The sequence below is a fragment of the Rattus norvegicus genome, chromosome 3, assembly GCF_021556685.1.
Source record: "Rattus norvegicus strain SHRSP/BbbUtx chromosome 3, alternate assembly SHRSP_T2T, whole genome shotgun sequence".
Taxonomy (NCBI): Eukaryota; Metazoa; Chordata; class Mammalia; order Rodentia; family Muridae; genus Rattus; species Rattus norvegicus.
This window is the reverse complement of record NC_141536.1, coordinates 36,818,367-36,962,545: the sequence shown is the minus strand read 5'-3', so window position 1 is coordinate 36,962,545 and position 144,179 is coordinate 36,818,367. Positions and strand designations below refer to the sequence as shown.

Below are 144,179 nucleotides of genomic sequence, written 5' to 3'. Positions count from 1 at the left end.
CAGAGACAAAGACAGACATTACCTCAGAGTGAAAGGCTGGAAAACAATTTTCCAAGCAAATGGTCAGAAGAAGCAAGCTGGAGTAGCCATTCTAATATCAAATAAAATCAATTTTCAACTAAAAGTCATCAAAAAAGATAAGGAAGGACACTTCATATTCATCAAAGGAAAAATCCACCAAGATGAACTCTCAATCCTAAATATCTATGCCCCAAATACAAGGGCACCTACATATGTAAAAGAAACCTTACTAAAGCTCAAAACACACATTGCACCTCACACGATAATAGTGGGAGATTTCAACACCCCACTCTCATCAATGGACAGATCATGGAAACAGAAATTAAACAGAGATGTAGACAGACTAAGAGAAGTCATGAGCCAAATGGACTTAACGGATATTTATAGAACATTCTATCCTAAAGCAAAAGGATATACCTTCTTCTCAGCTCCTCATGGTACTTTCTCCAAAATTGACCATATAATTGGTCAAAAAACGGGCCTCAACAGGTACAGAAAGATAGAAATAATCCCATGTGTGCTATCGGACCACCACGGCCTAAAACTGGTCTTCAATAACAATAAGGGAAGAATGCCCACATATACGTGGAAATTGAACAATGCTCTACTCAATGATAACCTGGTCAAGGAAGAAATAAAGAAAGAAATTAAAAACTTTTTAGAATTTAATGAAAATGAAGGTACAACATACCCAAACTTATGGGACACAATGAAAGCTGTGCTAAGAGGAAAACTCATAGCGCTGAGTGCCTGCAGAAAGAAACAGGAAAGAGCATATGTCAGCAGCTTGACAGCACACCTAAAAGCTCTAGAACAAAAAGAAGCAAATACACCCAGGAGGAGTAGAAGGCAGGAAATAATCAAACTCAGAGCTGAAATCAACCAAGTAGAAACAAAAAGGACCATAGAAAGAATCAACAGAACCAAAAGTTGGTTCTTTGAGAAAATCAACAAGATAGATAAACCCTTAGCCAGACTAACGAGAGGACACAGAGAGTGCGTCCAAATTAACAAAATCAGAAATGAAAAGGGAGACATAACTACAGATTCAGAGGAAATTCAAAAAATCATCAGATCTTACTATAAAAACCTATATTCAACAAAACTTGAAAATCTTCAGGAAATGGACAATTTCCTAGACAGATACCAGGTACCGAAGTTAAATCAGGAACAGATAAACCAGTTAAACAACCCCATAACTCCTAAGGAAATAGAAGCAGTCATTAAAGGTCTCCCAACCAAAAAGAGCCCAGGTCCAGACGGGTTTAGTGCAGAATTCTATCAAACCTTCATAGAAGACCTCATACCAATATTATCCAAACTATTCCACAAAATTGAAACAGATGGAGCCCTACCGAATTCCTTCTATGAAGCCACAATTACTCTTATACCTAAACCACACAAAGACCCAACAAAGAAAGAGAACTTCAGACCAATTTCCCTTATGAATATCGACGCAAAAATACTCAATAAAATTCTGGCAAACCGAATTCAAGAGCACATCAAAACAATCATCCACCATGATCAAGTAGGCTTCAACCCAGGCATGCAGGGATGGTTTAATATAAGGAAAACCGTCAACGTGATCCATCATATAAACAAACTGAAAGAACAGAACCACATGATCATTTCATGAGATGCTGAGAAAGCATTTGACAAAATTCAACACCCCTTCATGATAAAAGTCCTGGAAAGAATAGGTATTCAAGGCCCATACCTAAACATAGTAAAAGCCATATACAGCAAACCAGTTGCTAACATTAAACTAAATGGAGAGAAACTTGAAGCAATCCCACTAAAATCAGGGACTAGACAAGGCTGCCCACTCTCTCCCTACTTATTCAATATAGTTCTTGAAGTTCTAGCCAGAGCAATCAGACAACAAAAGGAGATCAAGGGGATACAGATCGGAAAAGAAGAGGTCAAAATATCACTATTTGCAGACGACATGATAGTATATTTAAGTGATCCCAAAAGTTCCACCAGAGAACTACTAAAGCTGATAAACAACTTCAGCAAAGTGGCTGGGTATAAAATTAACTCAAATAAATCAGTTGCCTTCCTCTATACAAAAGAGAAACAAGCCGAGAAAGAAATTAGGGAAACGACACCCTTCATAATAGACCCAAATAATATAAAGTACCTCGGTGTGACTTTAACCAAGCAAGTAAAAGATCTGTACAATAAGAACTTCAAGACACTGAGGAAAGAAATTGAAGAAGACCTCAGAAGATGGAAAGATCTCCCATGCTCATGGATTGGCAGGATTAATATAGTAAAAATCACCATTTTACCAAAAGCAATCTACAGATTCAATGCAATCCCCATCAAAATACCAATCCAATTCTTCAAAGAGTTAGACAGAACAATTTGCAAATTCATCTGGAATAACAAAAAACCCAGGATAGCTAAAGCTATCCTCAACAATAAGAGGACTTCAGGGGGAATCACTATCCCTGAACTCAAGCAGTATTACAGAGCAATAGTGATAAAAACTGCATGGTATTGGTACAGAGACAGACAGATAGACCAATGGAATAGAATTGAAGACCCAGAAATGAACCCACACACCTATGGTCACTTGATTTTTGACAAAGGAGCCAAAACCATCCAATGGAAAAAAGATAGCATTTTCAGCAAATGGTGCTGGTTCAACTGGAGGGCAACATGTAGAAGAATGCAGATCGATCCATGCTTATCACCCTGTACAAAGCTTAAGTCCAAGTGGATCAAGGACCTCCACATCAAACCAGACACACTCAAACTAATAGAAGAAAAACTAGGGAAGCATCTGGAACACATGGGCACTGGAAAAAATTTCCTGAACAAAACACCAATGGCTTATGCTCTAAGATCAAGAATCGACAAATGGGATCTCATAAAACTGCAAAGCTTCTGTAAGGCAAAGGACACTGTGGTTAGGACAAAACGACAACCAACAAATTGGGAAAAGATCTTTACCAATCCTATAACAGATAGAGGCCTTATATCCAAAATATACAAAGAACTCAAGAAGTTAGACCGCAGGGAAACAAATAACCCTATTAAAAAATGGGGTTCAGAGCTGAACAAATAATTCACAGCTGAGGAATGCCGAATGGCAGAGAAACACCTAAAGAAATGTTCAACATCTTTAGTCATAAGGGAAATGCAAATCAAAACAACCCTGAGATTTCACCTCACACCAGTGAGAATGGCTAAGATCAAAAACTCAGGTGACAGCAGATGCTGGCGAGGATGTGGAGAAAGAGGAACACTCCTCCATTGTTGGTGGGATTGCAGACTGGTAAAACCATTCTGGAAATCAGTCTGGAGGTTCCTCAGAAAATTGGACATTGAACTGCCTGAGGATCCAGCCATACCTCTCTTGGGCATATACCCAAAAGATGCCTCAACATATAAAAGAGACACGTGCTCCACTATGTTCATCGCAGCCTTATTTATAATAGCCAGAAACTGGAAAGAACCCAGATGCCCTTCAACAGAGGAATGGATACAGAAAATGTGGTACATCTACACAATGGAATATTACTCAGCTATCAAAAACAACGAGTTTATGAAATTCGTAGGCAAATGGTTGGAACTGGAAAATATCATCCTGAGTGAGCTAACCCACTCACAGAAAGACATACATGGTATGCACTCATTGATAAGTGGCTATTAGTCCAAATGCTTGAATTACCCTAGATCCCTAGAACAAAGGAAACTCAAGACGGATGATCAAAATGTGAATGCTTCACTCCTTCTTTAAATGAGGAAAAAGAATACCCTTGGCAGGGAAGGGAGAGGCAAAGATTGAAACAGAGACTGAAGGAACACCCATTCAGATCCTGCCCCACAGGTGGCCCATACATATACAGCCACCCAATTAGACAAGATGGACGAAGCAAAGAAGTGCAGACCGACAGGAGCCGGATGTAGATCGCTCCTGAGAGACACAGCCAGAATACAGCAAATACAGAGGCGAATGCCAGCAGCAAACCACTGAACTGAGAATAGGTCCCCCGTTGAAGGAATCAGAGAAAGAACTGGAAGAGCTTGAAGGTGCTCGAGACCCCAAAAGTACAACAATGTCAAGCAACCAGGGCTTCCAGGGACTAAGCCACTACCTAAAGACTATACATGGACTGACCCTGGACTCTGTCCCCATAGGTAGCAATGAATATCCTAGTAAGAGCACCAGTGGAAGGGGAAGCCCTGGGTCCTGCTAAGACTGAACCCCCAGTGAACTAGACTATGCGGGGAGGGTGGCAATGGGGGGAGGTTTGGGAGGGGAACACCCACAAGGAAGGGGAGGGGGGAGGGTGATGTCTGTCTGGAAACCGGGAAAGGGAATAACACTTGAAATGTATATAAGAAATACTCAAGATAATAAAAAAAAAAATAAAATAAAATAAAATAAAAAAAAGAAAAAAAAAGGATTTCTGGGCAAAAGTGATACAATACAGCACATACAATCAGTTCCATAACATCTTCAGGGGAAATGTCCTGACTATTTTAAACAAACCCAAGGAGAGACAAAAAAGAGCAGATACCCCACCTAATATTATGGTAATAAGATTACAGTGATATCAAAACCTCCAAAAAAAAAAAAAAAAGAAGAAAAGAAAAAGGGGCTGGGGATTTAGCTCAGTGGTAGAGCGCTTGCCTAGGAAACGCTAGGCCCTGGGGTCGGTCCCCAGCTCCGAAAAAAAAAGAACCAAAAAAAAAAAAAAAAAAACCAGCCATGGACAGTAGAAGGAACACTGTAGAAAGCTTTACCTAAGAAGCAAAGTGCATATATACCAACTTCAGTATAGTAACATTAATTCAGAAATATCATTGTTTAGTAAATATTATTGTAGACACACTAGATAGATCATCCTTACAAATTGGATCAATGAATTCTAAGCAAAGATAGTAGATTATTTAAATACATTTAATTTTGTTGCCTTGCCAAACACCATAAAAGTGATTGTGGAAACAATTTTTCCTTAAGTTTCCAATGGACTCATCTAGAAGAGAGGAGAGTCACTGTCATAAAATTATGGAGACTTGAACACTGACAGACAGGTGGTAACCATCAGAGCATTCTGGAAAAAACCAATGACTTTTAAGAAGAGTATTGAAAGGGAACCAAATTTATATAAGCAATCTTAAAATACTTTAAGGCCGAGGCATCAGGAATTTCTGATGTGTGGGATGAAAGTGGTACTAAGATCATAACGACTATTGAAGATCCTGTTTCAGAACAACCCTCACCAGGTCTATAGCTTCCCCCTGAGTTGGAGAGTGGGAGCTCCCTCGGTGAGAAAGTGAAGAAGGTAACACTAGGCAGAGTGAAAGAATGGTACAGAAGAGAAACTAAGGGGATTGACCAGAAGTTTCTACTTATGGTTAAGATACCTGGCCCACTTCTCTCACTTGGATCTAGAATGCTGGCAAATAAGGCTCCCTGCGGTCAAGAGAACTTGACTAATGGTGGAGCTCTAAAAACACTTAGGTTATTTATGTTAGGATTCTCTAAAAACTACCTCAGGGATATCACTCTGCAGTTAACTTACAATGAACACCACACACACACACACACACACACACACGGGGGGGGGGAAATTATGGGTAACTGAATAGGTCTATGGATTAAGCATATGTGGATATATTTACAATGTTATACCACTCCTGCCAGTGAACATGTACCTGTTAACCGTCTCTTGCTCTCTTGCTCTCTTGAAGCTATGATTCTACTCTTATGTCTCTGAACCTACCTATTCAGGATAGTTTATATAAGTGTAATCATAGTTTTTAAACAGCAATGTTCTCTTCCACCTGGCTTCTTTTACTTAAGATACCATTTTTTAAGGTTTATGCATACTGTAGTATATACAAATGCTATCCCTCCTTTTCTAACTATTTTGAGATTATATTTTATGACATTTCTCACTTCTTTTTCCTCCTTCCAAACCCTCCAAACTCTCTCAAACACCTTTCAATTTCATGGTCTCTTTCAAAACTCTTTCAATTTCATAGTCTCTTCTTTCATTAATTGTTATTGCATGCATATATATATATATATATTTCTAGATATAGCCTGCTTAGTGTTATATTTAATAACACACATATATATGTGTGTTTATACATATATATGTATATATATATGTTTATATAGTGTATAGTGTCACTGGTTACCGGTATTATGTTTTCAGCACTGATTTTTGATATTAGATAACCAACTAACCTGCTCCCCCCTGGGGAAGAGTATTCCTCCTGTTCTCAGCAGGAACTTGTAGTACTTTCTGTATGGTTGAGGCCTCACAGGCTCTCCATATTCTGTCATGTGTACATACAGTGTGGTGTTAACTACTAATCTGCTGAACAACAGTTGAGTTGTTTCTCTGTTTTGCTTATTACTATAACGCTGGACACCCAAGCAGGAATTTTTATGTGGAGTTGTTTTTCTTTCTCTTGGTCATATATTCTGAGTGGCTTTTTAGTTATGTGTTCTTTTTCTTGTGCTAGTTACTGCCTTAATACTCAGTTGAAAGAGGAAGCCACTATCACCCATATGGAAGAAAATCCTCAAAGAGTAAAGGTACAGAAACACACAAACATAGAGGCCAAGCATGTTGTGGTGATTTGAATGAGAATGGCCCCCATAGGCTCATTCATTTCAATGCTTAGCCACTGGTTGGTGGAACAGGAATAGGAGGTGTGACCTTGTAGGAGGTGTGTCACTGAGATTGGGCTTTGAAGTTTCAACAGCTCATGACATATCTGTGTCTCCAACTGGAGGATTAGATGTAACCTCTCAGTTACTGCTCCAGCACCGTGCCTGCCTTTCTAATGTCATGCTTCCTGTGCAATGGTTAAGATTCACCCCATCAAACTGTGTTCAGGCCCCCAACTAAATATTTTTTTATGGTGTCTCTTCATAGCAATAAAACAGTAACTAAGACACAAGGTAAGATATTAAGTAGAAAAGGCAAAAAAAAAATTAAGTATACTTTTAAAGCAGAGTAACAGTGCTTTCAGTGAAGCAAAGAAATTGTTAAGCTGAACGAAGCAGAAATGAAAAGGGAAATAGCATAAATCTGGTCTAGAATTGTTGCTTTTTTACAAGAAGAAACACTAGAAAAATTAAAAATATGAGTTGTCTTATTTTTAATCATGTAAAAAGTGAGTGATTGGTGTCCCAATGAAATCAATAGGATAAAGACAGTTTTCCTTTGCTAGAAGAAAAAAAAAAAAACCAAATGGGGATTGGCTGTTTAACACAGTCAACTTTAGAAACTAAGGAAGCACAGGTTAAGATAGCACTTCATTTCTGTCAACAAAGCAATTAAGTTTTAAATGCAATGGCATTGTCCAAGCTCAGGGCGGCTATGGTTGCCTGCAGAAGAGCAGTGTCAAAATATCAGAGTGCTCATCATTAAAGGGTTCTGGGGCTTCGGTTGTTTCCACATTTATATTTACCATTTTGTGTGATCGTAGTTTTTAAATACAGCACACACATTTATACCACTTCCACTGTTTAAAAAAAAATGAAATAAGTAAGTTGCTAAGACTTATGACCATTTTAATGAAAAACATTTCAGTATTTTGAAATAGCTTTAATCTAATATTTGGAAGTCAGAGTCATCCATTTTAAAGATGGTCCACAAGTTAACCCTCTTCACAGTGATAGACAAAAATATTTTTTATTCATCTTTGAGTAACCTCAAGCCAGTATCTGCTACAATACTTAGTCACTGAACGAAAATCAGTTAAAAAACAATAGTGACATTGGGTGTGGTGGCATAAGTGGAACAAACCAATCCTGTCTCACACTGTCCAATACTGCCTGAAGACCACTTCCTGCTTTTCAAACAGTATTGACACCTCACATCACACAAGTGTTCAAGACATCAATTCTGTCCCAAAATATCCAAAGGAGTTCAAATTTTCCATTACTCCTGGAAAGTTAGTTCTCTTTACTCACAAAAGGAAAGGAAATAGTCATTCCACAGAAAATAAAAGAGTTCAGCTATGAATAGGACGCCAATATGACCAACAGTGGGAGGCAGTTTGCAAGAATTTTACTTCTATGTGGTTCCTTTATTGAATAAAATGAGTGTCCCTTAGTGAGAGAAACACTGTGTCTCTTTTGGGAAAGAAAGAAAAAAGCTACGCTGCTGCCGAGACATTTTGATTAGCTTGTGCTGTGCATCTTTCCCTCCCTTGGGCTTTGACTCTGAAGCAGTGCTAGCCTTGCATGCCCACGGGACCAACTGAAGAGCTTTAAAACATATGTCTGTCTGGTCCTCCCTCCCCTAACAGATTCTGATTTGACTGGTCTGGGGCATGTCCCAGGTATTAGACTTCTCTGAAGCTCCCCAGACAATTTTGAATATATGGTCAAAGCTGTGAGACACAAGGAGAAGGTAAAACAACACTGGCTGACCTAAGAGGGTTGACCGCTAGTAAAATAAAAAGTAAAAAAAAAAGGGGGGGGGAAGAGTCAGATAAAATTTCAAAGTGACAGGAAGGAGAGTTGGAAGCTTAAATTCCTGTCATTTGGGGCTTGAGAAAAAGCCATGGCATTATTGTAAGCCACAAATGAATCTTCTTGACTGAGCCTCAGAGGGACGAAAGTAAGGGAAATAATTTCCTGTTTGGAGGGTGGGGGGTGAGGGGTGGGGTCTCAACAAACAGAATCGAATGTTATTTTTTAGTTCCTGATTTGTGTGTGTGAGCGTGCGTGTGTGCGTGTGTGCGTGTGTCTGCGTGCGCGTGTGTAAACCGTTTGTGGGGGGGAGCAACTTGAGACCAGCATGGATACTCAGGACATAGCTGCCCAGCAAGCCTGAATAGTTTATCAGGCTCAAATTGAGGATAAGTCTGACTAAAGTAAAAGAGTTCTAGTCTCTCCCTCTCCTCCCCTCCCTTCTCTTCTTCTCTTTAGTGAAGGCTAAAGTTGTGTTTTACATTTTAATTACTGTACTTAAAAGATCAATAAAACAAAAATGCCTCTCACTGTAAAGCTGCTGCTCTTGCCTGAAGACAGATTACTTGCTAGAATCCTGGGAATGGGGTCGGTGTGGGGGTGTTAACGCAATATAACAAGCCATGTATTTTCACTTCTGTAAACAAGGTTGGTTGCCCTAACTACACAGAATGTACTTAGACCGGAAATAGATCTAGATGTGTGTTTGCCCCGGGTTGGAAAAACGACAGGATGTAGCCTTGTGGGCTTTGCCTTTATAAGTACCTGACTAACATAACTAGTGGCCATTCTCCGGGAACCCCAGGTCTAGATCAGTCTAGTATCCATCATTTTGGCCAGTATTTAATAAAGCTTGCTTCATTTTTGGCTCAAAAATTATGGTCCTGGTTTTATTCTCCCCCGATGGGATTAACACTTTCTCTTCCTCCTGTTCTACTCCTTCCCCCGGCTTCCCCTCCCCCTCCCCCTCATCCTCTCTCCACTCTTCCTCCTTTCACCAACCCAATCTCTTCCTCTCTATAAAATGAAAATAAGTACTTAGCATTACTTTGGATCTTAGAGCCATCACCTGTCCGAAAACTATGCCTTTTATTAAAACCTGCCTGAGGATCTGAGGCAGTAGATTCGTGCCAGCCTTGAGATCTCCAGCAGTGCCCATTCACACCCAGGCCACACTTCCAGGGCTACTCCTAGGTAATGACATGCTGGGCTGTGTATTTACTCCCAACCATGGCTGCATTATACAAGACTCTTCCAGAACCTGTCTTTGCACAGGATGACTGAGTAGTATTTTAAAATGTAGGAGAAATGCATTAGAAAGATAAGGGTAACAGGATAAGTGAAAGGGAACACTGCTGTGGAACCCCTGAGAAGGGACGAGGCTTTCCTTAACCTAATTCTCCACTCGTTCTGAAATTTTTCCTACTCAAATAGGAAAGATTCCAAATAAAATAGCTTCATTAGAAAATAACAAACTAAATCCTGTGGGGGAAGAGAGCTGAACACCCAGAAGTGCTGAGACCGCAGGACAGACTGCCACTTCTACCCACCTCTGCCCACATCCCTGGTCCAAGAGGAAACTGCATAGTGCCTCTGGACACAGGAATATAGGCACGGTCAGCTGCCGGTACCTGTGATTCTGGTCTGCACCCAGAAATGAAGTGAACTGAACCAGTCAAATACCTCCCTGCATCCAAATCCCATGGGAAAGAGAGCTGGACCCTCAGAAGTGTGGACACTCCTGAGAAGTCAGAGGAGACTGCCCTCTGCCCACATTCCCGACCCAAGAGGGAATTGCCTAATCCCAGCTTGTCCCCTGGGTGCAAGGACCTAGGAGCAATCAGGGGCAGGACCCATTGATTCCTGCCCACGCTGAAAGCCGAAAGACAGTCACCAGGAGTGTCTACACTCCTGAGAGCAGAGCACCCATTCCCAGAAACGGCTGAGAGAAATGAGGAAAACAGCTCCACAGGAGTGCTGACACAGAGGCCTACAGCAGGATCAAGCCACTGTCAGAAACAGCAAGACAAGCTAATACCAGAGACAACCCGATGGCAAGAGGCAAGCGCAGGAACCTAAGCAACAGAAACCAAGACTACTTGGCATCGTCAGAGCCCAGTTCTCCCACCAAAGAAAATACTGGATATCCAAACACCAGAAAAGCAAGATTTAGATTTAAAATCACAGTTTATGATAATGATGGAGGACTTTAAGAAGGACATGAATAACTCCCTTAAAGAAATGAAGGATAACACAAGTAAACAAGTAGAACCCCTTAAGGAGGAAACACAGAGACTGAAGGAACAGCCATTCAGAGCCTGCCCCACATGTGGCATATATATATATATATATATATATATATATATATATATATATATATATATATATATATACAGCCACCAAAACTAGATAAGATTGATGAAGCTAAGAAGTACATGCTGAAAGGGACCAGATATAGATCTCTCCTGAGAGACACAGCCAAAGCATGTCGAATACAGAGGCGAACGCTAGCAGCAAACCACTGAACTGAGAACAGGACCCCTGTTGGAAGAATTAGAGAAAGGACTGAAAGAACTGAAGGGGCTTGAGACACCATTTGAACAACAATGCCAACCAACCAGAGCTTCCAGGGACTAAACCAGTACCCAAAGACTATACATGGACTGACCCTGGACTCCAACTGCATAGGTAGCAGAGAATAGCCTTGTTGGGGCACCAGTGGAAAGGGAAGAAGCCCTTGGTCCTGCCAAGGTTGGACCTCCAGTGCAGAGGAATGAGGGTGAGGGCGGTAAGGGGGAGTAGATGGGGGGAACACCCTTATGGGGGAGGGGGAGGGGGAGGGGATAGGGGGCTTATGGACAGGAAACTGGGAAAGGGAATAACATTTAAAATGTAAATAAAGAAATATATCCAATAAAAAAAGAAAAAATAACAAACTTAGGGGAGCCATCACAATCTCAGAGAGGGACTGTGTGAGGGAGGAACTAGGAGGGGGTCAGCAATCCGGATGTAAAGAGAATAAATAAAATTAATGGGAAAAAAAGAAAAAACTAATACATATGATCAAAATTCATGGTGTGAAAATTTCAAAGAGTCAATAAAACATTATTTTAAAATTAAAAAAATTAAAAATAATAATAACAACAATAATAAACTATATAATTGTACTGGATAAGAATACTGAAAAGACTCATGAGCTCGTACGGGTCTATTTACCAGATGAAGAATAAAAACAGCATCGAGAGCAAGACAGCAACGAAGTACATTAGGGACATCCAGCTGAAACGTCAGGTCACCTCTCTGTCACTAGGGACATAGGTACTTCGTCTCCAGAATGAGAAACAAAGGTTTGACAAGATAGCTCAATCTTGGGGAAGCCAAGTGTAGTGGTGTAGAGGGCCGCAATACGTTCGCCACCACTAGATGGCGCTGTCTTCCACTGCGCCCCACGTGGTAGGTCAGGATAGACTCCGCCATTACAAGATGGCGCCAACCTTCGCCGCGCCAGCTGGCCCCCCTTTCAGGTAGTTAACTGTGCGCATGTACAAGAGTGCCTTCGTGCCAGGTCTTTGCCCACTCCGGAGCGTGCCTTATGAGATCATGGGTAACAACCAATCAGGTGTGGGTGCGCTGCACGAGGGTTTTATAAGCGCCCCATGTTGGCGCGGCGTGGCTTTCCTCTTCTAAGATTAATAAAGTTGGTCACAGTAAGGATTTCTAATGTCCGTGTGCTCCTTGCCGGCGGGAGGTCGCGCGCGGGACATAGTGGATTGAACTAACCCCCTTTCAACTAACCTTGAAACCTCAGAATGTGACCTCATTTAGTAATTTTTGCTGATACAGTAACAAGTAGAGATGAGAACATACTGGCTTAAACTCTAATTTCTGTGAGAATATCTTTATAAGAAACAGGAGGGACTGGATAGGTGGCTCAGCAGTTAAGAGAACATATTGTTCTTCCAGAGAACTGGAGTTCTGTTCTCAGTAACCATGCTGACAATTCTAGCTTCAGGGAATCTGGTCTCCTGTTTTGTACTCTACACACACCCATACTCATATAACGTACATTCCCAGACAGACAACACATGTAAATAAAAGCAAAATAAATTGAGGAGGGAGAAGAGAGACACACAACACACACGATGTGTCAAAGAGGCATAGGTTACAATTTTGGAGCCTCCACAAGCTGGAGCAGACAAAGAGAATTCTCCCCATGAGTCTTCAGCAGGACTAAGGTCCTGCTGGGCACTCTACAGTCATTTATTCTCTGCATTTTGACCAGTTGTGGATTGCTGCAATAGCCACTATCTGTTGCAGAAAGAAGCTTACTTATTTATAGATATAAACATGAAGAGAGAATACCGTCAGAGATTGTCCTGGTTTAGGAAAGTGGCAGTAGTATGTTCTCCTTTAGGTTCATGATCTAGAATCTGGTAATTGCCTAGATTCACAGTGGGGACCTGAATTCCCTCCTATTTGGAGGATCTTAAATCTAGGTGGCTGTTAGTTATCTCCAAGATATGCATGCCACTGTTGCATCCATGGCTGTACCTTGCTGTGCTGATCATTGGGATTTCTGGTCTTTACAAATGGAATGGATTTTTAATTGCTTTTATCTCGTGGCAGCTTGCATAGCACCTCAGGATGCTACGAGAAACCAGCTTTCAGAGAAGATCAGTTCCAGCTCTCTTTCATCCCAACATCCAGCATTCGTTGTCAGTTATTTTCTTGATCTTAGCTTTTCTGATGAAATCTCAAAGCATTTTTTCTTTGCATTTCCTTAATGATGAAAGATGTTGAACACTTCCTAGGACATTTCTTAGCTATTTTCATTTCTTCTTTTGAAAATATTTGTTCAGAAATTGTAGTTTATTTTAAGTTGGATCATTTGTTTTCTTGATCCTCTTCCTCCTCCTCTTCCTCTTCCTCCTCCTCCTCTTCTTCCTCCCCCTCTCCCTCCTCCTCCTCCCTCCCTCCTCCTCCTCTTATTCCTTCTTCTATCTAGATTCAGGATACTAAGCTCTTATGAGATGTGCACTAGGCAAAGATTCTCCTACTATGCTTCATCTCCTTTTGCCTTTGTTGTACAGCACTTTTTAGCTTCATAATGTTCCATTTATGGATTGATAGCTTTAATTCATGAGTGAATAAAGTCTTATTCAGAATGTACCCACTATATATGTATCTTCTAGGGTAATGGCTATATTTTTTCCTACCAGTTTAAGTGTTTCATGATATACATTGAGGTCTTTGATCCACTCGGATATTTTCGGGCAGGGTAATATTTTATTCTACCTTTGTTTGACAAAGCCAGAATTATATAATACATTATTTGACATCCATGCTGTCGCTTAACCCATGTCCTGGCATTTTCAATAGCTTTCAGACCTACCTTGTTCTCTTTAATGATGACCCAATAATTCTATTGTGTAAATGAACAAAATGTATCTAGTTAATTCTCTGTTGTCATGTTAGCATGCTTTTGCTACTTGCTATTAAGATAATTGTTCAGTGAATAGCTCTGGAAGCATGGATAAGCAGATTTCACTCTATGCATAATGCAAGGGTTTTTTGCTTTTTACTGTTTTATAACAATAATGAAAGCAAGTGGGATAACCATACCATCTCTTAATTATTTCTAAAAACAAAACAAAACAAAATAAAATAAAGTAAATGCTACAGAATTTTATATTTGGTATTTTATGTAATCTTCACAGGATTTGCTACATAGCTAATTATTATCCCTGTTATCTTGAAATGCATATTTTCTACTTAAGAAAAGTGTGCATTTATAGAATATTTAGAAAATTAAATTAGTAACATTTGATGATGACACATTTTTACCTGTTCAGGGAAAACTTCCCTTTTAACAAGTTGTCTGAATGACTTCTTCCTATGCAGCTATTTTACAATTTTTATACTAGTTTTTAATTTAATTTTTTGAGACAGGTTCTTGCTCTGTAGCTGAAACTAGCCTTGACCTTGCCAAGTAGCCAAGGCTGTCCTCAAACTCTAAATCCTCCTGTTTCGGCCTCCCAGTGATGGGCTTATAAGCAGGAGTCACCAGGATTGCTTTTTATTTAATAGCATACTATTCCCTGTGTTCCCTCTCCAGATAACTATTTCTTAAAATGCTGCATAATAGGCCCTCGCAGCCTGCACATGCCACTGCTCTTCTGGTTTGACTTACTCCTGCCACAACTATGCACTAAAGGGTAGTTTGTTTGTTTGTTTGTTTGTTTGTTTGTTTGTTTGTTGAGTACAGAGATCTTGTGTGCTTTCTGTCATAGCTTTTTAAACTTTTTTCACTTGTGACCCCATTTTCCCTGAGAAATTTTTAAACCATAGTATGTAGGTATATAAAATCAATGAATAAATTAAATATTTCCTGATAATAAATTATAAAGAAATTGATCTTAAAAAATTCTTTAGTGTATATACAATTTATTAAAGATGGAAGTGAATTTGCAACAATTAGATGAATATACTTGTTTAATTTTCTATAAGAATTAGATCATCTAAACATTTAGTTCTTCAGTATGTTGAGAATGGCCAATGTTTTTCATAGTTGATTACTATTCTGTGTAGAGGAATTTTAATGGCTGTTCTGGCAAGGGATCACATCCAAAGACCTTCTAGGTGTGTGATCTGGCTGGAATACAGCATGCCCTTAGTATACACCTTTAATCCACAAAAATGAAGGTAAAGTTAGTTTGTAGAAGGACAATGCTTGAAAGTGATGTATAATTGAGGAGCAGACAAAGTGATGAATCTCAGAAAGATTTGACAGAATGAGACAGAGATAGGATATGGCCAACTCTCACAAGAACAACGAAGGAAAGAGAGGCTACTTAAGAGATAGTGCAGCGAGAGAGAGAGAGAGAGAGAGAGAGAGAGAGAGAGAGAGAGAGAGAGAAGGCAGTTTTACCAGGACAGTTTTAAAGAGACAGGTTGCAAGTGAAGACAGAATGAGTCAGAGAATAAAAAGGAACTTAGAGGCCAAGCAGAGCAATTCAGTGAAAAGCTGAAAGAAGCCAATTTGAATCAGTCAGCTTGGTGAGGAGTTTTGAGCTGGAACAGCTGAATTGAACCACCCAGCCAGAGTTCAGGAAGAGGTAGGAAGGGTGAGCCTCTGGGACGACAATGACATAATGTGAATATAAGATACTTTTACAATTCTGACCAACTCCAAAAAAAAACTATTTTGCCTAAACCCGTAGTACAAAATGACAGAAATATGGCTATTTCAGAATTGTTGGAATACTGCCTGAATCCTAAACCAAAATTCTTTTATTTCTTTTAATGAAATGCAAGTTAGCAACTCAAATGACTGTATTAAAATCAAACATCCCAACACAACAGTATCCAAATATTATTAATTTCTATATTTACTTGTTGCAAAATGATGTTAGGAAGATAAATATCGAGTCTTTGTTTTCCACAATTAAACCAATATTTCTGTAGCAGTAAGAAATTTTGTGTACACAGAGAAAACACTGCAGTTCATAACGTGCAACATAGTTTCAGATCTGAGCCAAGAGGTTGTGGGTGGCTGCTAGCACAGCACAGCATGAAGGCACGCACAGTACAAGATGTGCACACTCTTCATTCAGAACAGAAGCTACTGTGAAATTGTTTTATACAACACAAGAAGGATCCAGACACTCCTGAGTGTTGTCATACATCTCATTTAAATTAATCTGGGGTTGTTAGGTATTCAGAAACTTGGTCCCAAATTTTTTCAAACCCCCCCCCCATGTTTACTTACAGGGCAGTGACCCATAGTTTGAGATCCTGTTTTATGTCACTTCTTTAGGATACATCCAAAGAAGTTGAATTAGGAGGTCAACACACTGAAATTCTATTAGTGGCTTCCTGAACTGTTTCTTCTGGGCCATCAAACTCCTTATTCTAAGCTATAAGCTTAACACTCTTACAGTCCTTTAGCTTAACTGTAGTAATGCCAGTTAATAAAGATACTTTCCTTTCCATGTATTATCAGAATTTTTTCTTTTTATTTATTTGTTTGTTTGTTTTTCTAGACAGAATCTCGGGCTGTCATGAAATGCACTATGAAGACCAGGATGGCCCTGAACTCGGAAACTGCCTCTGCCTCCACCTCTCTGCCTCCACCTCTCTGCCTCCACCTCTCTGCCTGTGCCTTACAAGTTCTGGTACTAAGGGATGCATCACAATCCAGGTAGCACATGCCTTGCATTTCAGCACTAGGGAGGTAGAGGCATGTGGATCTCTGTAGGCCAGCTTGGTCCACAGGACAAGTTTCAGGTCAGTCAGGAGTACACAGAGAAATCCTGTCTCAAACAAAACAAAACAAAACAAAGAAACAAACAAAAACTTGCATGGCTACACCTGGCTCAAGAAATTTTTTCTCAGGTCTCTAGGCTCTATGCTACTGTCCTTGGTCATATGGTCATGCTTAGCACCTGGCTATAATTAGGATGAACTTACTTCAGCTCTTAGGTGACTACTGGGTTCATATACTTGTCCATACGGAACTTGTCTTTGAGTGTTATCTAGACAGGAAAGATAATGAAAAGCTAACTGTCTTCTAGAGTAAGACTGTGCTGTCTCAAAGTCAACTGAGGCTCCAGGAAGAAGTTATCAGAAGTGAAAGCTGTTGTAAAGCACAGAATGGCCACTTTAAAAAGCTATTGGAGAAATAAAAACATGGTTATTATTTTTAAAAGAGAACTACATGAATAAACACATTATAATAAAAACTCTGCTACAGTTACTTTTCCATTGTCCTATTGTTTCTCTGTTCATATCATTTTGGAAGAATATTGTAAGATAAAATAATGTGTACATTAACAGAATATTTTTGAGATGCTATGTGAATATATGAACTTATTTTATGTAATATGTTAATACTATATATTTGTAAATTTTATAATGGAATATGACTTGCCTGCAAGGGGAATATGTGTGTGTGTATATATACATAATTATATACATACAAAATGAAAGTCCATGTCTTACTGGCAAACAGATGAATAGGAACTCTTAATGATCTTGATTTACAAAAAAGAATTTTCATATCTTTTTTTCAGCCCTTTTCCATACATGGAGTATGAAACTTTGATTCTCAATAAAACCATTTTAAGAAATCTGTTTGATTCATCCTTTTCAATTTTTAACTTAAAGATTTTTCAATTTAAAGAAATTTCTTCCATCAATTACATAAAATGTTTCTTATTAAATGCCTTTATGGTACTTAAAAGAAAGGTTCCCACTTTTGTCTTTCCCAACTTGAATACAAATGGAAATTTTCTCAATCTGAAAGTACAATTTCATGTAAAATTGCTATAGAACAAATGTTATTCTCTATGTATTATATATCAATACAATCTTGTAAAATCCAATTCCAGGCATTAGCTATGTTTAATGCAAAAGGGAGAATGATTCTGTCATTACGGTTTTAAATCCAGCATTATCGACTTTCACCTTAGGCAGATTTATTCAATACTAAGAATTATCATGGGTTATAACTTGCCTAGAGGCAATAATTACTCCCTCAGTATCTAATACAAATATATAAAGTCCTATATTTTTACAATATAAGTTTTGCTGACATGGTAGTTTTTTTGAGAGATTAAAGTTCTAGCAGCAAAGCCAATACCCACAAAAGATTCTGGGTAGTCAGAATCTTGTTTTAAATTTCAAAGTGTTTTTAGAAATTCCTCTCTTCTCTGGCAAATTACAGAGGACTGATTGTCAGATTATTCTGAGGTTCGCCCAGGCCACCAAATATTTACAGCCTTCTCAAAAGAGAAGAAAAGAGGGGCTGGGGATTTAGCTCAGTGGTAGAGCGCTTACCTAGGAAGTGCAAGGCCCTGAGTTCTGTCCCCAGCTCCGAAAAAAAAAAAAAGAACCAAAAAAAAAAAAAAAAAAAGAGAAGAAAAGTGTGAGCAGTTTGAGTCTGCAGTGGGACCGGCTCAGCACTTCTGTCTACATTAACAAGAGTAAAACAAAGTTGCTTTCCGGGAATGGAGGATCAGGGAGTGTTGTGCTGGCAGAGATGCCAAGGAAACCATTTTATTAAGTTTTGTTGGAGAGAAAAGGCTGCCAGGATGAAATGCTACAAGCAAAATAGTTCGTCTAGTTCCATCCTGTTTTACCAGTAAGACAAAACAAATCTTCATTACTTTCCACAGCTCTGTCGGCCTAAGATTAATTATCTCTCTGAAGCATTGCCCCTTTAAAACTGCAGCATCGGTCATTCACAGTGATACAAACCCTCATCAATACTGTAGACTTTTCGCACAAAATAACTTCAGGTCGAAGCCCTAGCTCATAAATTTCTAACAAATTGAGAAAGTTTTAAAATTCTAAGCCCACCTCTTACTTAACTCAAAGGAACCTTTCATGTTCTTATGCCAGGAACTGGCACAAGACATTTTAACTCTTTTCAATTTCTTTACTATTTCTTAAACCAGTAGTGATACTGTCCCCACATCCAATGCATATTCTTTTTTAATATAAGATTTTATCACTTCTTTGAAGATTTCACACTTCTCTTAAGTTTTCGTTTTCTTCTTCTTCTTCTTCTTTTTTTTTTTTTTTTTTTTTTACTTTTTATTTTTTTACAATCCAGTTGTTACCTCCTGGTCTGCCCTCCTGCAGTTCCACATACCATTTCTCCTCCTCCAGTCTCCAAGAGAATGTCCCTACCCACCACCCCCACACCTGCCAGGCCTCCCCACTCCCTGGGTCCTCAAGTTTCCTGAGGATTAGGCTCATCTTCTCCCACTGAGGCCAGACCAGGCAGTCCTCTGCTGTACATGTGTCAGTGGCCCCGTACTCACTAGTGTATGCTGCCTGTTTGGTGGCTCAGTGACTGAAAGATCTCAGGGATCTGTGTTAATTGAGGCTGATGGTCTTCCTATGGGGTTGCCCTCCTCCTCAACTTCTTCCAACCCTTCCCTAATTCAGTCACAGGGGTCCCCAACTTCAGTCCATTTGTTGGATTAAGTATCTGTTTCTGTCTCAGTCAGCTGCTTGTTGGGCCTCTCAGAGGGCAGCTAGGCCAGGCTCCTGTCTATAAGCACACCATAGTATCGGTAAAAGTTCAGGCCTTGGAGCCTCCCCTTGATAGGGATCCCAAGTTGGGCTGTTCACTGGACCTCCTATCCCTCAGTCTCTTCTCCATTTTTGTCCCTGCAGTTCTTCTAGATAGGAACAGTTCTGGGTCAGTGTTTTTGAGTATCTCTCACCTCCCAGGTCTCCGGTAACATTCTGGAGGGTCCCCCCACCTCCCACCCCCTGAGGTTGCATATTTCTATTCTTTCTGCTGGCCCTTCAAACCAAGAACTTGTACTCAGTATAGGTCTAACTTTTCAGCATGAGTTTGCAATGTTTCCCTGTCCTGGGGAGTAGCCAGGGCTTCACATCAAAGCATGTGCCTGTATTTGAATTCGTCTTTAGTGATTCTATGTACTTGTGTTGAATTTTCCTCCTGTGTTATCAGGTTTTGATTACTGTCAAACATCTGATATTTTTTCTACCAATTTCTATGGCTTTCTGGGTCATTATTATAATTTTTTAAATCCCAATATTTACTAGAGTTTAATATCATTTCATCTGATTTTGATGAAGCTTCTCACATTGCTCTTTATACAGAGAAGTGACTTTTTGTTTTGTATTATATATGTCTTTATATCTTTGTATAAATTCTAAATAAAATACCAAACATGTTTTATTATGGATACTTGTTTTATGATATTAATTTATAAAAATTGAAATAGATTACATTCTTTGTCCACTGATGTGCTACTCCAATGGTACTATAAATGGTCATTTCTAAACATTAAAAAATGTTTTGTTTAAAATGTACGCTTACTACGCATTACTTTTACCTTTCTATATTTTAAAAAAAATTATAAGTATTGCATATACAGATATTTATACTGGTGTAGGGAATGTTTAGTGTGTTCATAGTAAGCATTCTTATAGCCCCCTGTTTGTATAAGGTACACAAAATATAAAGCCATTTCTTCCAAATTTATGTTTATTTATCTTATGACTATAATTCTACACACATATTATATATTTAATAAATGTCACAAACACTTATTAAGTACTTAGTATGGTTAAGCATCTAGATATTGCATACATAGGGAAGGGACCCTGAAGGATTCTATGAAGCTAAGTCATTGTAGTAAATCTGGATGATGCTTTTTACTTATGTTGTTTAAAGGGAAAGACAAGAGAAGATGAATGAAGAGAAGAGAAGAGAAGAGAAGAGAGGAGAGGAGAGGAGAGGAGAGGAGAGGAGAGGAGAGGAGAGGAGAGGAGAGGAGAGGAGAGGAGAGGAGAGAAAAGGAAGCCCAGGTGAAAATGTCATGGCAAAACAAAGTTTTCTCAAGGCTTGCGGTGCTGGGGAGATGGGTCAGTCAGTAAAATGCTGGGTGCCAGTCATGAGAACCTGAGTTCGAGTTTTAGTAACCACAAAGAAGGTCTTGCATGTTTGTAATCCCAGTGGTTGTGAGATAGAGACAAGAGGATCCCTAGGGCTTGCAGGCCAGCCAGTGTAGCCAAAACAGCAAGCTCCAGTCTTAGAGACTTTGTCTCAAAAGCTAAGATAAAAACATGACCACCCAAATGTGAGTTGAACAAGGAATAAGCCAAACTGATGAGGACCCATGAGGCCTCAACCCTAGACAAAGAACTATAGGTAATCAAGGGACGAGGTCCTCCCTAGGGAAAAGCACAGCAATTCATTGTCCAGTACAGAATGGTCGGCCCAGAAAACGTACATACAAATAACATTTTATGGAGTCAGGAAGTTATACTAAGGGATATCTATGTGCGTGCGTGCACGCACACACACACACACACACACACACACACACACACACAATTTGTTAATAGTATTTAAAAACAACTTATGAAAAGAGAGGCCACACATTTAAAAAACAGGAAGGGATATATGGGAGAGTTCAGAGGTAGGAAAAGGAAGGGAGAACTGTTATAATTAAAATGCAATCTTAAAAAAAATAAATAAATAAAAACGTAAGTGGATGGGGCTAGAGAGATGAATCCATGTTTAAAAGCACTTGTTGATCTTGCAGAAGACCTGGGTCCAGTTCCCATCACCTCCATGGAGGCTCAAAAGCATCTGTAACTCTAGTTACTGGGGAACTAACAACTTCTTTTGACCTCTGTGGGTACCAGGCACCCATGTACTGCATATACACATATGCAGGTAAACATTCACACACATTAAGTCAATTAATAAAAATTTCAAAATAAGGTGAATAGTGTTTGAAAAAAAAAAAGCAGCCAACATTAAATTTTGATTTCCATACACACGTACCTGTATACATGTGTGCACACAAATACAAAAGACACAGAAATGTGCAAAGGTAGTAGCGGAGAGGTAAAACATGTTTCATTCTTGATGTTTAAACACTGAGATCTAACCTTGCGCACTCGATGCATGCTTTCGTTAGTTGTGGGAGCTGCCTAGGTTTCCAGAACCACGCATGCTTGCCCTCTTGTTTAACAGGTCTTGAGTTCAATTAGAGTTACCACCAAGGGGTGTGTGTGCTGCTACTGTGCTGTTAGGGTTGTCATGCCGCTCTTGTCACTGCAGTTTATCCACCATAGCTACTTAGGACAGTTGGATGCTCCCCTGCCTGGGAAGCTTGCCAGCTTGTGGTACAAGCTAGTCCTCAGGGAGGAGGGTTTCAGGTGGGTTCCAGCCCAGGGCCCTGTAAGCTGGGCTTTGCGTGAAGTACAGGATGCGTTCGGCAGTAAGGACTGACCTTTCACTTCTGGAGGCGACCGAGAGCAAGATCCTGTAACGTTTTAGACATCTGATCAACCAGACTTCTCTTGCCTGCTGTTGCGGTGTTGTTAGACAGTCTTTGATTCTTGGAAGGGGAAGTAACAAAACAGATGAAAACCTTTCATTTAAAGTGTGTGTATATATATATGTTTATATATATATATATATATATATATATATAATGTGTATACTCGTGTGTATATATAAATGGGCATACTCATATATATATATACATTTTAAATAAAAATTTTTATTTAGTATACATGTGTACTAAAATACAGTGCATATACTTGTTTTGAACATAATATATTACCATATATTATATACTATATATGTTACACTATGTTATACAGTATAATATGTAATAAAATACATGTGAAAATATTATAAATTTAATATGTATATATTTATATACTAAGAATGTTGTTTTGGAAACAATATTTATATAGCAATTAATGAAAAGAAAACCAAGAGATACATTTGAAAGACGGTGAGGGTGGAGGGAAGAAAGGAAAGGGGGAAATAATATAACTATCTTATACTTTCAAAATAAATTAAAAATCCAACCTTAGTTTAGATAGAAAAGAATTCTATTATATAGTGAAGGAATGTTTTATAGAACTGACAGAAAATTTTGAGAAACACAAAACAGTAAAGAAAGAAAGGAAAAAAGAAAGAAAGAAAGAAGGAAGGAAGGAAGGAGAGAGAGAGAGAGTGAAGGAGAGAGTGAGGGAGAGAGTGAGGGAGAGAGAGAGAGAGAGAGGGAGAGAGAGAGAGAGAGAGAGAGAGAGAGAGAGAGAGAGAGAGAGATCAGCCTCAGGGAAGTTTAATAGTAGTCTGTGGGTAATCAGGAGTCTGTCTCTGGCCTGATCATTAAAGAAGCCGCTATGCACACTATTGCTGCCCCTTCATAATACAGCCATTCAGAAATACACATTTTCTCACCATTATTGTGACATTCATGATTCTAAGACTGGAAAGAATCATACTGTTGGTGGCACTAAAGTTACATTGAAGGAGAATCTGTCTGGAAGCAAGATAACTTTCTAATCTTGAGACTAGGGGTGGGGTTAGGTGGAGAAATTTGGACCAATGGGTACCAAGTTGTGGTTGATTAGGGAAAGAAGTTCAGAAGTGCTAATGTGCAGGTGTATGAGCACGGGTAACAATCATGTGCCTTCGAAACGCTTGAAGAGACAAACCAGGACAAAATAAATGATCGTGTTTAGGAGATCGATGTTTAACCTTATTTCAACAACACATCAGTGTCTTACATGCCAGTAAAATTTTTGTTTTAAGAGTCTAGTATCTTAGATCATGGAGCCTGCCTCTTACAAATCAGAATTTTCCCAAGATACAAGTGAATTTAAGAGTGTAGCAGTCAATAGGTAGCAATGAATAGCCTAGTAAGAGCACCAGGGGAAGGAGAAGCCCTTGGTCCTGCCAAGACTGAACCCCCAGTGAACGGGATTGTTGGGGGGAGGGCGGCAATGGGGGGAGGATGGGGAGGGGAACACCCATATAGAAGGGGAGGAGGAGGGGTTAGGGGGATGTTTGCCTGGAAACCCGCAAAGGTAATAACAATTGAAACGTAAATAAGAAATACCCAATTTAATAAAGATGGAGGAAAAAAGTGTAGCAGTCAAATAACAAAATACCTGTTACAGTGTATTCCTTTGTCTTTTCAATATATCCAAACCCACTACTTCCTGTGATAACTTTTCTTCCAAAAACCATTTCTCATTGCATTGTGAATTCATGAAGAAAACCAGTTCTCATAAGTGATTGGCTTTAGCCATGTGAAATTCTTAAGCTACGCTCACTCCTTTCCAGTCGTAACACTAATACCCTCCCAGTGTTCTGTTGCCTATCCAGTACAATGCAGTCAGTCAGCGTCAAAAAGAAGAAATCAGTTAAAATCCAAACAACATAGGATGGGAAGTAATATGAAACACATATTTTGAAACTGTCTTTACAACAAAAATTAGCACTTGACTTAATTTACCCAATATCTATAATATGGTTCCTAGACCCTGAGCCAGCATTCTAAAGTGTGTAATGTTTTTATCCAGTAGATAGCCAAATCTTCATTTCTGAGGGATTTGTGCCTCTGCTCACATGAAGTCATAATGTTTGACTAATTGAACACAATAGGAGAATAGACCATGGAAGCAACCATTTTGCTCATATTGGGTTCTGATTCCCAGTGTACTTCATTAACTTGTCTTTCCCATTCATGGCTTCTGAGCTGAGCCAGTCCTCTTTATATCATCAAGTGTTCCTGCTTGCCCAATGGAACACATAACTTGAAATGGCCACAGAAGTCTTAGTTTAGAAGTTAGCTTTTAAATCAATGGGAACACAGTTGAGCAACTCTCACATGCTATACATGAAATATTACAAACACTGTGGTTAATAAATTGGACAAAAAGCCCAACTGTCCATGAAAGTGGGAGCCAAATCAAACAGAACTGCTAAGTAGACAGCAAGATCTTATGACCAAATGTTTATATTAGAAGCTTCTACCTGAATTGTCCTATCGTATGTAATTATGCATTTTAAATTTCTCATCTTTGCAATCCTTTAAGTATTAAAATGGTTATTCAATATAATTTGTAGTGTAGCAAAAACAGAATAATGGCTATAATTGGAAGGTCTTGGCCTTAGCACTAAATGTAGCAAATACAGTGGTTGCACTGTTTATACATGAGAGTTACCGTGTTTAATTATTAAAGGAAGGTTATTATCAGGGAGACTGACCAGCCAGGAGGAGTTACCCAAGAACTCGGGGTCTGTGTGGCAGAATTTGGCAGTTTCCTGATGGGTTCATCAGGAAGAGATCTTCCTGGGATACAAAACCATAGTGTCACTATGTGACTGGGGACCACAGATGAAGTACATGTGTCTTCTACTCAACGTTAACACCAGAACTAAATAAATCCTTGTATTTCTCACTGCAGAGTTGGCTGACCCCCTACCAAGCACTAGGGGAAATAAATCCAAATTGAAACATCATGACGATGCACACAAAGTAAAAGGAACAAAGCAATTATTAAAACAGAAAAAAATTAAAAACAGACACATCCATAATAAAAGATGTTTGAAATATGACAATGAAAAATATATAAAAGAAACCATCAAAATACTACCACAAGTTTACAATTCCTTAATAAAGAAAGCAAATAATAATTCAATAGCCTAATGCCAGAAAAAGTTTCAGAATTGATCCTTTTTTTTTTCCTTTTATTTTTGAGTAGGCAGAGAATTTGAGGGGTTGTCAGGAAGTGCTTTTGTGGTATTGTACCAATCAGTCTCTCATTTCCCTCAGCAATCTCTGTTTTATTATGGTTTCTGTTGTGTTGTTGTTGTTGTTTTGGACTTTTAAAATTAATAAATTCATTCATTAACATCGCTACCATAATTTCCCCTCCCTCTTTTCTTCCTAGTCTTCCACCCCTTCCCCCTTCCACTTCTATTTCTCTCTTCAGGAAAGGGCAGGCCTCCCATGGATATCAACCAGCCTTAGGATATGAAGTTGCAGTAAGACTAGGCACATTTTCTCCTACTGAGGATAGAAGGGACAGCCCAATAGGGGGAAAAGGTCCCAAAAGCAGTCCAACAGAATCAAAGATATTCCCTCCTCCCACTGTTAAGAATCCCATGTGAAGACCAAAGTGTACGATTGTTACATATGTGCAGAGGGGTTACGTCCATCCCATCATGCTCTCTGGTTGGCCCCTCAGTCTATGTGAGCTGCTATGGGTCCTGGTTAGTTGATTTTGTAGGTTTTCTTATGGTGTCCTTGACCTCTCTAGCTCCTTCAACCTTTCCCCTCCCTCTTCCAAAGGCTTCCCCAAGCTCTGGCTAATGTTTGACTGTGGGTATCTGCATCTGTTTCCATCAGTTTCTGGGTGAAGCCTCTCTGATGATGGTTACACCAGGTTCCTCTCTGCCAATACAGCAGAATATTATTAACAATGTCAGAGCTGGGCTCCCTCTCATGCCATGGGTCTCAAGGTGGACCAGTTACTGGTTGGCCATTCTCTCAATTTCTATTCCTTCTTTACCCCTGCACATCTTGTAGACAGGACAAATTGTAGGTTGAAGGTTTTGCTGCTGGTTTAGCATCCCTATCCCTTCACTGGAAGACTTGCCTGGTTATAGTGAATGGCCAGTTCAGGTTTCACATCCCCCATTGCTAGGAGTCTTATCTAGAGTCATCCTCATAGATTCCTGGGAGTTGCCATTGTCCTAGGTTTGTAGCTCATCTCAGAGAAGCCCACAGCCATATTCCAGTTGTCTATCATAGTACTCTCACTCTGTCTTCCCCCAACCAGATCCCTCTTGTTCTCATCCCCACCTTTCCCCCAACACAGACCCTTCCCTCCACTCTACCCCCCATCTATGCCATACCTGTTTCACCTTCTCAATGAGATTCAAGTGTTACCCCTTGGTCCTTCCTTGTTATTTAGCCTCTTTGGGTCTGTGGATTTTAGGATGGCTATCCTGTGCTTTATGGTTAATATCAACCTATAGGTGAATATATACCACGTTTGTCTTTTTGTGTCTGGTTTACCTCACTCAGGATGATCTTTTCTAGTTCCATTCATTTGCCTACCAATTTCATGATGTCATTGTTTTTAGTAGATGAGTTCCACCCCATTGAATACATGTACCATATTTTCTTTATCCATTCTTCATGTGGGGCATCTAGATTGTTTTCAGTTTCTGGTAATTATGAATAAAGCTGCTATGAACATAGTTGAGCAAGTGTCCTTGGAGTATGGTGGAGCATCTTTTGGGTCCAAGATTGGTACACCTGGGTCTTGAGGAATAACTATTCCCAAATTTCTGAGAAACTGCCAAATTGATTTCCAAAGTGGCTGTACATGTTTGCACTATGGCCAGCAATGGAGGGAAACACTCCTCCTTTGCTCCACATCCTCACCAGCATGAGCTGCCACGAGTTTTTATCTTAGCCATTGTAACTGGTATAAATAAGATGGAATCTTAGAATCATTTTGATTTGAATTTCCCTGATGGCTAAGGATGTTGAACATTTCTTTACATGCTTCTCAGCCATGAGAGATCCCTCTGTGCAGAAAGATCTGTGCCTCGTTCTAACTGAGCAGTTTGGTTTGTTGATGTCTAGTTTCTTAATATATATATATATATATATATATATATATATATATATATATATATATATATGTTTCAGTCCTCTGTCAGATGTGGGGTGGGTGAAGATCTTTTCCCATTCTGTAGGCTACCATTTTGTTCTTTTGACAATGACTTTTCTAGCTAGCCAGGGCTGATAGTATGGTTACTAGGAAATTTTCTTACGCCCAGGTTGATTGCATATTCTGTCATGTTCTGTGCTTTGGTGTTCTTGGAAAGCAATCACAATAGAAGTCAGTGAGACTGAGTTGTGTAGTTAACTACAATAAGCTTAGAGCTGAACCAACCACTCAGCAGCACTTCCTGCACCTGTGTATGAGCTTTTATGGTTTTAACCTCTATAAAGCTGCCCCTGGGAAGAACACTAATGTAGGAGAGACACCTGCACCAATATAAGAATCCCTTGGGAATAAGATTTCCATGTTGAGTTAAGGGTTGAGTAAAGTTTTAAAGTCCAAAGACCTCCCTGGGAATTGACATCCTACTTGTCAAAGTCATGTACATGGTTAACTGGCACCCTGGTTGGCAAGTTAAGAAATAAATGTTAGGCAAGACAAGTCCCCTAACCTTGGTACCCCAACCAATAGGAAGGAGATAAATGTACAAGATAGACATGTTCCTCAGGAAGTCCCCTATGATTGAGAAAACCACACAGACGTTTATGGATTTCAGGCTTAAAAGCTCTGTAGGATTCTGGCTTGAGGTTATATTAAGCTCTGGTCTTTGGCTCTGACTGATCACTCCTTGGGTGAATGCTCAATAAACTATCCCTTTTTGACTGAGATAAGTGCTCACATAGATTGTGAGGAACATCTGGACCTTACAGAAGCTTCTCAATATCGTGCAATCCAATTTATTAATTTTTAATCTTAGTGAATGAGCTATTGGTGTTATGTTCAGGAAGTTGTCTCCTGTGCTAATGAGTTCAAGAATATCCCTCAGTTTCTCTTCTATCAGGTTTAATGTATGTAGTTTTATGTCGACGTCTTTGATGCACCTGGACTTGCATTTTGTGCATTGAGATAACTGTGAATCTCTTTGCATTCTTCTACATGCAGACGTCCAGCTAGACCAGTACCATTTGTTGAAGATGCTTTATTTTTTACAGTGCTCAAAACTTTCTCAAAACTCAAGTCCAGGTGCCCATAGGTGTGTGTGTTCTGGATCTTTGATTCAATTCCGTTGATCAACCCATCTGTTTTTATGCTAATACCATGCACGTTTTATTATTATTGATGTGTAGTGCAGCCTGAAATCAGGGATAGAGATGCTTCCAGAAATTCTTTTATTGAGCAAGATTGTCTTAGATAGCCTGTTATTGTTGTTGCTGTTGTTTTGTTTCGTTTTGTTTTTCCATATGAAGATGAGGATTGTTTCAAGGTCTGTAAAAAATTGTGTTGAAAGCATGAGAGATCTTTTCATCTTCTGATATCATCTTCAATTTATTTCTTCAGTGACTTTAAGTTCTTGTCATACAAGTCTTTTACTTGCTTGGTTGGAGTTACACCAATATATTTTATGTTATTTGTGGCTATTGTGAAGGATGTTGTTTCTCCAATTTCTTTCTCAGAAATTGTTGTTTATATATAAATGGGCTACTGATTGTTTTAGTTAATTTTGTATCCAGCCACTTTGTTGAAGATGTTTATCAGCTGTAAGAGTTCCGTGATAGAATTTGTGGAGTTGCTTATGTATACTAACATATCATCTGCAAATTGCAATATTTTAACTTCTTCCTTTTCGATGCGTATCCCCTTGTTCTACTTTAGTTCTCTCATTGCTGTAGCTAAAACTTCAAGTACATTGTTGAGTAGATACAAAGAGAGTGGGCACCCTGTCTTGTCCCTATTTTAGTAAAATTGCTTTAAGTTTCTTGCCATTCAATTTGGTGTTGGCTATTTGCTTACTGCATATTGCCTTTATTATATTTAGGTGTGTGTCTTATATCCTTGCTTTCTATAAGACTTTTATCGTGGAGTGTAGTTTTTTGTTAAAGGCTTTTCCAACATCTAATGAGATGATCATGTGGGTTTTTTCCATACAATTTGTTTATATGGTGGGTTACATTGATAGATTTTCATATGCTGAACCATCCCTGCATCCAAGCAGGATGAAGCTTACTTGATCATGGTGGGTGATGTTTGTGCTGTGCCCTTGGTTTTGGTTTCAAATATTTTATTAGGTATTTTTGCATTAGTGTTCAAAAAGAGAAATTTGTCTGAAATTCTCTTTCTTGGTTGAGTCTTGGTTTGAATATCAGGGTGACTGTGGTCTCATAACATAAATTTGGCAGTGCTTTTTCTGTTTTTACTTTGTGGAATAACTTAAGGAGTATTTCTTTGAAAGTCTGATATAATTCTGCACTAAAAGTATCTGGCCTAGACTGTTTTGTTGTGGTTGTTGGGAGACTTTTAATGACTGCTATTTCATTAGGGTTATACATCTAGATTATTTCTCTAATCTTGGTTTAACTTTAGTAATTGGTACTGAAAAAAAATTGTCCTTTTCTTTTTGATTTTCCAACTATGTGAAGTATAAGTTTTTGAAGTTAGACCTAATGATCCCTTGGATTTCCTCAGTGTCTGTTATTGCGAGGTCCGAATTGAACCTCTTCCAGGACCCCCTGAATGAGACCCACGGAGGGGGTGAGCGATGCAAAAGCAAGAGTAGTTTAGTCATTCCAATATGTTGGGGTCATATCACTTCAAGGGAGAGACGACCTCTAGCAGATTTTAACAGGGGATTATAAACCTTGCAATCATTTGGGGGCAGAATTCAAACAATTAGGCAGAATTCAAACAATTAGGCAGAATTCAAACAATTAGGCAGAATTTGCACAATGGTAACTAGGCAGGGTACTATGCGAATTTGGTGAAGCAAAACAACTTTCAGATCGACTCTGTGTAACGTTCAAGACTTTTCCGAAGTAAGTCGAAATAAGTCGGTTGGAAGCCACAGGTAGCTTTGTGTGATATTTTGGCTTGCAGCTATTCCAGGAACTAAGGCAGCTTTTTTTTTAAATTTCCTGGAAAGGAGGGGCCCTTGTGCTCGGAGGTTTGTGATGGGAATTTTCCCACTAGACTTAGATTGACCCCCAACTCTCTTTCATTATGTCACCCTTTTCATTTCTCATTTTGTTAATATTAATAATCTCTGATTTTTAGTTTGACTATCTTTTCAATCTTCTCAAAGAACCAGCTCTTGGTTTCAATGGTTCTTTGTATTTGTTCTCTGTTTCTATTTTGTTGATTATAGCGTGCTGATCATTCCTTGCCATCTACTCCACTTATGTATGTTTGCATCTTTTTACTCTGTTTTTAGACGTGCTATTAAGTCACTAGTATGAGATCTCACTGAGTTCTTTATGAAGGCACTTGGTGCTATGAATTTTCCTCATAGTACTGTTTTCACTGTGCCACATAAGTTCAGGTGTGTTGTGCATTAATGTTCATTGAATTCTAGAATGTCTTTAATTTCTTTCTTTCCTCCTTGGCCCAGTGGTCACTGAGTAGAGAGTTGCTCAGTTTTGATGAGTTTGTAGGTTTTATGCTGCTACTGAAGTCCAGCTTTAATTCATGTTAGTCTGATAAGATATATGGGGTTATTTCAACTTTCTTGTATCTGTTGAGGCTTGCTCTGTGACTGAGCACATGGTCAATTTTGGAGATTCTTTAAGGTGCCAAGAAGAAGGTATATTCTTTTGTGTTTGGATAAAATGTTCTGTAGATATGTTAGGTCCATTAGTCATAATGTCTGCTAGTCCTCTTGTTTCTCTGTTTAGTTTTAGTCTGTACAACCTGTCCATCAGTGAGAGTTGGATGTTGAAGTCTCCCACTATTAATGTGTGGGACTTTATGTATGAATTAAGCCTTAGTAATGTTTCTTTTACAAATATAGTGCCTTTTTATTTGAGGCATAGATATTCAGAATTGAGAGATCTTGGTGAGTGTTTCCTTTGATGAGTATGTAGTGTCCTTACACATCTCTTTTAATTTTAGTTGAAAGCCTATTGTGTTAGATATTAGAATGGCTACACCAGCTTACTTATTGGGTTTATTTGCTTAGAAAATCTTTATCCAGCCCTTTACTCTGAGGTAATGTCTGTCTTTGTTGAGATTTCTTATGTGCAGCAGAATGATAGATCCAGTTTTTGCATCTATTTTGTTAGCCTGTGTATAACCTAGTTAAATATATAATTCATTTTTGATTGTATGTGGGATAGTTAAATGTTTACGTGTAATTATGAACTTGTTATTGTTTTCATTTGGGAATTAATCATGACATGAGATATGATAGTGTGTGAAATTGACAGGTGGTAGACTTGTGATGGCTATCCTTGTTGTCAACTTGACTACATATTGAATTAACTAAAACTCAAACAGATGGGCACACCTGTGAGGGATTTTTCTTAAATCATTTTCAGTGGGAAGATCCACTTCCAATCCAGATATTTGAGGAGAAAAAACTAAACATTCAGTCCAGATCTTTTGAGGTGTGAAAATCCACCTTCAATCTGAATCACATCTGCTGGCAGCTTACAATAAAAAACATGAGTTATTAGCAAATCCATTCCTTCACTGGCACTAGAGCCTACTTCTTTGGAATTCTAGTGTATATGGAAGACCAGTTTATGAACTGAACATCTACTGGATTCTTTAAATTTATATTCAAGGGACCCATTGTTGAATTAGTTGGACCACAACCTGTAAGTTATTCTAATAAATCTCTTTACTCTAGAGATTCATTCTATAAGTTGTTACTCTAAATAACCCTGAACAATACACACATATGTGAGAAAGCATATAGTTCATCTTTTGGGATCTGGGTAACCTCAGGTATTTTTCTACCTCCATCCATATATCTGCACATTTCATAATTTTACTTTTCTGAATTGTAAGGTCCGAATTGAACCTCTTCCAGGACCCCTTGAATGAGACTCATGGAGGCGGTGGTTGATGTAAAAGCGAGAGTTTAATCATTCCTACATGCCAGGGTAGTCCCACTTCAAGGGGAGATTACCCTAAGCAGACTCTGACAGAGAGTTATATACCTTGCAAACAATTGGGACAGGATTCAAACAACTGGGGCAGAGTTTGCACAATGTAGCTAGGCAGGGTGCTATGCACATTTGGTGAAGCAAAACAACTTTCAGATTGATTCAGTGCACCACTCAAGACTTTCCCAAGGCGGTTCTGTTGGAAGCCACAGGTAGCTTTGTGTGACAGTTTGGCTTGCAGCTGTTCCAGGATCTAAACCAGCTTTTCTCTTCCTGGGAGGGAGGGGTCCTTGTGCTTGCAGGTTTGTGGTGGGAATTTTCCCACTGGCCCCAGATTGGCCCCAGCTCTGGCTCTCTCATTCCCACCTTTTTTTTTTTTTTAGTATAGCTTCAGTCTTGAAGCTTACAGTCCTCTAGCTCGTACTCTGTCTTCCCTGCTCCCAGCTGTATATAGTGTTGTCTTAAGATCATTAACTGTAAAATGCAGGTGCCAAAAGTCAGAAATAAAAGCAAAATTATCAAGGATCCAGCTAGGGTACCTTCATAAGGGGGATATAAGACACACAGTACATATAGACGTATGTTGACTGAGACTGAGTCAACTTTAACTGAGGGGGTTGGAGTCCTTTCGAAACCTCTATTATGGTAAAGTTGGAGCCAGATAGTCTTCTTCAGTGGAGAAACAGGTCTGGCGTGGCTGTAGTGCACCCCGGTTTCTTTTTTAGATGCACCTTGATGAAATCTCTTTATATAGACCCAGTCTCTTTGGACCAGTGTTGTTCTGGAACCACGCTGGCTTCACAGAGGGCACATAATTTAGGCCAAACATATTTATGAGCCTATTGGGTAGCTCTGACCTTAAATATTAAATTACTATTTTTCAGTTCTGTAAAGCTGCCAACTGTAGGCTGTATATAATGGGAGCTATAAATATATATATATATATATACATATATGTGTGTGTGTGTGTGTGTGTGTGTGTGTGTGTGTGTATCAAAGGGAAGGAGCATCATCCAGTCCCTACCAGTCTCCAAGGCTAATTCAGTTAAGGTCTCTTTATTCATCCTTTCTACCTGCCCTGAACTCTGGGGACGATATGCACAATTGAGTTTCCAACTAGTCCCCAAGATCTTACTAAGTCCCTGACTTACCTGAGATACGAAGGCAGATCCATTGTCTGATCCTATTACCTTAGGTGCTCCAAACCTGGGAAAAATCTCTTCTAGTAACTTCTTTGCCACCACTGTGATGGTCTACTGTTTGGTGGGGAAGGCCTCCACCCATCCTGAAAAGATATCTACAAAAACTAGCAAATATTTGTAACCATATTTCCCAGGCTTAATCTCAGTAAAATCTATTTCCCAAAATCTCCAGGCCTGCTTCCTCTAGACCTTTTTCCTTTCCCTACCTTGGTGTGCCAGGCATTCACTTGTTGACAAACCTGGCATCTTTCTACTACTCCTTCTGCCAGGTTTCTCAGGTTTACGATAAACATTCAAGAACCTTTGACTGCTTGCACTGGTTTCTTGGCGCCCAGATGAGTCCATGGGTTCATCTGGGCAAGCAGGTCTCTTGCTTGGACCTGAGGCAAAATAACTTTTCCTCCTTCTGTCTTCCATTGTCCATCTTCTTTAAGATAATAGTAGGGAAACCAGAGATCTAAACTGCTTCCTCTGGGAAGTACTGTAGAAGGGGCCAGCCCTTAGTCCAGTCATTTACTCCCCTTTTTCTTTGACTTTATTAGTTGGACTGTAACTGCCTCTTTTGCCATTTCATCCCAAAGCTGTTTCCCCTAGCTATGAAAGTCTCTCCTTTTTGGTGGCCTGGGCAATGGATAATGCTCACCTTTAGTGGTTTAAGGAGAGCCTCTAAGAGTGCCTTGATCTCAGCGTTGTTCTTAATTTCCTTGCTGTTGGCTGTCAGAAGCCCCTCTGCTGGCATTGTCTTACTCAACCCAGTAAGAGGGAGTCAAGGGGTGGGGGTGGGGGCCTGCTAGCTTGGCTAATCCGGGAATCCATAGCCTACAAAAGCCAGCCATCTTCCAAAATTCTTGCACTTGTTTGGGGGTCTTTGGGGCAGAGATAGAAAGGATGGTTTCTTTCCTGGCCTTTAATAACCAGTGCCTCCCATCCTGTAACAGGTACCCCAGGTAGTTCACCTTACATCCACATATTTGGGCTTTCTTGGAACCCAATTTGCTCAGTTCTATAGAGTTCTTGAAGCCCTGGGGCAGCCTGGTGAGCTGTCCTGTGATCCCCCTCTCAGGATCTTTCTATTTAAAAGCAAAGTACTCGTAGCTTTGGGGAGCCAAGGGTAGGCAGAAGAAGGCATCTTAGATTGTTTCACTGTGACTGTCATTGTTTTACCCCCAAGTGAGTGACTTTGTGGATCTTTCTGAGAACAGTTCTTGTTAGAGAGGTGTAATACTAGCTTACCTTCAGTCAATTTTCTTTTTCTGCATATGTCAGTTGTTCTAGGTGGTTCCGGTAGGACAGTGGCCAATCTAGAGATGGCTGTTTCCTTTAAGGCTACCTCCTTAGCAGCCAGGCTGCCATCTCTAGCCATTGGTTCCTTTTCCCAGGAGGAGGGCCTGTGTTAATGCTATTAGCTTGGCCCTTCGAATTGAAGTACCTGGAGGAAGAGACTGAGTCCAGATAACCTCCATTTCCGTTGTCAGCGCTGCCCCTGCTCTCCTCATGGACGAAGCTGCTTCTGTCCGTAATCCAGGTCTGCTCTGACAGAGGAGAGCCATTTTTGATGGAGTAAACAGTCCAAGTCAGGGTCAAACAGGAGAGTCACAGGGTTCAGGGAAACATCTGACTGGAAAATATCTCTGCCAGGGTTGATTATTCCAGGGGGTCGGAAGGTGGGAGGGGAGTGGTAGTCGTGAGTCCCAAAGTTAATTTATTGAAGCTTGGAATTTCTTTTCTCCTGGATCTAAGGCTTTGTTGGCTAGAAGAGCTCTGAATAATTTTTTCCTGTCTTGATCTGCACTCTTTCCCACTTTCCCTGCAACTTTAACTTTTCTCTAGTATTTGGCACGAATTGATGAAAGCCGGGGCTACCGTGCTAGAATTCTGTTTTCTCTCATCTAACATCATATCTAAACCTTGGCCAAATTATTGTTGAGACCTGCTTACAGAGCCTGGTGGCAAGTCTGGAGATGTTCCCCACTTTTACCACATTGAAGCCCTAATCTGGGTGGGTTCCCTGTGGGGCCAGGAGCCAGTTTCTTGGCCTCTGTCTGTGGTGAAGAGAACCTATAAGAGCTTTTACCACAGTTACCTGGTAACAGCCAGGTATGCCTGACACTATATTGACCGTTATTTGACCCCTCCTTATTTTCTTTCTGTCTCCTTTTATTTTAATAACCCAGAGAGTATATTTGTGCAGACAGGGAACGAGCATTTCTCTTGGCAAGGATAGCCATTTACTGAACTAAATGAGTGACCAGGAGTCAGCTGCACTTGGGGCCTCCCCTGTTCAGTCTGTCTAGTTGTGAAGCCCTGCTCTCTGGGAACTCACTTCTCAACTAAGGGAAAGCCTTGTTAGGGCCATAGGAGGCTCCAGCCTTAAACCTTCTAGGGACCATGAATGCCCTGATGTGCACTTTGCCTGCACAATGCCTGCAGAGGGGGAGGAGAAGCCAGTGTGACCTGTAAAACCTGGAGCCAGTCCTGAGAAAAAAAAGTCACCAAGTGACTGCTAGGAATTGAACTCAGGACCTCTGGAAGAGCAGCCAGCGCTCCCAACCGCTGAGCCATCTCTCCAGCCCTGAAGCTAATGCTGTCCACAAGGATGGAGCTGGCTGCTGGGCTGGAGTCAGCTTTGGTTGTTCCTGTTGACAAAGAAGTGTTAGCAAGGGGGGCAGGGAAAACTTCGGAAACAGTTTATCCTCTACTGCTGACACCTTGAGAAGATTAAAGGTCTCCCTCTGGTGGCCGTTTAACAGCAAAAGCAGGTCATCCCAAGTTGCATAAAGTGGTACTTAGTCTTAACTTCTTTAACATGAGTCAGAATAAGATTAAGGTGAGAAAACAGCCTGTCCTATGACCAAAAATTTTGTCACTCCAACACAAAGAGAAACAAGACACAGACAATCTGTCCCTGCCATGGATAGCCAGCTCAGATTGCCCCATGAGCAGAATACAAACAGACCAATTGTCCCTTTTGCCCCCTTCTGCAGGTAGAGAACACGGACCAGTCCATCCCATAGACAAAATAACTCAGACAACCTGTTCCTGTCACGGGCAAAATTCACACAGATTCTGGTGACCTTGCCGGCTTCAAGCCAGAAAACATAGACCAGTCCGTCCCAGTCACAGGCGGGATAACTCAGACTATCTGCTCCTGCCACAAGCAAGATGCACACAGATACAGAGACTCTGCCCCTGCCATTGTCAAAATATACACAGATTCTGGTGACTTTGCCAACCCAAGCCATACCAAAGTCCTAGTAACCCTGTCAGCTCAAGCTGGAACCTGGCCGGTGAGGCTGGAGCTTCCTCCAAGCCCCTCCTTAGTTACTATGGCGAACCCGTCAGCTCACGCTGAATTGGAGTCTGAAAGGCTGAAGCATCCTCCCAGCCTTTCTCTGGTTACACACAGGCTCTCTAAGTCTTCCGGACACTTGCAAGCATGAACCAAACCAAAAGCAGAACACAAAGAAGCTAGGTAGAGGAAACAGACAACCACAGTACCTGCTCGAGCCATCATTCCTCCGATTTACCACTCTCCTGTGGGGTAAAGTTCCCAGCCAATGCACAAAATGTAACATTCCAATTGAACCTCTTCCAGGACCTCTTGAATGAGACTCATGCAGGTGGTGGTTGATGTAAAAGCATGCGTTTAATCATTCCTACATGTCGGGGTCATCCCACTTTAAGGGGAGACCACCCTGAGAAGACTCTAATAGAGAGTCTAACAATTGGGACAGGATTCAAACAACTGGGGCAGAATTTGCACAATGGTAACTAGGCAGGGTGCTATGCACATTTGGTGAAGCAAAACAACTTTCAGATTGATTCAGTGCACCACTCAAGACTTTCCCAAGGCGGTTCTGTTGGAAGCCACAGGTAGCTTTGTGTGACAGTTTGGCTTGCAGCTGTTCCAGGATCTAAACCAGCTTTTCTCTTCCTGGAAGGGAGGGGTCCTTGTGCTTGCAGGTTTGTGGTGGGAATTTTCCCACTGGCCCCAGATTGGCCCCAATTCTGGCTCTTTGAGAATATTACATTTCATAAATTTATCACATTTTCATTATCCAACAATTCATGGGCACATAGGCTGTTTCTAATTGCTGGGTATTATGTATAGAGCAGCAATGAACATGGGTGAATTAGGAATTCAGTTGAGTTCAATCTGAAGTTCAGTTCAGTGCACTGAGTCCAGTGCAGTACAGCTGAGTTTTTTTTTTTTAATTTATTTAATACTTAATAATAATTCTTTGGTTTCCGGGCAAACATCCCCCTCCCCCCTCCCCTTCCTTATGGGTGTTCCCCTCCCAACCCTCCCCCCATTGCCGCCCTCCCCCCAACAGTCTAGTTCACTGGGGGTTCAGTCTTAGCAGGACCCAGGGCTTCCCCTTCCACTGGTGCTCTCACTAGGATATTCATTGCTACCTATGAGGTCAGAGTCCAGGGTCAGTCCATGTATAGTCTTTAGGTAGTGGCTTAGTCCCTGGAAGCTCTGGTTGCTTGGCATTGTTGTACATATGGGGTCTCGAACCCCTTCAAGCTCTTCCAGTTCTTTCTCTGATTCCTTCAACGGGGGTCCTATTCTCAGTTCAGTGGTTTGCTGCTGGCATTCGCCTCTGTATTTGCTGTATTCTGGCTGTGTCTCTCAGGAGCGATCTACATCCGGCTCCTGTCGGTCTGCACTTCTTTGCTTCATCCATCTTGTCTAATTGGGTGGCTGTATATGTATGGGCCACATGTGGGGCAGGCTCTGAATGGGTGTTCCTTCAGTCTCTGTTTTAATCTTTGCCTCTCTCTTCCCTGCCAAGGGTATTCTTGTTCCCCTTTTAGAGAAGGAGTGAAGCATTCACATTTTGATCATCCATCTTGAGTTTCATTTGTTCTAGGCATCTAGGGTAATTCAAGCATTTGGGCTAATAGCCACTTATCAGTGAGTGCATACCATGTATGTCTTTCTGTGATTGGGTTAGCTCACTCAGGATGATATTTTCCAGTTCCAACCATTTGCCTACGAATTTCATAAAGCCGTTGTTTTTGATAGCTGAGTAATATTCCATTGTGTAGATGTACCACATTTTCTGTATCCATTCCTCTGTTGAAGGCATCTGGGTTCTTTCCAGCTTCTGGCTATTATAAATAAGGCTGCTATGAACATAGTGGAGCACGTGTCTTTTTTATATGTTGGGGCATCTTTTGGGTATATGCCCAAGAGAGGTATAGCTGGATCCTCAGGCAGTTCAATGTCCAATTTTCTGAGGAACCTCCAGACTGATTTCCAGAATGGTTTTACCAGTCTGCAATCCCACCAACAATGGAGGAGTGTTCCTCTTTCTCCACATCCTCGCCAGCATCTGCTGTCACCTGAGTTTTTGATCTTAGCCATTCTCACTGGTGTGAGGTGAAATCTCAGGGTTGTTTTGATTTGCATTTCCCTTATGACTAAAGATGTTGAACATTTCTTTAGGCGTTTCTCAGCCATTCGGCATTCCTCAGCTGTGAATTCTTTGTTTAGCTCTGAACCCCATTTTTTAATAGGGTTATTTGTCTCCCTGCGGTCTAACTTCTTGAGTTCTTTGTATATTTTGGATATAAGGCCTCTATCTGTTGTATGATTGGTAAAGATCTTTTCCCAATCTGTTGGTTGCCGATTTGTCCTAACCACAGTGTCCTTTGCCTTACAGAAGCTTTGCAGTTTTATGAGATCCCATTTGTCGATTCTTGATCTTAGAGCATAAGCCATTGGTGTTTTGTTCAGGAAATTTTTCCAGTGCCCATGTGTTCCAGATGCTTCCCTAGTTTTTCTTCTATTGGTTTGAGTGTGTCTGGTTTGATGTGGAGGTCCTTGATCCACTTGGACTTAAGCTTTGTACAGGGTGATAAGCATGGATCGATCTGCATTCTTCTACATGTTGACCTCCAGTTGAACCAGCACCATTTGCTGAAAATGCTATATTCTGGTTTCTCTTCAGATCGTATAAATCTTTCGCCTTTTACAGCTGAGTTTTTTAGTGAGTCCAAGCAGTTTAATGCAGGTCAACAGAGGTAGTAGAAGCCAGAGAATAAGGAGTCAATAGATTAGAACAAATTGCCAGAGTTAGTTTGAGGACAAGCAGAGCAATTAAGTGTAACATTGAGAAAAGCCAGATCGAATCTCAGCTGGGAGAGGAGTTTGAGCTGAAACAGCAGAGTTGAACCAGCCAGCCAGAGTTCAAAAAGAACTAGAAAGGGTGAACTTATTCAGAAGCAAGCTTCCAATAAGACAATTACTTCGGTTGAACAAAAGCAACAATTCCAGACTTCCAAACCGAGTGTACAATTTTCACCAGCAATAGATGACTGTTACCCTTACCTCACATTCTTGCCAGCATGAGCTGTCATTTGTTTTATTGGTCTTGGCAATTCTTACTGGAGTAAGAGGAAATATCAAAGTAATTTGAACTTGCTTTTCACTGATGCCTAAGGATGTTGAACATTTTATCTCTCAGCCATTTGTGTTTATTTTGAGACTGCTCTTAGTTCTGTGCCCCCAATTCTAACTGGGTTGTTTTCTTATTTTTCAGTATTTTATATATTTAAGGTACTAACCCTCTATCAGATGTAAAATTGGTTAAAATCCTTTCCCATTCTGTATGCTGGTCCTTTGCCTGAATGATGGTGTCCTTTGGCATACTGAAGATTTTCAGGCTCGTTGGGGTCCCATTTTAATTGTTTTTAGTGCCCGTGCTATCAGTGTCCTATTCCAAAAGTTATTTCCTGAGTCAGTGTCTTCAAGTCTATTCTCAACTTTATCTTCTACCAGATTCAGGGTATTTTGTCTTATGTTGTGGTCCTTGATTCATTTTCACTGTGGGGATATAGTATGAGTCTATTTTTAGTCTTCAACATGAAGCCATCTAGTTTGACCAGCACCATTATTTGGTAATGCTATCTTTTCTCATGTGTGTGTTTTACTTTCTTTTGCTTCTTTGTTAAAAACCATGTGTTCATAGGTGTGTGGACTTACGTCTAAAGTTCTGATTTAGAATGTGTCTTTTTATTCCAGTACCATTTTTTCTTGCTATAGCTCTATATTATGAACTGAAATCTGTGATAGTGATAGCTCCAGTAGTTTTATTTCGGATTATTTTAGCTATCCTGATTTTTTTTTTTTATATGCTGGTTTCCATATGAAGTTGAAGACAGCTTTCTTCAAACTTTGTGAATATTTGTGTTGAAATTTTGGTAGAGATGGCATTGGATATGTAGATTGCCCTTGGTGGGATGGCCATTTTCACAATGCTAATCTTACTGATCCTTGCTTGAACCTGGAGATTTTTCCATCTTCTGGTGTCATCTTGTTTATTTCTTCTATGTCTTAATTTAACTTTACTTTTATTTGCTTGGCTAGAGTTATTTCAAGATAATTTATATTATTTCATTTGAGGCTATTTTGAACATTGTTTCTTAGCATGTCATAGATATATAGGAAGGCTACTAATATTTGTATGTTGATTTTGGATTTTTCTTTGCTTATAACATGAGCTATAAAAGGTCCCTGGTGGAATTGTTAGGGTATTTTATGTATAAAAAAAAAACATACTGCCTACAAGTATACTTTGAGTTCTTCCTCGACCTCCTGAAGTTTACATTGTTCTAGGTATTGAACAGATATGGAGAGAGTAGACATCCTTGTCTTGTTCCTGATTTTAGTGGTAATGCTTTGAGATTGTGTTTACATTGATGCTGACTGTGGGATTGCTGTAAATTCCCTGTATTATGTTGAGGAATGTCCTTTTTATCTCTAGTTTCTCCAGGACTTTTATCACAAAGGGTTATTGGATTTTGTCAAAAGCATTTTCGGCATTTAAGATCACCATGTGTTCTTTGTCTTTTAGGCTGTTTATGTGGTGGTTTATATTTATTGATGTATGTATTTTGAACCACCCTTCCACCTGTGGGATGAAGCCAACCTAATTGTGTTGCATACAGACAGCCTGTAAAGTTTTTTCAAGGTCAAACCTAAATTCAGAAACAATTTGTAACTCAATCCTCGCCTTGGTATTTGCATGTCCCTATGGATACTACAGGCCAATCTGATGGCCAGAAGGAAAGTGTCTTTAAGTGTCTTTTGGAGAGAAGTATATTCAGGATGTAACTTTGATCTCTCATCACCTCTAAAGTTCTAGATAAGGCTTGACACTCCCAGTAACACCACTCTTCCTTTAAATATACCAACCTATAAAGCTGCTTTCCTTTCTCGATAAATCCCAGACATTCCATATAAATCTCTCTACATGGGTCATTGTTCTTTTCGCCTAGGAACTCCAAGTGCTAGCTTTTGCTGTGTTCAACACAGCAATCATAACCTTTTTGCTGTGTTCTTGGATTTGATGTCTAAGTACTTTATTGAGAACTTTTACATCCATGCTCTTAAAGGACATTAATCATAATTTTTTTGGTTGGGTCTCTGTGTAGTTTTAAAATAAAAGCGATTAGGAAATGTTCCTTGTGTCTATTTTGTAGAATAATTTGAGAAATATTGGCATAAATCCATCTTCAAAGGTGTGATAGGCACTAAATATAGCCCTTGATTGGGGGGGGTACTGTTTCTATTTCACTTGGGAGTATGGGTCTGTTTAAATTGCTTATTTGATGTTGATTTAACTTTGGTAGGCCATGCACTTAAAGAAATTCACCCATTTCTTTTGTGTTTCTTTTTTTTTTTTTTTTTTGGTTCTTTTTTTCGGAGCTGGGGACCGAACCCAGGGCCTTGCGCTTCCTAGGTAAGCGCTCTACCACTGAGCTAAATCCCCAGCCCCTCTTTTGTGTTTCTAGTTTAGTGGAATATATATTTTCTTTTAAGGAAACAATTTTTAGACTTTTATTTTGTATTCCATGTGTGCTTTGCTTACATGTATGTCTGTATCATGTTCGTCTTGGAATTGGATATGAACTGCCAAAGGTACTAGGAATCAAACCTGGCCCCCTGTAAGAAGTTCCTAACAGCTGGCTCATCCCTCCAGTCACAATTAGATTTTCAAAGTCTGTCTCTGTGATTCTCTGCTCTGTTGAAATATCCCTTCCTTTCTAATTTTAATTCGGATCTTCTCTTTGACTTCGGTTAATCTGGGTAAGGGATTGTACAGGTTGTTGATTTTCTCAAAGAAACAATTCTTCCCTTTGTTGATATTTCTTAATGTTTTTGTTCTGCTTCTATTTCATCAATTTGAGCCCTAAATTTATTTACCATCTACTCTTCGGGAGGTATTTTTTGTTTCCCTAGCATTTTCAGTTGTGTCCTTAAATTACAAATATGAGATCTCTCCAGCTTTGACATCCTTTAGAAAAACTGCACTCCAAACAGTATATAAGGCCTCCCTCAACATTAAGTCAGCACTGAGTCCCTTGCCATTGTCCACTCTTACTGTGGAAGGGTTTCCTCTGCAATGTGTCCTTTGTCCACTGTCTGCTCTAACCTCTTATGCTCTGCAATAAACTCTATACTTATGTAACTTGTTTGAATTAATTCAGCAAAGAAAATAAGGACCAGGAAGCTCAAGGAAGTTCTGTACAGTAAGATAATCTATGATAGCCACATTTTGGTTTTGAATAAAAAGTTTAAGAATATTGGCAAGCCAAAACAGAAGTATAAAACATGATATCAATTTATCTATCAATATCAATCCATTGTTTGGAACATCCAGAAAAACTGACTGAAGAAGCCAGGGTGTTCCAAGACTTCCAAGAGAAACAGCATTAAACTGAATGCTTCCAAGTATCTAGCAGACTGGGTAAGCTGAGAACAAAGAACCAAACCAAACCAAATACAACAAACCTTGAAAAATGTTTTTAAAGGCCTTTGCTTCCCTTTCCAGGAAGATAAGTACAGTTTATGTTATCCACTACCTGAGGTTATCAGGCTTGCATCCATGGGTTAGTGAGTGAGCACATTGTGTTTGACTACTTATGTATTTTTATGCTTTACCTTCGACCATCTTGGGTCCTGGGCAACTAGATATGTCAATTAAACCTTATTTTCCATGGTCAGATGGTTTTACTTGAGATATTGGATTCTAATAAAAATGTCAAGAAAGTTAACAGAAATGTAAAAATACACTGAAAACCTTTTAAATATAATTAACCAGAGTTCTATTTTTCAAAGAACTCTTTTTACTATTTGATAGTGTGTACACACACACACACACACACACACACACAATATATATATATATATATATATATACACATATATAATTCCATTCTACACTGATTAATAAATAATATCTTTGCATTTCCAGTCTTTCTGGCTTTTATGTATACAAAAGGTTTACTCTGAAATTCTGTTAATTCTTGATATTATTAGTTTTCAGCTCTTGTTATACTTGATATACTTGAAATTACAAATTATATTAAGTGTCTTATCCAGGTCTTACAAACACTGTTGCACTGTTTTCAGTTTAAAATGTCTTGGTTTAGTATTTTTTTCCACTTAGCAGGTAAAGATACTGGGAAACTAATACATTGAATATTAGACTTAATACATAACTAGAGACTAATTTTTGATAGTACAAAACTGTGGCAGCATTTAAAGGATCCCTAACTCAATTTGGAACGAAATTTCTGATGAAGCACTAAACTCAGAAGCTGGCTTTATACTAATATCTCCTTTGAAGTCTTGGAGAGAGATCATCAGCCATAGGTAAACTGATGGGCTGGCATCTAATGGATATGGATAATTCCAACTGTTAGGTGACTCCATCTTCATTCTGCAGATGACAAAAGACTAAGTAAGTAAACAGCAGAAACAAATGTATGGAAACATTGTAACTGAGTTTTGAGAATGACAGGTTTTCAAGAAAGAGGAGAATATCATTAGCAGTGTTCACTTCAACTTTTGTACTAAGCTCCGTTCACATGGTTGCCAGCATTTCCTGGGATTCTGTCTCCCAGGTTCAAGAGCTTAGCTTCAAACTGATACATTGGCTGATTTGAATAACATCACCCTATTCGTACTGCAGCTGCTATGGACAGGAGAGAGCTTGGTCTAAGACAAGTAACCTCGGACCATCACTTTCCTCATACATGGTTTATAATACTGAAACCCAACATTAGGTGTGGAAAATGAAGAGACATATTCCAAAGGATTATATAGTATTCTAGAGAAATAGTGTATTATATTTCCTGTGTATCTTCATTATAAGTGAGGCTACCTTGTGTCTGAAAAATTGACTATAACTTTAATCTTGCCACTATACACAAAAAATTTAGAAGGAGCCATTCAAATTGGGGTGATAATGGTGCTTTACACAGGTAGAGAGGAGATAAAGTAGTTTTACAGTTTGAACATATCTTTGTAATACGGGTGCTTTAAGGGAAAAGGTAGAAGAAGGTAAAATGGCTGAGAACAAAAGAACAGTCATTCAGACAAACAAACAACAGATTTCCTTTCCCCCCTGAAAGATAGAACATGAAGTTGGATGGGTTAGGGGTGGTGGGAAAGGAGACGATATAGGAAGAGTTGAGGGTAGGGCATGTGTGAAAAGAATAAAGTCAAAATAGATTGTATGGAAAAGCCAATAAACAACAACAAGCACAGAACCACTGTAGCAAGTGTAACTAGTAGGAGTAGTAAGTCATGGGACTGGTATTAATAAGACCCTATCTATGCCCCTCTTCATATCTCACTTCAATTGGAACATTATTAGCCACTTCTAATTTTTTTTTGAGAATCTAGAGAAAACATCAAGAGTTTTAGAACCCTTGTGTAGTAAGAGCAGTAGGACTGCAAATGCACTGCACACATTCATTGCCTCTTAGCTAGAATACATGTTGATTACACAATGTTTTCCTAATCTAAGTTTTTCTACAGCCAGGAAAAACAGCTGTGTATGTCATTCAACTTTCTAAAACTGATGTGACTTTCTAAACACTTAACTCTCAAGCAAGACAGAAAACATTTAAAGCTTAATTACTATGAAAATAACAAAAAAACTTGACATGACAATTACAGTATGTATAATATATTACAACATACATATTACAGTTTAATTATATGTACACATACAGAGCATCAAAATACTTTTTCTACTTTGACAACTAAATTGAGATTAAAAATACACAAGTTCAAACATTTCTACATACAACATTTTTAGGTTTTCATTTACCAAAAACAAAATAGTACAAGTTTTGCTGCCCTGATATATACATCAAAATAAATACTTTTAATTGTGGAAAATAGAAATCAAATTTCTTAACATTATAACAACAAATAGTTTACCCTGAATTTGTAGTATCTTTTTGTTAAAAAATAAATTTACTTAATCTTAAATTTAAGTCAATGTACTTTAATGCTTTTTAAAAAGAGACAAAATACTAAAGGACAGGTTTACACCAGCTAAGAAATAAAATTTACAACCATATAGGTATAAATGTAATCATTTTAAAAACAAATTCAATATTATAAAAATATATAAAACCCCTAGGTATACTCCACAAAAATATAAGTGCACATATGCATTCTATTGATTATCAAAAACTCTGATTTATGTAGCTTCTACAAAGTCTCAAAGAATAGAAATTGTTTCTTCTTTTTCTTGAAATGATCTCATTGTGCAACTACAGGCTAAATTTGAACCCACAGAACCTGCTTCTCTCTCCAAAATGCTGGGCTTTAAGGTCTTGCTAATACACTTGGCCTCAGTACTGTTTTCTTAATGTAGTATATAAATATTTCTACCTCAACCAGTAATATTAATGTTAGTAAAAAGTAAAATGTGCATAGAAAGGTAGGCATGGTCCTGTATTCAAGTTTCCATGTTTGATTTCCACTGAAATAATTTCTGTAACAGATATAAACTACACAAAAGTAAAAAAAGATGAAGTAAACATCTTATAGATTTAAAAAATGGCCTCTATAAGGTCTTCCATAATGATGATGATAGTATGTATATGAATCACATTTCTCAGTCTTCTGAGTAGGCAATTTCATTTCTGTAACTTCAAAAACAATGACTTTCACCAACAATGTTGTTCTATTGTGGGTTTACATAAGGCACCATGCCACAGTGAGAGCAGCTACAACACCATTCAGAATTGCCATGCTGTAGCCCATGTGGAAAGAATGTCCAGTCAGTTTCCTAGAAAACAGGAAAAATAAAAAAAAAACAAAAACGAACAAATGTAATTTGTTATGAGAAAACTAGTTAAGATCTAAAGTAAAACCAGTAAATACTTAAGGTATCACAATGAGTTTTTCTAATGTTTTATACATTAATGTATAAGTTTAAAAATACTGGACACTTGCAGGAATAGTACAGAATTATAAATCTTAAATTCTCTTTTAAAAATCCTGCTAGGGACTGATGAGGTGGTTTGGTGGTTAAGAGAGCTTCCTGCTCTTCCAGAGGACTGACTGCCCAGCATCCAAATTGTGTGGCTCATTATTGCCTATAATACCAGCCCCAGGGCATCCATAGGCACCAGAACAGAAGGCACAAATGGCACACACACACACACACACACACACACACACACACACACACATACACACACACAAACACACACATACACACACACCACAGCACATGCACATACACAAACACACATAACAAATCTTGAAAACTAGGAAAAAAGTTCTGATTTCCTGGTTAACTATATATAAATAATTTTATTAGTACAAAGTGCTGAACTTGATCTCCATTTTTTAAAACTGCTTTCCACTGTGTGTAGCAATAACATAATTTGTTACATTACAAGCAAGTCTTCCACTAATAGCACTTCCCTGTTCTCATTTTTACTTAGCACTAACTTAAAATACAAATTATTCCATGTATTTAGCCTGATCATATATTTTTTCCAGTTATAGAAAGCTATTCCTTTGAGCCTATGTGAACGAGTTAGACACAAATGTGAGCTAATATGGTTGTTTAACTGTAGTAGCTTCCAACAAGTTTCTAATGACAGCAAAGAAATACCTCTTATAATTACTGTTTCAACTACTTCACAAAACGTGTGTACATGTGATTTTTTTCCTGACACTTGCTTTTTATAAGAGCTTTGCTTGTATTTTTCTAAGTATCCCATTAACTACATAGAAACGATACTGTTTTTACTACTGTAGTAGAATGGCATGTTCTTAAAAAGGGGCTGGCAAGATAGCTCAGCAGTACATAAGCTTAACACCTAGGTTTACTACTTGGAACCATGGCAGGAGGGTCACAAAAGGTACATTCTCACATCCATACATGTGCCATGGTATTTGTACACAAATGCATACACACATAGATAATAAAAGAGCCCACAAAGTGGCTAGTTGGATAAAAGTGCTTGCCATGTTCATCTGTTTGATGAACAGAGTTTGATTCACAGAATCCAAGTTGTCCCCTGAAGCCAAACTAACATAGACAAGAAAACAATAAATGTAAAAAGAAAAAGAAATGAAGGATGTACTCAAATATTTCGAGAAAGGGAACTGTGGCAGCCGGCTGTGTGAGTCCCAGCTGTGGATTCCCTAGTACAGAGCTAGTCTACAGGTCTGGAGTGAGTCACAGAGGAATGGAGACGGCTACCAGGAGAGGCTGAAAGGGGCTGCCAGAGAGAACTAAACTAGGGGGATCCTGGATCTTCACTAAGATGTGGAGTACCAAAGGAGTAGAGACAGGCTGGGAGAGGAGGGGTAAGTCTGAAGAGATTAAAAAAGAGGACAGGAAAGAGGATGAAGTTCTCCTATCTGAGTCTCAGCCTACTATAGCTACACAGTGGGGATGACTCTGAACTTCTGATTCTTCTACCTCTACCTCCAAAGTACACCACCACACACACCACACCCAATTTATGCAGCCAGTGCTGGGATTCCAAACCCAAGGCCCCATGAATGGTAAGCAATCACTCCGAGAACTAAGCTATACCCCTATCTCTCAAAAAGCTTTTGAGTACCAAATAGAAAATTAAAAGAAAAAGAGCAAAAAAAAAATTGTGAATAATGTCAAGTTTCCTTAATGATATAAGTTTTGATTTGTCAAATTTAAGAAACATGGCAAGGTTTAAAATAATAAAAGCAGTATGGTGTATGAAGAAAAGGACAGAACCAGAAGTAGAACTCAAGATTTCATTTCATTCTCTTCCAGCCTTTCTTTCTGCCCCCTCTCTTGGTCTTTGTGATTCCACAGATCTGCAAAACCTCACTCTATACTGCCAAAGTGGCCAAGAATCCGAGACTAGTAAATCATGGACCTAGGGAAAACCTACTACTATTATTCTGTTAAAGAAACATAGCAATAAAATGACTCCTGAAAATATACCACAATACCCTGAAATCAGAGTGTCCCTTAACCATCATCAGAGAAGTCTCTACTTGTCGTAGATGGGAATTAACAGAGACATTCACAACTAAACAATGAGACTTGAGTACACATCCTTAAATGGGTTGTCTTTACCAAAACGCTTAAGGCTCAGAGATCTACATGGAAGAGAACACAGAAAGGTTTTAATAGAAAGAGATGATGGATAACTCTATAGAATCACCATCTTTCATAAAGACACAATAGGACTGATAAAGGTGAACTCACAAAGACTGAAAGCACACACAGAACTGCACAAGTTCAAACCACACAAAACCTCAGTGCTGAGAAGGGAAAGTGGACCACCCTTAACTAAAAAAATTTACTGATACTGCTGGCAAAAGGAAAACCAGTTTTCTCCAATACTGCCATTGGGTATGTTGGCTAGTTTTATGTGAACTTGACACAAGACAGTCACCTGAGATGATGGAAATGCCTTCATAAGATCAGGCTATATGTAAGCCCTTAGGGCATTTCTTAATTAGTCACTGATGTGGGAGGGCCCAGCCCAATGTGGGTGGTGCCACCCCTACTCTGATGGTCCTGGGGTCTATAAAAAGGTAAACTGAGCAAGCTAGTAAGTAGCACTCCTTCATGGCCTTTACATCAGCTTCTGCTCCCAGGTTCCTGCTGAGACCTGCGTTGGCTTCCCTCCATGAACTGTGATTCACAATCATAAGCAAAAAACCCCTCCTTTACTCCTATATTAGTTAGGGTTCTCTAGAGAAACAGAACTTACAGAGTGAATATCTGCACATTCATTATAACACCAACACTGATTTCTTAAAGTGATTTAGACTGTGGCCCAGCTAGTCCAACAATGACTGTGTGCCTGGAACAGGTCTACAAATCCAGCAGCTGCTGAGTCCACAAGTATGCAGGTCTCAGCTGGGCTTCAGTGTATGCCAGAGTCCCAAAGGAGGAAGCTCTAATGCTAGTGAAGGGATGGATTTGCCAGAGAGACCAAGAGCAAGCAAGCAAAAAGAGGCAGCTTCTTTCCTTTATATAGGCCACAGAAGAGGATATGGCCCATATTAAAGGTGGCACTTCCTACTTCAAGTGACTTAACTAAGAAGAAAATCTTACAAGTGAACCCATTAACTTGGATTTTAATTAATTCCAGAGTTGGTCATGGTTTCATCACAGCAGTAGAAAAGTAACTAAGACAGTGGGTATAACAACCACACTGTGGGACAGACCCCATGATGAGGCCAACACAAATGGACTCTATGTTTTCCCTGCACTTTTTTTCTTATTGAAACTTTTTCTTTAGAAAGAGTGCCATGAACTTGGTGGTAGGGAACAGGGGAGGATATGGAATTTGTTTCAAGAGAAAGGAAAAGAGCAATGAAAAAAAATTTTATAAGAAAGTGTTTTAAAAAATCCAATAAAAAAAGAAAGCGTTTAAAAAAGACTTTATGGTTATTAACTAGAAGACAGGATTGTATTAATTTAGGATCCTTTGTAATTGTAAACTTCTATGACTATTTCAGGTAGACAGAATAGGAAAATACTTCAAAGAGAGTACATACTTGTGTACAGGTGTTTTTTTTTTCTATCAATTAAAAGGTTACTTACCAATCTTATTGATATTTAAAGTGAAACAATGTTATAGGGATTTAAACACATATTTTATTTCCAAAGAACCAATCAAGGAAATCCAATAATAAAAAATTAATAAGTTAACTTATTAGTTAAAAAACTTTACATGATTGTTCATTTGATCATATAATAAGACAGAATAGACAGAAGCAAACTGTTTTTCAAGTTAGGACCCTAAATGTAGATTTTTATCAGGCTTAGATATATTTCTCACTACATTTCTGAAAGTGGAAATAAATGGGAAATGCTGTTCAAATAGAATAAAATGACTGAAAATAGTTACAAAGAAAGGTTCATTGTAATAGGACAACTTCCGTGTTAGAAGATGAGTTGTACAAAGGAAACTATCTTAGTCTAGTTTCAAAGAAATCTTTTCCAACAATACAGACACAACAAAATGAAGGGCTCATGTGGTTCTCACCAGTGGTATGAGTCAAACTCTCAAGTCAGACATGGGTTTGAGGACCTCTTACAAGGGGTATAAAGATAGAAAAGTTGTCTGATCTCTTTGGCCTTCAATTTCCTCTATAAAACTGACAACAAATTTACCTTAACAAAGGTGCTATGAAGACTACATATTTGCATAGCAAATAAATGTTAGCTATACAGCATGAAAACGAGCGTTCATTTACTACTCTCTACTTCTTTCTTCCTTTTAAACAAACACCTAACCCTAAACCACATGATCTAAATAACGTACAAATAAATCTATAAAACGTATGTGATCTTACTTTGTATTATTCTTGTCCTGCTTATTCAAGACCATTCTTCTCATCAAAATTCACTAGAGAGAGCTAGTGACATGAATTGCCTCCAAACCTGACAACTTAAATTCAACTCCCAGTTCTACATGAAGCAGGAAGAGAATGGACTCCTCCAAGTTGTCTGTGAACCTACAATTACATACCATGGTATGTGTGGCCATATCTGGGCACACACAAATGAAATATGTAAAATTTATTAGTGAGCATATATTTCCACCCAGATTTTATATTGAAGGTAATTTCTATTAATATATTTTTATTAATGCTTAATAGTAATGCCTAAAATAAATGTAGAATTAGCTTTATTATTTTTTATAAATGGAACACTTTAAAATTCAGTAACTAGCAATTTAAGGAACCAGAAATTAAGGCACTAAATAAACAATTACCCAAATTTCCAAATAAATTACTTAAAAAAACAAAGAATAAGAATACCAGTCTTAAGTCAGCCTCTTTTCATAATTTAGGCAACTTACTGTTTTTATTAAGACTTAGTTCATCTGAAGTGAACCCCTATGCTACAGAGATGAACACGAGATTCAATTCTCTTGGAATCTTCATTTTTATACCTTATTTACTCTTGCACTTTCCTTCCTTCACATATATTCTCACCTAACAAGAGAAAATTTTAGGGCAGAATTTTTTGCAATTTAAAACGGTATCTTCATTGCAAAATGACTTTGCTTTAATCAGATAGTTCTCTAAACTATCCGGACTGGGTTAAGGTTCATATTATAAGTTGACTGGTAACTTATTTTTCGTCTAACTGGTTCAGCAGGGTAGGGGATAAACCACTTCTCACTAATCTACTCTTTCAGACTATCTGAACTAGCTAGCTTTTATTTCTCATATTATTGAAGCTATGTGAAGCTATTAGCCAGAGTAACCTTACCAGATAGTACAGAGTCTTGCTTTAAACTTAAAATTCAAACAAACAAGAACCCCCCCTAAAAAACAAAACAAAAACAAACAAACAAACAAGAACACTGACTACCATTTCAATTACAACAGATCTTCCATGCCTCCATATCACCCTTCCATGTTTTACCAAGCTTCAGTTCAAAATACTCTAGGGGGTTGGAGGGAGATGTGTCAAACATGTAGACATTTTTCTCTTGTCATCAGTCCCTAAACAAATATAGCATTTATATTTTATTATGTATTCTAAGTTATCTAAAATGATTTAAAGTATGTAAGTGTGTAAAAATCAATGTGTAATAAAAGTTCTAAACCAATATATTCTAAGTTTTCCTGCTGCTCCTAGTCTATAGCACTTAGTGGACCTCCTAGTGCTCTACCACTAGCCATTAAAGCACAAAATTTCAGAAAATGTTAATAGTTGTATCTTAAGATGTGAATTATTGCTTTTAACATGTAATTTAAAGAAATATGCCTTATCCTTAAGACTATATAATTTTCCAGACACAATGGCAATCCCTGGAGCTAGAGTTCTAGGCAGTTGTGGGTTACTAAATGTGAGTGCTGGGAATGGATCCCTGATCCTTTGAAAAAGCAGTAAGCAGTCTTAATTGCTGGGCAATCTCCTTAGCCCTCATCTGTTGATTTAAGCAGTAACTTATATTAACTGCTGGCTGAGTAGATCAAGATTTTATCTGGAGTATATAGCATAAGCTGGATTTAAAAGCACCTCCTGACTTCAAAACACTTTCTATTATAATAGCTGTTTCTTATAATTTATAAATATTGTGGTAATATGAATAAAAATGGTTCTCATAGACTCATACAGGGTGACATTATTGAAGGAGTGGCCTTGTTAGAGGAAGTGCATCATTGGCAGTGAGCGTTGATGTTTCAGAAGCTCAAACAAGGCCCAGTGTCACTTTCTTTCTGTTGCCTGTGATCCAAATGTATAACTCTCGGCTACCTCTCCAGCACCTTGTCTGCTGTACGCTGCATTGCTTCATACCAGGATGAGAATGAACTAAACCTCTGAATCTGTAAGCCAGCCCCAATTAAATGTTTTTCTTTACAAGAGTCGCCATGGTCATGGTGTCTCTTCACAGCAGTGGAAACCATAACTAAGACAGTTACTGAACACATAAAACGTGGTTCGAATAGACGCAGTATTCTCAGTGCTGCCTGGGCTTTTTAAAACTCACAAGCAAATATATTAACAGCGCACCAAGTACAATATCAAACAAGTACAAAGCAAACAATCAGCTAGATCATGTTATGAAAACAAGGAAGCTAGGAATGTTAGTGTAATTTCTTAAAGGATTTATTTCATCTATACAATATCTTCATGCAGGAGTAAAAGTATATATTTCATAAGACATGCATATGGCTCTCCCAGAAGCCACATTATGCTACCACCAATATAGCTGTTAATATACTCATTGCAACTGACGGCTCCAAACAGTCCCTAGTTAATGAAACTTCATGACACTCAGATGTCAAAGCTAAGTCCATGATCTACTTCTTTTGTCAGTAGTTTTTTTTCCTCCTACTGCAATTAGCCATCTGTTCCATTAGTTCATGATAATAACAAATCTGAATCATCAAAGAAGCAGCTTTCCAAAAGTTATACAAAAGAGGACAGAGTTAATTCATTGTAATCAACGTTACATCTAGTGTGCTTGGAAAAGAAATTTCTAGTTTAAATACAAAATCATCCACTTTTCTTAATCTACAGATTTATATTACTGCCTAAGAGAACCCACATTTTCCTATAATGCTCTATTACCCATTATATATTTTCCTAACTATAATGTGAAGAGCAATGAGAAGGTACAGAATAATCCTAGTAACACATTTAAAACAAAGTCTCAAGGGTATATAGAAAAGTACAGTAACATGGGATGCCAACCCTAAAATCTAGAATTCGCCAGGAAATTTATATTTGATATTCTACTTTGCTCCCAATACCAATAACAACATTCAACCAAAAATCACATGAAACTCCAACTGTCTCAGCATCTACTTACTTACAGAATGCTTTCCAGAGGAAGTCAAGCATGTAAAAGTATCACATTTTAATAAACTTATAAAAATAAGTTAATAAAGTAATTTTTAAAAACCTTCTTCTTTTGAAACACCCAAGCAGCAGATTCTAAGTCACACTTAATACAATGCATTTAAAAATATGAGGCATGCTAAGGTTAATAATATTTAAAATGTACTTTGAGAAACTAAGGTATGTATGAAATATCTGTGGCTGACAGTGCAATAGAAAGATGAGTAACCCAATTATTTACAACAACAACAACAACAAAAGACAACAATGTCAGAAAAGCAACAGATACTCATTGGTTTGTATCTCAAAAATGTAATATTACAGATTGGCTAGCTAATTCTGTAGACTGTATTTTAAATAGGTTTGTGGGAAGATCAAACCATTCTTTAACCTTATCGCAATTTTAGAAATTGTTAATCTCACAACTATAAGGTTTGTTTTGACTATTAATCTTTTATCAAAAATAAGCAATAAAACAACCAGTAATATAACTGAAAAGCAAATTTCTAAAAATATAGGACTGAATTTGTGATTTCTATAAAATGAGTGTATGTGTTCTGATTTGCCTCATTCTGGGAAATAAATTCAAGATGCATCTGAGGCATAAATACTATGAGTCAAGTTATAACACCTTTTCTTGACTTATTAACTCCAAATGGCTTCAAAGTTTGAGGAATGACATAAGCACAGACTTAAAAAAGTGACCTAGGAACATTTGAAGTCTCTGCCCTTTAACAAATGTTCATATTGTAAACAAAGATAGTCAAGGTTAAACTGCACAAGGAGAAGATCATTAGGATCTCCTTCCAGGCTCCCGCAGAACTTACTATGTAACGCAGCCCAGCTCTGAACTCATGGCAGGACTCCTACCTCAGTCTTGTGAATGCTAAATAATTCTTAATAAAGAAGTAAGCCACTGTCAAATTGGCTCCTTTTTAGTTGTGACATTCAAGTTGAGCTATTACTATAGAAGGTGGTCAAAGATTTATTTACAAGAGCTGAAGTAGTCTCCACACCACAGAATGTCATTTCTTCAGTGTTACTCAGGAAATCTTTAATAGAAAATCAATTTCTTACTAAGTTATTCAACAATCTAAGCTTTAGATTCAAATACATGATATAACAAAACTGCAAAATTATAAAATTACATTATTTAGTTGAGGGAGAGGTGTGTGCCATGGTATAAATATAAAAGTCAAGGTGGAAGACGACCTGTGAGGGATTCTCTCCTTCCAGAGGATCAATCGCAGGCCACCAGGCTTGGCAGGAAGCATCTTTAACCTGCTGAGCCATCTTGCTACCCAAAGATATACTTCTTCTTTTCACATAACTTTGTATCAGCTTAAAACTTGAAGCTTAGTAACCTCTAGTATACTTGAATTCCATAATAGAATTCTCCATTCTTGTAATTATAAGCACAAACCTGTTTTTTCTCCTTGGAAATGTCTTGATTTATATTCATAGTATAAAATAATAATCTATCTTTGTGACAGAAAATATTTCCTTAGGGCTAGGAATATAGCTCAACTGCAAAATACTTGCTAAGCAAGTGAAAGGCCCAAGGCTCAAACTCAGCACTGGAGGAAGTTTAAAAGAGATTTCTTAGTATAACTTGTAACTCCCTTCACAATATTTTGAGCTTGAGCTAATTAAATAAGGAAGTCCACCAGACCTAGGTAGATGTACGTGACACCTTGTAATGTTTTAGGTTATACAAATTAACTTTAAATGCAAGTATTAAATGTAAAATGTATAACCAACAAACCAGAAGGGCTTACTTTGAAATGACTACATTATTTTGGTTTTATAGTTCTACAAAGGGTATAAAAATATAAGTTGTTAAATATGATGACCTAAACAATGGACATTGTTTTTCAAGTTAGCAACAAGTTTTTCAATTTTCTACAAATTACTAGTCTACAAGTAATATTTCTATTATAGGTAGGATTTTCGATAATTAAATGGTTTTATATTTCGCATACAGAGTAACTGCAAGCTTATAGATAGATCATTTACCACTAGATGGTGCCCATACAAAAGTAATGTGTAATGTGTGGGGTTTAAAGTAAAAAGTGTCACTGATTTGAAAAAAACAATGAATATGAGGACAGATGTTAAAAACAAAGTTATTACTCTTATTTAGCACTGCAGAGGTAAAATTGCCATATTATAAAAGCTTAACGTTAGTTGTCAACAGAAAAATTTGTAAAACGCCTCCTATTAATTTATTTTAAACAACTTTCTTTTTTTTTTTTTTTTTTTTCCTTTTTTTCGGAGCTGGGGACCAAACCCAGGGCCTTAAGCGCTCTACCACTGAGCTAAATCCCCAAACCCTTTAATTTATTTTATAATGTAGAAGTCAATGAGTTAATGAAGCAAATGAAATAGTCAGATGAATCGTGTTACACACAAGTAATCTGAATGTGCAAGTTGCTTCAGTTCTTGGGACTGACTTGTTTTCTTCATGTTATCAAATGAAACGCACGAATGATAACATCTCCAGGTGGCTTAGAGACTTGGCTCCTCTATCATCGTCATTTGGAATCCCTAACACATCTCTAGTATTAAAGTACTAGTTTAAAAGAAAAAAAAGTTGTACTTTTAAGAAGAATTCAACTTCAAGGTAGATATTCTACCTAACTTCTCCAATCACAAAGATTTAAATAAAATATCTGGTTCTGCCAGTGGCCTATCCTTGAATGAGCCTCAAGATAACTTAACGTGTGGATTCTCTTTGTATGCAATAATTTTATGTGGATCAGTGCCTTATATAGACGGATGCCACAACATTAAGTAATGGCTATAGGTGCACTTTATTTGCTTGCTTGGAACTCACTCCTAAGATCCAGTGAATGAGGGAAGTAAGCTGGAGATGATCATGTGATACTGCAGAAAAATAGTAAATTATACAAGATTGTTACAGTAAATTATAACCTAATGACAACTAAGGAATGCTATACATACTTCCCCAAACCCAAACTTCTGCTTTGTTCTTTAACAATGCAAACTCCAAGTAGCTATGACAAAGTTTTCCATATAATAAGTATAATAAAGGAAAATTTTCACTTTTATATAAGCACTTTGGGAATAAAAATAAAGATACATTTTCAAAAAGGTACTTAAACTTTGACAAGAACATGGTTCCATGAATTTATAAAATTAAGCCACCTGGAGATGTTATCATTAGTGCGTTCCATTTTATAACATGTAGAAAACAAGTTCCAAGAACTGAAGCAACTTGCACATTCAGATTATTTGTGTGTAATAAAATTCATCTGAGTATTTTTAGCTAAATTAAAAAGATATATTGGTAGAAGGCAAGATTGTTCCGCGGGTAAACAAAGTAAGTGATCTTTAGCTATCTCACTTTAATGACTAAGCTTGGAAGAACTGAACTCAATTCTAAATGATGGATTGAACCCACATGCTGGAAGGCGAGAAGTGACTCCTTCAATTGTCTTCTGGACCTTGACACACGTGCTATGGTATATGTACATGCAGCAACAGCAGCACATACATACACACAATTGAATAAAACATAATAAAACTGTTAAATATAATTAAGTAACAAAAAAGTGTTTCATTTTTAGTATCAATGTAAACTAGTTATTCATTCAGAATGCTAATTTCATTAAATGTTTCACCTTGTATTTACTAAATAGCAAGAAATGTTACATTTATATTTCACTGAGAATTTTGTTTCAGTAAAATGTGACTCATAAAGTTAAAAAAAAGTTAAAAAAAACATAATAGCTTTGATTTTCTTCCCTTGAAATTCTTTTATTAAAATCCATGTCTTATTCTGTAAAAACTACCAACACTATTTAAATAAAACCAATTAACATTCATGAATTAAGTATCATGAAAAAATAGTATACACATGGTGATCCCAACTCCCATTTCTAAAATAATCATAAAGAAAATAAAGAATGGAAAAACATTTATTAAAATGTTGGCAGTAATTTTCCTGATTATTTCCATTGTCTTAAAGGACACATACACACATTCCACACTCATATTTTTCTCTTTTCAAGACAAGGTCTCATATATCCCAGACTGGCTTCAAACTTGCTATGCAGTCCAAAGATGGCCTTGAACTAGCTAGGATTGCACACATGTACAACTAACACTGTACAGTGCCAGGTATGAAACCCAGGACCACATCACACTAAGCAAGTACTTCAGCAACTGAGCTACATTGCAAGGCCACCTTAACAAAGAATCAGAAATATTTTTAAACAATCAAGAAACGTGCTTATATTAACCTTATTTTAGGTAGTAAGATAACATATTATAAAGTTACTTCTATTAAAACATAATATTTCTGATTTATAAGTAGTCAAAAGATTTCAATATTTTCACAAGAATCTATTTTCCTGTGCAAGGACTCACTCTACTGGCTACACAGAGAAAATATTCTTAGCCCTTTATCAAGTAATTGTTTGTTTTCATGAACACTAGAGGGCAATGTCTGCATTTCAAACTGTATCACTTTGAGTGTTTATGTGTATACTTAGATCTGGCTTGAATAAACAAATGATTTGGTATTTTATATTTTCTTGTAAAAATTAACACACAGTATACTAAAATATATTTGTAAGTGTTTAAAAACTTCTTTAAGACCAGATGACCAAGTAGAAAAAGTATGTGATGTGACACTATCTTATTTTAATGACTTCTAAACATCTGACAATAGAGGCTCTTTATTTCTACTTACAATTTAATAAAAAAATTAATTTATTATAACTATACAATTAATTACCTGATCTTTAGAACACTAACATCTAGAAATTTAAGGACTAGCATTCAGGGAAGATGTCAAATAAAAATAATAGAAAATTAAATATATCACACAAGATTTACAGACGCTATTAAAGGTACTGGGTGTTAATGGGCAGCAAAACAATATAAATTTGAACTCTGTTATGTCTTAGCCAAATAAGCTTTCTGACTGAATGCTATCCAAGTAATCTATATAGTATGGTATTCCACTATTAGATGTAACTCTTCCTATATTTGTGAATTAAATATTTATCCACTTTAAACTCAGATCCACAGGCATACAATTCACATTTCAGACACACGAGTATTAATGAAACATTTAAAACATGCATTTAGATAAATATTTTTTTTTATAAAATATGTACTTTCACATTTTGCTTCAAGTAAAACCAAAATATTTAAGCACATATTTTGAGGGAGGAAAATACATGAAGTTTAACTAATAATGAAAGTAATATCAAAAACTATGTCAGTATTATAGTAATACTGATAATTATCACTATTATGGCTTCATCTTTATAGAGGTCCTCAAATAGATATTTTGTTTAAGAGGTAGGGTAACAGCTGTCATAATACATGTAAATTTTACTGAATTAATTTTCACATCTTTACACTCCCTCCCAATTCCATTTGTATAAAACTAGAGATCTCTGAAGTTTTTTGCAAATACTATTCAAAGAGGAAGTCTCTCTAGTACTAGACCATTAGCTACTGAGTTTCTGATATTCTTTGAAAAACAGAAAATACAATGAAAAGAAATTCCACTACCAAAACACATCTACTCTAGTCTGGATCTCTACACTGGGCACCAAATATGCAAGTTAATTAAAACAGAAGGGTCAAATCCTGAAAAAAAAGTCTAATTTGTGAATAAAATTGTTGTTGAATCTGACTACATGCATCACTAAAACTTTTCAAACTTTGACTTTGTAAACTGTTATACCTAAAAAGAACAGTAACAAAAATTTCCCACTTCTTTGATATATGATTTTCAGTATTTAAAAAAAAAAAACATTATCTAGATAGGGAACTTAAAACATCATTCTCCAATTATCTAAGGTGAGGCCCAAACATTTGAAAAGAAATCTTATGTTGTTCTGTCTTATATACTGAAATCTAGAGCTTCAACATATCCCAGCTTATTGGTTCTTATAACTTTAGTGTCTTTAAAGAACTGACATTATTGTGCATACATGCACGTGCGCGCGCATTCACACACACGCACGCGCACACACACACACTCTCAGGGACAGGGACACGGACACACACACACACACACACACACACACACACACACGGACACACACATACACATACCTCAAACAAACAAAATAAACTTAGAAACACTTACTTGAACCTAGCAGGTGAAAGAGGAGTAGGCGGAAACATTCCTGGTTCAAAAGAATCAAAGTAAGTCACTGTCCAAGAAAAGCTGCAACAGGATAATCCAGCAGTTAGAGATATTATCAGCAGAGACCAGAATCCTTTATGGGAAGAGAGGGAAAAATTATTAAAATTATTTAAACCAGGATATTCAGGTCCAGATGTAAATCTCCTAGGAGATTTGAGCTTAGTACCCTTTCAACCCATGCAATGTTCAAATTACTAGAACACAGTTATAGGTTGTAGCATTAAGTATTTTAAGTTATTATATGTGTAAATGAAGACAAATTCTAGCTAAAAATATAAGAAATTTGGTTCTATGACATTCAACTACAATGAAAACAGTCAAAACAATGTACTCTCAGCATTAGCACGGCTTCTCCAGTTCTCATTTAACTTCATGAGCCATAGCTGGCTGGCATTTGCTACTGCTTTGTTCCCAGTGCTTTCTTTCACTCCAAAACAAGCACTTTTGATAAATTAACCAATTGCAGAATATTTCCTCTTTATAGTTTTCCTATGAAAATATCTTTGCTCAGTATATAACTAAAGTTGTCTTCCAACTTACCAACATCTTAGGAACTTAAGTTGGTCTATTTAGAACTTTTTTCTCACAGAAATCAAATCAAAATCATGGTATTACAGTGCACTCAAGTTGAAGCACAAGATACAGAGAGTGACAGGACACAGGAATAAATTGATCTGAAGAGCTTTAGACACTACTCAACTCATTATATTAAAGGGATAATGAACTGCTGTTAATCTAATTCTCCTTAGTGGGAGTAGTTTTATTTCTTAAAAACTTATAATACTTTTAATTTCGTGTTTATGAAAGTTTTACCTCAATACATTTACGTAAACCAAATGTGTGCCTGGTGCCTGCAAAAGTGAGAAGAGGCTCTCAAATCATCTGGAACTGGGACAAACGATTACAAACTGCCACAGGGTTTTGAGAACCAAACCTTACCCTTTGCGCAAGCAGCACACAGCACGTACTAACTCCTGTCACTTCCCCAGTCCCCAGTTTTACTAAACTTCAAGTTCTTAAAAAGTCTTTTATAAATTCAGTTCATGACACCTACTCAATAACTATTTTGTATTGGTACAGTATTACATAATGGGGACAAAACAGAAAGCACATTTGTCTTCACAGAAATTTTGGTTAAAAAAAATAGGAGTGCATATAGATTAGTAGCTACAGACTGTGATAATTTTTTAAAAATAAATTTTGTATTCCCTAAGGTCTCTAAGGAGATAATATGAGAATTCAGATCAAGGCTGTAGTTCTTGAAAAAATTCTAAGGTTTATATATTAAAAATAATACTCAATAGCACATTGCTATCAGATACTGAATGCTATAGGACCTAAATATATTTAACAATTAGCATGAACACATGAACCCAGAGGAGCAATATATAGCATTTGGAAGGTAAGTTTGTAATAGAGCAAGAACTTATAAAAAACAATTTATGTTAATGTAGGCTAGGAATATAGCCCAATGTAAGATCCTTGCATAATAGATAGAATTTAATCACTAGTAACTCCCTTACACCATAAAACATTTCATTACTACCTAGGAAAGGAAACGTGGTTGAATTCTTACTACACACAATGCACAATAAATTCTAAAACATATCAATGAACAAGGTACAAAATGGCATGGTGATATAGACTGGTAACTTCAGAACTTTGGAAACTGAGAAAGTAATACCATGAACCTGAAGTCAGTCTTCACTTGACCTACACAGAAAACCTGCTTAAAAATTTTATCTAATAGAGAGATACATATGTACATGTGCTATATATGGAAAAAATATTTCAATAAAGATGCTGAAAAAAATATCCCAGTGAAGATTTGAGAATTTAACACTGGTCCTCTTTAGGGAGAAGAAATTGTGAACAGAAGAAGCCTATTAAGAAGTATTTAGATGTTTACCCATGTGAATTGGGGGGAGGGGGTTGAACAGGGTCTCACCATGTAGCTCCAGCTATCCTGAACTCATTATGTAGACCAGGCTGGCTCTGAACTCAGACATCCACCTGTCTCTGTTTCCCTAGTGTTAGGAATAAAGTCATGTACTACCACAGCTGGCCCATGTGATTATTTAATAATCTATTTAAAAATTAAAGAAACATAGCTGGGAATGTGGTTTCGTTGGAAGACTGCCTGTGCAGCATGTACAAAGTACTGGGCCCTTCCACAGTGATGGGGATACCAGTAATCCTACCTAGCATTAGGGAGGTTAAAGCAGAAGGACCAGAAGTTCAGGCTCATTCTCCCATATACTGGGAATTCAGGGCCAGCCTGAGCTATATGAAACCCTACCTCAAAGATGTAAAAGTAAAAGCAGGTTCCAAAACAATTTCTCTAGTAAGACAGTCCTTTTTAAACAGAAGAAGGTCAGGAAAGTTGTACTATAATATATGTATCATATTCTGACTGCTTCTTAATAAGCAAGATATACTCTTACTAAAAAGTTCACATGAGATGTTTTAGAGTCCCAGAAGGAAAGACAAACCATCAAAGAATGAGAAGAATTAGCAATTTCCTGGCTACCCAAAAATGCTGTAAGAGCTGGGTGAGGCTGTGTGTGCCTATAGTTCCAGCTACTAGAGAGGCTGCAATAGGAGGATCGCTTGAGTCCAGGAGTTCTGGGCTGTAGTGCACTATGTTGGATCAGATGTCCACACTAATTTGGTATCAATATGGTGACCTCCCAGGAGCAGGGGAACCACCAGGTTGCCTAAGAAGGAGTAAACCAGCCCAAGTCAGAATCAGAGCAGGTCAAAACAGGTAAGAAATATATGCATTGGATTGTTTGTAAATCTTGTGGGGCTTAGTAGCAGGGACATGTAAAAAGCCAAAGTAATTAAACAATAAGAATATGTAGAAATGCTTTGAAAGACTGACCTACATGTTTGTCTTGATAGTTCCCCTTTTCCTGCACCACCCTCCTTTTTTTGTTACCCCACAAGAAGTATGAGGCAAAGCAGAAGAGGAAATACCTTCTCTCCGATTTTATCTCATAAAATTACAGAGCTAGTATACAAATTTAATCAGGGATAGAAAGGTGAACATAAAGCTTCTAGAAGAGAAAAACTAATGGTCTGTTTGGGATACAGATGAAGTACTTAGATGGAAAACAAGAGAACAATATTCCTACTAGGAATAAACATGGTTGTTGTGTTTGCCCTGAACCTGTGATAGAAAGGAAGAGTGCCATCGGGCTTCTTTACATGGCCACCCAGAAGAAGTAATACCCTAGACAGGAATGTAGTCTCGCACACCTTGGTGATGGCCCAAAGATCGTTCTGTAGATACCTCTGTATGGGGTACAGAAATAGTAGATGAAACAGATGCAAGATAGTTCAACAGTAACTCACTGCAGCAAATGTCGCCAGAATGCACCTCAATTTCAAAACTCAGGCACAGTTCCCAGGCTCTAGAATCTTAGCCCAGTCTGGGATCAGCAACCATAAAGGCTGAGAATCAACCTTCATGTTACCTAGTAAGAACACGGCAAAAATTACAAAATTTGTCAACTACAATTTAATAATGTTTACAATGGCAAGTAAGTGTTATTTGTTGCTTAAGTGAGCATCTCCAAAAAGAAGTAAGCATAATAAAAGTTTACTCCAAGATTAGTATAATTTTATAGTCTCTAAAACAACTAATCAAGAAAAAAAATTCAAGATTACAAACTGTGATGAAATGATAAAACTTCTAGATACCAAAAAAGGTAAAGAAGGAAATAACATTTACAACTCAGTACCTGGCCACTTAAAATCTCAGAGTTTTCAGAGCACTCCTGTCACATTTACTACTACTATTCTTGCGAGCAGCAATCTCCTTTTTCTCTGGCTACTATTTATATAACTGAATTTAGTCAAAAAGTAATAGGGCTATTTTTCAAACACACAAAAAGTATTCTTGAGATTGTCCATACTAATTACTACTGTACAATCTCAGTGCTATCTCATCATGGACATTTTAACTACTTTTATATTCAACCTGAAATAATCAAAAGCTGCATGACTGAGAAGTTATGTCACAGTAACAAGACTAAGGCTGCACTGAAACTGTAGTCTAATGGTGCCTATGATTCTAAAACTTACAAATCTCATCTATAAATAAATAAAAAAACAGAAGTTAACTCTAACAATTTTGTCATGATAGCACCAAAATTAATCCTTAGGCAACATTTGAATACTATTTAGAAATTGATGTAACTTAGTATTTAATTGAGATTAAAAACTGAAAATGAAGTCTTCTTTCCCCTGTGATTTATGCTATCCCTATATGCTAGCTATGTTAGTTAACTCAGAGTCTGCTGCATCTTCCTAAAAGCTGGCAGGTACTGGGAATAAACATACAAAGAACTCAGGTGAAGTGATCTTATCTGTATATCATCCAGAAATAAGATCTTATTTTACTGCTTTCAAAGAGCAGTAGTCGGTGTAGGCTTTTCTTATCAGTACACAGTCTCATAACATAGATTTTAGTCTTTTCACTATTACAAAAAAAGATGTTGCAAATCACATTGGGGACTCAGCACATTACACAGATATTACAGATTTTCAGTGTGAACTGCTTTCAAAAGTACAGATCTTGACCTAAGTACATACAGCTATCGTCTCTTGAACTCAATTTATTAGTTGATACAATGAAGAAGCTTCATCTTTTTCATGAACTGAAACTTACTGGACTCTGTTTACAACCAATGCAAAGAAAAGGAGAGTGTAGATTTTGTACTCAATTTCATTTGTTAGTGCACTTTTCAAAATAAATTAGTTTGAAGATTCAGTTACTTTATAGATAAATATTTAGAATTGTATTTCTATAAACTTTTTGCATTAAAAAGTTGAGAGAGAAGTATGATGAATTCATAAGTATCACTCAACTTTAAACAACTTACTAATGACCAACTCTGTTGACTCTATATTCTTTCCACCTGCTTTTTCAATACACCAGAGCAAACAGCTTCATGCATTTTTTTGAACTAACATATTGATGGACATAAAATGTTAAATAAAGGTATTAACATTTTTGGCATACTCGGTATGTTAAACTTTTAAAAAATTGTATACAGTGGAACATATTAATTTAAGTCAATTTAAAATTGTGCTTTTTCTTCCTCTTACAACTACTTTTTAAGAAAGGGTCTTAGAGACCAAGTTGGCCTTCATACTGTTACATAGCTAAGGAAAACCTTGAACTTCTGATTCTCCTGTCTCTGCCTCCCAATCAGCATTACCAAGCCTGGCTGAAGTTTTGCTCTTTTGAAAGGATTGTTCTTTCTGACATTCCTGTTACATTTGGTACAAATATTAAACAATCTATAAGCAAAACCCCGATAAACTGTCATTTTTGTTACATCCTTCCAGTCTGCTGACTTTTGTTTTCTCTTTTCTCTACTTATTTTTTAATGAGGTCATACAATCTTTAAAAGGTGGTACTACAACAGTGGACGTTTAGGTGAAATATTTGCGTTACCCAGCACAAGTACAAATAAATGTGTTTTTCCTTAATAGTTTGTGTGTGGGTTTAATTAGAAAAATCATACCTTAAGCCAACTTCCGAGTTTATAATTTTTGAACTTAAGGAAGAATTTAGCTTTTCTTAACATCTACTTCACTATGGGTTAGTTCCAGAACTTCTCTATGAAACTTTTAATCATATTTCTAAAATTTGATAGGATAAAGTCATGATGGTAGGAACATCATTAGTCCTCTGAAAAAGAAAGTTTAAATTTTCAATGATTTCACTTAAGATTGAACTCAGTATTTGTCAATTATTTCTTCCCTCAACATGAGTGAAGTCCTAGAAACTTGTCAGGTACACAAATTATTTGAGCAGCTCAAAAACAAGAATAACTTGTTATTGAAAAATAAATGAAATCAGGTCTTTACCACATATAGAATTTAAGAAATGTTAATGAGAGATAGGCACAATCATGTTTAGAAGCTGTGTTTATAAGTGAGTGTGTATGCATATACATTGGTCAGTTGATTTGTTTTCTTCTGAACTAGGAGTCTTCCTATGTTATGCAGGCTGGTCCAGAGAGTGTAAGCTCAAGCAAACTATCATCTTCATCTTCCCAAGTAACTGAGTCTAAGGAACATAAGTCAGACCTAGTCTAGAAGCTTCATAAGTCACTAAAAGCTTTCCATCAAATTTCACAATATAATGTTTATATGGTACGAACTGTGATACACGTAGCTCTGCATATTTTAGATTAAGTATTTTCTGTATTTTAAGTATTTTCTGCTAAAGGCAATTTCATGTATTTCTCTTAGTATTTTCTAAGTTTGCCTAAAATGAAAGGTTATCATGCTACATTCTCAGAAATATTAAAGACTGCAGGGAATACTGCAACATTGAGTTGTCAAATGTGACAAAACTTGGAAAACTACAACAAATACAAAAGCCAAGAGGCAAAATTAAGTAATTCGACATTGTATGTTTAGCACAATCAATCTGGTCTCAGAACAATTTTAAAAGAGGAGTGAGTGAAATGTATAGTTTTATTAACGTCCCTGGAAAAGGAATGATTTGCTACAAAGAGCATTCCAGGAAGGCCAGGGCTACACGGAGAAACCCTATCCAAAAATAACTCCCAAATGATCTTCTATTGCTTCATAACAAACCTTTTTTAAAAAACAAAACCAAAACAGAACAAAATAAAATAAAACAAACAAACAAAAAAACCACAACTGGAAACAAAAAACAGACTACCCATGAAGAAATTTTTTTCATGGAAACAAAGATGACTCAGCCCACTGCAGTACCTTAGCAACTTTAGAAGAAGATGTCTTAACAAGTATTAAGACTTACACTGTTTACTACTCTGTTACAATTTACCTTTCAGAATTTTTTCTGGTTTATTTTACTTTACTATTTGTTTTTGTGAACACACATTATGAACCATGTGCATGCCTGGTGCCCTTGGAGGTCAGGAAAAGCGTGGTGGGCAGCCTGGAACTGAGTTAAGGATGGTTGTGAGCCACTATGTGGGGGCTGGGAATCAAATCCAGGTCCTATGCAAGAGCAGCAAATGCTTTTCAACCACTGAACCGTTCCAGCCCTTACTTCCCAGGACCTTTAATCACTCTTGAATACATTTTCGAAAAAAGTTGAGTTAAGAAAGAAAGAAAAGTTTGTGTGTGTGTTGGGGACAGACACAGCACCTAGTTCACACAGCACCTAGTTCGATTATTTAAAGGTAGTTTTCAACCCACGGTCCTTTGAGTATCTGCATCAGAACTATTCATAAAAGCAAATATGCTTGGACCTAACCTTGGCCTGAATCATAATTTAAAAGTAGCTTAAAAAAAAATACAAGCAAGTCACCAGATTAATAAGTACACACGTCAAATGAGGAATGTTGTTCCTGCGGCTACATCTTACTTTACTGAGACTTATTCAAGCCCTAGATCAGTATTTAAAAATATCCGCAGGGGTCAAAATTTTTTTTTTTTTTTTTTTTTTTTTGGAGCTGGGGACCGAACCCAGGGCCTTGTGCTTGCTAGGCAAGCGCTCTACCACTGAGCTAAATCCCCAACCCCAAATTTTTAAGTCTATAGAAAAAGAACTCTTCTCAAGGTTGAGCACTTACTATGCTCTTGTTATTTTTTTCTAGAAAATCAACCTACTACCAAAATAACAGACCTAATAGCAATAGTTAAGCCAAAAGACAAGTAATAAACTAAAATGTCTAGTAAATATAAAATGATAAAATCATTCTCACACAACAAGGGTATATGTGGTGTTTTGAAAGAAAATGCCCCCCACCATGGGTTCACAGGGAGTGGCACTATTAGGAGGTGTGGCCTTTTTGGAGGAAGTATGTTTCTGAGAGCGGGTTTTGAGGTCTCAGATAGTATAGCCAGACCCAGTGCCTCACTCTGTCCCTGCTGCCTCCTGATCCAGATGGAGCACTCTCAGTTACCTTTCCAGCACCATATATTCCTGTGTGCTGTCATTCTTCCCACCCTGATGATAATGGACTAAACCTCTGAACTGTAAGCCTGCTCCCAATTCAGTGTTTTCCTATAAAAAATGTCATGATCATGGTGTCTCTTCACAACAATAGAAACCGTAAGACAGTACAAAATACTTTTTTTATAACCTAGCTGATAATTTCAACATGTTTATTCAAAACTTAGGCTGTTTCCTCATATCCTCATTTGAAACTTTTGTATCAATTGTAAAGAGAATAAGGATGTAATTCCTAAGTCATTTTCTTGTGGTAAGATTATGAATCATTTTTTTCTTGGTATCTTAATAGATTTATCATTGATTTCAGGGACCCTTACTAGAACTGGCCTCTCCTTTTATCTGTCTTTGTTAAGGAAAAGTTTACTCAGAGGTCTCCTATCAATTTATCATACTTTGTAAAGCCGGCTGTGCATTTATTCCCAAACAGATGAGAATTCAAACTCAGAAACAGAAGGACAAGCATTACCACAACTGCCTCAATAACTCAATAACCTTTGCAGTGCTTCTCTGAGACAAGCATTTGCGTGTTTGTTTATCTGGGTGGTGCTGAAGATCAGAACACGTGTACGCTAAGCAAAGTGTCTGTCACTGAAGTACAACACACTCAACCCTGAGACAGTTGTCTTTTTAAAGAATGCTTCTCTGTTGGAAAAGATTACCCATTCAAATGCTATATAATAAATATACTTTCTATAAGCCAAACTATGCTTACTTTAAAATTAATTCCCATGAATCTGAATGAGTTAAACCTATTAAGTGATAGTGACTGAATTTACTCTCCACTAGATCAGAGGCTCATACAGGGTTTTGTCTTGGCAGTTACTTCTGCTGTAAAAATGCTGTTTTCCTCATTCCTGAATTTTAATAGTAAAATATATCAAATAGGTAAAGTACTAAAGTCTTTCAATTTGTTTATAAAAGGGACAGATAACATCAATAACCCTCTTCAGTAGGAAGCTAAAAACTACATAATGTATGACATTTTGGACAATAGGAACAGAGTTGATTCACCTAGATGCTAATGGGAAATAATTCTTATTTAAAAATTTTTATCTAAAGACAAACTGCTTACTAAAATGTGAACAATAAAGTCTTCTGAAGTCTGGTTCAGATACTATTTATGTTGTCTAAATTTGTGAGCAAGTTTCTAGTTCTAAATTCCTGAAGCAGCAGTATAGGGAGTTTTTTCCAAAACATAATCAGAAACTAAGAATTTAGTGGACCAAAGTCATGCAGTTATACTGAATACTGTACAATTGCATTAGCGGCTCAATTTAAAATTACAAAAATTATGAAAAATATCTAAATGTATATCTATAAAGGAAATATAGTAACATTTACCACAAACACATAAATAAAAAACACTACTGAATCAGCTATACGTGGTATATATAAAATATTTATCCCAAAGCCTATATAACATTAAACATAACTTGGAAAAACAAAATAAGTGACCGGATTAATAAAATTATCAGTTCATACCTAACAGCCCCGTATCTACGACATCTTCATTTTTCGAGTTTTCTGTATGCAATTCTGTAAACACAAAGAGAGGTTTAGGTAGAAGAGTAGTGTTCCTTCCTGACATGAATATCCAAAGTCAGCAAAGATACTGTTCAGTTGTCAAAAGTACCCTGAAGTCAGAGCTAAGTTAAATTTCTGATTTACCACCTCAGTTACCTTCAAGCAACTACCTCTACAAGAGCCGATTTCCATAAACATGAGAATAGTCTCCTAGGTGTGTTGAAGACAATTTGTACAAAGAAACTTAAGGGCATAACAGAATTTGAATTCAGTTCTTTACTCAATTCTCCAAAATACCAATGTCCTCTGAAATGAACTTCTACTTATGGACATATAACTTTATTGTAAAAGAAAAATAAACTAAGTGCACAACAAATCTATCGTGGTTGAAGTGAGAGAAAAAAAAAAAACTGTTCAAGGGCCACCTGCAGCCCATTAGGGGGTGGGGAAAATGAGAGATTAAAGTTTAATTCGTAAAGGTAACACGAGAATCACAAAGCGTTGAATCCTTTTAATACAAGATACTGCTTTCATGTTTCAGTTTCTCAAGAACTGGCAAAAGCAACACTAACTAAATTCAAATCTCTTTCCACTTCAAAAAATACTAAACCATACAACAAATCCCAATGGGGTAAAGGGAAGAGCGTCTTTCAGAACATTCCTACTTGGACAACATATGCCAATTTCTGACTAAGTAGTATATAGAACAGACTGTCCTGAAATAACTCTACTTGGTTACAAAGAAAAACCATTTGCCTATAAAAGTAGAAACCCGGGATGAGGGGGAGAAATCCTTGTCCTTCAATGTATCTAGGATCAGAGAAAAGCGTATACACAGCACGTCTCTAAACCTCAGCCTTAGAACATCAACAGCCTATTTTTGTTACATACACTTTTTGATCCTTTTAAAAGGGGCTCTGATTAACATAAGCCGTACTTATGTTTCAACTCAAGGATTCAATGCCTTTACAGCATTTAAGAGTGTGGATCTTTTCTACACTCATTATGGAGCAGGGTCGCCCATCTAAGGAGAGAAGACAAAGGGGGGGGGGGACGACAAAGTACCGTAACAGTTTCGAGGGAAAGCTTTGGGAGGAAAGTGTGAATGGGGGCGTGTGATGTACTGGCTCGACTTTATGCTGGACAGCCTTTCAAGGCCTGGATCTCAGTACCTTTAACGATCAGGTAGGCGATGGCGAGGAGAAAAGCAAGGAGGACGGCGAACAGCAGCGAACAAAGAATGGAAAGGGCTTGGATGGGCCACCGCCGAGCCTGGGTTCGCTTGGCCGCAGTCGCCGGGAAGATGCCGTTGCGCTTATCCGGCAGGACTGGCGACCCGTCCCCGATCCGTGGGAGTAGCGGAGCCCTCTTGGACTCCGACGACGCCCTGGCCGAGAACTCTGCTCGCAAGTCGCGGGCCACTTGGTCGCATCCCTCGTCTCCGTCCTCACTCCAGCTATTCCCTTGAGTGTAGTCGGAATACACAGACCGAGTGACAGGGCCTGGGGTAACCTGACGGCGCCTACGCGGGCCTACAGACCTCCAACTCTCCACAAAGGACATGGCGGGAAAGACTGAGAGACCCGCGAAGGTCGAGCGTCCTCCACCGCCACGCCCCTCCCCGACAACAGCCAATCAGCGGCGGCCGTCGGCGGACCCAACCACCGAGCGCAGAGCGGTGGGGGGGTGCACCAGCGGGTTTCCAGGCAGCTCCGCTAGCGGATGTGCCGTGTGAGCGCGCGCCCGTGGCCCGCGGAGAAGCACTGCTTAATTTATTCGGCCCTTTCCGGTCCTATTGGCACGCACCGTCCAAGCCCCATAACCGCAGCTTCCCGCTCAGCTCCGCGGCTTCCTAACCGCCAATCGCTTCCTCCCTCGGGCGAGTGATCTCCGCCTCTACAACTCCCCGCCAACTACAGTACGCGCCTCCATCCTTCACTGGGGCGCGCGCAGCTCTGAAGCCCCGTACCCCCCAAACCCCCCACCGGCGAACCCCGGGCACGACCCCTCCCCACGCCAACCGCGCGCACGCGCGCACTAGGCCGCTAACGCCGGGTGCCGCTTACCCCGCCCCCACCCCACCCCTGGTGGCCTCAGGTTTGTGGGGCGAACGTAACTAGGGCGGGGGGGTGGCGAAGGTGGCACGACGCCACTGCCACACCCCCGGCGGGGTGCGGTGGCCCAAACCCGGGAATCTGGGTCCCCGCCGTGTCCCCTTTCCTGGGGGAAGTTGGTAGAGTTTCCCCGGCAGAGCACTCGACGCAGAAACTTCCTCCATCCCCCTCCCCCCTCTCCATGCAGGCGACGCCGAGTGAGGCTGGGGGCGAATCGCCGCAGAGCTGCGTGTCGGTATCGCGCTCTGATTGGACAGTAGGGAAGCCTGTCAGTTTATTGGCCCCGCTGATCCCGCCCCGCAGCTCAGGGCAGCCTTTACCCTTTGGCCCCAGCGGGCGCCAGCCACTCAGATCGCTTCTTGTTGGTATGTGTAGCGGCAGTGGCCGCCGACGGAGCAGTCTGAGCCCGACGATGAGGCCGGGGACTGGAGCCGAGCGTGGAGGCCTCATGGTGAGTGAAATGGAGAGCCAACCTCCCTCGCGGGGTCCCGGGGACGGGGAGCGGAGATTGTCCGGCTCAAACCTGTGCTCCAGTTCTTGGGTCTCTGCTGACGGCTTCCTGAGGAGACGGCCCTCGGTAAGGGATCGGCGGGGTAGGGGAAAGCGGCACAATGAAAAACCGAGTCAGAGAAACAGGAAGCTTTCTCCAAAAGGAGACGAGTATACCAGGAAGAGAGCTCCAGATGGTGGGCTACGTCCCAAGGGAGAGAAATAGAGGGCGGGAACGCACAAAGAAATATGTGGGACCTTGGACTTGCCAGTGGTCTTGGCCTAAGTAGATGCCTTAGGAAGGGAGGTGCTGGGCCCCGGGCGGACTGCACGTCTGAAAGCCCCAGGCTTGCTTTATGGTAGGGAGAGGCTGCTGCAGTTTATTTTCCTCCGGAGTAGTGGTGATTTGCACCGGTTGGGGGATTTGGTTGGGAGAATTGGCTGCGGATACTTAGTTTCAAGCCAGGAACAATGGAAGTACTATATTTTTAGCTCACTAAAATGGATGAATTTGTTATTTGCATTTAGTGTCTGGGACAGAATGACAGTCTTTGATATTTTAACTATATTAAGACATTCGTTCCTTAACGAAGTACTCTTGGGTACCCACTCTGTTTTATGATCAGACCTCGTCCAAATTAATGTAATTTTAAGTAGTATAAACAGAGTATATGTATAAAGGTGACAAGGTTGGGTTCACCGTAATAATTTTAAGTTAGAATTCAATACATAGACACCAAGTCTGGCCAGTCATTTGACAGTTGGCTAAGTCATCGGAGAGGGATTTTAATCCGCTATTGGGATTAACTTTCCCATATTTTGTAAATTTTGAGGTTCCTCATAATAACCACTGTAGTATATTTTAGATTAACGTTACTAGATGCTAATCCTGTAGTTTAATCACATTGACTTAGTTGACTTTCAGTTCAGTTGATGGGTTTTAGTCGTTGTTTTTGAAATGACAGTTTAAAGAAACATTGATTGTGTCTTACCTCTTACTTTTCATTGTTTTTCAGATGGGGCATCCTGGCATGCATTATGCACCAATGGGCATGCACCCTATGGGTCAGCGAGCAAACATGCCTCCTGTACCTCACGGAATGATGCCACAGATGATGCCTCCTATGGGAGGGCCTCCAATGGGACAAGTAAGAAGATGTTTTTTTACTTTGGCTTGCTTATTTTTGTTTGATTGTCTCAAGATTTTAAGGTGTGAGTCAGTGTTGTACTTGCAGATGTTTAAAGGTTAGTTTATATCCATATAATGTGTTCAAACAAGACAAGCATTATGGTGATCATGTCTGTAACCAAATTTTGAATGGAGTAAGACTGTATTTTAAAAAATTAACTGATTTCCTCAACAAAGTTAAGATTTAAAATAATCTTTTAAGCCGGCGGTGGTGGCGCTCGCCTTTGATCCCAGCACTTGGGAGGCAGTGGCAGGTGGATCTCTGAGGTCAAGACTAGCCTGGGTCTATAGAATGAGTTCCAAGACAGAGAAACCCTATCTTGAGAATTAAGCAAACAATCTAAAGTGACAGTATAGAGCTAATCTATTTAACTTAGTGACTTCTTTCAGGCATTATAATTATTAATGGTCTAGAAGTAAATATCAGAAGACAGTCATGGTGAATGTGTAAAGCGTAGCATCAGAAAAATAATAGTTACTTGGGGTTTTCATTTAGAATGAATTTTATTCTTGTAGTATCTTCCTCTTGTTGGGAGTGTGGGGATTTTCTACTCTATTACCAATTCTTCCCTGGACCATGCCAAATAGGTATATACTCGTTTTCTACTTAATTTTTGAAATGATTATTGCTTCTACACTCCTACTTGTGCATTGTCCCTTGCATCTCTAGCACAGATTGTAAATGGACATTTTGTAGAAGTGATTGGATTAAAAGGTTTTGAGATGACTTCGTAACACTGGTAGTAGGATTTCTAGAGAAATGTTCAAGAAAGTCAAGAGCTTCAGTTCCATGAACAGTTGTGTCCTATGCTAGGTGCTATAATACACAGAGTCTTGGGTGGACTGGGTTATTCCAATTGAGTATCTTGATAAGTCATGAAATATTTTGGTTAGCAGATATTTTAGAAAGTCAGTTGTATATTTTCTTTTGCTAATGAGTACTATGGAGTTTGATAATGGTTTAAGCAATGAAGGCTAAAGTTATTGGTGAAATTGCAGCGGAAACAGGAGCTTGTTGTATTTTTCTTTTTATTTTACTTCTAAGAGTAGAATGGTTCAATGTTAAGTGGTTTTCTTTTATATTTGGAATATAGCCCTTAATTTTGTATAAAAAGTTTTATTCAAAGGCACCAGACTGAAAAGATTCTGCCTGCAGGAGTTCTTTATATAAAAGATTCTTTGCTCTGTTACTCTAGAATAACAATACTTTAAAGCTCCCTAGGAGATGCAGAGACAACTCTTGATTCTTCTTCTGTATCTTTCCATCTCTAAGCAGCACAAAACCCTTCTTGTTTTCTTGATAGAGCTGCTCTAACTAGATAATGAGCTTAAAAAATATTTATTCTTTAAATGCTCTGGTTCTTATTTAAAATTAGTTTCTTTCCACAGAAAGATAAAATAAAACAATTTGCTACTGCCAGATGCTTCTCTCTTTTCTGGGGCCTTCTGTTTCCATTGGGCCAGTCAAGGTAAGTTTTGCAAGGGGTTGACCTGCTTACCCTTGCTGTAATGGTGCTGTTGCACTAGCAGACCTGAGATGCCAGCTAGTCATTTTTAGTATAGTGCAGATTTTTTTTTTTTTTAAGTAATTGGCATACACTGGTCACAGTTTGTTTTATGGCCCCTTCTCTTTGGCTGTGCCAGTGACCACTTTCCTAATAAGTTTACTTGCTACTTACACACTTCAGATATTCTGAATTTTGCTTCATGGTTTTCTACATTTTTTTTTTAGTCCAGTACGTTCTATACACCATTAAATACACCCAATTATTTAAATGTTTAGCATCTTCCTCTGAGGATAATGAATGAATACTTTAGGAGACCAGATCTGAAAGTCTCAAGAAAGTTGCTGTTGTTCTCTCAAAATTAGATCATTATCCAGTGCCCCTTCCTAGCTAACAGCATGGGTTCTAGCTCATGGTAAAGCTAAGCTGAATCCTTGAGGACTCTAGGAATCTTTCTTAAAGCTCTGAACTTTCTCTTAAAGATGAACTGATTGTTTTTCCTGCATCATTTCTTCTGTTTGCATATACTCAGGATTATTAATAGTAATTATAATGAGAAGATAATTGACAAGTAGCAGGGTGCCTATACCACTCATGGCAGTGAATGTATAGTTTTATCATCCAAAGTTTTTCAAAACATTTTCAGATTTTTGGGACCAAGGGCTATATAATCTTCAAAAATAGTTGATCCTTTATAACTGCAAGATTCTATGTCTATTTGTTTCATCTAACATGGGCTTATAGTTCATGACAAATAGATTACAATTTCCAGACCACAAGCAGATTTTTTCCTTGTCATATTAACATTTAACACATGAAACAGCTATATAGTTATAGAGAGAGCATGTATATCATGTTATGCATAAGTAATCTAGATATGATTTAGACTATACAAGATGTCCATTGGTTATATGCATATATTATGGACTTTTTTATGCAAGGGTGAAAGTCTGAATTTTGATACACAGGATCCTGGAACAGGTCAGCCTACTGTCAGTTATCTGCTACACTGCCCACATTTAAGTTCCCTTAAGAAAGTTGGATGATTGTGGTCTTTGAAATGTTACTGAATATGACAAGACATTTAAAGCTTGTTTATAAAACAGTATGCAAACTAGGCAGTAATGATCTAGGCTTAAAAGGGGGTTTGCAAAGTTGAAACTAGAGCCATTTTTTTTTCCAGTTCAGGCTGAATCTATTAGTAAGTACCTAGAAATAGCAAGCATAACTTAACCATAATTTCTTTCAGACTTATCTTTAATATAGATTAAATTATTACCTACTGATGCACATAACATTTGGGGAAAGTTATACTTGTCAGCTATAGAATTAAACGCGTATACTGCTGAAAGGGACCTTACAAATAAATCAAATAAATGAGTTTTAAATAGTATATAAGTAATTGTTTTTGGAGTGGGTCTTTTTTTTTTCTTAAGTATTTCCTGAAATTTTTTTGTATAGTGACACTATTCAAAACTTTCCAGTAAAAATTTCTGTCTAAGTATGGTTGTGTTTGAAGCTGTCTTTCTTCATATCCATTCAGAATAAAGCATGTTTTGTCTTTAAAGTATTTTCTTCTCCTCCTTCATTTTCGTCCTTTTCTTTTTGTATGAGCTTTTTTTAATGAAGAACATTAAATTTTGTTATCTTTAATCAGCTGATTTTGCCTTTGCCCAACAGAGTGCTTAATAGCTAGCTCTGTTCTTGAGTGTTAACTTTCTTCCAATTTATAAAAAGAGTGAAATGAAGTCTTGAGCTCCGTTCCAGAGGTAACACTTTGTGGTTCAATTTTCTGACTGGATTGATTTGGAAATCAAATTCTTTCTAGGAAATTTCAGGTTTTGGGGGGTGATTTTTGGTTTTTTGTTGTTTTTTTTTTTGTTTTTGTTTTTTTTCTTTTTTTCTTTTTTTTTCTTCTTTTTTTTTTTTTTTTTTTTTTGATGATACATTAGTGAGTAGTTATGTCTTACAAATGAATTTGGTTTTCTTATTTTAATACTGAGAAGACAAACTCACAAATCTGTAATGGCCCAGGTTGTCCTATTCCTAGGCCTTGGATATTCAACTGTTTTTGAGCTGGTTTTCTTGCTTCAAGGCTATTTCTATTTCCTCTCAAAAATTAAAAAGGAAATGTATTTCTTTGCTTAAGAATCTCAAATATTGTATATCTGTGACCTAGTGTCTAAATTCCACAGCTTTAAATTTGAAAGATCTCTGTAATACACGTCAAAGCAACATTCAGTAATGCATGTTTTTATACTCCCTAATACGAGTTCATACTAATCTTTTCATGGTGCCTTAAATGGTTATATTAGCTCTTGACATTAAACTTATACTGCTGTCCTTGTATTCTTGCTTTCAGGATTACTATCACCATGACATCTTTGCTTGCCTCAATTATTTTCTCAAATAATTTTGAACACTGTTTACCTCCTCTCTAAATTATTTAACATCTTGATATGCTTGGAATTTTTACAGTTTTATTTTGGCACTTAGTGACATTTTCCTTCCCTTAATGTTTTCTGATTTGCTATTTTCCTAACAAGTTATAAAGTCTTAGAAAGCAAGAACTAAGTTGTTCTTGTTAAGAATTGTCATTGCTGAGCACATTTCTTGGTGCATTTTGGGTGCTCAGTAATACTTGTTGAATGAATGAAATGAGTAGATACTATTTCCTACAATGTAAACTAGAAAGTAACTGATACATGTGTATCTAGAGGTTACTTGTGACTTTACATTGTCCCTGCTTTTAGTATGAGATTCATTATGGCTTTCTCATTTAACAAAAAATAGATAAAATGAAGTAAATTGGTATTTTTGGGTTTTGTTTTGGTAAAGAAATATAAACACTAACACTTAATGGTAGGGACATGCATTTCTAGCTGTGTAATATCATTGAAGATGTAATCTTGCCATATAGGTCCTTATAATATAAAAGTGATTTGTACTAGGTTTTGCAGAGATAATCAGTCCATTGATAATCAGTCCATTGGTGTTTAAATTTATCTTACTAATGAGATAATTTATTTTATTTTTAATATTGGCCAGTCATTAAAATGACTGTAATAATGACATAATTTTTATGTTATTTTTGTTACTTGAAATTCCCAATTCTAGTAATTTCTTCGCATTTACTGCTCTCAAATGTCTTCACTTTTACGATGTGGTTCAGTTTTGATAGGTTTTACTAGTAAGACTGTAGACGTGCTTACTTCAGCAACTATTTAGCATTTAAATATGAACTCACTCAAAACTTGAGATCCAGTACATTTAATGTTCGTAATGATCCAAGAAGTTTTATCTCAATTTGATAGAGTAGACTATCTCTCTCTTTAAGATGCATGAAATACTAAGTTATTGGGAAGTCTTGCAGGAAGTTTTGAAAATGCGGCTAGGTGTTTATCTGTCTTGCCCACCACCTTTCTAGTAGCATTTCAATCATGAGAAGTACTACGAACACTTAGTAAACTTTCTCATAACAGATGTGTACTAGAAGGTCTCCCCACCACACATTTTTTTTCATTGTTTACCTAGAAAAATGGACCTGTTTTGAAGGGTTATAAGTAAGAATGGGTAGATTATGTTCTCTTGTTGAAGTTGTTCATAGTTTTTCATTTGGTTGTCTTATACCTTCATTTTTTGCTAGACAGCTATGTCTCTTATTAATGTTCTTAGTATAAATTCATGGCTTTATACTAAAAGACTTTTAAAAGACTCTCATCATCTGGAATTACTGAAAGTATCAGAATATTCCTGGGCACTTGGAAATATTGTAGATACAAGTCTAGTCAACTGACCATCTGTTACCTTTCATTTACTTTATGCTATGTTCAGTTCTAATTAGCAGTTAATAAAGATAGTACATTTGCTTTAGTGGGCTTAAATCTGTTATTTCTTAGCATGCTTAAAATGGGTTTGGTGCTGTTAGGCATGTATATTGAAGGACAGTAATGCTAGCAGGTGAGGACTGTCCTAGCTTGAACTACAGTTTGCTGTACCTAAGGCTCTAATTTTTCAGTTAAATAAATTTTTTGTATGGTTTATCTTAAACTTTTGACTTTCTTTTCTAGTGAAAATTCTTATTACAGTATACACAGAATCATATTCATTAGGTTCTGATCTTCAGAACCTTACGTTCCGTTTGACATCATGGGTTTAGAATCACATATTTCATTGTGTAGTCTGGGAAGGTTGCTGCTCCTGTAAATGAGACTTCGGTAATGTTTCAGTAAACTTAACAGCTACATGTATGATAGTAGTCTCACAAGAGTACAGTGGAGCTGAAAATTTTTATGATTTATTTTTTTACTATATACTTTCTATATTTAGATGTACAAATTTTTCGTATTACAGTATCCTATAGTACTTATTAGACTAGTGGCCCGATGACATGGCAGCCTTGCGATCATAGCACAGAATACTGCTCCTGTGTTTCTGATAATGTACTAGTTTACCAGTCATGTTGAAGATTATCCCACAGACATGGGATCGTGCATAATACTTGAGTTGGTAATGGTAACCAATAGAATTTATTGCTGATTTTTGGACTTACACGTTATTTCTGATTTATGTGCTTACTATGCTATCCTCTATATTGGTTTGGGATGTACTTTACAAAAACAAACTCATTGTAATAAAATAGTTACATGTTACATGAACAGTCACCTCATACATCTTAGTGTTCACTGTGCCTCTTGATAAATGAAAAGGGTACATGCAGTGATTAGCTGACTTGTATCATCTAGGTTTCTGTATGTACACATTGCATATAATAAAATCATATGTTATATTTATCAGTGAGTGTGTCTGCTGTTAAGTGAAACATGCGGTATTAAATGTTATAGCTTACCTTTATTACCAAAGTATAAAGGCTTAGATGTAATATTGAATCTAGCTTGAAGAACATGAAAGGGAGATTATAATGGTCTTGTGTCCTAAAGAAGGCTTTAGATGACAATTTGAGTATAAAATGTAAAGTCCTTAATTTTGTAAAACTTAAGAGCCACAATTATGTTTCTCTATACAACACAATATTGTGTTTCTCTAGTTGAATTTAAAACCTTGCAATAAAAAAAAAGAAAAAGAAAAAACCAGCGGTATTCATTTTAATTCTACTACACTTCTATCTTTATGGTGCATAGTCTGTTGTAAAGGGTTATAATTTTGTTCTCATGTTTGTATGAACCTTGAGAAATTCATATAACTTATCGAATTTAATCTCCTAGTCTGAAAACTGTGATGACTCAGTTTGTCCAGGTGTATTTGTTAACTTGATAGTCTAGAGACTTAAGTGAATTATATACGAACATTGCAGGGCCAGCATCAGATGTGATACCTAACCTGGTGTTGACTTCTTATAACATGTATTGATTTCTATTAAAGATATTAAGAGTATGCTGTTTGTTGGATGGGTCTTTAATGAAAAAAACATAACAAAAGCTGAGAAATAGACAAGGAATGGTTGAGAGAAAAGATTATTTCTTATTAGAGGTTAAGAACGGCAATAATAAAATATTGTTGGTTAGTCTTTGATGTTTTCAGGTGCTGCACAGATTCAGTCATTGATGGCAAAAGTATTTAGAGAAAGATTTGTGTCTATACTGAATGTGTTCAGAAGATTTTGCAATATAATAACTAGATAGCATTTAGTATTTATTAGGTAATGTAAGAAATCTAGATGTGATTTAAAGTTTACTGGGGGTGTGATATAAATGTGTTGCCACTTTATATGAGGTAAACATTTGGAGATTTTGTTTTCCATTAGGTGGGGCTATGAGTACTGTGAGACAACCCAGTAGCTAGTAACTTATTTAATAGCTTTGATTGGGCATTATTTTAATTGCCTTACACTCACTGTATTTTATTTCCCATAATAAGTCCTGTCAGGTAATATTTTTACTATTAATGAGAAATTGAGGTCCAGAGAGGATAATGTCATAGCAGCTTAAGACCCCAAAGCTGTCAAGTAGTCATGCTAAGATAGGAATCCTGCTTGTCTGACGGTAGCTGTGCCGCACTCAGTCGGGCTCTCTAAAATTGTAAAAATCAGAACATTTGCCTTTAGTCTCAGTTCTCGGGAGGCAGAGGCAGGCAGATTTCTGAGTTTGAGGATGTCAAGGCAGAGAAATCTTATCTTGGACAAAAAGATAAGATAACTTGTATAATCAGTTAAGTCAACCACTTCAGAATATGAAGAATAGCTATAAAGTTTTCTTATTAGCTCTGTGTGTTCCAAAATTTCATGTGGATTCCTAAAACCAAACTATATATGCATGTTTACTCTTGTTTCCAAAATGCCCTGTTATGTTGCCTTGTAATTCTAGAGTTTATCCTTGAAAATTTTATGCCCTGACACCTTCTTTGCATCGTTACTATACTTAGGGTTTTGGAGCATTATTAAATAAAATGAGAGTTACTTGAACTGGTGCACATACATGCTGCAATACGTCAAAGCTGGATCTAATATCTGGTTGGTAGGTAGCAAGGCTGGTTGGTAGGAGCTACAGCTATGGCATGTGTACATAATTTAAAAACTTGTGGATTTATTTCCATTTCAAATGTTGTCCCCCTTCCAGGTTTCCCTCCACAGACCCATTTCCCACTGCCTCTGTGAGGGTGCTCTCCCACCCATTCCTGCCTCACCGACCTAGCATTCCCCCTCCACTGGGCATTGAGTCTCCACGGGACCAAGGGCCTCTTCTCCCATTGATATCAGATAAGGCCATCCTCTGCTACATATACAGCTGGAGCCATGGGTCATGTGTCATGTGTGCCCATCATCGTGTTCCCCCCACCCCCCCAACAATCGTGTACTCTTCAGTTGGTGGTTTAGTCCCTGGGAGCTTTGGGGACTGCATCCAGTTAGTTGATGATGTTCTTCCTATGGGGTTGCAATCCCTTCAGCTCCTTTAGTTCTTCCCCTAATTCCCCTAACTCTTCTTCCATTGGGGTCCTCATGCTCAGTCCAATGGTTGGCGGCCAGCATCCACGTCTGTATTTGTCATGCTCTCGCAGAGCCTCTCAGGACAGCTATACCAGGCTCCTGTCAGCAAATGCTTCTTGGCATCAAAACTTGTGAATTTGCTTTTAAAGTTTTCACATATTTTCAGACATACATTGACCATAGGTTATTGAATCTGGAATGTAAAGCTATTTTTACTTACTTTAGAATTTCTAAATTTTGTAGTTTGTATTTAGTAAACTGATTTTGAAAAGTAGTTGTCTTACTAAGTGTTTTCTACATATTAAATTGGAAACATTGTTTACCATACACACACACACACACACACATATATATGTGTATATATATATATTTGACAAATATTTTCACTTCACATTATTCTGTTTTATTTTGTAATGTATTGTTGCTATTTCAAAATGGGGATATCAGATCCCCTTACGACGAGAGGTACAGATGATTGTGAGCCTCCCGAGTAGGTTCTGAGAATTGAACCAGAGTTCTAGAAGAGTGGTCAGTGCTCTTAACTGCTCAGCCATCTTCACAGTTCTTGTTCAGCTTCTGTAGCATTGATGCTGCTTTTATTATTGTCTGTTTTTATTTTTAAAGTGCATATTTTTATTTTTATTGCATAAATAATAAAACATTCATTTATATTTACCATTAGAAACTTTCTGGGATGCTAAGAGCAATAGAATAGTTGTGTGGTTAGCATTCCTTTTTACTCATTGATTATTGTCCTTTAACTTGTGGTTCTTAATATCTGTTGTCCTCCAGTACTCCTCACCGAATGCAAGGTCTCATGCATACTAGACAAGTGTTCTACTATTGATCATACATCCGCAGTCCTATTTTTATCTTTAGGCAAGATCTCGATAGGGAAATTGTCCATGCTGATCCTGAATGGGTTTTTTTCTTCCTCAGTCATAAGTGTAGTAAGAGATTTATTATGAGTGTCTTTCACAATACGTAGCTTGAATATATCTTGATAACTGGCTCTAAAATTCCCCCTACTCCAAGACTGGAGTGACCACTCAGCGATTGGTCTTAATAACTAACAGTTGTATTTATAATACATTATGTATTGGCCAAAGTAGAAGAAATGGAAATTTGTCAAAAGTAACAGCATTTTGATTTAATAATGGAATTTCATATTAGGCTAATGTGAATAGCCATTTGTGCTTAGAAAATAATGTGTTTCGTGAAATTGCTATGGCATACTGGTTAAGCTAAGAATTTGGTTTTTTTAAACAAACGTCATTTTATTAAACCTGAAGATTTATTAACAGTGGAGGGGTTGGCAAATAGGAAATCTAAGAGAACAATTAGCTCGCTATACCCTCCATGTGAAGCAAGAAATTTTAACTTTCAATTTTAAATTTCAAAGCTCACAGATAAGCGTAACCAAGCTCTGCATGTCAGGATGTGAACAGGAATGCTGAAGAGAACGTGGGCTTTATGTTTCCCATCACGTCTCATTTTCTAGCCATGACTGAGATACGCACTACTGAACAGTAGTAACTGAACAGTTGTGAAGTGTTCAAAAATTTGAGAAATAAGGACAATGAAAGAGACAATTATGTCAAAGTCTTTATGTTCTATATATAGTTTTAAATATTTGTTGTCTCTTTGATCTGGACTAAAACTTGCACTGCTGTTATGGGAGTTTTGTGGCTTTTTTTAAAATGAGATTTTTGTTATAGTCAAATACTTCAACTGAAGTTATATTAGTTTACTCAGACTATTGTAACTAACTGCAGGTAATGGTTAGTGGGGATTTCATTTTTTTTTAGTATTCTACATTTTAAAGTAGTTTTTTATTTCACTCCTAGGAGAAATTACTACTTTTCTTTTAGGCTTTTAAAACTTCTACTCTGAAATTATCTTATAGTTCTAGTTTGGAATCTCTTAGATTCCCACTGTGCTTTTTGGTGTGGTGCTTGGTTTATTGTTGTTTCCTAAAGCACAGATAGAAGGCTTTGGAGAACTCCGTCTTTGTTATTTCTCTTTCTTTTTAATCTTTTAGTCAAGTTTTGGAGGCCTCTGTGCTTGTTTTCAAATCTTATGCTTTTTATAAAGTATTATTTTGAACATATGTTCCAAGTAATCTACCAATTCTTCTAACAATATTTACTGCCCAATAATTTAAATAACTTTTGTCTGGTTTTTAATCTCTTAACCCCATGCTGGTCCAGAGGTCTTCTAGACATTTCAAGTTTTCACAAGTAATAAAACTGAACATAGATAATCTTACATATTTTCCTATTAATACAATGTCTTCATTTTTTTTGTTCCTATTTCATAACTTGTTCATTTAATTTGAAATTTGAATGATTAGTTTCCTTGTCCTAGTGCCTGTAATTATTGAAATTTTTATCACCTTACAAGTTTTCTTAGATTCTTTTGATACGCTTAATATATTACCATCAAAATTCTCATATGCTACTATATTTTATGTAACATAGACGAATATTTGATCAAATCCGTTAGAAAGTAAATTTTTATGATTTTTATTCATGCTTAGTCTTTATTCAGATTTTAATTGCTGTCCTTAATAGACTAAAATAATTTCTCAAAACTAGTATGATCGGGTATTTATGTACTTTTCTGTATTTATAATTAAAGGGCATTTATATAAATTTCAAGTCAGTGTTTAGATTTTAAGCAGCTTTGATCTAAGATTTTTAAAAGGACCAGATTACTGTAAAGTTTATTTAGTGCAGATTACGAATAAAAGGTAAAAATATTGAAACTTTTTTTGTCTTATAGTCTCTTGTTCCAAAGAAAGAAGAAACTTTAATTAAAAATAAAAGGAAATGAATAATCTCAAGGTTGAGTTAGAATAGTATAACAGTCTGTTCTTCTAAGTAAACATAATTAAGGTATTTTTACTGTACATGTGAATTGTGGCGTAAGTACTGGAGCAGGACCATCAGAAACCACTTCATTCATTCAACAAGCACTTACTAAGCATAGTATCCATATACTAGAGTAACATAACTTTAGTGGGCTATATTCTTAAATTGTATAATATTTACATTCCTGTAAAGTGTTTTGATCTTACATGGTAACCATTTTTTAACTTTTTTTTTAGATGCCTGGAATGATGTCTTCAGTAATGTCAGGAATGATGATGTCTCATATGTCTCAGGCTTCCATGCAACCTGCTTTACCGGTTGGTAATCTTGTGGAAATAATTATTTTCTGTGTTTTGATTACTTTCGAGTATGAATAATAATGTGCATGTACTTTATAGGATACCCCAAGATTAAAGTGTAATTAAAGTGTGGAAATTGTAATGGAGCATTACATTACAACATATATACATGTTCAGTGATAACTAGTTCTGTAATAAACAAGGCATATAAACAGTTTATGTGGGGGGACATTTTAGTAGTCATGTAAAATTTTCAGAAATGACATTTAATTTATTAAGTGCTAGTAGAAATTGTCATTCAACTTAAAAATGAGAAGACTTAATTTTTCGAAATGCCCATTTTGGTGAAACTTGTTGCAAATTAACATAAGAGTGTTCTCGAATAGAGACTTACTGTCACACTTAGGTAGTAATTTGGCAATACATAAATACTATGATACTAGCTTAAGCCCGTTTATTTCCTGAGAGCCTATTGGTTTTAATGAATGGGTATGACATACTTATTTATAAGTAAGTTTTTAGTGTTTTATTCAAATTACTGTATTTATTAACATTTACATATATTACATTACAAAAATATGCTGAGGACTCTGAGGCCCTGTTTCTAATGTATTAATATTGGTGAGGTTTGTTGCGTAATTAGTAAGACTTGTTTTTCAGCGCTTTGGAGAATTGAGAGGAGAAGGTTGTGGTTCTGCATACAATTGATAACCACATAATGTCTTAAAGTAATTAAGTTACCCCAACTTTGTTGATCTCTTGTAATGTATAGCAAGCCTAGGAGTTGAAACCACTAGAAATATTAGTCTTTTAGTGGCTTATGGATTACATATGAAACTGATTTATATTATATTGTTTCTATAAAATGTAGTTTAAATGAGTTTGAATGTTAGTAATTTAATTTCTCTTCTTGCAGCCTGGAGTGAACAGTATGGATGTAGCAGCAGGTATGTCTACAATGTATGGTGGACTTCCCTTGGAACGTTACAGTCACATTATAACAAGGAACGAAAGCGGTATCTGGGGCTGAAGACATAGTTCATCAAAAACTCTTGCTGTGTGTTTTCAGAGGACCTGGTGTCCATTCCCCACCCTGACTTGGTTAGCAACCACTTGGAATTCCAGTTCTAGGGGATCTGATGCCTTTTTCTGTCCTTGGGTGCCAGGCATGCATGTGGTATACATATATATGTGCTAACAAGTCACTCATGCACGTAAAATTAAATCATTTTTTAAGCTAATTTTTATGATCAGTTCTTAATATTTTTTTCAAATTTGACAATAGATAGTATTTACCGTTGAATTCTTAAGTCAGATTTATTGTTCAAATTCATTGGTTCTCTTTTTTTATATTTTGTGGTTATTATTAAGTACTTAAAATTTATATTGAAGCATTTGGTCTGAATTTCAGTGCTTAACAATCTCACCTAAATTCCTTTTTTTTTTTTTTAAATTATATATTCTACTAAATAATGCCTCTTATCAACATAATCAGTCAGAATATTTACACAATGAATTCTACCAAGTCCATATTTCTACTTAGGGAACTAGGAATGTATAATCTTTGCTTTCTCTATTACTTACTTTAAGTTGACTGGTTGCTAAAGTTAGATAGTATTTGTGTGAGCTTTATCACTAAGACCAGAAAAACCCTTACATCATAAAGATACATGCACAGACACACACATACAAATACACACATACACTTGCATCAACATAGAGATATATATGTGTGCATACATATCCCATATATGATATATATGCCATATATTTATAAGGTTGTATAGGACAGCACTAACAAAACTTTATGCAATGTTGGAAATGTTCAGTAACCTATACTATCAAATACAGTTGCTACTAGCTACATGTAACTGAGTACTTGAAATGCAATCAGTACAATTCAGGAACCATGTTTTTAAGAAAATTACTTAATTGTGATTTGAATTTTAAGTAGGAATGTGGTGTTTTTTGTTAAACAATAGCACATGTATAAGATCAAAGTAACTGAGTTTGGTAAGAGAGAACAGAGTATTAGGTGTATTTAGGTGAGATTAACACTTAAGAACAGCCAGAAGCAAAATGAATGTTTATTTGCTAACTGACAATTAACTTTGGAGATTGAAACTCAAGTTCTGAAAATGCTTTATGCTATAGATGAGATGCCTTGTTTGCAGGATGGAAAGCAAGCAAACGGGTAATGTAGGACAGCTCATAAGCTTTAGTAAGAGTAAAGAGGAAGAAGTAATAGTAAGTATTGGGACTGCTAAGGAGCACGTCAGTTACCACTGTGAATATTTTCTCTTTTAGGTGCAGCATCTGGTGCGGTAAGTACTGTTCAAACCCTATTATTTACTTGCTATATTTCATTAACATGCTAAATTGATCCTTGGTTTTTGGAGATTGTTTGCTAAGCCATCTTTAGTTTTCCATGCCAAATGTTGAATTATTTTTTATTTTTAAAAAATAATTTTGATGAATGTTAGGAGAGATTGTTTCTATTTTATGTGGCTGTTTCAAAATACCAAGGCCTATTACTTAAAAGAAAACAGGTCTTTGCTATTCTAGTCAACTCTGACAGAGGAATAACTGCCAAGATGTAGAGACCCCTATGGGGAAGACCATTACTCTTGAGGTTGAACGCTCAGCTGCAGTAGAAAATGTAAAATCCAGGATCAAGGATAAGGAATTCCTCCTGATGAGCAAAGGCTGCTCCCTGCTAGTAAGCAGTTGGAAGACGCCGTACTTTGTCCAACTGCAGCATTCACAGTGACTCTACCCCTCACCCTGGGCTGAGACTCCGTGGTGGTGCTGAGAAAAGGAAGAAGTCTTTCTTTCCCAAGAAGAATAAGCATAAGAGAAATATTGTGCTGAAATATTGTAAGGAGGATGAAAACGCAAAATTAGTTGCCTTTGTTAGAGTGTCCTTCTGATGGATGTGGTACCAGATATTTCATGGTCAGTCACTTTGGCACATGTTGTCTGACTTAATTGTTTCAACAAACCAGAAGACAAGGAGTTGTGCAATAGTTAATAAGACAAGAATTAGGGTGAGGGTGGGGAAGAAAAGGAGGTTTTGAAGCTAGAAAGATGAAATGGCTGTGGAGGTAAAAGTACTTGTTGTACAAGCATGAGAACCTAATTTCAAATCCCTATCATCAGTGTGAAAACAAGGCTGGCTCTATATGCCTATAACCTCAGCACTGGGGCCAAGACAGGTGAGTCCTAAAGCTCTGGCCAGCTTAGCCAACAAAGCAGTAAACTTGTGAATTACAGTGTACAGCAGAGAGCAATAGAGACTTTCAGTGCCATATATCTGCATTTACAGTGTTGTGTGCACATCAAAGGCAAAAAAAGAGAGATATTTCATACAGTTTTTGAAACTTGAAAAATCCAAGACCAAGCCACTCTGTCTGGGCTGTGGTTAGAGCCCTGGTTACTTTAACAGCATGACTAAAGACATTACTTTTGGTGTACATGCCAAGAAAAAAAAAGTATGGTGTGTGTAACAAATCATGACCAAGAAATAGGTGAAGCCAAGGAAGGTTGAAATAGAATTTCTTAGGTGAGTTTTTTTGTTTTGTTTTGTTTTGTTTTTTAAGATAGAATATTCTATAACCACTATAATGTTTCAGAGGCTCAAGTATTTCTAGAATTGCCTCATGCAAACTGTTCATCCAAGGTCTTTGTTAGATTTTTAGAAAGTAAACTCTATTGGGTTATACATAGTCTGAGTCCTTTTAAGGAATTTTATTTCTTAAGTCTCATAGTTTTAATTTACTAGAAAGATGAATTACTCCGATTTGGTTTTGTGTATTTATTAATTGTCATTAATGTAATAATAGTATTAGTAACTAACAGCTTGCTTTATCTTGTGAAGAAAACTTTCGAGTTGTTAGTATTTCATTTATATACTAGTACTTTAAGCACTTGTCTTGTAGTAAAAAGATAATTAAAAGTTTCCCTTAATATTTTTATTTTCATTAAACATGTAATAAAGGGTTTCTACAATATTTTCATATATGCATATAATTAACATTGAATACATTTATCCCCCTTTTGTTTGTCCCTTTTCTCAAATAAGTACCCATTTTTCTATTTTATAAATCTAGGTTTTACATATGATAGACGGTGTGGTTTTTTTTTGAGATTTGTTTATTTATGTATCTTATGTATATAGGTGTTTTGTCTGCATGTGTACACACCATCATATCCCATGGGACTCCAGTTATAAACAGTTGTTAACCACCATGTGGGTGCTTGGAATTGGGCTATGGACCTCTGGAAGAGCATCCAGTGCTTTTAATTCCTGATCCATCTCTCCAGCCCTAAGCATGTGATATTTTTATTGATAGGGCATATTTCTGTTTAAATTATGATCTCCAGTTTCATTTTCTTCCAGACAAAATGACTTTTTTATGAGTTAATTTTATAAACACATATATTAGTTCTCCATTATTTATAGAAACCCAGGGTAATTGTATAACTTGTCTGTCTCAAAGGTATTTTATCTTGTTAAATGTGAATGTCTAAGTCTCCCTTGTGTTTTGACTTGATTTCTTCAGGAGTGTAACTGAGAAATGGTATATGAATCCTATTTTAGTTTTCTTCGAAGAACCTCATGTTTCTGAAGTGGCAGTACTAATTTACATTCCCAACAGTATATTAGAGTTCCTATTTCCCATACAGCCTTGACAACTATCTTAGTCAGGGTTTATATTTATGCACACAAAAAAAATCATGACCTAGAACCAAGTTGGGGAGGAAAGGTTTATTCAGTTCACACTTCCATATTGCTGTTCACCACCAGAGGAAGTCAGGACAGTTACTCACATAGGAAAGGAACTTGGAGGCAGGAGCTGATACAGAGGCCTGCTAAACTTGCTTTCTTACAGAAGCCAAGACTACCTACCAGCTTAAGACCGGCACCACCCACAATGGACTTGATCCCACTGATCCCCCTTGATTAGTAAATGAGAAAGTGCCTTATAGCTGGATCTCCTAATAACCCCTTGTCAACTTGACACACAAACACATCACTTCACTATAACTTTCTTATTCTTCCCCAAGATCTAAATAACTTTAAGAGTAGTTTGTTGGTTTTTGGTTGTTGTTTTTTTTTGTTGTTGTTGTTGTTTCTTTTCGTATTGATCCAATTTTGACTGTCAGGAGTTACTTAGAACTTTGCATTTCTCTATTAGCTAAAAATATTGAGTAATTCTCTCATATATTTATGGGCCTTTTTTACTTCTGGAGAGTTGTCTGCTTTCTGGGTGCAGTGGTACATGGATTTGATTCAAGTACTTGGGAGGCCAAGATATGCATATCACTTTGACGGAGGCCAGCATGGTCTACAATGCACGTTCTAGGACAGCCAGGGCTACACAGAGACATACTATCTTGAGAAGCAACAACAAAAACAAAACCTGTTAGCTCAGTTCACTTGTCCATTTATTGAATGTAATTTTGAGTTCTTACGTATCCTGGCTATTCCTCATCTGTGTGATGAATATCTGACAAAGATATAATCTGTCATTCTACCATGTTATTTATTTTTTTTGCTATACATACGTTTTTTAATTTGATAAAATCCCACTCTCAGTTCTTGTACTATTTCATGAATTAGAGTAATTGTCTATATAGTGTTTCTCCTATTAGTTTTAATGTTTCAGGTCTTGCTTTAAGTTCTTGGATTTACATTGAGTTGGTTTTTATGAAGTTAGAAAAGACCCAGCTTCATTCTAAATGGTTATCCAGTTTTCTAGGCATAATTTATTAAAGCTGTTATATTTCCACTGCATTTATTTTACACCTAGTTTAAATCAGTTGGCTTCATATTTCTGAGGTTTGTGGTGGTCTGAATGAAAATACCTTCCATAGACTCACCGGGAGTGACATTATTGGAGGTGTGGCCTTGTTGGAAGAAGTGTGTCACTGTCATTGGACTTTGAGGTTTCAGAAGCTTAAGTCTAGCCTAATGGCTTATTGTTTTCCTCCTGCCTGCTGATCCTGATGTAGAATTCTCAGCCACCTGTCCTGTACTCTGTCTGCCTACATACTTCCTGAAATAATGGAGTAAACCACTGAGCTGTAAACCAACCCAGTTAAATGTTTCTTTATCTTGGTCATGGCATCTTGTCACAGCACTAGAACCCTAACAAGACAAGGTTTTTTGTTTGATTTGTTTGACTTTTTTTTTTTTCTTGTAACCTCTTTCCTTAGTTGTGGTTTTGATTGTCAGCTGAGCTTTATGGAGACTCATGTAGAAATATTTGTGAGGTGAATTTCTGGGGAGGTCTGTGAGAAAATTTCAGAGTTTAAACTAAGGGAAGAGACTGACTCTGAAGACGCAGATGGAATCAAAGGAGAAGGGCAGAGGGTGCTTTGTTCCGGCTGCGCACGCCATATTTCCTTGCTATGATGGACTTTGAAATGTGAACCAAAATAAATCTTCTGTTTACATTATTCTATCAAGGGTCTTGTCACAGCAAAAAGAAAAGATAATACAGACATGTGTCTGGTTTTTCCATTGTATCTTACTGTGATTTTTTTCTTCGTTCTTATTGTGGTTGGTGAAATTTAAAGTTAGGTGTTGGCATACTCATTTTTTGATTGTTTCTTTGTACTTTTGAGCAAGGGTCTTTATGTATCCCCTGGATGTTCTGGAACCCACTATATAGACCAGGCTGGCCTCAAACACAAAGAGAGATTGCTTGCCTCTAAGTCCTGGGGTTTTTTTTTTGAATAATGCTTTGGATACTCACATGAATTTTAGAATTCATTGAAGATTGTTTTTCAGATTTTGGTGTGGGTTACATTCAAGATGTTCACTGCTTTTGCTAATAGAGTCATTTCCTAATATTAAATATGCTAAATGAGGAATAAAGAAAGTATGTCTGCTAGTGTCTTTGATTTCTTTCTTCAGTGTTAATGAAGTTTTCATTGTAGAACTATTTCACCTCCTTAATTATAATATGTATTCCTAGGTATTATATTACGTTTTGAGGCTGTTGTATATAGTGTTATTTTCTTTATTTCTCAAGTATATTCAAAATTTTATATACAAAAATTACTAAGTATATATAAAAGCTACTAATTTTGCATGTTGACTATACTACTTTACTGAAAATGTCATGTCTGAGGGTTTTCTGGGGAGTCTTTGAGGTCTCTTAGGTATAGAGTGTTTACAAGTAGATGATATGATGTGTCCTTTTTGTATCTCTTTATCTTACTCTTCTCAGAATCCAAGCATTTCATTAAAGGTAAAAAGAATTGATACCTTTTCCTTTCAGACTTCAGAAGAGATACCTTGAGATTTTCTCACTTTCATATACTACTAGCTTTATGTTTGCCATATGTACACTGTATTTTAATGTTGAGGTATGGTCCTTTCTTCCACCCTTTCTCTGTTTTTTGTTTGTTTTTCTTTTTTGTATTATTTTTTTAGAGAAAGGGTCACTCTTTGTAGCTTAGACTGCTCTTGAACTTGTGATCATCTTGACTCAACTTTCCAAGTGCTGGTATTGTAAGAGAACATCACCATACCAAGGTGTGTGGAACTTGGGGTCTGTGCCTTTTTCAACTGAGCTGCATCCTCAATTCAAAATGTACTGAGTCTTATCGGGTTTTTTTTTTTTTTTCTTACATGTAGCAAAGAAGTTTGTGATTTCTGTCTTAGATCCTGTTTATGTGCTATGTTACTTTTATTGATGTGTATGTTGAACTATGCTTGAATCTCTTGGATGAAACCAATTTGATCATCATGTGTGAATTTTTTAATATTTCATTACATTGCATTAGTACCCAAAAAACTAGCAGTTTCAGACCATGAATTTTAGATCGAAATGAAGTTTGTTTATTCCATTGCAAAATGTCTTTCTGCATTTAACAAAATCTTAGAAGTATTGATTTTGAAGTTTTGAAGTGGAGGAAAAATTGAACACTTTCGGTTGAACACTATGGCTGTAGTCATTTAAGTTTTTTAGTAGAGCTCATCAATTTGCTGAACATACTTCTCAGATGCAGTAGGATTCATAGCCATTATAAAGTGCATCATAATTCACTCAAGAAATGGTTTTGTGTAGAATTAGAGGAAATGAAGGTTCAAAGGGTTTTTGTTTTATTTTGTCTTTTTAATTCTCCATGAAGCATCCCAACTACTTATCAAGCTTTTTCACCTTTCCCGTTTTCTTTAATACCAAGTGACTGCTGAATGATCCATGCTGAATTCTTTGGCTGTTTCCTGTTTAGTTTTAAAATGATCAGCTGTTATTATTGTTCTCATCTGATCATTATCAGCTTTGGATGGTTAGCCCCCTAGCTCCTCTTCTTCAAGGGTCTCTTCTTTGCAAATTTTCAAATCCCATTGTGTGTTTCTTTGTTACCAGTTCCTGAACCTAATGCATCTTTGATGGTTTGAGTTTTCTCTGCTGCTTTACCAAAATTTTGAACTCAGATTGTTTGAATTTGCATTTTGTCTAACATTTCCATAGTATTAAAATAAGCAGCAAGTAATAATTCATTAGGAAAAATGTGAGAGTGTGTGTGTGTGTGTTTGACACTAATCACCTGTGTTAAACATGTATTTGAGATATTTGAGGTGTATCATTAGGTGGTTTCTCTTGATATCTTTTTTGTTAATATGATCACATATCGTTATAAACTTCTTTGGGCTTCCTTGGCTCTGTGTCTCAGGTTTTGCATGGATGTGTATTCACTGTCATTTCTCTATGAATTTTGTAATTTCCTCTCCGGTGTCTTGTGTGACTCAATATTTGTTTAAAAATGGATAGCTTAATCTCCAAGTGTTTTTGTTTCTATAGTTTCTTTTATTGCTGATTTTTAGTTTTATTCCATTATGGTTTGAAAGAACCTGAGGAATTATCTAGTATATGTGCATATGTGATATGTTGAGACTTGGTCTGTGTCCTGTGCTGAGAAAACTGATTTTTATCTGTTGATTGGAATATTCAATCTGTGAAACCCAATATTTTAGCTCTAGGGTTCATTATCTAGTCTTAGTTTTAAAGACCAATCTAAATATTAGAGTGTATTATTGAAGTTCCCCACTATTCTTACTATGTGTTCATTTATATCTTTTGGTGTTTGTTTGTTTCATAAAATTAGGGGGCTCTACTCAGTGTTTGGTGCATAAATGTTTACAGTTATTATATTTTGATGAATTACTCCCTCTATTAATATGTAATGCCCTGTGATAGCAATTCTTTGTTGTCAGCTGTTTCTGAAATAAACTAAAATCTAAGTCGCTAGGTACATTTGTAAGGGACTTTTTCCCCTTAATTAAATCATTTAAATTGGAAAGAACTACCATCCAGATGGAAGATCCACCTTAAAACTGGTCCACAATGTCTGGAGGTAGTCTATATAAGGGGCATACAAGAAGGAACTTTTTGCTCTTTGCCTGCTTGCCCTCATACCTCTGACTGACAGGTTCACTCCTTCACTGACACCAGAACTTTCTTCTTAATGCTGACATGTATTGAGGACCATCTGAGGCATCCAGCCTCCTAGACTGAACAGCTACTGAATTCTTGGACTTTCTGTTGCTAGAGATAGCAATTGTTGGAGTAGCTGGGCCACAGCCTCTAAGGTTCTCTCACTTCCGTTCCTGAGAGGGCCCTAACTATACATGCCCTTTTTATCACTTCTAACTAGCTTTGGCTTGAAGTTTATTTTGTCTGATACAAGCTAGCTCTGCCCACATGTTTATATTTTCCATTTACATGGTAGTTCTCTATTCTTTAATATTAATTTTAATATCTTTGCTAGCTATAACAAGCAGCTAATTAGACACAGATTGCAAAAACAATGAATAAAAAAATTAATGAAATACAAGTTAAAGCACAATACACAAAATTGAGCAAGCAAAGCCGCTGCTGTAAAAAAAGTTACTAAGACTGGCAAGCCTTAGCCAATCTGACAAAGAAATGGGGAGCCCAGTGTGGTAGCATATACCTTTAATTCCAGCACTTAGGAGGCAGAGGCAGGATATTCTAAGTATGAGACCAGTATGGTCTGCATGGGGAAAAGCTCCAGGACTCTGATTCAAACAATCAACCAAAAAAAGAAAGAAAGGATGGTGAGAAGACACACATTTAAAAACAAAGTCCTATTATAAATTACTGTGGAAATCAATACTCCAAAAACCTGGATAACCTGTAAGAAAAGAAACGGTAAAGAAAAGAAAAGATCTCTGTCACCTACTGAGATTAAATTCTGAAGATACACAATTAACTTAAACCAGGTCATTACAAGCCATGCGATTGAAGCTGAAATTAAGGCTCCTCATAAAGAAAAGCCTAGGTAGGACCAGACTGATTGACTGCTGGATTTTATCAAACTGCCAAGGAAGATCTCATTTGTTGTATCGTAATTGTTGAGAAAGTGAAAAACACTGTATAGAAAATCATTGTATGAAGCCAGTGTTACTTTGATACCAAAACAAGGTAAAGGTGACAGCAGCAACAGAGAAGAAAGCTGCAGACCAATTTCTGTGAGCAGGAGTCCAGAAGTGCTCAATACTTGCAAAATAGAGTCATGAACATATTAAGAACATACCTTATAAACAAGGACGCCTCATCCGGAAAGGCAAGGTTGGTTTAACATTTTTAAGTTAATAAGTGTAGAATACCATATAAGCAAGCTTAAAGATAGAGATGATTGTTCCATTTCACACACACACACACACACACACACACACACACACACACACACACACAGAGGCATTTGGCTGAGTTTCAACCCACAAATACACAATGTTACATTAAATGGAGACAAACAGCATTTTCTCCAGAATTGGGTACAAGACAAGGATGTTTTCCCATCTTATTTGTAGAGTGCTCCAGGCCTTTCAATAAGACCAAAAAAGAAGACAAAAGGGATAAAGGTAAGAAAGGATGAATTTAACTCTTAAAAGATTCCTTAAAAGACTCCATAGACAAAAATTTTTTGCTCCTCCCGTCATAGACAAATTTTAAACCTAATAAAGTGTAGTTACAAGCTCCAGTAACAGCTTGACAGAATTCAGCAGTGAATCTGTCTGGTTATAGCTTCAGTCTCATTACTTGTGATAGGTTGATCTAAAAGTACAGTCTTCGTGTAAACTAGCAATAAACTTCAAGATATTAAGAAAAAAGGAAGTGACAGAACATACCACATAATGGAAAGATTCCTGAATTGGAAGAATATATATTGTGCAAGTGGCTATACTTCTAAAATTAAAGATGCAATGCCTAACAAAATCCTTGCGTATTTCACCACCTTAGAAAGAAGTACAAAAATTCATACCTTACCCAGTCAGAATGGCTACTATAAGTGACAACTAGTGTTGGAGAGGGTATTTAATGATAACTTTACTGACTTTGGTAACTATGCAAAATAAGACAGGTGTGTAGAAATCACCTTGAAGATTGCTGAAAAAAATAAAAATAGGAAGTAGAGAAATAGTTCTACTTAAGTATTTAAGAGTACTGTTTGTTCTTCTCAAGGACCCAGCTTTGATTCTTAGCACTCATGTGGTAGCTCTCAGCTATCTGTATCTCCAGTTAGCTGATCCTGTGTCCATTTTTGGCCTTCGTGAACATAGGTACACATGTTAGCACATAGACTTAAAAATAGGCATAACACTCATACATAAAAAGTAAATATAGACCAACCAAATGAACTATTTTACTTTTATTCATCCACCTCGAGAACTCTTTCTCTTACCTTGGAGATAAGTGTTTGTTGCAGCTCTAATCACGGGGACAAGGAATGGAGGCAATCTAATTGTCCATCTGTAGATGATGGAGAATGAAAATCTAGTACATAAGGTGAATTTTCATTCAGCTGTAAAGAAAATTGAAGTCAAAATGCTAAGAAAGTAGATGGATTTAGAATATAATATTAAATGAGATTACAGAATCTCAGAACAAAACCACTCTTGACCTCATCAAACATAGCCAATAATTTACATAGATATGTATATATGCAAGCATATATGTGTGAGTACAGAATATCATAAAATAAAGCAAGAAAGATCAGTTGAGGGACAAGGAACAACTGAATGCAAGTTACTGAAAAAGACGAAGTGAATTATTTTTTTCTAATTTTGACATCTTGGATTAGGGGGATAGATATGTGTATTAAAATCTTGATGTTAAAAGTATAAAATCCAGTGTGCATCTCCACATTGCCTATTGTAACTGTAGAAGTTCATTGAAGTGGGTAGACTTTGGGTCTGGTTAATTTTGATGTCCAAGTTCTTCATATTAAAGCTTTTAGAAAAGAATATATTTCATCATCCAGTGCTAAATTTCAACAAAGCAAAAACATTCATTTCTCTTAACTAATCTAATAATTGGCTTGAATCTAAGCATTTTGCATTTATGTTAAGAGTAAATTGGTGTCTTGTATTCTTTTATGTTTTGCCTTTATATTATTTTGTAATTGGAGCAATACTGGCTTTATAAGATAACTTTGGAAACCCTTCTCTCCTTTGTGGAAAAGTTTGAGGAGCATTGGTATTAGTACTTTAAGGGCCTGGTAGAATCAGCTGTGAAATCCACTCATTTATTTGATCATGGGCTTTTCCTATTATTGATATATTTAACTTAGTTATGGTCTTCGTTTTGATAAGTCTTACGCATTTAAAATATATTTATTTCTTGAAGATTTTTTCAAGGTAATTTGAATCTAAATTTTACAATATTCCCTAGTGTTCCACTAGATTTCAGTGTTATTTATTATAACTTCCCATTTTACTCCTAATTCTTACTTGAGTATTTTTCCCTTCTTTGTATTTTCACTCTCTAAAGGTTCAGCTATTTAGTTCATTGATATGCTGTAGCATTAGTTCTGCATTTTTAACCTCTTCTTTATTTCTTTATGCAAATTACAGGTTTGTTTTACTGGTTTTCCAAAACCCTCAGGTTGTGTCCTGAGATCACAGGGCTTATTCTTTCATGCATTTAGAATATAGGTATTGTTTTGTTTTGTTTTGTTTTGTTTTGTTTGTTCAGTTTATTCTGGGTCTCCTGTTATTTAGATGGTTTTGTTTTTGTGGATTTCTTTCTTCCCACTTGTTAAATATTTTCTTTGTTTATAATGTTGGCATTTTAACTGGCAGCTTGTTTTGTGATAATTGGTGAGTTCTAAATAATTCTTGTCTTTGTATATCCATTTTTTATACCTAAATTACATAAATTTTTACCTAAATTACCTAAATGACATTGAAATCTAGTGGAACTTAAGAAATATTGTGAAAATTAGATTCAAGTTACCTTGAAAAAATCTTCAAGAAAGTAATATATTTTAAATGTATAAGACTTATCAAAACAAAGACCATAAGTAAGCTAATTTGGGTATTTAGTTAATTTACCTAAATTTAGTTTTTACCTAAATTATAAGTTCATTGGATAATTTTCTATGACTGTCTGTAAGTTGGCTCAGTCTTCTGTATGACAGATTGCTAGTTTTGGTGTCTTAGATCTTGAATATTGTAACAATTCTCCTGATTTTTGCTGTTGCTTGTTTATTGATGTCTGTCTGTCTGTATTAGTTTTTGAGCTTTGTCTTTACTCCCTGATAGTCCTTTTTTCAGCCTGGTGTGGCTTTCTATTGACTTGTCTGTCCAAGATTTCCACTTATCTTTTTTTTTTTTTTTTTTTTTTTTCGGAGCTGGGGACCGAACCCAGGGCCTTGCGCTTCCTAGGCAAGCGCTCTACCACTGAGCTAAATCCCCAACCCCCTTTTGTTTTATTTAAGAGAATCTTTTTGTTAACATTCTCAGGAGTTATTGCATAACTTTTTCTGTTTCTTTTAATTCTCTTTAAGGTCATCGATTAATCTTACTTTGGGTGTAACCTCCAATAGCCTAGACCTTACTTTGTAAATCTGGTATGATCCCTTTTCCTCTCCCACCTACTAGGATGATGGGTGTAAGGTCCTGTGAGGTACATTGAGCATTTTAAAATTTAGTATTGAGTCTTTAACACTTCAATTATTGGATTTAGGAATTGAAAAGTCAAAAAATTTGAAGTGTCATATTGCATTGTATAGTCCTTGGCTGTCATAGAACTAGCTCTATTGATAAGGTTGGCTGCAAACCGCCTCCTGAGTGCTGGAATTAAAGGCATGTGCTACTACTAACTTGGCAGTTCCTGTTTTCTTAAACAAAAAAGAAGAAAAAAATTACACCCTCCAAAAAACAAAACCCCTCTTCACTGGAAGGTGGTGCTCATTGTCACACTCAGAACACACCATTTAAGAAGACAGATTATTCCCTTTACTAGCAGATAGCATTGCAAATAGATTATTGTTTGGGGGTGTTCAAGTCTTTCCTTCATGCTGAGATTTCATCTGGTTTGAACCTATGCAGATCCTATATATCCCGTCAGTCTCATAACTAAAAAGTATGTTACAAAAAAAATAGAACAAAACCACAAAGAATCAGAGCTAATTCTTCCTGCCCATTAATATTGGAATCCTCCAGTTCTGAGGGGAGAACAGGACTTCTGGATTAAGGTGTCCTTTCTTTCAGTTGGTATGTGGGCCAAGGACTAGAGTTGTCAAGTAATGCTAACAGTGGCAAGGTTTCATGTACTCTTAAAACTTGCCTTTTCGGGGTTGGGGATTTAGCTCAGTGGTAGAGCGCTTGCTAGAAGCGCAAGGCCCTGGGTTCGGTCCCCAGCTCCGAAAAAAAGAAAAAGGAGAAAAAAGAAAAGAGAAAAAAAAAAAACTTGCCTTTTCAGACTTTGGCACTATCTCCAAAGAGCATTGTAGCTGGTGGGCCGGCAGGATCCCACTTGGCTGCAGAGACAGCATATTTGGTGATGACACCCAATTGTCTCCTAATAGAAAAAAAAAAAATTCCTATACTTGAAAGTGTGAATAGAGACAACTAGACATTTTACCTGCAGATCTGAGCACTGTCAGAACCTACCCAGCAGTAAACTAACCTTTGAGAGATAGGAAGCTTTTTTAACACTGATCAAGCCACTGGACTTAGCTTCAAAACACAAATTTGTGTCTTTGAAGGCCAAGAAATGGGTAGTTCCTGGGCTCTCACTCTCCATGGTAACATGCAGGTGACTAGGCTTACTCCTCACTTAACATTGTCCATTTTATCACCACTGTTACTGAAGCTCTAGTGGATGATACTATAACTGAGCAACTGATGCAACAGTGCCTTATCTGGTGTGTAATTTTTAATATATATTTTATAAATATAAATTAATGCATACATAAGTCTAGCATACATCTTAGTTAAGTGTCAATACATTTAGAGTAATCATCCACTCCTCCAATAGTCTTTCACATGTTGTCTTTTCTGCCCAGAATAACCCGTGCTACCACCTTGGACTTCACGTATCTGTTTTTGTTATAGTCATATTTAAATTCATCTTTATCTTTGTATATATTTACATCTGTATTTACCACCACAATCACATTACATCCATGTTACAAACAATTGCACGAGCATATATGACTGGCATATTCTAACTGCTTCCTATGTGTAAATGGAGCCTTTGAAGGCATGTAATACACAAGTGTGAGTGTTTTTTACATTTATACCTAATGTTCTCTTGGCCTGTGTTCTGTAAAATGCAATGTTCGATACATGCCTTTGCATTTTGTTTTTGTAGCTTAGCATCCATGGTATTTGTTTCAACTGAACTTTTTTTTCCCCTAGTGACTGCACACTATTATGTAATGTGGACTGTGATACATTTAACTGAATTATTAACCAAATGATTTTTATTTCCATTCCCAAGTACAATGTTCCCATAAAAAACATGGTATATGCAATCTCATTTATTCATAGGAATTATTTCCTGTGGAAAGTTACAGTTGGCAAATAGGTATAAATAAGAATATTATAGTTTTCAGAGAAAAAATAGTGGCCTTACTGTTAGGAAATTTAAGGAATATTATAATTTGATTTCTTTTTTTATGCAAGCACATAGTAATAAAAATAACTCCTAATAAGTTTGTCAATAAGTTTAAAATAAAATCTTAGTATTGAATAAGCAAGTGATACCATTTGGTTTTTTTTTTTTTTTTTAATACTCATTGTTATATATAGTAACCTTAAATTTTGAAAAGTAGCATGTAGATCATCTCGGTAGCCCTTCATTAACCATGGTTAAATTTGTACCATGTGAAAAGCTCATGCCAAGAAAAGATCAACTTGTAAGTCAAATGACACGTGGCTGAGGCTTCTTTCTCAAGTTCTAGTAGACAATTAAGTTGTTCTGTTATTAGATCCCTGATTAAGAGTCATTTACATTTAGTTTCACATGAAAATCTCACTTTTTGGGCTTGAAATATTTGGATTCAGTTTTCCCCCGCCCCCACGTTATCTTGCTGGTGGTTTTTGCAATAAACCATTTTTTTTTTATTAACTTGAGTATTTCTTATATACATTTCAAGTGTTATTCCCTTTCCCAGTTTCCGGGCAAACATCCCCCTCCCCCCTCCCCTTCCTTATGGGTGTTCCCCTCCCAACCCTCCCCCCATTGCCGCCCTCCCCCCATAGTCTAGTTCATTGGGGGTTCAGTCTTAGCAGGACCCAGGGCTTCCCCTTCCACTGGTGCTCTTACTAGGATATTCATTGCTACCTATGGGGTCAGAATCCAGGGTCACTCCATGTATAGTCTTTAGGTAGTGGCTTAGTCCCTGGAAGCTCTGGTTGCTTGACATTGTTGTACTTTTGGGGTCTCGAGCCCCTTCAAGCTCTTCCAGTTCTTTCTCTGATTCCTTCAACGGGGGACCTATTCTCAGTTCAGTGGTTTGCTGCTGGCATTCGCCTCTGTATTTGCTGTATTCTGGCTGTGTCTCTCAGGAGCGCTCTACATCTGGCTCCTGTCGGTCTGCACTTCTTTGCATCATCCATCTTGTCTAATTGGGTGGCTGTATATGTATGGGCCACATGTGGGGCAGGCTCTGAATGGGTGTTCCTTCAGTCTCTGTTTTAGTCTTTGCCTCTCCCTTCCCTGCCAAGGGTATTCTTTTTCCTCATTTAAAGAAGGAGTGAAGCATTCACATTTTGATCATCCATCTTGAGTTTCGTTTGTTCTAGGGATCTAGGGTAATTCAAGCATTTGGGCTAATAGCCACTTATCAATGAGTGCATACCATGTATGTCTTTCTGTGATTGGGTTAGCTCACTCAGGATGATATTTTCCAGTTCCAACCATTTGCCTACGAATTTCATAAAGTCGTTGTTTTTGATAGCTGAGTAATATTCCATTGTGTAGATGTACCACATTTTCTGTATCCATTCCTCTGTTGAAGGGCATCTGGGTTCTTTCCAGCTTCTGGCTATTATAAATAAGGCTGCGATGAACATAGTGGAGCACGTGTCTCTTTTATATGTTGAGGCATCTTTTGGGTATATGCCCAAGAGAGGTATAGCTGGATCCTCAGGCAGTTCAATGTCCAATTTTCTGAGGAACCTCCAGACTGATTTCCAGAATAGTTGTACCAGTCTGCAATCCCACCAACAATGGAGGAGTGTTCCTCTTTCTCCACATCCTCGCCAGCATCTGCTGTCACCTGAGTTTTTGATCTTAGCCATTCTCACTGGTGTGAGGTGAAATCTCAGGGTTGTTTTGATTTGCATTTCCCTTATGACTAAAGATGTTGAACATTTCTTTAGGTGTTTCTCAGCCATTCGGCATTCCTCAGCTGTGAATTCTTTGTTTAGCTCTGAACCCCATTTTTTAATAGGGTTATTTGTCTCCCTGCGGTCTAACTTCTTGAGTTCTTTGTATATTTTGGATATAAGGCCTCTATCTGTTGTAGGATTGGTAAAGATCTTTTCCCAATCTGTTGGTTGCCGTTTTGTCCTAACCACAGTGTCCTTTGCCTTACAGAAGCTTTGCAGTTTTATGAGATCCCATTTGTCGATTCTTGATCTTAGAGCATAAGCCATTGGTGTTTTGTTCAGGAAATTTTTTCCAGTGCCCATGTGTTCCAGATGCTTCCCTAGTTTTTCTTCTATTAGTTTGAGTGTGTCTGGTTTGATGTGGAGGTCCTTGATCCACTTGGACTTAAGCTTTGTACAGGGTGATAAGCATGGATCGATCTGCATTCTTCTGCATGTTGTCCTCCAGTTGAACCAGCACCATTTGCTGAAAATGCTATCTTTTTTCCATTGGATGGTTTTGGCTCCTTTGTCAAAAATCAAGTGACCATAGGTGTGTGGGTTCATTTCTGGGTCTTCAATTCTATTCCATTGGTCTATCTGTCTGTCTCTGTACCAATACCATGCAGTTTTTATCACTATTGCTCTGTAATACTGCTTGAGTTCAGGGATAGTGATTCCCCCTGAAGTCCTTTTATTGTTGAGGATAGCTTTAGCTATCCTGGGTTTTTTGTTATTCCAGATGAATTTGCAAATTGTTCTGTCTAACTCTTTGAAGAATTGGATTGGTATTTTGATGGGGATTGCATTGAATCTGTAGATCGCTTTTGGTAAAATGGCCATTTTTACTATATTAATCCTGCCAATCCATGAGCATGGGAGATCTTTCCATCTTCTGAGGTCTTCTTCAATTTCTTTCCTCAGTGTCTTGAAGTTCTTATTGTACAGATCTTTTACTTGCTTGGTTAAAGTCACACCGAGGTACTTTATATTATTTGGGTCTATTATGAAGGGTGTCGTTTCCCTAATTTCTTCCTCGGCTTGTTTCTCTTTTGTATAGAGGAAGGCAACTGATTTATTTGAGTTAATTTTATACCCAGCCACTTTGCTGAAGTTGTTTATCAGCTTTAGTAGTTCTCTGGTGGAACTTTTGGGATCACTTAAATATACTATCATGTCATCTGCAAATAGTGATATTTTGACCTCTTCTTTTCCGATCTGTATCCCCTTGATCTCCTTTTGTTGTCTGATTGCTCTGGCTAGAACTTCAAGAACTATATTGAATAAGTAGGTAGAGAGTGGGCAGCCTTGTCTAGTCCCTGATTTTAGTGGGATTGCTTCAAGTTTCTCTCCATTTAGTTTAATGTTAGCAACTGGTTTGCTGTATATGGCTTTTACTATGTTTAGGTATGGGCCTTGAATTCCTATTCTTTCCAGGACTTTTATCATGAAGGGGTGTTGAATTTTGTCAAATGCTTTCTCAGCATCTAATGAAATGATCATGTGGTTCTGTTCTTTCAGTTTGTTTATATAATGGATCACGTTGATGGTTTTCCTTATATTAAACCATCCCTGCATGCCTGGGATGAAGCCTACTTGATCATGATGGATGATTGTTTTGATGTGCTCTTGAATTCGGTTTGCCAGAATTTTATTGAGTATTTTTGCGTCGATATTCATAAGGGAAATTGGTCTGAAGTTCTCTTTCTTTGTTGTGTCTTTGCGTGGTTTAGGTATAAGAGTAATTGTGGCTTCGTAGAAGGAATTCGGTAGGGCTCCATCTGTTTCAATTTTGTGGAATAGTTTGGATAATATTGGTATGAGGTCTTCTATGAAGGTTTGATAGAATTCTGCACTAAACCCGTCTGGACCTGGGCTCTTTTTGGTTGGGAGACCTTTAATGACTGCTTCTATTTCCTTAGGAGTTATGGGGTTGTTTAACTGGTTTATCTGTTCCTGATTTAACTTCGATACCTGGTATCTGTCTAGGAAATTGTCCATTTCCTGATGATTTTCAAGTTTTGTTGAATATAGGTTTTTATAGTAAGATCTGATGATTTTTTGAATTTCCTCTGAATCTGTAGTTATGTCTCCCTTCTCATTTCTGATTTTGTTAATTTGGACGCACTCTCTGTGTCCTCTCGTTAGTCTGGCTAAGGGTTTATCTATCTTGTTGATTTTCTCAAAGAACCAACTTTTGGTTCTGTTGATTCTTTCTATGGTCCTTTTTGTTTCTACTTGGTTGATTTCAGCTCTGAGTTTGATTATTTCCTGCCTTCTACTCCTCCTGGGTGTATTTGCTTCTTTTTGCTCCAGAGCTTTTAGGTGTGCTGTCAAGCTGCTGACATATGCTCTTTCCTGTTTCTTTCTGCAGGCACTCAGCGCTATGAGTTTTCCTCTTAGCACAGCTTTCATTGTGTCCCATAAGTTTGGGTATGTTGTACCTTCATTTTCATTAAATTCTAAAAAGTTTTTAATTTCTTTCTTTATTTCTTCCTTGACCAGGTTATCATTGAGTAGAACATTGTTCAATTTCCACGTATATGTGGGCATTCTTCCCTTATTGTTATTGAAGACCAGTTTTTAGGCCGTGGTGGTCCCATAGCACGCATGGGATTATTTCTATCTTTCTGTACCTGTTGAGGCCCGTTTTTTGACCAATTATATGGTCAATTTTGGAGAAAGTACCATGAGGAGCTGAGAAGAAGGTATATCCTTTTGCTTTAGGATAGAATGTTCTATAAATATCCGTTAAGTCCATTTGGCTCATGACTTCTCTTAGTCTGTCGACATCACTGTTTAATTTCTGTTTCCATGATCTGTCCATTGATGAGAGTGGGGTGTTGAAATCTCCCACTATTATTGTGTGAGGTGCAATGTGTGTTTTGAGCTTTAGTAAGGTTTCTTTTACGTATGTAGGTGCCCTTGTATTTGGGGCATAGATATTTAGGATTGAGAGTTCATCTTGGTGGATTTTTCCTTTGATGAATATGAAGTGTCCTTCCTTATCTTTTTTGATGACTTTTAGTTGGAAATTGATTTTATTTGATATTAGAATGGCTACTCCAGCTTGCTTCTTCTGACCATTTGCTTGGAAAGTTGTTTTCCAGCCTTTCACTCTGAGGTAGTGTCTGTCTTTGTCTCTGAGGTGTGTTTCCTGTAGGCAGCAGAATGCAGGGTCCTCGTTGCGTATCCAGTTTGTTAATCTATGTCTTTTTATTGGGGAGTTGAGGCCATTGATATTGAGAGATATTAAGGAATAGTGATTATTGCTTCCCGTTATATTCATATTTGGATGTGAGGTTATGTTTGTGTGCTTTCATTCTCTTTGTTTTGTTGCCAAGACGATTAGTTTCTTGCTTCTTCTAGGGTATAGCTTTCCTCCTTATGTTGGGCTTTACCATTTATTATCCTTTGTAGTGCTGGATTTGTAGAAAGATATTGTGTAAATTTGGTTTTGTCATGAAATATCTTGGTTTCTCCATCAATGTTAATTGAGAGTTTTGCTGGATACAGTAACCTGGGCTGGCATTTGTGTTCTCTTAGGGTCTGTATGACATCAGTCCAGGATCTTCTGGCCTTCATAGTTTCTGGCGAGAAGTCTGGTGTGATTCTGATAGGTCTGCCTTTATATGTTACTTGACCTTTTTCCCTTACTGCTTTTAATATTCTTTCTTTATTTTGTGCATTTGGTGTTTTGACAATTATGTGACGGGAGGTGTTTCTTTTCTGGTCCAATCTATTTGGAGTTCTGTAGGCTTCTTGTATGTCTATGGGTATCTCATTTTTTAGGTTAGGGAAGTTTTCTTCTATGATTTTGTTGAAGATATTTACTGGTCCTTTGAGCTGGGAGTCTTCACTCTCTTCTATACCTATTATCCTTAGGTTTGATCTTCTCATTTGTCGCGCCCACCTCGACCGGCAAGGAAGACGCAACACTGTTGGATCCTTCTCAATCAGCCTTTATTGTAGGAGCACCTTATTGATGATACGGGGACCCCAAGGAACAAAGGCACTTGCCTTATATACAAGACAGGCTGTGGCTGTAAATTTGTCCTCTAGGGATTGGTGGAGCATGAAATAACCTATTTAGCATGAATATCACCCTGGCCTTGTAGGTGCTGGGGGTCTGCCAACACATGTGCTGTAGGTGTTTACCACAAACGACCACCAGATGTCGGCGCCATCTTTAGCCGCTCCCTACACTCATTGAGTCCTGGATTTCCTGTATGTTTTGGACCAGTAGCTTTTTCCACTTTACATTATCTTTGACAGTTGAGTCAATGATTTCTATGGAATCTTCTGCTCCTGAGATTCTCTCTTCCATCTCTCTTGTATTCTGTTGGTGAAGCTCGTATCTACAGCTCCTTGTCTCTTCTTTTGGTTTTCTATATCCAGGGTTGTTTCCATGTGTTCTTTCTTGATTGCTTCTATTTCCATTTTTAATTCCTTCAACTGTTTGATTGTGTTTTCCTGGAATTCTTTCAGGGATTTTTGTGTCTCCTCTCTGTGGGCTTCTACTTGTTTATTTATGTTTTCCTGGAATTCTTTCAGGGATTTTTGTGTCTCCTCTCTATGGGCTTCTACTTGTTTATTTATGTTTTCCTGGAATTCTTTCAGGCATTTTTGCGATTCCTCTCTGTAGGCTTCTACTTGTTCTCTAAGGGAGTTCTTCATGTCTTTCTTGAAGTCCTCCAGCATCATGATCAAAAATGATTTTGAAACTAGATCTTGCTTTTCTGGTGTGTTTGGATATTCCATGTTTGTTTTGATGGGAGAATTGGGCTCCTATGGTGCCATGTAGTCTTGGTTTCTGTTGCTTGGGTTCCTGCGCTTGCCTCTCGCTATCAGATTATCTCTAGTGTTACTTTGTTCTGCTATTTCTGACAGTGGCTAGACTGTCCTATAAGCCTGTGTGTCAGGAGTGCTGTAGACCTGTTTTCCTCTCTTTCAGTCAGTTATGGGGACAGAGTGTTCTGCTTTCGGGCGTGTAGTTTTTCCTCTCTACAGGTCTTCAGCTGTTCCTGTGGGCCTGTGTCTTGAGTTCACCAGGCAGCTTTCTTGCAGCAGAAAATTTGGTCTTACCTGTGGTCCCGAGGCTCAAGTTCACTCGTGGGGTGCTGCCCACGGGCTCTCTGCAGCGGCAGCAACCAGGAAGACCTGTGCCGCCCCTTCCGGGAGCTTCAGTGCACCAGGGTTCCAGATGGTCTTTGGCTTTTTCCTCTGGCGTCTGAGATGTGTGTGCAGAGAGCAGTCTCTTCTGGTTTCCCCGCAATAAACCATTTTTATTTTTCCAGTTTCACTGTCTTCTTTTAGGGGACCAAGTTACAACTTTGTCCAAGTACTTACAGGGTTTTTTTAGTTTTGTTTTGTTTTTGAGGTGGGGGGCGGTTGTATTCTTTGGAATTAGACTATATAAATGTATGATTTATACCCTACATTATGTCTATATTTAGTTTGTATATTTTATCCACTGGAGGAGATTTATATTGCTGGAGGATTATCTTGTGGAAAGGGTAAAAGTTATTGTTGTTCTGACAGTGGTCATGACCATTCTAAATAATTAATTGATTCTACCTTTTAAATGTTCTCTTTTCCAATTCATTTTCTACTTCTGTTGACAGATTATTCTGTGTGACTTGAACTGTTAAAATAGTCATTTTATACTTAAATTTGGTGTTCTATATGCTTTCTACCCCACAGATAATCACTGCTGAATAATTTACATGTCAATAATTTTTTTTCCCTGTAGAAATCAATGTGGACAGAACATAAATCACCTGATGGAAGGACTTATTACTATAATACTGAAACAAAACAGTCTACCTGGGAAAAGCCAGATGATCTTAAAACACCTGCTGAGGTAAATGTTTGAACACTAGGAATCAGAACTGTTAATTAGCTTGGGTATATTTCTTAGAATTTATATTAAGCTCCAAAGAGCAGTTCTTCTGTGTCTCTATTTAGTTAAGACATTGGGTGAAGAGGTTTACTGTAGTTAGAATAGTCAGCAAGAGTAAAATTTGTTCTCCTATATGGACATACTTTTTTTTATTATCATCCTATATTCAAAGTTGTCAAGAGTAAGTTGAAGGGTAAAGCAGTTTTCTTCAATATAGTATGACCTGTATGATTTTAAAAAACATGTTAGCAGTTCCAGTTAACCATGGAGTTTGATATAATGAAATTAAATAACCTACAAAATACTTTCTTGTCTTAGAATATTTTCTCTTTGTAGACATACCTCTGAAAGGGTATTATTTTGTGTTATACACTTCGACATTCAAAATAGATAAATGTGACAAAATTAAGAGTGAAACAATAAATTAAGCAATATTGCATTTTTTAATAGTCATGCTCAGAAAGAGGTGATCTTTTTCACTGAAGAATGTTTCACCTAGCCAGTGGTATTCCGTTTTCATTTTCCTTAACTAAAGTACTCAAGACAGTAAATAAATGTATTTTCCACACATTGTATTACCCCTGTATCTAATATGAAGATAGTGTTTGAGAAGGAAGGTTAATAGATAACATTTATTTCTCATTCATATACACACACTTTCGGGCTTATAGCAAATTAATTTGAAACTAAAACATTAGGATGGATGAGTCAGATTTCACCTCTCCCCAAACTTTCTGTTTGTCTATTTGTACTAATATATGAATATTCCATTTACTAATTATGGGTGGTGGTTTTTACCTATGGTGAACATAAGAGGGGGTGTACACACAGTTAAAATTCAGGTAGATGCCTAACTTTGAGGAAGCATCCCTGCACTTCTTAAGTATATTATTTCTAACAAATTATTTTCCTTTCAAAAGTTAAATGATTTATTCAATAGTCAACAACTCTTATTTTTTTTTAATTACATTTCAAATGTCATTCCCTTTCCTGGTTTCCCGGACATAAGCCCCCTCTCCCACCCCTCTTCCCTTCTTCTATAAGGGTGTTCGCCCTCCCCAACCAACCTCCCTTCCATCCCCCTTGACATTCCCCTGTACTGGGGGTTCCAGCCTTGGCAGGACCAAGGGCTTCTCCTCCCATTGGTGCCCAACAAGGCCATCCTCTGCTACATATCAGTGGGAGCCATGGATCAGTCCATGTGTACTCTTTGGATGGTGGTTTAGTCTTTGGGAGCTCTGGTTGGTTGGTATTGCTGTTCTTATGGGGTTGGAAAACCCTTCAGCTCCTTCAATCCTTTCTCTAACTCCTCCAACGGGGACCCCATTCTCAGTTCACCTCTATATTTGACATGCTCTGGCTGAGCCTCTCTCAGGAGATAGCTATATCCAGCTCCTGTCAGCATGCACTTCTTGACTTCATCAATATTACCTAGTTTTGGTGGCTGTACATATATGGGCTATATACCCAGGTGGAGCAGGATCTGAATGGCCATTCCTTTCAGTCTCTGCTCCAAACTTTGTCTCCATATCCCCTCTTATGGATATTTTTGTTCCCCCATTTAAGATGGACTGAAACATCCTCACTGGTCATCCTTCTTGAGCTTCATGTGGTCTGTGGATTGTATCTATGGTAATTCAAGCTTTTGGGCTAATATCCACTTAATCAATGAGTGCATACCATGTGTGGTTTGCTGTGATTGGGTTACCTCACTCAGGATAATATTTTCTAGTTCTATCCATTTGCCTGTAAGTTTCATGAAGTCATTGTTTTTGATAGCTGAGTAGTATTCCATTGTGTAGATGTACCACATTTTCTGTATTCATTCCTCAGTTGAGGGACATCTGGGTTCTTTCCAGCTTCTGGCTATTATAAATAAGGCTGCTATGAACATAGTGGAGCATGTGTCCTTGTTGTATGTTGGGGCATCATTTGGGTATATGCCCAGGAGAGGTATAGCTGGGTCCTCAGGTAGTGCAATGTCCAATTTTCTGAGGAACCTCCAGACTGATTTTCAGGAGTGGTTGTACCAGTTTGCAATCCCACCAACAATGGAGGAGTGTTCCTCTTTCATGCTATGAATGTATATTGAGTTACGTGGGTAGACAATGTCTAGTGAAAACAAGTGTGAATTGTCAGCAATGTTGAGCATGTTATTATTTGCTGAGAGTGTTTTCCCTTCTTTAGCAACTATTGTCTAAATGCCCATGGAAAGAGTACAAATCTGATTCTGGGAAGCCTTATTACTATAATTCTCAAACAAAAGAGTCCCGCTGGGCCAAACCTAAGGAACTTGAAGATCTTGAAGGTAAGATGGGAAAACTATTCTACTGGGAAGTTGTTCTATATATACCTGTCACCTGAAAATAGTCCTCCCTGAATAGGGTTATTCAAACTAAGGCCTTATTCTTTAAAAAAAGATAAACAGTTAAATTGTGTGCACATTTTAAACGATGTAACATTTTTGTGGGCTCTTATTTTCTTGTTGCTTTAGATCTCAGTTCTATAGATTTTAAATAGACTTTTATTTGATTTGATTCCACTGAAACTAGGATACCAGAATACCATTGTTGCTGGAGGTCTTATTACAAAATCAAACCTGCATGGTGAGCTGCTTTGATAATTCATTTTCTGTTATATTTAACATTTAGAGTATGTCACTAATTTTCACTAACCATGAATGGATAAATCTGCAGTGAAAGACATTAATTCAAACAATTACTTCTGTATAAAAGTTATATTATAAATGAGCTTAAAGTGTTTAAAATTTTGTCTTGGTATTTTAAATAAACATGGACGTTGAACAGGTTTACATACAAACTTTTAGTATCCCTCAGAATGTTGGTGCATGCAGGGGACATGTGATTAAGCTTAATCATGATAGTAAGTTGATCTGAAGTTGATCTTAAGACAGTTATTTTGTCAACATATCTGCTTACACTTAATACTGACTTTGGTTTAGTATCATGAAACAGTATTTTTTTCTGAAAGTTAAATGAATATATAAATTATATAGTTATATATTTTATAGAAAGAAAGATTACTCATTACCATTCAAAATTTACAAAACTCAGGCCATAAAATAACACTCTGTAATGTGATTACTTTACTCTTCTTGAAATAGAATCCTTTATTAAATTGATGAGATCAGCTAGGTAAAGGTTATAGGAAAGTGGCAGAACTTTATATCATATTAGTTATGATTACTTTTTATGTGGATATTTTTCCATCTTAAAATAGATTTTCAGAAATATTTTCCTTATAGAGTCATAGTTGTTAAAATGTTGTTACATACATGGAGCCCCTCATTCTCTAGGGATACAAAGTTAAAGAACGTGTTTTACCATCAAATTAAAGTTTATCTGAGCCTAGAGTGCAAACAAATACTGAGTATTTAAATCTTTAAATCTCTGTTTAATTGTCTGAGTAGGAGCTTATAATTATTTTATCACTAGAATCACAAATTGCTCTTCAACAGAGTATCAAGCTCATTTCTGATATGACTGCAAATGGTTGGTTTGCATAGCTGCTTATCTGGTTATCAGTGCTAATGTGAAAAATGGGCCAGAAATTTCATGAGTTCAATATCAATTTAAATTTAGTGTCTTTTAAAAAGTAGTCTCATCCCTGGAGACAATACTTTTGTATTCCTAAATTATAAATCTTTTCAGAGTGTGATTACATGGCCAGTAGCCTTTGGAAAAGATTGCTAACTAATCAAAATTGCTGTTGTAAAAAGTTTCATTGTTGTATTGGGGCTTTGAAACTAAAGTAAGCACTTGCTCTTTAAAGCAAGTTTTTATTGTCAGATGGTAAATTAAATGATGAAATTATGGTACTTTCCTCTTCTTTTAGAGTTTGTTTTCAGTGGCTATATTTAAGAAACTACTTGATAACTTTTCTGTTTTCTTTAATAGCCATGATCAAAGCAGAAGAAAGCAGGTAAGCAATTTTGAAAATGAGTATGATTTACAATTTGGCCATTTCTATAGCATTCATGTTTAGTTATCTACTTTTTTAAAAGGATATGAATGCTAGTTAATAGGATTAGAATAATGGTTTGATGCCTTTGGAAGGTTTTATAGGGGGCTGGGGCGTTAAGAAGGAAATATATTTGCTCAAGTGTATATTTTGCTAGACAAGTACTTTTCATACGGAATGCATTGTTTGTGAATTAAGAAGTTTCTCATTTTTGGAATGAGTGAACTAACTATATTTCTCTGTTATAAAACTAAATTCCTTCTTTTGTCATCTTGAGGAATATACCCACAGCCTTGCAAATGTTAGCAATCAACTACTGAGCTGTATACCCCCAGCCTACCAAGTTTCCCTTTAATTGTTGAAAGATAGATTTTACAGCTCTTATGAGTTTTGCTAAATATCAAATATGTTATTCAAAGTAGCAGGTTGAAGTAATTGAACATTTATTTTTTTATTGAAGTAATTGGACATTGGGAAATAAAAGCATTTATATCAATTTATATCATGTTAGTGTACAGGTTTGCTGAAAGCAAAATAATGGTAGAAGTTGGAAGTGGTAACTTATGCACAGTGGTACTTCAGTTCTACTCAAGGAGACTAAGGACACAGTACTGCCTGAGCCTCATGAATCTGAACCCAGCCTAGGCGATATAGCTAGATATTCTCTAAAGCAAACACACATTTAATGTAGTCTTATTCTGTGGTCTTTTGGGGTGCCTTTCTAGTTTACTGTCAATGATTTGTTTAGCCCTTTGTTCCATTAGTGTTACGACTTTTTAATTGACTTTATTTAGCATTACTGTGTATAGTATTAAAATGACTGGTTCTTCCCCCTCTCTCTTTTCCCTTCCCCTTTTCTATTCCCTCTCTCTTTCGATGTATAGCAAGCAAGAAGAATGTACTACAACATCAACAGCCCCAGTTCCTACGACAGAAATTCCTACCACTATGAGCACCATGGCTGCTGCAGAAGCAGCAGCTGCTGTTGTCGCAGCTGCTGCAGCCGCTGCAGCAGCAGCTAATGCCAATACTTCCACCACACCTACTAATACTGTGGGAAGTGTTCCAGTTGCTCCTGAACCTGAAGTTACTTCCATTGTTGCTACTGCTGTTGATAATGAGAATACAGTGACTGCATCAGCTGAGGAGCAAGCACAGCTTGCTAATACTACAGCTCTTCAAGACCTAAGTGGTGATATATCCAGTAACACTGGAGAGGAACCACCTAAACAAGAAACTGTAACCGAGTAAGTTTAGTAACTCAGACTTCTGCAAATAAATAACTGACTTAAAATATAAGACCTTGTTGATGTAGTCAGTGACCATTAAATGTTTCAGTAAAAACCTAAGTTATCTAATATTGATCTATTTCAAAAGGTGCCATGCCACCAAACGTTTGAAAGTAAATCTTACCTTCAAAGTTCAAGTTGTAATCTTACCTTGATTAGCACTGAGTATAGGGTGAGGCACAAATTTAAAAGAATACATGCTATATCTATTAATGTACTATATGAAATCAAAATCAAGGCAAAAAGGAAAAAAATCAGTTTACAAACTTCCAGTATTTTAAATAAAGGCTTGGTATCGTGCCCTGGTTTGTTTATTTTTGGTAAGGGGTTGTTTGTCTGTTTGTTTGTTTGTTTTATGTACTCAGTTCAGCACTACCAAGAAATATTGTCAATTGCTGTTGAACATAAAAATGAGTCTTGGAAGATCAGAAGCTCTGTCAAATAGAGTAGAATTAAATTTGTTTTCATTCTTTTTGAGTTATTGGTTGTGTTTGATTTTCAGCTTATTATAAATAAATTGAAAAATACAAACAGCTTTTGAAAACTGCCTGAGATAAGAAAAGGCACTTTATACAGTGAGAAAATCAAAACTTATAATTGGGTTTTTCTACCATAGGATGCAAGGTATAAATGGAAGGCTAATCTGACCAAACACTATAACCCAGTTACTGTTAGTCACACCACCTCCATCTCTCTACTACTTCCTATAAATGTTTCTTCTCTTCTCTTATGTTAATTTTACAAATAACTGTAATGTTTTGACATCGAGATATTTAAAAAGAAATGAGATGGTATATTTGGAGACAATTAAGAGTAAAGGTCACATTTTCTTTTCCTTCACTGACCTTGGCTATACATATATTTAAGTATATATATTTAAGCATTTTGTGTATATATGTGCATATATATATATCAGACATTTTCTTCATACATGAATGTCCTTCATCCGTCAAGCAATGGCATCTTATGATATAAGCTTTTGAGTTATCATTCTTCTACATTTTATGCTTGAGCTTTTTGAATACTAACAAACACTGAGAAGGTCAAAATATTTTATGCAATTTGGTATGATAATTACATGTAATTTGTGCATATCTATTTTAGAACATAATACAATATAGCTTACATGGTACAATTACCTCAAGAATAATGAGAAATTTCTGTATTCATCACAATTATGTTTTATACTTTTTATCTTGTTGCGATCATTTATATGAATGTGGAAGGCCAAGAGTAATTTATTTTTCATGACTTTAACAAGTATTCTTTCTTGGCAGCATTTTAATATTAGTTCATGAGTCATAATTTCTTACTAATTATAATTAATTTCTGTGTAAGGCCACTTAAAGAGTGATATGTTTACATATATTACATTCTTAGGTAATTTTCTATTGCAGTGTCAAGTTCATCATTTTTATATTGAACTGCATTTTCTAAATTTAGTGTGGGATCCCAAACAAGTAGTTGATAATTCTGTATTAAATTAATTCTGTTTGAAATTACTATTCAGCAGTATTTTTCACAGTATTCCAAATAGTACTTATTTGGAGTTCTAGGTTACAGAGTTAATTGGCTCTTGTGCCATAGTATATTAATATCCAAAACAACACAAGGATAAATTAGCATTGTTGGATTCTATTCTATGTTCGCAAAATTAATCAGACTTGAATTTTGCTAATTAATCACTTATTGCTCTACATTCTTTGTAGTCTTTATATATACATAAAAAATTATCAGGGGTTAAGTGAAGTGTGAAACGTAAGTATGATAAACCATTTATTAACGTGTAGACTAGTGATGTAAATCAGCTTAGTGCAGTTCTGTGTTATTTTTTGGCCTTTACATAGGGTCTGGTAACTGACATTACAGAAATTCTGAAACTTTATGTTTTTGGCCTCAGACAGTTGTAATTTTAGGGTTCATGTAAGAAACTTTCTTCTGAAATTACCAAGTTTTAGGTCAGCTTCAAACAGCTGATACAGAGATTTTCTAAGAAAATAGTTACTGAAATTATGAATAGCATGTTCAAATTTCTGTCTCTCTAGTTTTACTCCTAAAAAAGAAGAGGAAGAGAGCCAACCAGCAAAAAAAACATATACTTGGAATACAAAGGAGGAGGCAAAGCAAGCATTTAAAGAATTATTGAAAGAAAAGGTATTACATAGATTCTTTTCAAGTAACATATAATAATTTCCTAATAAATATTCACTTTAGCGCCTTTATTTAAAATACTAATCACTTGAACTGTTGTAACTGAAAGCAAACTAAATTTGTTGTGTTTTAATTAAACACTTTTGTGAAACTTAACAAGGTATTAATTTCACAAGCATATTTTTGCCTTGATATTTAAGATTTTTTCAAAAAGCTTAATCATTTTGTGGGTGAACTAATAGAGAAAAATATGGTTAAATTTCAGCATGAGTTTTTTTCTTCACAAAATTGTATCATTAAAAATGGTTTTAGATTTTATAAAAAATCTGCAAAAGGAGGTGCTTGATATTTACAGTGAGCATTATACTTGTCTTCCTGTAATACTACTGCTCTCTGTGTTCTTGTATGAAATACTAATTTTTCCTTTAAATAATTTTCAGCGGGTACCCTCCAATGCTTCATGGGAGCAAGCTATGAAAATGATCATAAATGATCCTCGGTACAGGTAATACAACAATTTATACATTTTCTTTTTACGTTAATCTTAGGGCATTTAAAATTGTGTCCAACAGTCTAACTGCATAAAGAGTTGTTGTTCATAGCTTTGTAGTTGGCATAGAGGTATTCTATGCATGCTACAGCCAAAACCCCAAAGACTTGTCCTGCAGTCTGAGCACCATAGAATCATTTTAAAACTAGAAGTTGCATTTTAGAATCATTTTATATCTTCAATAAATTACACAAATGTTTTTAATATATGCATGAAACTTTTTTCCAAAGCATTAACATTTGTTTCTCCAGCCTTTATGCTTAATCCTATATGATTATTTTATTATTTTGTAGTGCTTTAGCAAAGCTGAGTGAGAAGAAGCAGGCATTTAATGCCTATAAAGTCCAGACAGAGAAGGAGGAAAAAGAAGAAGCAAGATCAAAATACAAAGAAGCTAAGGAATCCTTTCAGCGTTTTCTTGAAAATCATGAAAAAATGACTTCCACAACCAGATACAAGTAAGGTTTCTTAAGATGCGGAAAGCGAGTCCCCTGTTTTTTTTGTCCTACTCAGTCATCCAAAATGAATGGTAGTGAACATAGCAGTGTAAATGAGGATGGGGCAGCTCTATAAGGGACTCCCATAAGTCATTAATTGAGTTCATATAAAGGCCCACTTAAGGGATTAATTAGGGAATAAACATACCACATTAGCTGATATCTGTTTTTAAAGTCTGCAGAAGGTGCCTTAAAGTAAGAGAAAATAGAGACTTTTGTTCTTCTCTTGATATTTTTATTGACTGTCATGGAATTTTCCTGAGTAATGATTTTTAAACTTACAGTGGAGAGTGTTCATTGACTACCTTTGAAAAAAATGATCTAAAATTGTACTGATGCATTAAGGAAGTAACATTTGATTTCATAATCACTAGAAAAGCTGAGCAAATGTTTGGGGAGATGGAAGTTTGGAATGCAATATCAGAGCGTGATCGTCTTGAAATCTATGAAGACGTTTTGTTCTTCCTTTCAAAGAAAGAAAAGGTACTCTTAAAATCATAAGTATTTTCAACATTTTTAAGGATTTTACTTTAAAAGAATAAAACTATAACAGAATTTCTTGACTTAATTTGTATAGTGTATGTTATATATCATATCTGCTCATTGGAAGCTATGTTCAAGATAAAATGAGTTAACTCAATCTTTTTCCCTCTTTTCGAAGATGGTAATTATTGTTTAAATCATAGTGGGTGCTGATTTATCTGAATATTTATCACTGTTAAATTGTTTTACATCCATTTTTAAAGGATATTACTAAAACTTTAAATAGAATTGAATGACATTGAGGACTTTGGTATTTACATGCTATGACTGCTTTCAGTAACCCTCATTGTAAAATGTATCTGTACTGCATATTGGTAATACAGACACAAAAACAAAGTTTTGGATTTTGACTTCAAAGACAGATGGAAAAAGTAAAAGTAAGGACTCTGTCACAAACAACAGTAACAAAATAAACAGTGTTGATACTGCAGAACTATATAAAACATTTGAAGCTTATCAGAATATAAAATAATGTTAAGTAATTGCAATTCAGATATCTTGTTTGAATGTTAAAAGGTATTCAAACATTTGTTGTAGGAACAAGCAAAGCAGTTACGAAAGAGAAATTGGGAAGCCTTAAAAAACATACTTGACAATATGGCTAATGTTACATACTCTACCACTTGGTCTGAAGCCCAGCAGTATCTGATGGATAATCCAACGTTCGCAGAGGATGAAGAGTTACAGAGTAAGAACAATGACAAGTAGTGCCCTCCAGTCACAAAGAGTTAGTCAATTTTTGTATGAAATCAGAATTACTCTGACTTTTTATTTAGTCACTAATTCAATTATACACAATGATTTGTCCATTTTGGGGTGGGGGGAGCTTTATTTTCAAATGGGTTCCTTTTAATTGAATTTTAAATTTATATTTTTTCAATTTAGATTTTAGAGATAATTCTTGAAATATGTAATAAGGCAGTCATTTGTAGATCATTGGTGTCTTCTGAACACAGCAAGGCAGCTGCACTTAAAAACTCTGAGTGACTAAGACAGCATGCACAATACTTACTCCCAGCATGCAAATGGGAGTTGACCATGAAATCTCACCCTTTGCTATATAATCAAATGCATACAGAACTCTTGAACTTAGATGTTTTAAAAAATGGGGGTCAAGCATGACATTGCTTCTGTTAGTAGTTCATTATACCTTGTACATGTCCTCCTCCATTTATCCTTTGTGATACCTGAAGTCATAACTTGTGTCATTATATAATTATGTTTGAATTCAGATACAAGTGTTTTTATACTGAATTGGAAATTTGTAGAGTTTAATGCAAATAACTAAACTGCTTTCTTTATTAATATTTCTTTTTTTATTAAAAAAATACTATAGACATGGATAAAGAAGATGCATTAATATGCTTTGAGGAACACATCCGAGCTTTAGAAAAGGAAGAAGAAGAAGAAAAACAGAAGACTTTGTTGAGAGAAAGGAGGAGGCAGCGTAAAAATAGGGAATCTTTTCAGGTAATAGAAAGATGCCCCCCCGGAGCTGGGGACCGAACCCAGGGCCTTGCACCTGCTAGGCAAGCGCTCTACCACTGAGCTAAATCCCCAACCCTGAAAGATGCCTTTTCTTAGTTCTGTAATATAGTCATTGAGTGTCAAGAAGGATCAAGACAGTTTTGAGATACTTGTTTCCGGTTCGTTACCTAGACTTCACGGGTGGTCCAGTATGTTGAACTCTTTAATTTTTATAACTTAGTTTTTGTTCTTGGACATTTGAGGAGAGTGAACAAAGCTGGGTGCAGCAAGCATTGTTTAACTTGAGCGTAGGTTTCAGCTGAGCAAAATAGCATAAGGGCTAGGTGGAAACAAGATGAGTGATTGAGTGCTTTGTAGCAGTTGATATTTGGTTCTCAAAGGATGTACTGTACAATTTAGGCATGGAACATAATTAAGCCCTTTACATGGGAGCTAAACTGTGTTCCGTAGTCAGTGACTCCTTTTTTGCTTCTAGTGCTATTCTTCCCATTACAAAGAAATGAATTTTTGCTGTTTAAATTCTTATTCTCTTATTTCTTTGGGATAGGATCCTAGGTGACCTAGGCTGTCCTCAGTCTTGCTATGTAGCCCAAAGAATTTTGTACTCTTGATCTTTTTCACCTTTCAAGTACAGGGATTACAGATAAATGCCACAATGCTCACCTAAGATATTTTACTTGTATAACCTGTGTTTTGAAACTACTTCTTAATATATCATGTTTGTTGAATATATTCAGATAAATAAGGAAACAGAACTGGTGAGATACTACTAAGCATGGAGCTAGGATTTAAAACTATACAGTCTTGGTTACAAGCAGTCTTTAGTCTTGTGTATTAAACTTTGTGTTAGGGTGACAACAAGGTTGCAGTGGCTTACTTAAGCTTGTTGTTTATCATTTGATCTATTGTTATTCTTTAGGGCAATAGTTCTTGAAATCTCTTTTGTGTTAGACTCATGTAAAAGACTTTTTAAAAACAATTATTCCTACCATGTCAGTGGTTACTAACTCTATTGCCCTCAGCTGTTGAACAGCAATTTACTTTTGTTCTGTGAAACTCACTATTCTGTAAGTTACTTTTTCAGTAGTTCTGCATAAGATTATTCATGACTACTAAGAACACAGATTATTAAGCCTCCTCCTAAGAATTTGATCCAGTCAATACATTAAGTTTTAATATGTAGTAATACTGATGCTCTTTTGTACACCAGTGATTTCTGGAATTGTTCCTTATTAGTGAGAAAGATCATTTCTTTGATCACATTTAGCATGGAAATGACCAGTCAAAGACCAGTCTTATTAAAGCCATGAAAGTAGACATTCTGTTTACCTATGTTCCTATAATTTTCATAGCTAGCTATAAAATAGGCTATCCCTAGTTTTAAGATAATCAACTATTTGTAACTATGTGGCAAAAAATGTTTTTTAGGAGAGCTCTTAGACTTTTGCAGCTTGTAAGCTTCAAGACTGTTTTAAGGTTTAAAGTTTACAATAGTTTAAATTTGAAGTAGACATAAAATAACAAATAAAATAGATATAAAATAGACATTAAATGGCTGTTAAAACAGAAATCTGGGTCATAGAGCTTAAAATAATGATACAGAGTACCAAATGCTAAAAGTTCAGGCCAAGAGATTCTAATTACAGGCCATGTGGGCCTTCAGCTAAATGTAAAATATGGCTTCAAATCCCATTGGTCTGCATATAGCATGTTTGCGTTTAATCATAATGTAAGTGGTTATTAAATCACTATTGGTATTCCTTAAGATATATATGTAGCACAGTAATTCTGCAGTCATATTTCACCTTTCAAAGATTTGTTTAGAACTATAGTAAAATGAATTATCAAAACTGTCTTTTCTAAAATTAATCATGAGTGGAAAGAACCTATTCAAATATTGTGGTTTGGTGATTACAGTCTTTATTGTTTTGATTTGATTTGACCTGTCAGTTAACACTTAAATATTAAGTTTGTTACATCTTTGCTAGGAACCTGGCAAGTTGTTTTCTTAAAGTCTTAAAGTACAATATTTGAACTCATGTCAACTGTAATAGAAAGGTTTGAGACAAGTCTTTAAATGGAATGAAGGGGAAATGTGTCACAAAGAAGAAAGTGTTGTAAGACAAAGTAGTGCTCCTCTTGAGAATGAGCCCTAGATGCACAGAATCTCCATTAAATTACAAAATGTAAATTACTAAACCCTAAAACAAACTAACTAAATAGGATTCTGGGGTGGAGCCTAATGATAGGTTGATTGTATCATCCTTCAGATGATTAGCAAAGCCTAAGGTACAGGAAAATCTACCAAAATAACAAATACTAAAAATTTGTAAATGTATGTTATAAAAATTAGAAAGGATAGCTATATAATCAATCTGAGCTACTTCCTCCCTGTTAAATTATGACCATTTCTAAATTCCTCATAAAACAACCTTAGGATAACCACCTTCTATCAATTTCAATACCAATAAGAAGTAAGCAACTTCTTCAAACCAGGACTTTAGCCCAAAATATATTGATCTGTTAAGCTCAACCTGGAGCGTCAGATTTTTATTTATTAATAGCTTCCATAATACCTGTTGCAATAATATTTAGAAACGTTTTCTATCAGTTCCCAAGAGCCGGATCCTCTTATTCCAGCTGCTACTCTACTACTTGGTCCACGAGCCGTCCTCTCCTGGCTGTCTCCCTTTTAGTTGCCCTCTCCACATGGTTTCCTAGGTGGCACGCGCACGCACACAAACACACACACCTCGTTTTGCAGAGCATGTTCCCACAGGCAACAGAACCAGATCCTCACGCTCCAACTGCCTCAAAGCCATTTCCTTCACACACTGTCCTCTTTAGCCCAGTAAATCAAAGTTCCAGAAACTTGTAATTTAGCAATTAGATTTACATGTTGAATTCTCAAACAACAGTACATCCACAGAATAATTCACTGCCAATTAATAAAGATAGAAACCGACACCTAAACAAGATAAAATTGACCTAGACAGACCATCTGGACCATCATCTTCCTCTGTCTTCTCCATCTTGATCCTTCCCTGACTCCTCCTCCTCCTTCCTAGACTTTTCCCCCGCCCGCTCTTCCTCATCCAATGATAGGCTGGACTCACCTTGCTGTATAATGACATTATCCTATATGTGTAGACTTAAAAGATACTTAAGATAATTAGTAATCACTAGCATAATAAGGAAAGGTACAAGATTTGACAAATAGTTGAAACTTACAATTAGACTTTTTAGATATTGTGGCAAGCAAAACCTCAGGACTTTTTTTTTTTTTTTTTTTTTTTTTTTTTGCTTTCAGAGTGGATGTGGCGATACCATATACCTAATCCTTGCACTCTGTAGACAGAAGTGGGTGGATCTCCTGAGTGCTCATGGCCAGCCTGGTCTGCTTTAAAGATCCAGGACAGCCAAGGGTACAGGATGAGATCCTATCTCAAAAATAAAAAAAGGAAAAAGTATTTTAATGGATAAGAGAAAAATAGTCAAGGGGGAAAAATAAAGGAACAATTTAAAGATGAGGGATATCTCACAAAAATCTATGAAAGTTCATAATTCAAGCACACATGAATAGCAACATGAATGAATAAGAAAAGTTAATACTGAGTTGAATCTGAGGTAGAGATCTTCAACCAAGGGAAAATTTATTGGTGATCACTATTCAAGGTAAAAGTAAACTGGAATTTACTGAATACCAGCTTTAAATAAATTAGCAAACTTCATTTGACAATTTTTCAATTAGAGATCCACTGTTGAAATATGATCAGACTCAAAATTCAGTGACTCAAGTGAAATATCAACAAAAATACATGATAGAAAGGAGTAGATTTAAAATCTTATAGCAAATCCCTGAAGGTGTTTTTAATGCATTAAGATTGAAATGCCTTGGGATTGGGGATTTAGCTCAGTGGTAGAGCACTTGCCTAGCAAGTGCAAGGCCCTGGGTACGGTCCTCAGCTCCGAAAAAAAAAATAAAAAATAAAAAAAGATTGAAATGCCTTAAAAACACCTTCACCACTTTTGTTGAAAAAAAAAAAAAAACAGTGGAGATGTAGGAATTATAGGAGCTAAGGACTGGAAGACCAGCAGTAGACACTGATAGTACTGAAGCCACAGTGTGTAGTCCTGACTGTAGCCATAGGAAAGGAAGTGGATGGTGTAGACTAAACATTTTTTAAAGACAGAATTAAGGTATAATAATAAACCCTTATATTAAGGAAAGGAAATGGTTGGAGGTCAGATAATGATTTAAATCCTAATTTTCCCAGATGCTTTGAGGAAAGCAAATATATAACTATACTAGATTCATTTTTTAAAGATTATTTTATGGGTATGAGTATTTCCTGCTAATATGTATGTATCATTCACTTGCCTGATAACCATATAAACATGCATGCAAAACATACATACAAATGATACAAAAAAGTACAATAAAAAATTTAAAAAGCCATCAATGAAAGGCAGTTTCTGAACAGATACATTGTGGCTGGTATAAAGAATGATCTGTCAGATGGTAGTAGTGCGTGCTTTTAATCCCAGCTAGAACTGAAGTTACAGGTGACCAAGTCACCTTATGGATGTTGGGAACAGCCTCAGTATCAACTGCCCCTAACCACAGAGCCATCTCTTCAGTTCATCCTTTAAAAATTAACCTAAATAGAAATATCTAAAACAAAAGAAGCTATTTGTACAGAACATGCACATGGTCACTCTTCAGCCTCATTCGTTATTTGAGAATAGATAATCCCATTTAGTATCTTTGATTTGTGGTTACGTACACACACAGCATTGTATGGATTTAGTTGTTCTCGTTTTTTTAACCGGAAGTGGTTGCCTTTAGGGATAAGCAACTGAAGACTAGAAGGATAGTACAGTGTTTGAAAGATCTCTTTCTTTGGATGGCTTGTTTATATTATTTGTGGTCTAGAAATATTTTTGCTTACATCAAATAGCAAATATTCTTTGCACCTAAACATACTTAAGCATTTTAGGTTTTGCTAGTACCTTGTACCATGTTTTTGTTGTATTTCTTGTAACATTCCACATGTGTTTGTTTCTTGCAGATCTTTCTAGACGAGTTGCATGAGCACGGGCAGCTGCACTCTATGTCCTCTTGGATGGAGCTGTATCCGACCATTAGCTCTGACATTCGATTCACTAATATGCTGGGTCAGCCTGGTGAGACGCTTTTGTTTCCACACATACTGTAGGAGTTGGGATGGATGTGGGGGGGGGGGGGGGGCGTGGGACCAGTTGATGGGAAGGAGGGGTGTGTGCTTTATTTTATGTTTGTTTTACAAACAAAAGTAATTGCAGCTCTTGGTTAGAGCTAGCTTTTTGACTTCTTTAGTTTTTTCATTAGGATCAACTGCACTTGATCTTTTCAAGTTTTATGTTGAAGATCTTAAAGCACGATATCATGATGAAAAAAAGATAATAAAAGACATTCTGAAGGTAAATAAATACTTGTTCTTAACTATTTGAAAACATTAATTCATTGCAGTCATGTGTTATTTATAATAAGATTTCTGGCTTTTAGGATAAAGGATTTGTAGTTGAAGTAAACACTACTTTTGAAGATTTTGTGGCAATAATCAGTTCAACCAAAAGATCAACCACTTTGGATGCTGGAAATATCAAGTTGGCTTTCAATAGTGTAAGTTAAATTATTGCACATATCTACCTTATCATCTAAAAATTACTTAAGGTTGTAGGCCAGTGGAATAAGATAGAGTAAATGGGATTTATAAGGTAAAGTAAAATAAAATGTATAAAGATTTTTCATTGTTAGAGGTCAAATCAAACTCTTATAAATGATATGATAATACTTTTAAGAACAATGGCTTATATGTTACTTTTAAACAGTGTTTGAAACAGGACTTATCATAACTTATTAGATTTGATTTTTTGATAGTTACTAGAAAAGGCAGAAGCCCGTGAACGTGAGAGAGAAAAGGAAGAAGCTCGGAAAATGAAACGAAAAGAGTCTGCCTTTAAGAGTATGTTGAAACAGGCCACTCCTCCAATAGAACTGGATGCTGTCTGGGAAGATGTAGGTATATTTGTGCTTCACAGTTGAAAAGACCACTGATTTGTTTGTAGGGGACACAGATAAGCTAAATAAAACTATTTATAAAACATTGTATATATGTCAAAAGTTAGTTGTGACTTGAATTTAGAAATAGTTTGTCTAAAATGGTTTGAATACACTATTACTAGGGGACAGGGTTTCTCTTCACAGCACTGGTTGTCTTAGAACTCTGTAGGCCAGGCTACACAGATCTACCTGCCTCTGTCTCCGGGCATGTACTACCACACCCTGCTAGAACTTTTGAAGGGAGAAAAAATTTCACTCTTCGTGAATCACAGTTTTCCCTATAGGTCATGCTTCTTTTAGACATGGTGATAAAATTTTCTTCATCTTTGTATATTTATTCCATATCATTGCTTTCCAGATCCGGGAAAGATTTGTGAAGGAACCAGCATTTGAGGATATAACTCTAGAATCTGAAAGAAAAAGAATATTTAAAGATTTCATGCATGTGCTTGAGGTAATTCTTAGTTTGTTGTGACTTATAAATAGTCACTGTTCTTATCCAGTAATGTTTTCTTTCTGTAGAATTATTTCAAATGATGAACACGTTTGCATGGGCTATTAAACTTAGTCAGAAATTAGCTTTTTGTTTCATAGTTGCAGAAATTCAGCCATTTGTCACCCTCATAAATCAGCCAGTAATTAACCCTGGGAATACTGAACAACAATTTTTTAAAAACTACGATATATATTATACATATAATCTGATTCAGACATTATATTAGGTATGTCAAAAATCTAGAGAGTTCCTGAATAACAATGAAAAAATAGGAAGTTTTGCTTAAAATAACAGTGGGGGAAAATATCAAGTAAGTCTATAGTAGGAATATTTTGACTGGTTTCAGGACAGGCTCCTGTAAATTATCCTGAGTTAACCAATGTTTATTAAATAATTATTATAGACTGTATGAGATAACCCATTTTTCATTCATAGAGCTTACATGTATGAACTAAATTCTCATGGCAAGTCTGTGATGTTACAAGTAAGCAAGTGGACAACATGAAGTAATAAGTAAATTTTGTACGCAGTGGAGTCTGGCTTATATTTGACTATTAGTGCTTTCAAAAAGTTTAACGTGGAGCCAAGGAATTGACTGAAAGAGCAAAATCCTTGCCCTGCGTTTGCATTTGTAAGGACTGGAGTTCACTTGCCCCCAGCACACATAAATACAGGGGGGATATGGATGTGGTAGACTACATATAATCCTAGCACTTGGGGAGGTTAGAAATAGGATCTATGAGCATGGTATGGCTAGCTATAATGACAGTCCTTCTGGGTTCCAGTGAGGTAGAATCTGCGGGTGTAAGTAGCATAAACTTAAGGACTCCACAAGCATGCACATGCACACACCACTTGAGACTATTCACAAATAGACACTTTTTAAAGTTCGTGATGGAGTAAATTCTAGACAACTAGCAATTTGTAATAAGCTGAAAGACAGCACACGTGTATTGTGTTGGCATGACAGTTGAGGAGTAATGTGTTAGCTATTTGTTTGGCTTTATTATTCTTGATTAATATCAATGTTAACAAATTGTTTTCTCTGTTAACCATGAGCTCATGTGGACGTCCATATTGATTCCCAACTGCCACTTTGACTGACTGGTCCTTGTTGATCCTTTGTTTTTACTACTTTGTACCTTAGACTAATAGGATTTTTATTACTTCGGAGCCTCACAGAAGTATAGAACCTTAAGTTACATCCACAAAAATCTTGTATCAAAATCTTAGCAGAGCTTGGGGAATCTAATTGAAGATGGAGAGGAAGCATTAAAGGAACCAGAGAGATCAAGGACACCACAAGAAAGCCTACAGAATCAACTAACCTGGGCCCATAGGGGCCTACAGAGAATGAATCACCTGACAGACAGTATACATAGGATGGACCTAATCCCTTGGCACATACGTAACAGTTTTGCAGCTGAGTCTTGTGTATTCCTAAGCAGAAGCAGACAGAAACCCTGTTCCCCTAACTGGGCTGCCTTGCCTAGCCAGAATAGAAGATGTGCCTGATTCTACTGCAGCTTGATATACCAAGGCCACCTGATACCCAGCCTCCCCTTTTCTGAGGAGAAATGAAGACAAGAAGAAGATATGGGAGTGGGGGAGTGAGAGGGAGGTACTAGGAGAGGAGGGAGGGGAGGAATCGAGGATGTAAAGTAAATTTTAAAAAAAAAAATTTTTTTTTTTGGTTACACCCCATATTGCAAAGCATTTGAACGTATTTGGAATTTTGAAATGGTGTATCTTAAGGAATGTATGGCCTACCTTTTTGTAATCAAGGATCTCCAGGTGGTGAAGAGATGGTTCATTGGATAAAGAGTGCAAGCGTGAAAAACAGTCTGCATACCTATCAGGCAGGGGTAGGTGATACAGGGAAATCTTGGGTGCATATCGGCCAGCCATTTTAGCCAAAACAAGGACTTTCTGAAAGAGACGATGTCTCAGGGAGAAAGGTTGAAAGCTGTAGATATTCCGTATTTCTTCATCTAGCCTTTGCATGTGTGCACACACACTTCGTACACTACTTACACACACAGACTCTCCAGCTATGGATTCGTGGTGATTTGAGCTAGAGGTAACGTAGTGAAGTGGTTAATGAGTCTGAAGATGGTAATGTAGGAGAAAGGGAAACTTGCGAAAACTTGATTGATTAGTTAGGCCTCGGGGCACCACTCAGTGAAGCAGGGATGAGGTCATTTTTAGCCAGATTTTCCATTTCTACTTTTTTTTTTTGACCAAATATATGTTATCTGAGCCAGGGATATAAACATTAGAACAAGGAGCTTTTACTGAAGCACCTCTCCTTTCCAAGTAGCCTCATAAATATTTTATAATTGTGTAAGTCACAGAATTCATGGAAGTCAGAAGATAAAGTCCAGGAGTGTATTCTCTCCTCTGCCTTATGGTGCCAAGGGTAGAACTGGGGTCTTGGCCTTTACATACTGAACTATTTCCTAACTGTCCTCATACTCTGTCCACCACCACCACCTTCTGCCCACAATAATTTTTTTGATACTGCTAAGTACCCAACCTGTTGTTAAATAAGTGTTCCTTGTCTGGATTAGGAGGAAATGCTTCTTGGGATGAAATAAAAAGAAATAGATTTTGTGTATCCGAGTTTAAGCTTATTAACCAAACCTAGACAGATTAGCTAGCAAAATTATGCCTTAATACATTCTTTTAATCATTATTGAAAGTTAAACCTTTCTAAGACATTATACTTTTCCCTACCAGACTTTGCTCTTGTCATTTTGGTAAAAACTACTTCATTAATATTTTGTAACATTTTTAATATATAAATGAATATAAAAATGAACACATAATATATGAATTCTAATAAGAATAAAAATGGTTTCTCATATTACTGGGCATCTTATTCTAAACTATCTTGCTTAGGATATTTTTGAAGATCTCATGTGTTGAGCTTGTGACATTTTCTTGTTCTTGCCTATACAAAGTAAGTGCAGTTCTTAAAGTTTTTCTTTTGCCACTCTAGCATGAATGTCAGCATCATCATTCAAAGAACAAGAAACATTCTAAGAAATCTAAAAAACACCATAGGAAACGCTCCCGCTCTCGATCGGTAAGAAGTGTGTTGGCTGGCACAGTATACTAAAATATCTGTGACCGTGACTGAATGTATTTATGTGTATTATTCAGGGATCAGACTCAGATGATGATGACAGCCATTCAAAGAAAAAAAGACAGCGATCAGAATCCCATTCTGCTTCAGAACATTCTTCTAGTGCTGAGTCTGGTGAGCACTTCTCTTTTTTGAGTAAACCTTGGTGTTTTGATTTTCTCATATTCTGACATTTTCTTTTTGTTTCTGTGCGCCACAGAGAGAAGTTACAAGAAATCAAAAAAGCATAAGAAGAAAAGCAAAAAGAGGAGACATAAATCTGTAAGAAAGTTTCTAGTTTAAACAATTCCAAGACTTTGCTTTAGAAAGGATTCTTAGGGCCTTCTCATAATTACATCTGTGTAGTCATTTACCTTGGGACAAAAAAACAGTGTCTAGGTGTGCTTCACCCTAGTCTTCCTTTAAAAAAATCACTTGGAACTTCAGATAGAAACAGGCACAAGTATTAGAACTCCTAACCTGCCTTAAGTTTTAAAAGAGAGACACTGAGACAGAAACAGAGACAGAAAGTATAAATGCTTGAACAGTTTCTCTTCTAATGTTGTAGATGCATACATATTGGGTTGATGTAGGAGGTTTTAAAAATGTTAGTGCCTGGGGTTGGGGATTTATTTAGCTCAGTGGTAGAGTGCTTGAGGCCCTGGGTTTGGTCCTTGGCTCCAGAAAAAAAAAGAAAAAAAAAATGTTAGTGCCTGAGTTACATTAGATTGGTTAATTTGGATTTTCATGCTGCCCCCTAATATTTTTATCTATCTAACCTAGAACTACTTATTTAAACACTAGCATTATAAATAACTTATTTCTTGGTGATTTTCAACCTTATTCCGTGGATTAAATGAACAGCTTAGTCAGCAGTATCCTTCCTTATATACAGATCTAAATAAACCAGAGTTATGTTCGATGAAAAAAGTTCAGGAACTAAGGGTATAGCTTATTAAGGGTGGGTGCTTAGCATGTATCATTCCTGTGGGAAACGCTATTCTACCTCTCGCCCATGAACACTGGAGAAATTCTTTTCAACTCTGGTTTCAGAGTGGAGCATGATGGCACCCACCTTTACTCTCAGCATCTGTGAGGTAGGCAGACCTCTGAGGTTGAGGCCAGGCTGCTCTCAGAGCAAGTTCCTCCATGGTCAGGAGTATAGAGAAACCCTGTCTCAAGATCTTAACAACAAACCCTGAATTAACACATTACATTTTACACCTAACCAAATAAGTGAAATATTATTAAATATTACCTGCATAAATAATTTGTAAAAATAATGGCATGGTTATCGAAATTCTGACATGTTAATTTTTATTTACATAGGACTCTCCAGAATCAGATACTGAACGAGAGAAGGATAAAAAAGAAAAAGATCGGGAAAGTGAAAAAGACAGAAGTAGGCAGAGATCAGAATCAAAACACAAATCACCTAAGAAAAAGACTGGAAAGGATTCTGTAAGTACTGAAAATTGTTTCTTTCCTGAATTCAGAAAATCAAAAATGGATTCCCTCATAAAAACCTTGATGGTGCTTATAGGATAGGCTTTTTTTCTTAGTCTGCTAACAAAAAAGAAAGGAATACATTTTCTTCACTGCTTATCAAATAGATTTCTGGTACCATTTATTCATTCATTTCCTGCCTGTATTAGAAGGGAATGCTTCTAGGGATGAAATAAAAAGTAATAGATTTCTGTCGTCGTCATCCCCCCCCCCCTGTTTTACACACACACACACACAGACACAGACACAGACACCTTTTTAGAATATAAAATTTAGAAGGCTCAAATCAGGGTTTCTCTAGATAGCCATAGTAATGTTGCTCATAAATTCAGTTTCAAGAAGTAGCATCCCAACAACTAGTATAGACAGTCACGGGAAAACAGGAAATGGATTCATAAGTTATTATCACAGTGCTTGAGTCCTCTTGTGCACGACAGTGTCAGGACATACAGTAGCATCAGTTTCTTGGTTTTGCCATTTGTTGCACAGACTTGCTTTGTGCCCTCGGTGAAGAGAAGCCTTTCTACTTACAGCAGGATGTTCTGATCCATTGACAAGAGTGTTGCCGGGGATTGTTTTTTGTATTTTTGTTGAGTTTTTTGTTTTGTCTTGTTTTGGGATTTTTTTTTTTTTAGCCTTCTTTGTTTCTTGTTTTTTAAATAATTTTCTACAATGTATTTTGATCATATTCAAACCCCCCCTTTTTTTTAATGTTTTGAATGAATCTGAGTCACAGCCTTCATGAAGAGTGAATCACTATACTTATTCCTTCTGTAGCAGTGGTTTAAACATCTCAGGAGCACTCCACTTTGAGGTTATATCTCAGATATAAGTCTTGTCTGTGTGTTTTTGAGCATAAGATTAGAGAACATATAGAGTCTAAGTCTAAAACTTAAATTGCTTTACAGGATTACCTAAAATCTATAAAATTAGCAAAAGCCATACAGCCTAGGAAGTGGGCACACACATGGCTTCCATTTTACCCTCTGATGACATCCAAGGGATGTTTAATAACCAACTGTTGGGTTTTAAGGCCAAACATCAGTTTGAAGTCCCTGTGAAATGTGTTTGTGTGGCTGAAATTCCATTTCTATTTTAGAATCTTTTTACGGTTTCAGTTTTTGTACCCTCTTCAGGATGAACTTCAATTGTAATTATGTCAAATGTCTTTGCAGGGTAACTGGGATACTTCTGGCAGTGAACTGAGTGAAGGGGAATTAGAAAAGCGCAGAAGAACCCTTTTGGAGCAACTGGACGATGATCAATAAATTATACCAAATATATGTTTATAGTATGATTTAAAGTCTAATTCAGACCAGGGATTATTTTAAGTCCAATTTACATAACACTGGGTTTTAATTGTGTCACAGGAAAAAAGTGCATTTATGTATTGTTATTGTGGACTTTATAAAAGCAAAGGAAATTGAAAATAACTTGATTCTGTCTCAAGAATCATATTTTCCTATGGTGATAACTGTCTCTCTGTGACCCTTTCATAGGGCACTACAGGATGGATTAAAAGTGGCAATTGAATGATAGCTGCAGACGTCTCTGCTTTGTTTTAAGTCAGGAGGTGACCTGATTTCCTTTATACAAGTTGGATTTTGAAGATACAATGACAATTTTTTGATAATGTAGTACAAAAAAAGCACCAGCAACCTATGAGAAGACTGCTTTTTTGTGCACTACTGAACTGGTTAAAGCCAACGTGAACTTTTCTGGTGAGCTCTTAAGAAATAGGTGTTTTTGATGGAAACTGGGTAGACCTCTAATGTAGTGGTGCCAATGAGCGCTGCTGTAATAAAGACACCATTATTTTTTATGGAACATCTGAACATTTTAAAAAGGCTCATGAGGGCATTATTTTGGGCATCTATTTTGAGGTGATGTTTTAAAATAGCTAACATCAAGTCAAATTGTAAATTAGTTTAAATATATTGCCTTAAGGACCTACTAAAGAATGTGCCACCAAACTTTTGAGTAATAGTTGAAATATCCTTGTCGGGGGCGGGAAATCAATGTTGACTTAAACATTTTCTTTTAATTTTTAATCCAATCTTTCTCTTTCACTTTTTTTTAATTCCATTGAGGAGGTTGTAAATTACCTTCCTTACTCACTGAGAAGTATTGACTTCATGGTACACATTCTAAAGCATTTCTGATTTCAATATTTTTGTACATTTTTATCTATTATTAAACCTTCTCTTGTAGTGTGCACTAGTGTTTATTTCTACATAAGCTGCTCAGCTCTAAGGAAATTGTATGATCATTTTCAAGATAATAAATCCCTGAAATTTTGTTTCATCCTACCCATGGTAGCTACATTACTTTTTTTTTTTAATATTTATGAACAGCATAAATCAGTGCATTTGAGATTCTTAAACGTGTTTTCACCTTTAAATTTCCTATGGAATATTTTAGAAAGGCAGTGACTATTTTAGAAAAGCAGTGGCTTAAACTCACAATAACTTCCCATGCTAACTTAAGGGTTAGTACTGTGATTTATGCTGTTGCCTTCAGTGCAGGAGGTTTTTGTTTCTTATGTAAAGTTTAGCAGTTGGTCTTTGGTATTTTTGTTATTTTAATTTGGACATGCTGAAATTATCTCAATTTGAGATTTACATAGAATATAAATTATTTTGTTGCCCTTTAAATGAGTTAGGACAGATCAATACAACTCTTTTTCCATCCTGCCCAGTGTTTTGATTAAATATTTGTTTAAAAACTCAAAAAGAGAGATACTTTGTTTCTAAACTTCTCATTGCCAAGTCATTTTCTGCTGAGAAATAATCTTTAAGAAAACATTATAATCAAATTGCTTGCTTGAGATGAGTCCCCCTCATTGTATGTTACTCAGAATACCTAACAACTGGCCACAGAATTTCCTTGAATTTAATTTTCAGAGGTCCTCATTTTGCAATAGTCAGGATTGCTGATCAGTCCCAGTACTTGACATGGAGGTCAGAGATAGTCTTTAAATCATGCTTATGATTTTGGTAAACAAACCAGTAATGTTTCATAAGAGAAATTAGAATCTGTAAAATATGTTTTAATTCCATGAATAATGATTTTTAAAGTACAACATTAAATTTTTGATACATTTGAATAAAAAACTATTGATGTTTTAGCATGTCCTCAAAACAGGTTTCTGTGCTTCTTATAATTTCTTCACATCTTCAAATTCTTATAAAACATGATTAGTTAAAAATATTCCTGCAGTAGACCTATGCAAACCAGACACAGCAAAAGACATAAAGTGATTCTCTTATTAAACAGCTTTTTTGTTTGTTTTCGTTTTACTTTTTGAAAATAGGGCTTCTGTGTAGCAGCAGCTGTCCTGGAACTCTGTAGGCCATCAGGCCTCCAACGCAGAGATCCCCCTGCCTCTGCCTCTTTTTGTAAATGTTACTGTGAACAGATCAATATCATAACAGAACCCTATTGGTTTAAATAGAAGTTTTATATCAGTGTGTTGAATTTTGACTTTAGGTACCTGAAAATGTAATGTCCTTGCTATAAAACCTGTAAACCAAGTGTATCCCATTGTCTTGTTTTAATTATACCATCAGACACACTCCACTTGTTAGGTCAGGGTCAGTGTGAAGCCACAGGTGATACGACAGTCCTGAATCTCTGGATCTTTTAAATCCAGTAGATCGTCTTTCCAAATCTTCAGTTTGGCAAAGGCTGACGTATCTGAATGCTTGTTCTTCTAGAGTTGCTCAGATAGCCAAGCAATTAACAAGTTTATCTTAGTTAAGACTGGGAGTCTAATACTCGAAGCATATTGTCCTCAGCATGGCTGATACTAATCAAACTCGCTAATGTAGTGATCAGGCAAAATCATGACCTCAGATACTTACTGTTCTTACTTTCTCTTATTTTATCACTTCCATGTTGGGAAAATTTGTAAGAGAAGTTAGTATGGCCAATTGCATGTGGATTATTTGCCCTCTTCTCAAATTAATTTAAATAGTGTGACGGGAACATAGATTTTTTTTTTGTTTCAACATTTAAAACTTGCAGCTTCATCTTTGCACTTTCTTAAGTGGGCCTGGTGTATGGCTAGAAAACGGAAAGGACGCACCGGAGTAAGGTGACTCATACGGAGCAGTAACTGAAAAGCCCACGCATTCCTTGTAAGCTGCAGTTTGAGGCTGAAGTGCGCTGCTTTCATTCATGTATATGCTTAACTAAGCATTGCTGAATGCCCCTGCTTTTAGTCCAGTTGACTAAGAGTTCAGTAGACATTTTGCATCCAGAGGAAAAAAATTAGACTTAAGTATTCTAATCAGATAATACATAGCAAAGTTATGAAGAATGCTTTAATTTATGCTTATAGAATTTTAACATAAGATAATTAAACAAATATGAATTTGTAAAGTTTTTGAAACAATCTAATAGACACAAAAACAAACTAGATTAACTTAAATATATTTTTTCCTTTGGGGAAATTTTTAATTTAACCTACCTTTCTCCCCTAGGTTAAATACACTTACTGTATTTACAAAAAAAGGAAAAGAAAAATGATGCTGTGATCCTCCCCCGCATGGACCTATAAGAGTCTTACGGTTTCATTTTATGTTTCTGCTAATGACATGTACATGCATGTCTTGATTAGGACTCTGACTGCACTTAACAGGTGTAAAATATCAGTTGACATATGAAGTCATATGTATCCCATCATCCATACCAAAGGGCTCAAAGAGGCATCATTGCAATCAAAGCATACACTGAGAGAGGCCTCATGCATAAAGTACACTTGCAGGAAAGTCTAGTGACTGTAACGGCATGTCGAAAGCTTAATGAGTAAATTCATACTTGTAAGATAAACAACAACAACAAAAAAAAAACTGGGCTCTAGCGATGGCTCAGTGGTTAAGAGCATGGACTGCTGTTCTAGAGGTCCTGAGTTTAATTCCCAGCAACCACATGGTAGCTCACAGGATCCGATGTCCTCTTCTGGTGTGTCTGAAGACAGCTACAGTGTACTCATATATATAAAATAAATAAAAAATTTTAAGGGGATGAGTCATGGTTAACATTGTAACACTCCATGTCTTCTTCCGTCTCTTCAAAGTGACGTACACTTTGTTTCGTTGTCCTCCATTTTAGATTCCCCCCACCCCCCTGGTTTAAGTTCCTTAATAAGATGCTGTTAGACCTGCTGTACGCAACAGCTGCAATTGAGAGTGAGTGGATTGTAATTGAAGGCCATGCCATGAAGTTAATCTTTGACAGTGATTACCCTAGTGTAATTAATGTTTACATTTCAGAGAAACAGGCTAGCCCATAACCCTGCTCTTCGTTCTAAGCTATGGAGCAGATGACATTCAAGCTAAGCCATTTTTTGATATTCTGCTGTGATTGTTAATAGATTATCTCCTTGTTACTGATAAACTTTTTGTTCGTTTTTTGGCCCTGACTACTAAAATTTTGGGTAGGTGTTAGTCTTCTTGCAACTTCTCTACAACTGAAAAGGATTTGTTCAAAAAGGTGAGTAATTGGGATAAGGTTTATCTTTTCTATGTAATCACCAGATTTTTAGTTTTTATATTTGCATGATGTACGGAGCCTCGTAGATATAACAGACCTTTTGTACATAGAGAAATGGCATATTTATTAAATAAGTTGGATTTGTGTCGCCGTTTTTCTTTAAGTCTCTGCCCTCCTACCATGGTTCTCTGTACTGATTCGAAGTGGCCAGGTCCCTCCTCAGTATAGTACCCACTTTGCTTAAAAAGTTAGACCTTAATCCACTCGCCACAAAAAAAAAAAAAAAAAAAAAAAAACCCTATCAGAAAAAACCCATACTTGTTCTTTGAATCTTTTCATGAAAATGAATACTAACAACTTTAAACAGCTAGAAAATGAATCCTGTCTTGATAAATTATTCTTGAATATATAATAAATAATAAATAGAATGGTTTAAAAGTATTCATCTTCCACTGTAGGATTTAGTACTTCTGCAGATAAGTGTATGTTGAACAGCAAAGTGGTGTCAGTGATTTGGTGTTACTTATATTCTGTGTCCAATAGAAATGGACCCAGAAGGCCACAGGGCATTCCATTAACACTGGAAGAAAGCATGAGTAATTCTCAGGAGCCTGAATTGGATCCCCAACTAAACAACTCTTAACAAAAATTTCTAAAACTAATCAAATCTTCCTTTGAGCTTTGCTCCTAATAGTTACAGTCTGAAAATGTTCTGAATGTGCAGTGCCTTAAGACGCTTTAAATAGGTCAGAAGATCAAGTGTGTTTGACCACAACATGTGGGAAACTGGGTAGGAGAGGAGGGGCTTGTGTTCTTGGCTGGGCGTGCACAACTTTTTTTTTTTTTTTAAGTTATAAGAAAGCATATGAGGGAGCAGTTTTTCTAAAATAAACTACCTTTGGACTCTAGCCTCAAGATATGAGTCTATATAAAACAAAAACATACAAAGCAACAAAAGATTAGAACGTGACAGAATAGTAGTGTAAATAGTTTATTTGCTCAAATGGCATGAAAAGACCAGAAAAGTAACATGAATTGCTTTTATAAAACATTTCTAATATTGCTAAGAAGCAGGGCCATTAATAGACAAACAAGAATATGCCAACATTATTGTCCATTTGTACACTGGGAAATAGGCAGTTTGCTTTACGCAAATGCACACCTTTGGAAAACAGCTCATTTTTGTGAAAAAGGTCCAAATATTTATCTGACATCATGATCAAATTAATGTACTCACCAAGATGAATATTGACTCAACAAGACAACAATCTTGGCATGTTCTTTTTAAACTACACATTTATGAATGTGACAGCAAGTGGCAGTTTAAAAGAGATCTGTAAATAGGCAGACTACTGTGAAATGTGGTAACTGACTTTTAAACTGTCCTTGGAGTTAAATATATATATTTAAAAAACAAACTATAAGTTAAAGTAACATTCAGATTGTGTAGCATAGGCTGATGCATTTTAAAACAATATTTACAGTATTACCTAGAGGCTTAGGTAGGGATTAAAGAGAAGTGTAAAAACCATAAAAAACTGCACCAATCTTATAGCAAAATATCTGTACATTTTAAAGATCATATAACTACACATCCATGAAAAAGGGGACCTTCACCAAGGGGTTCACATGAACACAAATTTGGTGGTTAAATACTATACAATAATTTTTACAATTAATATACTGATGTATCAACAAGGTAAGCCAGAAGCAGAATATGTATTGTGAAAAGTACAAATTTAGCTTCAGTCCAGTCTTTGACTTTGGAATGGATCGAAATGCCTTGCCAGTGAGGAAGTAAGTGACTTAGTGAACCATTTAACCCTATCACATACAATTTAAACTTAATGTTAATTTAATTGGAATTTCCCATAAGTGAGAAGTACACAAAGCAATTCAGCCCTAATAACTTAATGTCAATTGTATCAGTATAATTTACAAAGAAAACAGAAAAGGACCCTTCGATTGTCAGAAGAGAATAAGGCCAGGTTCCCAACATGACACTAACAGAACACATGTAATTTTGAATGCTTACTGATAGAGCTTGTGGTAAAATCTCCCTGACTAACAAGGCACCAATTTCTATTTTAAGGATTCACCCATAATGGTCCTCAAAAATCAGAATACTGAGACAATTTTAGTGGTACTTAATAAACATACTTGGTGTTATTAAAAGCTGCCTCTAGCTCAAGTAACACAGTTCTGCAAATAAGTCTCACTCAGTGTCTTATGCCATCTTGCAGTCATACAAGTGAATGCTTTTATGCATTACCCTTGCACGGAAACAGCGTGAAATAAGAGAATTAAATGACTTGGAGTGGCACTGCAATTCATCCTGTTTGTACGTTGCTGGGACTTAATGGTAGAAAGATGTTATTGTGTACCAGCTTCCCTCTCTCTTGTTTCAAGTCCCTTGTTACAAGTTGGTGAATATGGCTCGAAAACAATTTCTTAGAAGACCTCTCAGCAAAGGAAGCCCATAGCATTCACATCCCTGTTATTTACAGATTACCAGGAAACCAGGGTGGGCCATAAAGGACAATCACAATGGCAAATAATGAATTTAATATGAAATTTACATTTTGGTTAAAAAACTGAGTAACATACTGATGTAAAAAGATTTAAGTCAAATCCTATTGCTTTGATTAATCTGAGCAAGTTACTTCCAATTTTAGGCACTTGTTAACAGGGGTTAAAAGGAGAACCCATTATTTTTTAAATTCCTATATGTTTACTAAATCTGAGCCCTTGAGAGTATTTCATCTGTATTGAAGGCTGGAATGGCAGTTTCATGTACACCCTTCTCGTGAAGGCGGTCTCAGGTCACATTGTTATTTCCCCACCATTAACAGAACGCAAATTCTGATCATCAAAGCGTCGCCTCACACTTCGTCTCACCGCATCGGCTCTTCTGTAGGGTTGGTTTCTAAGATCTGTAAAGAGGAAAATGCCAATGAAAGGACAGCAAGCAAGTACATCTTAACAAGACAGAGTCTAGTTGGCAGCCAGTCAAAGCAGCTTGTGTAGAGTCAACTAACAGGCCCTTCAAACCCATTGAGCATTCAACCAGAGGTGTACATCTTCCCTCAGTATTTACAATTCAAATAAGGTTTTGTAATACTGGTAGGATTCTGAGGCAGGTTATTTCCATCCCTGTTAGTAGCTTGGCTAGTTGAAATATTTTTAAATGTTTCTCCAATTGGAGGCTATTGTACACAGTTTTTTTTTTTTTTCCCGGAGCTGGGGACCGAACTTGCTAGGCAAGTGCTCTACCACTAAGCTAAATCCCCAACCCCTTATTGTACACAGTCTTAAAAAATGATTACAATGAACTTTTACTGCAAAATTCACTAAGCAAACTGTCTTGTCTATAGTTTTAACAAGGATAAAACAGGAACTACAGAACAACTGTTTATACCCCTTTAGATACTTGATACAATTTTTTTATGAATTTGAAATAATACTTAATACCTCCCTCCCTCCTGCTACCTAGTCTGTTTGTACTCCAATCTACAGGGGAAACAGGCCGAACTCCAACTTTCCACTTGATTGCTAATGCAAGGCAGAATGTTTGACATTTAAGAAGACTGAATGAGTAAGTCAGACCAGTGCGGTACATCCTGGGTGAGGCAGCATTGTTTTAGTGAGATGAAATTTAGGTAAGCACTCTTAGTATGAAAACATGCTTTCATAAATAAGACTGACAGCATTTAGCCTTTTGATGTGAGTTAAGACATGACAAAGCAAAAAGGTTTCTTAATTTTCCCTTTAGTATGGATTTTTATCGTGAACTCGGTCTTTTAAAGTAGGCCTAGTTTTTAAGTTGATAGTTTACATAGAAACTAAAACATTCTGCAGGGCAGTAGAACAGACCCATCTTCTTGAACTTGTCCCCAATAGGCATAATAACTTATGGCTCCTAAATAACTGTAAATTGTGACCCGTCTAGTCCATCTCAGACTAAACAAAGCATAGTTAGAGTTAATCTAATCTTCCCAAAGCCCTGTGATTGAGGGGTCCTCAGATCAATTATAAGATTTCCTCATCTTTCAAAAGCTATGGATCAACTTCCCTAGCTTCCCACTATATTTCATCCAGATAAAACTGGAGTTAACTGATTAACATGAAGACCAAAAAGAATTAAAAGAAGCAGATATAATCAACAATCCTTTTGTGAAGCCATCATAAGATAATATGAAGGCCAGCTGAAAAAAAGCCACACATTACTCACGTGAGGCACAAACACTGGTCAGATTCTCACCAGTATTACCCTTAACCATAAATAGTAACCACTGAACTGCAAACAGGAAAGAGGAGGAAGCTAAGTAAAAAGTGATGCTTGCCAGCTCTGTGTATCCTCCACCACCGGTGTGCTAGAAGAAATCCTTACCCTCGAGTGAACATTTGGAAATTTAGTGATATTATTCTTCTTTAAGGCTAAACAGAAAACAAAAACACAAAATGATGGTTAAGTAAAAATGGGATGAAAACAAAGCAACTCAACTTAGTGCTTAACAATGCAGGGAATGTTAGCTAACAGAGGGCGTAGGCTTCACTACAGGTTGTGTTAGGTTAAACAGGGAAGGACGAGCAACTTCCCACCCATCCCTGATCACCCAGGTTCAAGCTGCTTTGAAGATTGGCTCCAGAAAGACAGACAGTCCAACAGCAAACAGCCGAGCAGATGAAAGTTTTCAGCCAGTTAATGAGCACTGGTGGTTAAGTACACTGCAGAGCAGGCAATGACAGATCTTTTGATTCAAGGACAAGCACTCCTAGCAAATATAACTCATAGAATAGTTGTGCCGCAAAACACCCGGTTCCATGTCAACCTCAGTACAGGTAGTCAATGGCTATTGACAATTGGTAGTATGTTCTTTGATTCTTTTTTAAGCAAGTATGCATAGACATATTTGCTCCTTTTTTGAACATAAATACTAAGCCCAGGAAACTACTTGGACAACTCTTAGACCTCCCTACTTTGTTTTTAAATTCTATGAAAAATGCAATCTTTCAATGGTAAGTAAGTATACTATCTGTATTTCTGCTGCCATTGTCCTGCCAAGCAGATGAGGTATGACCTCATCCCCAGAAAGTACTGTGGTTTGACATGGAACAGAGTTACCAGTGAGGGGGTATAAGAAAGATGGGGAGCTCTTTAGTCTTTGCTTGCACCTCCTGCCTTGCATCTCTGCTCTTAATATGGAAATGCTGACAGCTGAAATGGGGCATGACAGTGAATAGAGGTCACCTGCCCAAGGCAGTGTTTGGGGCCATGGGTCCTGAACTGCTGGGTTAAGGCCAATGTTTTCAAGGTTTATTGTTGAAAGGGTTCCCAGTGTAAAGCTCATATTGAGTTCCAGCACACTTAGGACTGTATAAGACCTGAGAAAGGCCAATTTAGTGCAGCTTTAAAACCTTTCTCATTTTCATACAGAGTATAGACAATCTATGGTTTATATTGGCAGGAAGTGCATGTGCCATGGTTTGGGTGAGGAAGTCATTCAGAGGACAGTTTGCCTGAATTGCTTCTTTCCCTTCGTTTGGCTGCAGGAGACTCAATCTTAGTTGTCAGGCTTGGTGGCAGGCACTATAACCTGCAGGATCAATTGATTGTTCCCTGCCCCTTTTAATAATTTCATTACGTGTTAGCACAGAGAAGGGTTGAGAAGGAAGATTTGATCAGTAAACCTACTAAAGCACAGTAAATACTGCTCTTAGTACTTACTGTTTATTCTACTAAAAATGTCTACAAGTGGTTCTATTAACTGTCACCCACATCCATATTGTTGCAGGAATGTGGTACATACATACATACACACATACATGTACTGAAAATGGCAGTGAGTGTACAGTCATGACTGAAATACAAAACCATGCAGCACGAAGACAACAAAAAAAATGTAAAATGAAGACAACATTCCACGCTAGCATAGTGCTTGGTCCTAAGACATGGGATATGTAAGGGGTGGGGGAGGAGGAGATAAAGATTTAGAAAAAAAAAACCTGTAGTGACCTTTTAATAGTATCAGGTGACAAAGAGCAATAGTTTAGTAATGGTATTCTTCAGTGAGAACAGGTTCGCAGAAAAACCGAGAGCCACGCTTGGCGGTGCGAGCAGTAAAGGGCACAGTCTTCAGCACTGCATTGAGAATAACAGCCAGACAACAAACAAGTAAAAAGCCAGCATCTATTGCATTAGTACATGGTTAGTGCAAGAGGAAGAGTAGGTAAGAGAGAAAGCAATTTGTATTCCAGTTCATTAAAGTCAGAAGAAAGTGCGACTTCCGAGTTGGGAAGCAAGAACTGAAAAGTCTGAAGGAAAATCTATTCTGAGATATAGACAAAACTACATTATTCATTTCATAAGATGTCGTGGGTATGGAGGATGGCTTCATTCTCTTGTCTTTAAGGCAGGAGCTGAAAAAAACTCTAGTCACAGATGACCTTTAACTCCTGATCTGCCTTCCTCCAACATCCTCAGTATTAGGATTACAGACAGGTTCCACTGTGGCCTATGTCTTTTGAGTTCTTAATGTGCAAAGTTGGATGCTTCCCTAGTCTCAGATGAATCTTGGTGTGGCACCTAGGTGTTTACCTTCATGGGACATGCAGAGTAGAACTTCCCTGTGCAGAGAAGGCAGAGAAATGACCCACAAGGAAGACTATGCAAGCCACTACAGAATACATGCAGACACTGGGCTCCCAGTGAGAAGAGATTGCCATTTTCACTAGTCATTCATTTATGCTGCTTTAATAACAGCCAAGGAATCCTTTATTGACTTTAAAAATCTACTCTACATATCGACCTTAACTTCCCTGTGTTTAGGATGATCAAAAAAGTGTGGTTTTAGAACCTATACATCCCTATTCACAATTTTGAGTAAACTACAAGAATGCAATGAATCAATTATATTTTTAAAAAACTAGAATTTGACAAATATGAGTAACTACACACTAATATTAAAGAATATGTAGTTCTGAGTGCGATAAAGAATAATGTGGTTATATTTTGGTCAATTTTAAAAGATGCATACGTAAGTATTTCCAAATGAGGTTAGAGGGAATGCCCTAAGGCCTGGGGATTGGATCCTCAGGGAGAGGGTAGAGGTACAAGTTTGTACATTTAACAGGATGGACATTAGCTGCACAAACATCATATAACTGTCTTTACTTTACAACATAGGTTTAAACCTTACCACAAGAGCAAAATGCCTTAGGTATGTATCTTAGCTGATAAACAGCATTCATGTGGAAAAGACATTGAACAAAAGTTATTTACTGCTAAATAGCCCATGGCCTAAGTTACCACCCTGAGTAGTAAGAGGCAATACACAACCCTGGAGAATTGGTTCAAGCAGAAAATACTAAGCTGTGGGGTGTGTGTGTGTGTAGACACCCTCAAGCTAGGTCAGCTGATATCAGTCTCCAGTTCTGAGACAGAACCCTAAAGATTCATCCAAACAAAAATATTAGCTTCCTGATGGCTTTGAGGTTTTTTAAGAGCATGCCAAGAGAAACCTACATTAACTGTTAGTACAGAGAATGGTTTCCCTTGCATCATTTCTATTAGGTAAGTATTTAAGAGTGGCCACAAGGAGGAAATGGTGAAGTATAACAAATCAAACCAATGAGGAACTTAAGGAGGAATACCTAAGGGTCCCCACAGATACATACGGGACAAGACTGTTCAGGTGTTGGACAGCAAACAATATCAGAAGGTACTTGCATAACCCTAGTTTACAATCTTGCTGTGTAATTCTAAATCTCATTAACCTAACTAAGGAGCTTTCCACTGCTACCAAAAGGAACTGCAACATCCGTATGTAGCCCCACTTGGATGAGGCGGTGTGATCACTAAAGACCACACAGACGAAATACCCTTTACCTGTGATAATGTCTTCAATGGCGCCGTCTTTTCCCTCGTACACGTGACGGTTATCTTTAACTTGTCGCCTTCTTAATTCTGCAATTAACTCTTGCTGCTGC

At 37.0% G+C, this 144,179-nt stretch overlaps 3 protein-coding genes and 2 pseudogenes across 43 annotated transcripts in view; 2 read left to right on the top strand and 3 right to left on the bottom strand.

Annotated features, from left to right (window-relative positions):
- Nucleotides 1–16,938: 16,938 nt before the first annotated feature.
- On the top strand, nt 16,939–17,163 carry Ndufb1-ps2 (NADH:ubiquinone oxidoreductase subunit B1, pseudogene 2; annotated as a pseudogene).
- An 18,698-nt stretch (nt 17,164–35,861) lies between these two features.
- Nucleotides 35,862–36,084, bottom strand: LOC147995467 (Nuclear RNase P; annotated as a pseudogene).
- A 7,842-nt stretch (nt 36,085–43,926) lies between these two features.
- On the bottom strand, nt 43,927–71,571 carry Arl6ip6 (ARF like GTPase 6 interacting protein 6). Of its 5 annotated transcripts, none has more exons than XR_015683291.1 (5): nt 71,175–71,571; nt 69,961–70,014; nt 60,447–60,579; nt 46,593–46,771; nt 43,927–44,401 (listed from the first exon to the last, which is right to left on the bottom strand). XR_015683291.1 is itself a non-coding variant. In XM_087653816.1 (4 exons), exons 1-4 carry the CDS (start codon nt 71,563–71,565, stop codon nt 44,221–44,223), a joined length of 759 nt encoding a protein of 252 aa, XP_087509942.1. In that variant the 5' UTR covers nt 71,566–71,571; the 3' UTR covers nt 43,927–44,220.
- A 292-nt stretch (nt 71,572–71,863) lies between these two features.
- Nucleotides 71,864–134,227, top strand: Prpf40a (pre-mRNA processing factor 40A). Of its 26 annotated transcripts, none has more exons than XM_087650617.1 (27): nt 72,488–72,567; nt 73,622–73,753; nt 75,184–75,263; nt 85,352–85,432; nt 86,331–86,361; nt 87,722–87,738; nt 108,811–108,921; nt 111,148–111,268; nt 111,513–111,566; nt 112,878–112,902; nt 113,826–114,188; nt 116,276–116,384; nt 116,822–116,886; nt 117,225–117,389; nt 117,803–117,911; nt 118,509–118,659; nt 119,308–119,441; nt 124,532–124,646; nt 124,819–124,922; nt 125,008–125,124; nt 125,383–125,520; nt 125,924–126,019; nt 129,063–129,149; nt 129,227–129,323; nt 129,409–129,470; nt 130,518–130,649; nt 131,870–134,227. In XM_087650617.1, the coding sequence occupies exons 3-27, from the start codon at nt 75,216–75,218 to the stop codon at nt 131,960–131,962; spliced, it is 2,625 nt and encodes an 874-aa protein (XP_087506743.1). In that variant the 5' UTR covers nt 72,488–72,567; nt 73,622–73,753; nt 75,184–75,215; the 3' UTR covers nt 131,963–134,227.
- A 2,938-nt stretch (nt 134,228–137,165) lies between these two features.
- The window catches only part of Fmnl2 (formin-like 2), a 275,441-nt gene continuing 268,427 nt past the window's right edge, over nt 137,166–144,179 (bottom strand). For 4 of the 12 annotated variants that reach the window (XM_087655114.1, XM_087655117.1, XM_087655123.1 and 1 more), the window contains 2 exons: nt 144,079–144,179; nt 137,166–139,123 (listed from right to left, as the gene is read on the bottom strand). The exon at nt 144,079–144,179 is cut by the window's right edge and continues 23 nt beyond it. In XM_087655114.1, coding sequence (XP_087511240.1) covers nt 139,014–139,123; nt 144,079–144,179 — 211 coding nt within the window. In that variant the 3' untranslated portion in view covers nt 137,166–139,013. Of the gene's footprint in view, nt 139,124–140,533; nt 140,628–142,206; nt 142,333–144,078 lie in introns of all 12 variants that reach the window. The other 8 variants (XM_087655115.1, XM_087655119.1, XM_087655125.1 and 5 more) reach the window with 3 other exon arrangements.

Coding starts and splice junctions, on each gene's coding strand:
- Arl6ip6 (XM_087653816.1), bottom strand. CDS start 71,565: ATGTCCTTTGTGGAGAGTTGGAGGTCTGTAGGCCCGCGTAGGCGCCGT. Junction 60,580..69,960: donor CGTAGATACGGGGCTGTTAG/GTATGAACTGAT, acceptor CTTCCCATAAAG/GATTCTGGTCTCTGCTGATA. Junction 44,402..60,446: donor CTTTCACCTGCTAGGTTCAA/GTAAGTGTTTCT, acceptor TGTCATCTGCAG/AATGAAGATGGAGTCACCTA.
- Prpf40a (XM_087650614.1), top strand. CDS start 72,298: ATGCAGGCGACGCCGAGTGAGGCTGGGGGCGAATCGCCGCAGAGCTGC. Junction 116,887..117,224: donor ATAAATGATCCTCGGTACAG/GTAATACAACAA, acceptor ATTATTTTGTAG/TGCTTTAGCAAAGCTGAGTG. Junction 129,471..130,517: donor AAAAGAGGAGACATAAATCT/GTAAGAAAGTTT, acceptor TTATTTACATAG/GACTCTCCAGAATCAGATAC.